The sequence below is a fragment of the Ovis canadensis genome, chromosome 2 (genome assembly GCF_042477335.2).
Source record: "Ovis canadensis isolate MfBH-ARS-UI-01 breed Bighorn chromosome 2, ARS-UI_OviCan_v2, whole genome shotgun sequence".
NCBI lineage: Eukaryota > Metazoa > Chordata > Mammalia > Artiodactyla > Bovidae > Ovis > Ovis canadensis.
In genome coordinates this window covers 247,393,680-247,537,858 of record NC_091246.1, presented here as the reverse complement: position 1 = coordinate 247,537,858, position 144,179 = coordinate 247,393,680, and the positions used below count along the sequence as shown (strand labels likewise).

General features: G+C 42.0%; 1 protein-coding gene and 1 pseudogene across 1 annotated transcript; both read left to right on the top strand.

Annotated features, from left to right (window-relative positions):
- The first annotated feature begins 54,303 nt into the window (after positions 1–54,303).
- LOC138434760 (H/ACA ribonucleoprotein complex subunit 3 pseudogene) lies at positions 54,304–54,498 on the top strand (annotated as a pseudogene).
- A 6,075-nt stretch (positions 54,499–60,573) lies between these two features.
- On the top strand, positions 60,574–141,618 carry CLIC4 (chloride intracellular channel 4). The gene is made up of 6 exons (XM_069575021.1): positions 60,574–61,189; positions 100,769–100,878; positions 111,412–111,537; positions 120,537–120,643; positions 136,538–136,719; positions 138,043–141,618. Exons 1-6 carry the CDS (start codon positions 61,118–61,120, stop codon positions 138,205–138,207), a joined length of 762 nt encoding a protein of 253 aa, XP_069431122.1. The 5' UTR covers positions 60,574–61,117; the 3' UTR covers positions 138,208–141,618.
- Positions 141,619–144,179: the final 2,561 nt, after the last annotated feature.

Genomic DNA, 144,179 nt, shown 5'->3' with positions numbered 1-144,179 from the left:
TGGCATCACCGACTCAGTAGACATGAATCTGAGCAAGCTCTGGGAGACAGTGGAGGACAGAGAAGCCTGGCGTGCTGCAGTCCACGAGGTCTCAGAGAGCTGGACATGACTTAGCGATTGGACTCTACTTCCAGCTCCTTCCTTTTCTCCTGTTCCAGCAGCTTCTCACAGTCTTCCACGAGGTGGCGCCCAGACCCTGGGCCCTGCATCAGGAGCAGACGCCCTAGATGTTGGTCCATCTCTCCTGCTTTCTCTTTCCCTTTTTTTCCTCATTCCTTCTCCCTCCATCCCTGTCTTTCTTCAGGTCGGTGAGACACTAGATTCAGTGCTCAGAGGCGCTCTGCAGGGTTCCAGAGCTTGAAGAACAGCTCCAGGGCCCTGGCAGCTCACCTAGTCCATTCCAAGTTGTAATTCTTTGGCAGCCAGTCCCTAGCTCTCTCCAGTTCTCACTTGCATACCTTCAGTGACAGGAAACTCGCTACATTATGAGGCTTCTGTTCTGCAAGGAATCCATATAACAGTCAAGCACTCAAACTTTGAAAATAAACCCAGCTGGGTTCTAATGTCCCCGTTTTGCTCTTTGCTCAAAGAGTGATTCAGACCCTTGCTGCTTTGTTAATGAGTGACTCACCAGGGCCTGGTGCAGGAAAGGTGCTCATATGGTAAATAAGTAAATGGGCAAAGTCAATTGTCTTCTGCATCCAGTTTCTTCGCCTGTGAAATGGGTTAATAACAGTATTCACCTCATATGTTTGCGAAGAATTAACACAATAGGACCTGAAACGGGCTTTTCCCTGGCACATAGTACCTATAATTCTTTCTTTCATTTCCTATTTCCAGTATCTGTGCTCCTCTTATCTGAGAGTTGTCCTCTAGAGCTCCTTTCAGGTTAGCCCTGTTCCTTGGAGCCACGAAGAACATGTGCTGACTTCTCCAAATGCTTCAGCTCTCAAGCCACATGTGCCTACTGCACGCCGAGCACTTGGATTCCTGCAACAAAGGCCTGATCACGGTGTTTCTCTTGGGTGCCTTTTTGTCTAGCCATGGAAAGAGACGATGAAGCAACAGTGGGTGCTCAGCGAAGATTTTGAATGAACAGTAGGACTCATCCCAGAAAAGTCACATAAGCTGGTGGGTATAGATCCAGGATTTGGATCCTGTCTGATCGCACAGCCTGCATCTTAACCCCTCCGTCCTGCCATCCGTTCGCTCTGGAGGATGCTGGAGCCCCCGGTTCATTTCCTGTTCCTGAGCATTCCACCACCACCACTGTGACGTCACGGTTATTATGTGCACAGCTTCTCATCACATGTTCCCCGTCTCTCCCATGTCGGAACCATGTTTGGCTCTACTGGAACCCCACGTGACTAGCTGGGGATACAGGTGGCACCTGCGCCTCCAGGGTGGGCTCTGATGGCTTGGACCAGGCAATGCCTCATCCCCTTACACTCAGTCACAGACACTACCTGAGCCAGAGTCAGGGATCTGCCAAAAGAAGGCAGCAGGGGGGACTTCCCTGGTGGTCTGGCGATTAAGACTTTACCTTCCAAAGCCAGGCTTGTGTTTTGGTTCCCTAGCTGGGGAGCTAAGATACCACAAGCTTCACTGCCAAAAAAAACACAAAACACAAAATACTAAAAAACAAAAGCACTATTGTAACATTCAATAAAGATTTTCCTTTAAAAAAAAGAAAAGTACAGCTTTTAGAGGAGAGAAGCTACTTTTTGCTTCTGCAGAAGTATTGGGAAGGATATGGTTGCCTGCAGAGTGTGCTGAGGGGATGTGAGAGTTGGAGGTGCAGGAGCTCTTCTGCCCAAGGAGGACCCCTTTTGAGGATAAAGTCAATATACAGAGGCAGGCAGAGCCTAGAGACTTCATTGAGAAATAGAATGCAGCCTGTGTTTTTCATTAGTTACTATTGTATAACAAATTACCCTAAATTTAACAACTTAAAGATAGCAAAGATTTATTATCCCACATGGTCAAGGGTTGGGAATTTGGAGAGCCTAAATGCGTGTGGTTCTGTTTCAGGTTCTCGCGAGTTTATAGGAAGATGTTGACTATGGCTGCACTCATCTGAAGGCTTGACTGAGGCTGGAGGATCCCTTTCCAAGATGACTCACTTACATGAATGTTGGGAGGAGGCCTCAGTTGCTCACCAAGTAGACGTTTCCTTGGCACATGGCTCCCCCACTCCCACCCACCCTGGAGAGCAAGGGAGGACCAACCATGCCTTCTAGAGCCTAGTCTCTCAAGTCGCAAGCTGTTATTTCCATTTTTTACTGTCTTCCAGAAGCAAGTCTTTGGGTACAGCCCACACTCAAGGGAAGGATCATTAGGTTTCCTTTGAAGGGAGAGTTGAAGAATCTGTGGACCAGTTGGCTTTTTTTTAGTGGAGACTTTTTTCAAAAATTGAAGTATAGTTGATTTGCAGTGCTGTGTTAATTTCTGTTGTATAGCAAAGTGATTCAGTTACACAGATATATATATATATATATATATATATATATATGTATATGCATACTCCTTTTCATATTCTTTTCCATTATGGTTTATTACAGGATACTGAATCTAGTTCCTTGTGCTATACTTTGTTGCTTGTCTATTTCATAGGTAGTAGTTTGTGTCTGCTAATGCCAAATTCCTACTGTATTCCTCTCCGACCCCTTTGCCCCTTTAGTAACCTTAAGTTTGCTCTCTATGTCTGTGAGTCTGCTTCTGTTTCATAAATACGTTCATGTCATATTTCAGATTCCACTTGTAACTGGGGCTTCCCAGGTGGCTTAGTGGTAAAGAATCTGCCTGCCAATGCAGGAGATTCAGGAGACACAGTTCAATCTTTGGGTCAGGAAGATCCTCTGGAGGAGGAACTAGCAACCTACTCCAGTATTCTTGCCTGGATACGATACAGAGGAGCCTGGAAGGCTACAGTCCACGGGGTCGCAAAGAGTCAGACACGACTGAGAGCGTGCACACCCGTCAGAGACGTCATGTGGTATTTGTCTCTTTCTGCCTTACTTCACTTTGTATGATAACCTTCAGGTTCATCAACCCTGAATATTCATTAGAAGGACCAGTGCTGAAGCTCAAGGTCCAACACTTTGGCCACCTGGTGCAAAGAGCCAGCTCTAGGAAAGACGCTGATGCTGGGAAAGATCGAAGGCAGGAGGAGAAGGGGACGACAGAGGATGAGATGGTTGGATGGCGTCACCGACTCGATGAACACGAGTTTGAGCAAGCTCCGGGAGGGGTGAAGGACAGGGAGGCCTGGCGTGCTGCAGTCCACGGGGTCGCAAAGAGTCAGACACGACTGGGCAACTGAACGGCAACAACGATGCTGCCGCCAGTGGCTTTACTTCATGCGTTTTTATGGCTGAGTGTATACCATCGCATCCAGGCACCACACCTGTTCATCTCTCAGTGGACATTTACGTGTCTCCCTGTCTTGGCTGTTGTAAATAGTGCTGCTACCAACACTGGGGTGTGTGCATCTTTTGAATTATAGGTTTGTCTACATATGTGCCAGGGAGTGTGGGAAATCTATTCTTAGTGTTTTAAGGAACCTTCGTAGTATTGACCACAGTGGCTGTACCAATTTACATTCCCACCGACAGTGTAGGAGGGGTCCCTTTTCCTATGGACTGCTCGTAACCCACCACTGTAGTGATACCACTTGAGCTGCTCAATCAAGCGCACACCTGAGGATCCATCTCTGATACATGAGTCAGGCCATTCTCCTTGTTGTTGTTATTATTTTTTAGGGAGGGGGTGCTGCTCTGGGTCTTCCTTGCTGTGTGCAGATTCTCTCTCGTTGCAGTGAATGGGGGCTACTCTTCGTTGCCGTACACGGGTTGCTCACCGAGGTGGGTTCTCTTGTTGTGGAGCACAGACTCTAGATGCGGGGGCTTCCATAGTTGAGGCGCACAACACTTAGTTGCCATGCAGCATGAAGAATCTTCCCAGACCGGGGAGCCAATCTGGGTCCCCTGCACTGGCAGGTGGATTCTTAACCACTGGACCATCAGGGAAGTCCTCAAGTTCTCCTTGTTGTTGAAGCCAGTTTGGGCTGGGTTTTCTGATTCCAGCAAACCAGAGAGCCCTGGTTAGTACCTCCGGTGCCTCATGGGAAGAGCTTTTGTCTGCCTCGTTTCCTTCTCCAGACCTGCCTTTTCTGACCGTGTCCTTAAGTGCAGCGATAAGAGCTGGACCCAAGCTCCAGGAGAAGTCCTTTATCCTGAAACAAAGTACATGCCACAATTCCATGGCCACTGGTGAAGATGAATGTGGGAAAACGCATTGCTCTGTTGACTCATGAGCCTTCAGATTCATTTCTCTACCGGCGGCTCCTGCTAAAACATGCCTTTTCCATCCACAACCTGCCCTTGGATATTTGGCAACAGTTTCCGAGTCTCTCTGAGTCAGGCCCTTTTGGGAGGAGAGAGACAGAGGAGTCCGTCCCATGGGGACTGTCGGTTTCCAAGGGGAGGGAGTTCTGTGTCCACCTTCACCCTGCCTTGCCACGTGAGTGTGAGCAGGTGCCTGAGTCTCTCTGGTTCTCAGTGTCCTCCCTTAAAAAAGGAGGTGAAGGTTACACCGACATGTCACAACCTGCTCCAGGATGTTCTTAGCTCCCTTCTGTCCAGAGGAGACATGAAATTTAAGAAGCAGCCTCGCTCAGACAATCTGAGTCTTGTGCAGTCAGTGGTGTATCCTAGCAGAGATAAAGGCATACACGCTATGCCCTTTGCCATCTGCCATCTCATTTGATCCTCCCAGAAGCCAGTGAGGAGACAGGACCAGACAGACCTGCAGGACAGATATGGTCTCACCTCCAAGGCCTGGGATAAAATAGCCACTGTGGATTACTGAGTACTTTCTGCTGACTGTGAGCCAAGTACTTCATGTATGATCATTTTGTTTCTCTCTCACGTCAGTCCTGCTGGGTGGTTACTATTATTAGTCCCTTTTCCAGATAAGGACCCTGAAAGTCAGAGGGGTGACGTAACTGTCCAAGGAAAAGGAAGCAAAAGGAAGCGGTGGAGCTGGGATCCAGAGGCGGCTCCAGCGTCTCGGAGGCTGCCTGTGTTTTCCATCACACAGCACTCCCTCTTGGTGCTGACAGGAGCACAAGGGTGGGAGCGGGGCGGGGCAGAACCGGGAATGCAGAGACAGGATCGCAAGAAACTGAACACTTGCTAGTTCTTCACAGTGGAAACTGACACAACACGGCAAAGCAGCTAGATGCCAATAAAAATCAATAAAATAAATAAATTAGCTATCAGTTCAGTTCAGTTCAGCCGCTCAGTCGTGTCCAACTCCTTGTGACCCCATGGACTGCAGCACGCCAGGCCTCCCTGCCCATCACCAACTCCCGGAGTCCACCCAAACCCATGTCCATTGAGTCGGTGATGCCATCCAACCATCCCATCCTCCGTCGTCCCCTTCTCCCCCGCCCCCAACCCTCGCCCCTCCCGGGGCATCTGGGTCCTTTCAAATGAGTCAGCTCCCCACATCAGGTGGCCAAGGTATTGGAGTTTCAGCTTCAGCAGCAGTCCTTCCAATGAATATTCGGGACTGATCTCCTTCAGAATGGACTGGTTGGATCTCCTTGCATTCCAAGGGACTCTCAAGAGTCTTCTCCAACACCACAGTTCAAAAGCATCAATTCCTCAGTGCTCAGCCTTCTCTATAGTCCAACTCTCACATCCATACATGACCACTGGGAAAACCACAGCCCTGACTAGAGATATATTTATACAGCATAGAGAAAACAGCCAATAGTCTAAAATAACTTTACACAGAGTATAAGCTATGCCATCCGGAATCACTGTGTTGCACACCTGAAACTAATATTATACTGCAAATTGACTAACCCTCACTAAAAAAAGGGTTTTCCTTGCAGCTTAGTTGGTAAAGAATCTGCCTACAATGCAGGAGACCTGGGTTTGATTCCTGGGTTGGGAAGATTCCCCTGGAGAAGGAAATGGCCACCCACTCCAGTATCCTTGCCTGGAGAATCCCATGGACTGTAGCCTGCCAGGCTCCTCTGTCCATAGGGTAGCAAGAGTCAGACACGACTTAGCAACTACACCACCACCACTAAAAAAAAGGGCCTCCCAGGTGGCGCTAGTGATAAACAACCTGCCTGCCAACACAGGAGACCTAAGGTATGTGGGTTCCATCCCTGGGTCGGGAAGATCCCCTGGAGAAGGAATCCCCCACTCAGACCGCATGATTTTGTTCAGGGCCCTTCCCCTCTCCCAAAACCCACTTCAACATTCTTGTCTGAAGAATCCCATGGATAGTGGAGCCTGGCAGGCTACAGTCCATGGGGTCACAAAGAGTTGGATCTGACTGAAGCAACTTAGCACGTACTGGGTGTGTGCGTGTACACACACACACACACATACATACAGACAAAAATTTGGAAAAAAAAAAAAAAGAAAACAATGCTATACACTTACTAGTTCTGTGGCCAGGGCACAAATCTCCCATTTCACTGAGCCTCAGTTTCCTTTTCTTTAAAATGGGGCTAATGGTTCTCATCTGAATTGTGAGGACTTGGGGGGGGGGGCGGGTCGGCCGGGGGGAATATTCGTAGCAAGGGTGTGTAAGTGATTATCTTTTGTACTTCAGAGCGGTCTAAATGAAGAGACTGTTGTTTTTCTTAATCCCAGAGCAGGGGCTGGGCCAGGAAGTAGGCAGGCCGATCAGGGTGGGCCAAGTGTCCCAGAGAGGCTGTTTCCACACTTGGCGTCCACCAAGTCCCCTGGAAAGGAAGAGACAGGGCAAGAGGAAAGGCCCAAGCCCCGGATTCTTATTTAGAACTTCCCTCCTCCCTGGGGCCTCCAGGGGAAGAGCAACTCTGAACTGTCACCACCGAGTTCCAGGCATTCCAAAGGGCTCAGCGGAGAGGAAGGCTGTCATCGCCGAGCCAGCGGCGGCCAGAGAGAGGCCCGGAAGGGCTGGCGGAAATCCAGGCCTCGCAGCCTCCGTCCTCGCCCAGCCCTTGTCTCACTGTCCTACCCGAGGCCCAGCCAGAGCCCAGTCCTCCCAAGAGGAGCCGCGGACCGCAGACCCCAGCAGTGATGGCCCAGCGCCCAACCTTCCTGAGCGGCAGCTTTAAGGGCAACTGGGATTTGGACTCAGGACGCCCAGCCTCTGTTGTGGTCCAGTCCTCTCCCCTCTCTGGACCTCAGTGTCCCCCCTGTGGACCAGGACTGTCAGGGAAGGGCACCGCAGTCCTGGGGTGAAGTCAGAGCCCCTGCTCCCCTGTAACAAAGTGCCCCTCTCATCCTTCTTCCCAGGCTGCCCTCTGGGTCGTGGCCACAGTCCTCCAGCCCAGGGATTCCACGTGCACGCCAGCTTTATAATTCTGTATCTCTGATGCTTCCTGAATTCTAGGTCTGTTTTGCTTCCAGTTAGGCTGAGAGGTCCTTAAGGCTGAGAGTATGGGGGCCTGCTCGCTTCTCTGCTCCCCTCAGAGCCTAGCCCAGCACAGAGTGAACCTCAGGCCTCTTTACTGATTGTGCTGCTGGGCCATCCTGGGGGCCCCTGATGGACACTCAGTCCACTCCCAGAGCCTGCTGGAAAGAGTTCTGGCCACACGGAGGGGGCAATCCTGCCTTCTGACCGCAGCTGCCCCCACTCAGACTGCGTGATTTTGTTCAGCGCCCTTCCCCTCTCCCAGAAGCATCCATGGCTCTTTGAAACGTGCTCAGTGGAGACCCAGGGAACACTGCGGCTCCGAGCAGAGTGAGCAGTGTGTATTCCTGGGTGGTGGGGTGAGGCCCAGGGCAGGAGCTGGTACTTCAGACCTCAACATCACCCTGCCCCCAGAGCTGCTCTGCCCTTCACTATTAATTTGTATGCATTGGGCAGACCTGGGATTTCTGTTGTATGTGTGTATGTTTAAGGCTTTCCCGGGGCAAAACTATTCACAATAAACTGCCATATTTAATATGTATACACTTTTGGCCTTCTCTGATGGTCCAGTGGATAAGAAAGTGAAAGTTGCTCAGTTGTGTCCGACTCTTTGTGACCCCATGGACTATACAGTCCATGGACTTCTTCAGGCCAGGATACTGGAGTGGGAAGACTTTCCCTTCTCCGGGGGAGTCTTCCCAATCCAGGGATCGAGCCCAGGTCTTCCACATTGCAGGCGCATTCTTTACCAGCTGAGCCACAAGGGAAGCCCAAGAATACTGGAGTGGGTAGCCTATCCCTTCTCCAGCAGATCTCCCCAGTCCAGGAATTGAATCGGGGTCTTCTGCATTGCAGGCAGGTTCTTTTCCAGCTGAGCTCTCAGGGAATCCGCCTGCCAGTGCAGGTTGGGTCCCTGGTCTGGGAAGATCCCGTATGCTGTGGGGCAGCTAAGCCCATGCGCCACAAGTGTGGAGCCTGTGCTCCCGAGCCAGTGCTCTGCAACAAGAGAAGTCATCAAAATGGGAAGCTGGTGTACTGTAACAAAGACCCAGAGAAACCAAGAACAATTAAAAAAAAAAAAAAGAAAGTGTACGCTTTGATAAGTTTTGACATATATGTACACGCAGGAAACCGTCTACAATCATGAGGGAGGAGGTATCCATCCCCCTCAAAACTTGCCCCGTGCCCCTTTCCAGTTCCCCCCATTACCCAAGAACCACCAATCTGCTTTCTGTCACCGCACATCAGTGGTCATCTTCAACATTTTTTTTTATGTAAATAGACTCACCCAGTACGGTCTCCTTTTTGTCTGGTTTCTTTCACTCAGCCTAATCCCTCTGAGGCTCATCTATGCAGGCACAGGTTATCAGTAGCCCATTCCTTTTCAGGGCTGCCTGCTGTTCTGTTCTATGGAGGCACCACCGTTGTTAACCCACTGACCTGTTGATGAGCATTTGGGTTGTTTCCAGTTTTTAGCTATTGCAAATGCATGTTCCTGCTATGAGTGTTCCAGTTCACATGATTTTACCTGAAAAAGTTGCACTATTAAAAGAAACAAAAAAGCTAGGGGATTTCCCTGGTAATCCAGTGGTTAAGAATCTGCCTTGCAAAGCAGAGGATGCAGGTTAGAACAAACATTTCACATGCTGTGGAGCAGCTAAGCCCACACCACAACTTCGAAGTCCCTGTGGCACAACTAGAGAGTCCCTGCACCACAGTGAAAGAACTGCAGGACGCGGCAAAGATCCCTCATGCGCCAATTAAGACCTGATGCCGCGAAATACATCAATGAGTGCATAAATAAGTGGTTTAGTAGGTATTGCTATTGTTCAGCCGCTAAGTCAAGTTGGAGTCTTTGCAACCTCATGGACTGCAGCATGCCGAGCTTCCCTGTCCTTCACCATCTCCCGGAGTTTGCTCATACTCGTGCTCACTGAGTCCATGATGCCATCCAACCATCTCATCCTCCGTCGTCCCCTTCTCCTCCTGCCCTCACTTTCCCAGTATCAGGGTCTTTTCCAATGAGTCAGCTCTTCCCATCAGGTGGCCAAAGTATTGGAACTTCAGCTTTGGCATCATTCCTTCCAATGAATATTCAGGGTTGATATCCTTTAGGATTTACCGGTTTGATCTCCTTACTGCCCAAGGGAACTCTTAAGAGTCTTCTCCAGTACCACAATTCAAAAGCATCAGTTCTTCGGTGCTCAGCCTTCTTTGTGGTCTAACTCTCACATCCGTACGTGACTACTGGAAAAATGACAGTTTTGACTATACTGACCTTTGTCTGTAAAGTAATGTCTATGCTTTTTAATATTCAATCAAGGGTTGTCATAGCTTTTCTTCCAAGGATAAATCGTCTTTTAATTTCATGGCTGCAGTCACCATCCACAGTGATTTTCTGCAGTGATTTTGGCATCCAAGAAAATAAAATCTACCACTGTTTCCTCTATTCCCCCATCTATTTGCCATGAAGTGATGGGACTAGATGCCAAGATCTTAGTTTTTCAATGTTGAGTTTTAAGCTAGCTTTCGCACTCTTTCTCCACCCTCATCAAGAGGCTCTTTAGTTCCTCTTTACTTTCTGCCATTAGAGTGGTATCATCTGCATATCTGAGGTTACTAGTATTTCTCCTGGCAATCTTCATTCCAGCTTGTGATTCATCTAGCCCAGCATTTCACATGATATACTCTACATCTAAGTTAAATAAGCAGGGTGACAGTATAAAGCCTTGACAAACTCTTCTCTCGATTTTGAGCTGGTCCATTGCTCCATGTCTGGTTCCAACTTTTGCTTCCTGGTCTGCATACAGATTTCTCAGTTCAGTACAGTTGCTCAGTCGTGTCCGACTCTTTGCGACCCCATGAATCGCAGCACGCCAGGCCTCCCTGTCCATCACCAACTCCCAGAGTTCACTTAGATTCATGTCCATCGAGTCAGTGATGCCATTTAGCCATCTCATCCTCTGTCGTCCTCTTCTCCTCCTGCCCCCAATCCCTCCCAGCATCAGAGTCTTTTCCAATGAGTCAACTCTTTGCATGAGGTGGCCAAAGTGCTGGAGTTTCAGCTTTAGCATTATTTCTTCCAAAGAAATCCCAGGGCTGATCTCCTTCAGAATGGACTGGTTGGATCTCCTTGCAGTCCAAGGGACTCTCAAGAGTCTTCTCCAACACCACAGTTCAAACGCATCAATTCTTCGGCACTCAGCCTTCTTCACAGTCCAACTCTCACATCTATACATGACCACAGGAAAAACCATAGCCTTGACTACATGGACCTTAGTCGGCAAAGTAAAGTCTCTGCTTTTGAATATGCTATCTAGGTTGGTCATAACTTTTCTTCCAAGGAGTAAGCGTCTTTTAATTTCATGGCTGCAATCACCATCTGCAGTTATTTTGGAGCCCCAAAAAATAAACTCTGACACTGTTTCCACTGTTTCCCCATCTATTTCCCATGAAGTGATGGGACCGGATGCCATGATCTTCGTTTTCTGAATGTTGAGCTTTAGGCCAACTTTTTCACTCTCCACTTTCACTTTCATCAAGAGGCTTTTTAGCTCCTCTTCACTTTCTGCCATAAGGGTGATATCATCTGCATATCTGAGGTTATTGATATTTCTCCTGGCAATCTTGATTCCAGCTTGTGCTTCTTCCAGCCCAGCGTTTCTCATGATGTACTCTGCATATAAGTTAAATAAGCAGCGTGACAATATACAGCCTTGACGTACTCCTTTTCCTATTTGGAACCAGTCTGTTGTTCCATGTCCAGTTCTAACTGTTGCTTCCTGACCTGCATACAGGTTTCTCAACAGGCAGGTCAGGTGGTCTGGTATTCCATCTCTTTCAGAATTTTCCACAGTTGATTGTGATCCACACAGTCAAAGGCTTTGGCATAGTCAAGAAAGCAGAAATAGATGTTTTTCTGGAACTCGCTTGCTTTTTCCATGATCCAGCAGATGTTGGAAATTTGATCTCTGGTTCCTCAGCCTTTTCTAAAACCAGCTTGAACATCAGGCATTTCATGGTTCACGTACTGCTGAAGGCTGGCTTGGAGAATTTTGAGCATTACTTTACTAGCGTGTGAGATGAGTGCCATTGTGCGGTAGTTTGAGCATTCTTTGGCATTGCCTTTCTTTGGGATTGGAATGAAAACTGACCTTTTCCAGTCCTGTGGCCACTGCTGAGTTTTCCAAATTTGCTGGCATATTGAGTGCAGCACTTTCACAGCATCATCTCTCAGGATTTGAAACAGCGCAACTGGAATTCCATCACCTCCACTAGCTTTGTTCGTAGCGATGCTTTCTAAGGCCCACTTGAGTTCACATTCCAGGATGTCTGGCTCTAGATTAGTGATCACATCATCATGATTATCCAGGTCGTGAAGATCTTTTTTGTACAGTTCTTCCATGTATTCTTGCTCTCTTCTTAATGTCTTCTGCTTCTGTTAGGTCCAGACCATTTCTGTCCTTTATCGAGCCCATCTTTGCATGAAATGTTCCCTTGGTATCTCTAATTTTCTTGAAGAGATCTCTAGTCTTTCCCATTCTGTTCTTTTCCTCTATTTCTTTGCATTGATCGCTGAAGAAGGCTTTCTTATCTCTTCTTCCTATTCTCTGGAACTCTGCATTCAGATGCTTATATCTTTCCTTTTCTCCTTTGCTTTTCGCCTCTCTTCTTTTCACAGCTATTTGTAAGGCCTCCCCAGACAACCATTTTGCTTTTTTGCATTCCTTTTCCATGGGGATGGTCTTGATCAACAGGCAGGTAAAAATGTATACGTGGGTACATTTTTTTTTTTTTAAATCTAGAGAATGTGATTCCCTCCCAAACTGAAGGCTCTTAAGGACTTGAAATCTCCTGACTAAGGGAGCTGCTGTTCTGAGCTCCTACCAGTGCCAAGAACCTGACCCCATCTGCTCATTTAATTACAGCACATCTGGGAAGCAGGTGTCATTGTTCTTTTACAGATAAAATAGCTGAGACACAGAGGCATGGATGTGGCTGGCCGACGACACACAGGTAGGCTGGGACGGAGCCATGACTCAGCCCCAAGGTCTAGCTGCCTCTCGCCTGTGAAGAGAACCAGCACTGGTTCCTTCTTGCTTTGACTCACTGTGTGGCTGGGGATGACGTTTGTGTCGACTTTTGTCATACTGGGTCGGCTGGGGATAACCAGTCAAGCCTGGGAGGCACGGCGGGGAGCTGCGGGAGAGCAGGGGCAGGAAGTGAGTCAGCTGCACTCGTGAGGGCCACCGGGTCGGGGGCCCGGCAGAGGAAGACGGGAGGGAGCCCCTTGAGTGACCTCGTGCAGAAGTCACTAGGCTTTCCACACAGGTTCTCTCCTATAACGTTCACCGTAACTCTGAGATGTGAAAATGACCATCTCTGTCTTACAGATGGGAAACCTGAGGCTCGGGAGCGTCTATCAGTCAGGATTGTGTCAGCTTCCAGGAACAGAAGAGCCAGCTGGAAGTGGCTTAGGGGATTCCCTGGCAGCCCAGTGCTTAGGACTCCGTGCTTTCACTGCTGGGGCCCAGGTTCAATATCTGGTCGAGGAACTAAGATCCCATGCCAAACTAAATAAATAAATAAATGGCTTAAACCATAAAGACATGTAGTTGACAAAACCTCCAAAGCTGTAGGTTCGGCGAGTGCCAGGTTGTTATCCAGAGGCCCACGGGCCCTTCCCGGGCTCTTCCCCACCTGGGAGGTGCTCCCAGCACACTCCCCTTCACTCACCATCAGCTGTGCAGTGTGCTGCGGCTTCAGTCGTGTCTGACTCTCTGTGACTCTATGGACTGTAAGCAGCCAGCCTCCTCTGTCCAAGGGATTCTCCAGGCAAGAATAGTGCAGTGGGTTGCCATGCCCTCCTCCCGGGGACCCAGGGATCAAACCCGTGTCTCTTATGTCTCCAGCATTGGCTGGCAGGTTCTTTACCACTAGCACCACCGGGAAACCCCTACCATCAGCCGGAATTGCCTAAAACCATCACTGGGTTAGGGATCAGACCTCACTTGTGGCCCAGACCCATCCCGCCCCACCTGCAGGGTGGGATCCCTCTGGAGACTGGATGCTAAGACGGGAGTCTTGTTTTCCAGGAAGAAAGGGTCCGCCATGGGAGGAGGAAAGGCCTGCATAAGGTCATCTAGCTGGCCAAGGAGAAAATTGTGGCTTCTGTTATGGAAACCAGGAGCTTCCTTAGGCAGCTCTACTTCTCCATGAACACTGTGCCAGCTGTGTATTATCCCATCACGGTGAGGTGAGATGCTAATATTATACCCACTTTCTAGAGGGAGACATGGAAGCTCAGAGAACAAGAAGTTTGCCTGAGGTCACACCGCCAGAAAGTGATGGCCCTGGTGTTTGAACTCTGTCTGGTATTCCAGCTTGTGCTTCCTCCAGCCCAGCGTTTCTCATGATGTGCTCTGTATATAAGTTAAATAAACAGGGTGACAATATACAGCCTTGACGGACTCCTTTTCCTATTTGGAGCCAGTCTGTTGTTCCATGTCCAGTTCTAACTGCTGCTTCCTGACCTGCATACAGGTTTCTCAAGAGGCAGGTCAGATGGTCTGGTATTCCATCTCTTTCAGAATTTTCCACAGTTTATTGTGATCCACACAGTCAAAGGCTTTGGCATAGTCAAGAAAGCAGAAATAGATGTTTTTCTGGAACTCGCTTGCTTTTTCCATGATCCAGCAGATGTTGGAAATTTGATCTCTGGTTCCTCAGCCTTTTCTAAAACCAGCTTGAACATCAGGAAGTTCACGGTTCATGTACTGCTGAAGCCTGGCTTGGAGAATTTTGAGCATTACTTTACTAGGGTGTGAGATGAGTGCCATTGTGCGGTAGTTTGAGCAGTCTTTGGCATTGCCTTTCTTTGGGATTGGAATGAAAACTGACCTTTTCCAGTCCTGTGGCCACTGCTGAGTTTTCCAAATTTGCTGGCATATTGAGTGCAGCACTTTCACAGCATCATCTTTCAGGATTTGAAATAGCTCCACTTGAATTCCATCACCTCCACTAGCTTTGTTTGTAGTGATGCTTCCTAAGGCCCACTTGACCTCACATTCTAGGATGTCTGGCTCTAGGTGAGTGATCACACCATCGTGATTATCTGGGTCATGAAGATCTTTTTTGTACAGTTCTTCCATGTATTCTTGCTCTCTTCTTAATAATATCTTCTGCTTCTGTTAGGTCCATACCATTTCTGTCCTTTATTGAGGCCATCTTTGCATGAAATGTTCCCTTGGGATTTCTAATTTTCTTGAAGAGATCTCTAGTCTTTCCCATTCTATTGTTTTCCTCTATTTCTTTGCATTGATCGCTGAGGAAGGCTTTCTTATCTCTCCTTGCTGTTCTTTGGAACTCTGCATTCAAATGGGCATATCTTTCCTTTTCTGCTTGCTTTTTGCTTCTCTTCTTTTCACAGCTATTTGTAAGGCCTCCTCAGACAGCCATTTTGCTTTTTTGCATTTCTTTTTATTGGGGATGGTCTTGCTTCCTGTCTCCTGTACAATGTCATGAACCTCCGTCCATAGTTCATCAGGCATACTGTCTATCAGATCTAGTCCCTGAAATCTATTTCTCACTTCCACTGAATAGTCAAGTCATAAGGGATTTGATTTAGGTCATACCTGAATGGTCTAGTGGTTTTCCCCACTTTCTTCAATTTAAGTCTGAATTTGGCAATAAGGAGTTCATGATCTGAGCCCTAGTCAGCTCCCGGTCTTGTTTTTGCTGACTGTATAGAGCTTCTCCATCTTTGGCTGCAAAGAATAAAATCAATCTGATTTCGGTGTTGACCATCTGGTGATATCCATGTGTAGAGTCTTCTCTTGTGTTGTTGGAAGAGGGTGTTTGCTATGACCCGTGCGTTCTCTTGGCAGAACTCTATTAGCCTTTGCCCTGCTTCATTCCGTATTCCAAGGCCAAATTTGCCTGTTACTCCAGGTGTTTCTTGACTTCCTACTTTTGCATTCCAGTCCCTTATAATGAAAAGGACATCTTTTGGGGGTGTTAGTCTTATAGGTCTTCATAGAACCATTCAACTTCAGCTTCTTCAGTGTTACTGGTCGGGGCATAGACTTAAGATTACTGTGATATTAAATGGCTTGCCTTGGAAACGAACACAGATCATTCTGTCGTTTTTGAGATTACATCCAAGTACTGTATTTCGGACACTTTTGTAGACTATGATGGCTACTCCATTTCTTCTAAGGGATTCCTGCCCACTGTGTTACTACTGGAAGCACAGGCTGGAATCAAGATTGCTGGGAGAAATATCGATAGCCTCAGATATGCAGATGACACCACCCTTAAGGCAGACAGTGAAGACGAACTAAAGGGCTTCTTGATGAAAGTGAAAGAGGAGAGCGAAAAAGTTGGCTTAAAGCTCAACATTAAGAAAATGAAGATCATAGCATCCGGTCCCATCATTTCATGGCAAATAGATGGGGAAACAGTGGAAACAGTGGCTGATTTTATTTTTCTGGGCTCCAAAATCACTACAGATGGTGATTGCGGCCATGAAATTAAAAGACTCTTACTCCTTGGAAGGAAAGTTATGACCAACCTAGACAGCATATTAAAAAGCAGAGACATTACTTTGTCAACAATGGTCTGTCTAGTCAAGGCTATGGATTTTCCAGTGGTCATGTATGAATATGAGAGTTGAACTATAAAGAAAGCTGAGCACCGAAGAATTGATGCTTTTGAACTGTGGAGTTGGAGAAGACTCTTGAGAGTCCCTTGGACTGCAAGGAGATCCAACCAGTCCAACCTAAGGAGATCAGTCTTGGATGTTCATTGGAAGGATTGATGTTGAAGCTAAAACTCCAATACTTTGGCTATCTGATGCGAAGAGCTGACTCATTTGAAAAGACCCTGATGCTGGGAAAGATTGAGGGAAGGAGGAGAAGGGGACAACAGAGGATGAGATGATTGGATGGCATCACCGACTCAATGGACATGGGTTTGGGTGAACTCCATGAGTTGGTGATGGACAGGGAGGCCTGGCTTGCTGTGGTTCATTGGGTCGCAAAGAGCTGGACACAACTGAGCGACTGAACTGAACTGAACTGGTATTCCAGGATCCTACCACACACAGAGATTAAGGGAGGGGCTTAAAGAAGGCCCAGGTGGGTGAATCAGAGGACACGTGGGGCAGCCCCCAGGCCAGATAGAGATGGCTGAGCAGTGACAGGTAAGGGTCAGCCGCTTGGGAAGTCCAGTAGTCAGGAATAGGTCTGGGGCCAGGCTGGCCAGCAAGCCCAGCCCCGCCTATAACACAAGCCCAGGAGGTGACCCCAGCCACCCACCTTCCCTGCTTCTCAAGTTCCAAGTCTCTTGCCTGAGGGCCCTGATCCATGTTCCAGATGGAAAAACTGAGGCTGACCTTGCATAAAAGTCTGGTTTATTTGTTTCAGTCACTGCCTCATTCTTTGGCCTAGCACAGTGCCTAGCCCATCGTAGGCATTCAATAAACATTTTCAGAATGACTGACTTCTTGAATGAAGGTGGTTTTCTGGAGGCACTTAGAATTGCAACAGAAAGCTGACTATCAGAACCAAGTCTCGGGACTTCTCTCTGGTGGTTCAGTGGCTAAGACTCTGCTCCAAATGCGGGGGCCAGTGTTCAATCCCTGATCCGGGAACTAGATCCCACATGCCACACTTTAAAAATCCTGAAGGCCACAAGTAAGATCTGGTGCAACCAAATAAATAATTTTTTTTTAAAAAAAAGAACAGCCTCTTCTTCAGCCACTGACGTCGCACATGGGAAGACTACTGGGGGTATCCCTCACAAGGTACACATGCTCTCACAGACACAACATTTAATACATTCCCCCAATGCACACACACACACACACACACACACACACCTTACTTTAGTTTCAAGGACAGACTCCCCTCAGCCTACTTAAGCATAAACAGGGTGGCAGGAGGTGGAGAGGGTCACTGGCAGGACCCTTGTGTAAGGGCAAGGTCAGGAAAAGCAGCCTGAGCTCCAAAGGGTCAGAAACAAAACGAGAAAAAGAATGACGTCACCCGCCACCAACCCCGCCCATCTGGGCTGAACGCCTCCTCTTTTCGCCCCTTCTCTGAATATTCGCTGTCTCAGGACTCCTGGCTACCTCAGCCCCAGGTGTGCAGGTCCTCTCAGTTCCAACACCCAACTGAGACTGGTGTCTAGGTTTCAATTTCAAATTCTTTGAGAGTGAATCTGATTCGCTAGCTGGGGTTGGAAGCCACTTCCAGTTCAGGGGCCACCGTCCAGGACCCATGATGGTGGGAGCAGACCCTGAAAATGCCAGTGTGCATGCCTTCTCTAAGAGGAGTGTGGAGGGTAGAGGAAGTGGTGCCTTCAAAGCCCCCATCCTTCAAGATATTCAAGAAGTCGAGTATCTCCTGTGATGGCGCTCTTATTACCCACACAGCACAATGCCATCCATTGTCCCTTGTTATTCAGCGCCTCGGTCACGTCTGACTCTGTGACCCACGGACTGCAGCACGCCAGGCTTCCTGTTTTCACTGTCTCACAGAGCTTGCTCAAATTCATGCCCACTGAGTTGGTGATGCCATTCAAACATTTCATCCACTGTCGTCCCTTTTTCCTCCAGCCTTCAATCTTTCCGAGCATCGGGTCTTTTCCAATAAGTCGGCTCTTCCCATCAGGTGGCCAATGTACTGGAGCTTCCGCTTCAGCATCAGTCCTTCCAATGAATATTCAGGGTTGCTTTCCTTTAGGATGGACTCGTTGGAGTCTTCTCCAGCACCACATTTTGAAAGCATATATTCTTCTGCAATCAGCCTTCTTTGTGGTCCAACTCTCACATCTATACATGACTACTGGAAAAGCCATAGCTTTGATCGTACTGACCTTTGTCAGTAAAGTGATGTCTCTGCTTTTTAATATGTTGTCTAGTTTAGTCATGGTTTTTCTTCCAAGGAAAAGTATCTCTTAATTTCATGGATACAATCACCATTCACAGTGATTTTGGAGCCCAAGAAAATAAAATCTATCACTGTTTCTACTTCTTCCCATCTATTTGCCATGAAGTGATGGGACCAGATGCCATGATCTTAGTTTTTCAATGTTGAGTTTTAAGCCAGCTTTTGCACTCTCCTCTTTCACCCTCATCAAGAGGCTCTTTAGTTCCTCTTCACTTTCTGCCATTGGAGTGGTGTCATCTGCATATCTGAGGTAGTTGATATTGGCTCCTGGCAATCTTGATTCCAGCTTGTGATTCATCTAGCCCAGCATTTCACATGATGTACTCTGCATGTAAGTTAAACAGGGTGACAATATACAGCCTTGTTGTACTCCTTTCCCAGTTTTGAATCAATCTATTGTTTCATGTCTGGTTTGAACTGTTGCTTCTTGACCTGTATAAAGTTTCTCAGGAGGCAGATAAGGTGGTCTGGTATTCTCATCTCTTCAAAGATTTTCCACAGTTTGTTGTGATCCACAAAGTCAAATGCTTAGCATAAGCAAGGAAGCAGAAGTAGATGTTTTCCTGGAATTCTTTGCTTTTTCTATGATCCAACAGATGTTGGCAATTTGGTCTCTGTTTCCTCTGCCTTTTCAAAATCCAGCTTGCACATCTCAAAGTTCTCAGTTCATATGCTGTTGAAGCCTAATTGAAGGATTTTGAGCGTTACTTTGGTAGCATGTGAAATGAGCACAGTTGTGCGGTAGTTTGAGCATTCTTTGGCATTGCCTTTCTTTGGGACTGGAATGAAAACTGACCTTTTCCAGTCCCGTGGCCACTGCTGAGTTTTCCAAATTTGCTGGCATATTGAGTGTAGCATTTTCACAGCATCACCTTTTAGGATTTGAAATAGCTCAGCTGCAATTCCATCACCTCCACTAGCTTTGCTCGTAGTAATGTTTCCTAAGGCCCACTTGACTTTACATTCCAGGGTGCCTGGCTATTGGTGAGTGACCGCACCATCGTGGTTATCTGGGTCATTAAGACCTTTTTTGTATAGCTCTTCTGGGCATTCTTGCCACCTCTTCATAATCTCTTCTGTTTCTGTTGGGTCCTTGTTGTTTCTGTCCTTTATTGAGCCCATCTCTGCATGAAACGTTCTCTTGGTATCTCCAATTTTCTTGAAGAGATCTCTAGTCTTTCCCACTCTATTGCTTTCCTCTATTTCTTTGCATTATTCACTTAAGAAGGCTTTCTTATCTCTCCTTGCTGTTCTCCGGAACTCTGCATTCAGTTGGGTATATCTTTCCCTTTCTCCTTTGCCTTTCACGTCTCTTCTTTTTTCAGCTATTTGTAAGGCCTCTTCAGACAACCACTTTGCTTCCTGGTATTTCTTTTTCTTTGAGATGGTTCTGGTCACATAATATTATGGTTCATAATGTTATGAACTTCCATCCATAGCTCTTCAAGCTCTCTGGCTCCTAGAGCGAATCCTTTAAACGTATTTGAGAGATGTATACCACCTCCACTGTATGATCATAAGGGATTTGATTTAGGTCCTACCTGAATGGTCTAGTGGTTTTCCCTAGCTTCTTCAATTTAAGCCTGAATTTTTTGATAAGGAATTCATGATTTGAGCCATAGTCAGCTCCCGGTCTAATTTTTGCTGACTGCAGAGCTTCTCCATCTTTGGCTGCAAAGAATATAATCCATCTTATTTCAGTATTGAAAATACTGATATATTGAAAGTAATCTGGTGACGTCCATGTGTAGTTATCTCCTGTGTTGTTGGAAGAGAATGTTTGATGTGACCAGTGTGCTCTCTTGGCAAAATTCTTTTAGCTTTTTCCCTGCTTCATTTTGTACTCCAAGGCCAAACTCACTTGTTGTTCCAGTTTATCTCTTGACTTTCTGCTTTTGCATTCCTATCCCCTATGATGAAAAGGAAACCTTTTTTTTTGGCATTAATTCTGGAAGGTCATATAGGTCTTATAGGTCTTCACAGAACCTTCAACTTCAGCTTCTTTGGCCTTAGTGCTTGGGGCATAGATTCAGATTACTGTGACGTTGAATGGCTTGCCTTGGAAACAAACCAAGATCATTCTGTCTTTAGATTACACCCAAGTACTGCATTTTGGGCTCTTTTGTTGATTCCTGGAGAAGGACATGGCAACCCACTCCAGTATTCTTGCCTGGAGAATCCCATGGACGGAGGAGCCTGGTGGGCTACAGTCCACAGGGTCGCAAAGAGTCGGACATGGCTGAGCGGCTTCACTCACTCACTCACTCACTCCATTTCTTCTAAGGGATTCTTGCCCACAGTAGTAGATATAATGGCTGGCCCAGGGATAAAACCCAGGTCTCCTGCATTGAGGCAGATTCTTTACCAACTGAGTCACTAGGGAAGCCGTAGATATAATGGCCATCTGAATTAAATTCACCCATTCCTCTCCATTTTAGTTCACTAATTCCTAAAGTGTCGATATGCAATGTTACCATCTCTTGCTTGATCATGTCCAATTTACCTTGATTCATGGACCTAACATTCCAGGTTCCTATGCAACTGTTCTTTACGGCATTGGACCATTGCCCCTTATTACTCATTATTTGTTGAAGGCTCTTAAGTAATCCCTTCTTCTGAACTCACCATTGCTCATATGCTCACATCTGTGGCTGCAGCACTTACACAGTTTTAAGTTAAGACAACAACCTGTTTCCTCACTCTGCTTTTTTCTAAAAAATTTTTACACCTTGTAGAGCCAAACCTCATGTATGAGAGGATGTGATTGGCTCTCTCTTTCGTTAGCTTGCCAGTACTTCCCCTGTTGGCCAGAGCATTCATGCCAGCTTGCCCGTTGGTTGCTAGCCAACCTATAGATGGCTGTCCAAAGACCAGAGCCCCGCCCATTTCTGAACAGAGATGTTTGGCGTCATTTTTTAGCTTTGGCTTTTGCAAGTGTTTTCCCCTCTTATCCTGATTTTCCTGTGGGTCTGGGCCAGTTCCCCCACCAGAATTCTTTGCTCATTGTTTACAGAGGCTTATTCTTCTCCTTCCGTGTGTTTCTCCACCTTTTCCCTGCCGATTGTGTGTTTTGGACACAGCTCTGATCATTTCAAGCAACAGTCACATGAATCGCTGTGAGCAAGTCTCTCACCCTCTTTGAAGCTCAGTTTTTCTGTGTATGTTGGGGCTGTGTGTGTGCGTTTGTGCTCAGCTGCTCAGTCACGTCCTGCCCCAGGGGCTGTAGTCCACCAGGCTCCTCTGTCCGTGGAATTCTCCAAGCAAGAATATGGAGTGGGTTGCCATTTCCTCCTCCAGGGGATCTTCCCAACACAGGGGTAAAACCTGCATTTCTTGCATCTCCTGCACTGGCAGGCAGATTCTTTATCACTGAGCCAACTGGGAAGTCGATGCTGGGGCTAATTCTCATCTCACAGGGTTACTGAGAAGATGAAGAGTCCATGTATGGGCAAGCTCCACAGAACTGAATCCTAAACAAACTCAGTGTTGTCTTTCCTTTTGGCATCAGCCCTTAGTTAAATTGATCAAAAGCTGGACCAGGAGAGAGAAGAGGCTTGAGTTCAAGCCTCAGCTGGGCATCTAACTTTCTGTGTTTGGGAAATTCCCTTCCCCTCTCTGGGATCAGTTTCCCTATCTGTATACAGCTTCACTGAAAGGCAGCCCCCCTCACCCATCACCCATGGATCAGTGAAAGTCTACCACACCCTCACACATGACCTTGGAGAAAGTTTTTACAAAGTGGGTGGGCTATGTTCAACCTTTGGGTTGCCAGTGGAGTGGAAAGAGCCTTTACGGGAGTGCAGAACTAAAGGTGATCAAGAATTCAGCAGGAGTAGGTTTTATGAAAGGAGGAAGTGAAGAGGCTGACTAGGGGAAATTGACCCCCTTCCCAAGAACCCCCATAGAGATTAGGAGGCGTGGTGGTCCCAAAACATTGTGCCCAAATGCTTTCTGCCCCTCCCATAAAAACGTGGGCTTTTGTACGCCTTCCCCTTGAACATGGATTTTGTGACTGACGAACAGAATATAGGAAATGACCCAAATCTTAAGAGACTGGAAGGTCACTTCCTATTTCCAGGAATACTTATTCTTGCCATACTGTGCCCAGGGAACCTTAAAAGGCCATGTGTAAATGTTCTGCCAGACAGCCCCAGCTGACATACCAGCCGACAAGCAGTATCAACTGCCAGACGTGTGAGTGGAGGAAGCCTCTAGAACACTCCAACTCCACTATCTGCACGTGATCTCAGCCAAAAGGCCCAGAAGCGTTCCATCCACCATCTGATCGCAACTACACGAAGAACCCTGAGACAGAACCCAGCCTAGCTAAGCACAGTTGACCCAGAGATCTGTGAGAAATAATAACAAATGATTTTGTTTTAAGTGACTAAGTTTTTTGGTTGATTCATTTTACAGCAACAGTTTAACTGGAATAGGAGACCAACTACGAATCTTTTCACAGTGGGACAGGATAGGAAAGCCCATTTTTCATGAGATCTTAAAGCACAAGGGGGGCCTCCAGCAAGCTGTTAAACTTGGAGGTCGAAAGCAGTGACAACTGGAGGAACTTGGCGTGAGATAAAAAGTTTCTGCTGTGACCTTTACGAGTTGGCCAGAGACTCACCAGGTGAGAGAAAGTGTCAAAAATGACTTGGAAGTTTCTGTCTTGAGCAACTGCCCTCCGTGGTAGCAGGAGATGAGCAGGTTTGGCTGTGAGATGATGAGATCAGTTCTGGACACGATGTTGCATTTGCTAAGTGTCTTCTATAAATACAAGAGCCTGCCCATAGACTGAGGAAAAAAGAGGAAATCTTTCTGGAAGCTTCAGCTTAGAACCCCAGTCCTCATTCATCAGTGCCCATGCTAATTTACTCATTCACTCATTTACTCATCCCCTCTGTTCACTCAGTTAGTAGCCCATTCAGACCGAAAGGTATATTTAACAGTCCAGACTCTAGAGACCGCCTGGGTTCAAAGCCCAATTCTACCTCTTCCTTCCCACATCCCCCATGGCCTTGGGCAAGTAACAATCTCTTGGTACCTCAGCTTCCTTATCTCTAAACAGGAATGATAATAACAGTATTTATATTATTATAAAGATTAAAAGAGCACATACTTGGAAACCTTTAGAATAGTGCTTGAAACATAAATACATATTACATGTTAGCTATTAACAGTTCAACAGAGAATCTTTATGCTGGAGCCCTTACCGCACTGAGGATGCAGCTGAGAACTGGGCAGACACTAGCCCTGCCACATGAGGCTTACGTTTTTGTCCTTATCCAGCACTTGGGCCCTAGGCTTCCTCAAGTTTTCTTTCATGTGTATTGTCCCATTTGATCCTCAGGAAGAGACTATTAAAAAAAAACCCAGAAAGACCCTATGAGCCTGGCGTGATACTGACCTTCTCCCCATTTGAAAGAGGTGGAAACTGAGGCCCAGAGAGGAGCATGGATGTCCTCTTTGCACAGTGCCTCTGTCTAGGCACAAGTAGATGTGTCCCTTTAACAAAGGCATGCTGGGGACTTCCCTGGCAGTCCAGTGGTTAAGACTCTGCCTTCCAGTGTAGAGGGTGTGGGTTTGATCCCTGGTCAGGGAACTAGGATCCCACACGCAATGGGGTGCAGCCGAAAAGTTAAAAAAAAAACAAAAAGCAAACATAAAAACAAAGACATTGCGACATGAGAGGGCCTTTCTCCTGTCAGGTAACCATGCTTCCTCTGCCCATAAATCCTTAGGCAAAAGAATTTCAACCATGATTAACTTCTGACCTCTGAGCAGGGATCTCCACAACCATTTGAAGGCAGAGTTTCCGGAGGGACAAGGTCAGGGCCCTGCACTCACACTGCCCCTCTCCTTACTTGGTCTTCTAGGTGAACTGGGTGCTTTTCCGCTTGGTGGGACCACACCAAACCCCACCCAATCCATATTATCTTCATGGATGCCTGAAATTCTAGTGCTCATGATTCATTCTTTCAAGTTGAGCAATGGCTCCCAGAAACATCCTGCAATATCCCCAAATCCCTCTGAAGTGGGTCACCAACACCTTATTGAGCTAAAAGAGGGCCTCGAACATAATCGCCTTCCTCCTACAAATGAAGAAACTGGTCCAGAAGGAACTTGCCCGAGGGTGCAGAAGTGGTCAGTGGCAAAGCAGAAGCAGAAGACAGCCCTGTTTCCTCTAGGCCCATGGGTCTCCTGGTCATTTCAGTTCAGTTCAGTTCAGTCGCTCAGTCGTGTCCGACTCTTTGCGACCCCATGGACTGCAGCACACCAGGCCTCCCTGTCCGTCACCAACTCCCGGAGTCTACCCAAAATCATGTCCATTGAGTCTGTAATGCCATCCAGCCATCTCATCTCCCTGCTCATCTAGTCTCCGTGCTCGTTTACAGCCTGCAAAGAGCTTCCCCATCAGAGCTCACCTGATGGAGACCATGCCAGACCATCTTCCTCCAAGGTGCACACGGGCTGCCTGAGGCTACACAACAGTCACGCCCTCTTCTGATAACACGGCCTGGTTGATCGTTTAGGGAATCAGCTTAAAGGTACTGTTCATTGGTCCCAGCCCAGGTTCCCTGAGTGGCCCTGGTTGCTGGCCTTTCCAAGGCCTCGTTCAGCTCCTCCTCCCATTCTTTCTGGGCAGACCCAGGCCCTTCCAAGGCATTCCATTTGCTGTCGTTTAGGGAAAGCCAAGTTGCTTTCTGTCCTGGTTTCTTAAGAACTCTAATTGACATACCCACTTTACAGGTAAGAGGGATGAGGTGTGGAGAGGAAACGTGAATGGTAAGAGATAGGGCCAGAGGACACTTCCCTGATGATCCAGTGGTAAGGAACCTGCCTGCTACTGCAGGAGACGTGGGTTCGATCCCTGGGTTGGGAAGATCCCCTGGGGAAGGAAACGGCAACCCACGCCTGTATTCTTGCCTGGGAAACCCCATGGACAGAGGAGCCTCGCAGGTTATAAAGTTCATAGGGTCACAAAAGTGTCAGACACAACTGAGCGACTAGAACAACAGAAGGACCTCCCTTGCGTGGTGAACAACTATACACAACAGCCCTAGGGACAGACTGTTGTTGTTTAGTTGCTAAGTTGTGTCTGACTCTCTTCTGCAACCCCATGGACTATAGCCCTCCAGGCTCCTCTGTCCATGGAATTTTCCAGGCAAGAATACTGGAATGGCTTGCCATTTCCTTCTCCAGGGGAATCTCCCCACCCAGGGATCAAAACCAAGTCTCCTGCATTGGCAGGTGGATTCTTTATTACTGAGCCATTTGCCTTATATGGTTGTTATAAGGACTGAATGACATTAAGTCTTTGGCACTGTGCCCAACACTTAGTAACTGCTCAATAAATAGTAACTAAATACGACACCCTCATCACAGGCTCTGTCTGGAGGCAGTCTGTGGTGAAACTGCAGGTCCTAGGTGCCTCCCTTTCTCACCGCCCACTCCCAAACCTCCTAACCTTTCCTGGATGGCCTCCGTGCCTGGTCTCTTCCTCCAGGGCCCTGCAGACTTGGCTGGACTGTTGAGGAACAGGGTTCTGGCCTTGTCAATCACACTGTGGCTTTCAGTTTGGCGAAGGCCCCAGATATACCAGGGCTCGGCTGTCAAGTCATTCCTGCTCCAAGGTTCAGAAGGTTCCAGCAGGGTGTTTACCCTCCAGCCTTCTTCAGCCCCCAGGCAGATAGAAATCAGAACACAGCACTTTTCAGGGCCTACCTACAGCAGGCCCATTAGCCTCCATAGCTGCCCCAGCCTCCTCACACCTCCTCCGCCCTCCCCTGCCAGCAGGCCCAAGCAGCCAGAGACAGGCATGGCTGGACCCAGGGCCTTTGGGAGAGCCACGTGTGCCAGCCCAGCGCCTGCCAGCTCTCAGGCTGATCTCACAATGGCCCCTTTCACCAGGGAGAGAAGCTGGCTACCCTGGAGCCCCAGGGGTGACGTCCCAGCCCCAGGGGCAGGGAGGAGGAGGTCAGAAACCCAGGAAGGGGTGGCCGAGGCTGAGAGAGGGCAAGGTGCTCAGTCCCTGCTGCTGCCGCCACCGTGTGACAGCGAGGTGACTGCCACACAGCCAATACCACAGAGATCAGACTCCCTGGGGCCTGGGTGTGCGGGGACAAATAAGTGTGGGAGCAGATGGAGGGAAGGAGTTAGTCATGGGGTTCTGGGGGAAGGGAGGCTGGGCCCTCAGCCCACACTCTGGCTGGCATCTCCAGGCCCATAGCAAAAGGGTGACGTGGTCTTGGTCCTTGAAACAGCCCTTCCCGTAACAATCCGGGCATCCTAGCCAGGCACCTTTTGCCCCTCCCCTTTGTCCCCATGCCTTCTGCCCCAGGCCTCCAGGAGCTCTTAAAGGAACTTCCATCTTCCTACAAGTTTCTCTGTCCCTGTTCAGTTCAGTCGCTCAGTCGTGTCTGACTCTTTGCGACCCCATGGACTGCAGCGCACCAGGCCTCCCTGTCCATCACCAACTCCCGGAGTATACTCAAACTCATGTCTGTTGAGTCGGTGATGCCATCCAACCATCTCATCCTGTCATCCCCTTCTCCTCCTACCTTCAATTTTTCCCAGTATCAGACTCTTTTCAAATGAGTCAGCTCTTCGCATCAGGTGGCCAAAGTATTGGCGTCTCAGCTTCAGCATCAGTCCTTCCAATGAATATTCAGGACTGATTTCCTTTAGAATGGACTGGTTGGATCTCCTTGCCGTCCAAGGGACTCTCAAGAGTCTTCTCCAACACCACAGTCCAAAAGCATCAGTTCTTCGGCGCTCTGTCCCTGTTAGCCGCCCCCTTCTCCCCTCCTAGTGCCTAAATCTAATCTAAGCCACTCAATCCCCAAATTAAAGCCTTCACTGGCTCCCCACTGCCCAAAGGACCATGACCTCAAAGTCTGGACTGTCAGCTTCGCCCACCCAGTACCCATTCCTTTTCCATAATATCTCTAAATTCCTTTATTCCAGGGAAGCCATCCCTCCCTCACTCTGTCCATGCAGTTTGGATGAGCCTCAGGGCTAGGGAAAGGCAGGTGACCCCAACCTGGCCAATCAGAGTACTTCAGCCCCGCCCCCAAACAGTGATTGGTTCAGGCGTAGTCATGCGTAGACCCAAACCAGTCCAGGAGAGTCAACAGCAGAACCTGTGTTTAACCACTGGGAGAAACTGATTTTTTTCCTTCTACGGGGCTGGAAATTGGGATGGGATCAGTCTGGAGCTGCCTTCATTTGGAGAGGAACTGCTCCAGAGGGAAGGCAACACAGGCAGAAGCAGAAAGATGGAGACTAAGTCCTCGTGGCAGCATTTCAATCCCTAGATCCAGCTCTTTCCTGAAGCAGGGAAAATGAAAATTTTTTTTTTTTTTTTTTTTGGTGGGGGCAAATGTCCTTCTCATTTAAGCCTCTTGGGATTGTGTTTTCTGTGTCTTGCAACCCAGGAGTTCTGACCGATTCAGAGACCCTCCCTAGTGCAGTGGCGCACCGCATCTGCCGCCTCGTCTGCCTCCCTCTGGATGTACCAAACTTGCTGCTCTCCCAAACACCGCATGTACCCTATGACTCTACTGAGCTCTCTGCCTATGATGAACTCACTTTTCCCTTTTGCTTTTGCTCAGCTCTTAAAAGGTCCAATTCAAATGCCCAGTTCCTCCATAGAGCCTCTGTCAGCTCCTCCCCGGGGAGAATTTGCTCTTTGCCCCTGGTCACTATAGAACCATTATTTGGCTGGATCACAGTGGTTTGTGTGTGAATCCATCTCCTCCACTAGATTATTGAGCTTCTTGAGGGCAAAGACTGTGATTTTCTTTTCTCAGTGTACAGTACCTGGTCTGGCATATCGTAGGGGCTCAGAAATGCTTGTGAAATTATCTGAATTGCCATCAGACTGGGTGGCTCCCAGCTTGGGGTTGGCATCATGAGGCTGAGCCCTGACTCTGACACCACTACTAGGCTACTCTGCGGCCCGTTCCCACCTCTGTGTGGATGCTCTTTCCTCAGCTTAAAATGTCTGTCTCAGCCTGTCCTGGTGGTTCAGTGGTTAAGACGCCATGATCCCAATGCAGGGGACGTGGGTTTGATCCCTGATCAGGGAACTAGATTCCGCATGCCATCAGTAAGAGCTCATCTGCTGCAACTAAGATCTGGTGCAGTCAAATTAATAATAATAATTAAAAAATCTGTCTCTCCTCAATCTATAAATACTGCTCATCCATCAAGGAGCTCACATCTCTTAATACGTAAGATGAGGGCTGCTTTGAAATTGAATAGACTTGAGTTCAAGTCCTGGCTCTTCCACATGGCACACGTGTTTATGGGGCAAGTCATAGAACTTCCCTGAGCCTCAGTTTCCTTAAAGTGGCAAGCGCATAGGGGTTATTACATGCTGGGCATTGTTCTAAGTGCTTTACTGGTGCCAGCGTGCCTCATTCTAATGTCCACCCTCTGGGGTAGAGGTACTCATATTATCCTAGTGATAGACCAAGCAACCTTTAAAGGCACACAGAGGTTAAGTGCTGCCTGAAGCCATGACTCGGAGATGGTAGAACTGGGATTGAAACTCACACAGTCAGTTGCCAGAGCAGTCCTGCCCCTCGAAAAATGCGGACAATACTAGCACCTTCTTTTCAAGGTTGTTGTGAAAGTTAACCTCCACATAATGTGTGCAGAGGACTAGCAGAGCTGAGCACTGCTGTTACCTCTGGTGTGTTCTGAGCCTAGTAAAGTCCAGTCTTCCCGGAGAATTCTGGACCAGGCTGGAGGGAGTGGGGCTGTGGCTGGACCGGGACAGTGTCCACATGGCTCTGGCTGCATTTTAGGGCTCTCTCTGCTTGGCAGAAGGTTTCTGCTCATAATGCTCATTTGTCCAGACCGTGGGTCAATAGCTTCTGCATTCTCTGCATGCACTTCCCTGGGCGCAGAAAGGGTGGAAGAGGACAGCATGGGCTCCAGCCAGGCTAGGGGAAGCTTCTGGGAACTGGGAGGTCTGGGGTGGCCAGAGGGCCTCATTTCTAGAAACCCCAGCTCTGGCACTGCCTGGATATGAGAACTTGATCACTTAATCACCTTGGGCCTCAGTTTCTTCATCTATAAAGTGGGGACAGTCATGATACCTACTTGATCTGGTGGTGTGAGGATGAATGATGGTGTGTTTTGCAGGATGTGTTGTGGGCACTCAGTGAAAGACAGTTGATTATCAGACTCATTTTGGTTTTTGCTCAACCAGACTGTCTGGGTCTCTGTCCTGGCTCTACTGTTTCCTAGCAGTGGGACCTTGAGCAAATTACTCAGCTTCTCTGTGCTCAGCTCCTCACTTGTGAATCGGGGACAATGACAAGACATAATGAAACAACTATGTGTCTGGCACCTTTCAGTGCTTGTTGTTATTATTCTCCAGCTGTAAGAGCTTGGGCGACAACCAGCCCCTCCCCAAGCCTTGGCTTTCCCATCTATTCAGTGAAGTTTAGACTTGGCTCTTGGGGCCCTTTCCTAAGAGATTCCCGATTCCAGCCTCCACCACTGAAACCACTCCCTCTGGGAGAGAGGCCAGATGTCCTTCCTCTGGGAGCCGCTGTGTCCTCCTTCTTCTTGCTTCACTCCCTGCTGGGTCACCAAAGCCTGACCTGGACCTGGCACATGATGGACCCTCAGTAAATGTTTACTGAATTTATGTGTGTGTGTTTTTAATGAAACAAACACCGATTTAGAGATTTTTATGTTCCAGGCACTCCTCTGAAGTCTTTACAGACAGGTGTAAATGTATTCACTCTTTGTGATCTTGGAGGGAGGGACTCCTTTTTTAAATTGACTTATGTATTTGGCTGCACCGGGTCTTAGCTGCAGCACAGTCTTCGTTGAGGCATGCGGGATCTAGTTCCTTGACCAGGGAGCGAGCCAGGGCCCTTTTCAGTGGGAGCCCAGGGTCTTAGCCACTGGACCACCAGAGAAGACCCAGGAGGGACTCTTATTATCTCCGTTTTTTTCACAAATGAAGCAGCTGAGGCAGGGAGTCAGGATAGTGTATCCAAGATTTTCACCCAGGCCCTCTGGCTCCAGGGTCATCTTCAGACCTTCTCTGACCCTGCCCTGTCTGTTCAAGAACTGGCATACAGTGTACACACCCATCCACAGGCCTCCGTTACACATCTCCTGGGATGGGATTCTCCCATCCTCAGGGTGAGAGGCGGAGACTGGCCACGAGATGCACAGAACTGAGCAATGGGTCCAGCCTCTTGGGGACAGTCTGCCAACACCTGCCGCTCTGCCAAGTCCAAAAACGGCCTGGGAACAGCTCACATCCTGCTGTTCTTCCGGAGCCCGAGGAGCTAACAGGAAAGGCTGAGAGGCCTGGCTGCAGCGCTGACTCACCGGGAGGTGGGGCGAGCGGCCGGTAGGGAAGGGCAAGCAGCACATTAAATTCATCCTTCCTTTCTTGGGCACTCACAGGAATAAGACTGGGCCACGGAGCCAAAGGCCTGAATCCTCCCACCCAGAACCGCAAGATGCTCCCAGGCCACATGTATTGGATTAAAACCTGGCCACGACACCCCTCCAGGAAGATGAGGGTCTCTGCATGGCCAAATCCAGTATTGGCTGCCTTTGGCACTGCCCACTTGCTGACCACAGCCTGGAGACCTAGAAAGGCCCCAGGAAGGAAATAAGGAGAAACTTGAGGCCTGAAAGTGGGAGGAGGGGACAAGAGCAGAGAAATGCAATCAGAAGAAAGAAGCAATCTGTATAGACCCTGAAAGCCCCTAGGGTGGAAATGGTCGCTGGACTTTTAAGAAGAAGGATATTTAATATTCAGATTTTATCTTTTAGTGGTGCCTCCACCCACCATCACCACCAACCTTCCAGATGGCCTTGTGGGATAAATTGTGAGGATGTGAAGGGTATGGGCTTGTTTCTGGAATGGGACTTGGGGGTATGCACAGCACACATGGGACACAAGAGGTGTCTAGGGACTGAGAACTCAGTAAATGCAGCCCTGGGAGGCTGGTGAGTCAGGCTGTCTGTAACCTGCACATCTCCTGGGCTTCTTACAGGCAGGCACTGGAGGCTTGAGCCATGTGGTAGAGTGCAAACTTCAGAGCTAGATTATGTGAGTCACTCACTCACTACATCTGTCGCCTTGATTTCATTTATAAAATGGGAATAATAAAGACTAATTTTTTTAGTACCTAGTGTGTGCTTGACACTGATATCAGTATACCTTGTGTGGATTACCCCTTTTAAAATTCTTACTGTAACCCTATGAAGTCCCTTCTATTTTCAGATGAGGAAACTGAGGCATAGGACATTTAAGTTTATACAATAAGTAGCAGAGTTGCAAAAACCCAGGAGGTCTCAAATGACACAGGTCACATCTACCTACTAAGGGAGTTTTGAGTGTTTAATGAATGCTGCTGCTGCTGCTGCTGCTAAGTCGCTTCAGTCATGTCTGACTCTGTGCGACCCCATAGACAGCAGCCCACCAGGCTCTGCCGTCCCTGGGATTCTCCAGGCAAGAACTCTGGAGTGGGTTGATGAATATACACATATAAATCTCACAGACCAGTGCTGGGCACATAGTTGCCTTTGCTCAGTCGCTCAGTTGTGTCCAACACTTGCGACCCCATGGACTGCAGCCCGTCAGGCTTCACTGGCCTTCACTCTCTCCTAGAGTTGCTCAAACTCATGTCCATTGAGTCTGTGATGCCATCCAGCCAGCTCATCCTCTGTTGTCCCTTTCTCCTACTGCCTTCAATTTATCCCAGCCTCAGGGTCTTTTCCAATGAGTCAGCTGTTCACACAAGTGGCCAAAGTACTGGAGTTTCAGCTGCAGCATCAGTCCTTCCAGTGAATATTCAGGGTGATTTCCTTTAGGATTGACTGGTTTGATCTCCTTGCAATCTAAGGGACTCTCAGAGTCTTCTCCAACGCCACAGTTTGAAGGTATCAGTTCTTTGGTGCTCAGCCTTTCTTATTGCCCAGCTCTCACATCCATACATGACTACTGGAAAAACCATAGCTTTGACTATAGAGATCTTTGTAGGCAAAGTAATATTAGTTTCTGCTTTTTAATATGCTATCTAGGTTTGTCATTGCTTTTCTTCCAAGGAGTAAGCATCTTTTAATTTCATGGCTGTAGTCATTGTCCACAGTGATTCTGGAGCCCAAGAAAATTAAGTCTGCCACTGTTTCCATTGCTTCCCTATCTATTAGCCATGAAATGTTGAAACCAGATGCCATGATCTTTGTTCTTTGAATGTTGAGTTTCAAACAAGTATTTTCACTCTCCTCTTTTACCTTCATCAAGAGGCTCTTTAATTCCTCTTTGCTTTCTGCCATTAAAGTGGTATCATCTGTATATCTGAGGTTACTGATATTCTCTCTGCAGCCTTGATTCCAGCTTGTGATTCAACCAGCCTGGCATTTCCTATGATGTAGTCTGCATAGAAATTAAATAAGCAGGGTGACAATATGCAGCCTTGATGTACTTCTTTCCCAATTTGGAATCAGTCTGTTGTTCCATGTTTGGATCTAACTGTTGCTTCTTCATCTGCATACAGATTTCTCAGGAGGCAGGTAAGGTGGCCTGGTATTCCCAACTCCTTAAGAATTTTCCAAAAAAACTAACAACAAAAAAGAATTTGTTGGGATCCACACAGTCAAAAGCTTTTGAGTAGTCAATGAAGCAGAAGTAGATGTTTTTCTAGAATTCTCTAGCTTTTTCTATGATCCAACAGATATTGGCAATTTGATCTCTGGTTCCTCTGTCTTTTCTAAATCCAGCTTGTACATCTGGAAGTTCTCTGTTCAGATACTATTGAAGCCTAGCTTGAAGGATTTTGAGCGTTACTTTCCTAGCATGTGAAATGCATGCAATTGTGTGGTAGTTTGAACATTCCTTGGCGTTGCCTTTCTCCCTCTTCCAACAACCTAAGAGATGGCTCTACACATGGACATCACCAGATGGTCAATATTGAAATCAGATGGATTATGTCCTTTGAGCCAAAGATGGAGAAACTCTATACAGTCAGCAAAGACAAGACAGGGAATGGACTGGCACCTAGTACGTGCTATGCACCGTAAGTACTGGCACATAATAAATTAAATGTGAGCTCTTGTGCTGGGATCAGTGAAGATGTGACCATCTGACTCAATGGGGTTAAACAACAAGGGAATTTGTTATTTCACCAACTGGAAGTCCCTGGGCATTCTTGACCTCAGGATTGACTGATGCAGTGGTTCTATGATGGCATAAAGACCTAGAAACTCTGTCTCCTGCTCTGCACACTGGCTTCAACCCAAGGGTAGTGGCAACACTCAGTGGCAAGGTGGTTTTCAGCAACACCTGGAGAATCCTACATCCTCACTCTTCCCCAGCAAGAGAAAGAAACTGTGTTCCTAAACCTAAACGAAGCAGGGCAAAGTCTAAGAGAGTTTTGCCAAAAGAATGCACTTTGGGGTCACAGCAAACACCCTCTTCCAACAACACAAGAGATGACTCTACACATGGACATCACCAGATGGTCAATACTGATTTCAGGTCGATTACACTCTTTGAGTCAAAGATGGAGACGCTCTATACAGTCAGCAAAGACAAGACATGGAACTGACAGTGGCTCAGATCATGAGCTCCTTATCAAAAAATTCAGGCTCAAATTGAAGAAACTAGGGAAAACCACTAGACCATTCAGTTCTGCTCAGTCACTCGGTCGTGTCTGACTCTTTGCTACCTCATGGACTGCAGCACGCCAGGCTTCCCTGTCCGTCACTAACACCCAGAGCTTGCTCAAACTCATGTCCATTGCATCGGTGAGGCCATCCAACCATCTCATCCTGTCATCCCCTCCTCCTGCCTTCAATCTTTCCCAGCCTCAGGGTCTTTTCTGATGAGTCAATTCTTAACATCAGGTGGCAAAAGGATTGGAGCTTCAGCTTCAGCATCAGTTCTTCCAATGAATATTCAGGACTGATTTTCTTTAAGATTGACTAGTTTGATCTCCTTGTAGTCCAGGGGACTCTCAAGAGTCTTCTCCAACACCACAGTTCAAAAGCATCAGTTCTTCAGTGCTCAGCTTTCTTTATAGTCCAACTCTCACATCCATACAGGACTACTGGAAAAATATAGCTTTGACTAGATGGACCTTTGCCAGCAATGTCTCTGCTTTAAAATATGCTGGCAACCTACTCTAGTATTCTTGCCTGGAGAATCCCATGGACAGAGGAGCCTGGTGGGCTACAGTCCATGGGGTCGCTAAGAGTCGGACATGACAGAGTGACTTCACTTTCACTTTTCACTTTCATACATTGAGGAAGGAAATGGCAACCCACTCCAGTATTCTTGCTTGGGGAATCCCAGGGACAGAGGAGTCTGGTGGGCTGCCGTCTAGGGGGTTGCACAGAGTCAGACATGACTGAAGCGACTTAGCAGCAGCAGCAGCTTGGTCATAGCTTTTCTTCCAAGGAGAAAGCATTTTTTAATTTCATGGCTGCAGTCACCATCTGCAGTGATTTTCAGTTCAGTTCAGTTCAGTTCAGTTGCTCAGTCGTGTCTGACTCTTTGCGACCCCATGAATTGCAGCATGCCAGGCCTCCCTGTCCATCACCAACTCCCAGAGCTCACTCAGACTCACGTCCATCGAGTCAGTGATGCCGTCCAGCCATCTCATCCTCTGTCATCCCCTTCTCCTCCTGCCCCCAATCCCTCCCAGCATCAAAGTCTTTTCCAATGAATCAACTCTTTGCATGAGGTGGCCAAAGTACTGGAGTTTCAGCTTCAGCATCATTCCTTCCAAAGAAATCCCAGGGCTGATCTTCAGAATGGACTGGTTGGATCTCCTTGCAGTCCAAGGGACTCTCAAGAGTCTTCTCCAACACCACAGTTTAAACGCATCAATTCTTCGGCACTCAGCCTTCTTCACAGTCCAACTCTCACATCTATACATGACCACAGGAAAAACCATAGCCTTGACTACATGGACCTTAGTCGGCAAAGTAAAGTCTCTGCTTTTGAATATGCTATCTAGGTTGGTCATAACTTTTCTTCCAAGGAGTAAGCGTCTTTTAATTTCATGGCTGCAATCACCATCTGCAGTTATTTTGGAGCCCCAAAAAATAAACTCTGACACTGTTTCCACTGTTTCCCCATCTATTTCCCATGAAGTGATGGGACCGGATGCCATGATCTTCGTTTTCTGAATGTTGAGCTTTAGGCCAACTTTTTCAATCTCCATTTTCACTTTCATCAAGAGGGTTTTTGGTTCCTCTTCACTTTCTGCCATAAGGGTGGTGTCATCTGCATATCTGAGGTTATTGATATTGGAGCCCCCCAAAATAAAGTCTCTCACTGTTTCCATTGTTTCCCCACCTATTTGCCATGAAGTGATGGGACCGGATGCCGTGATCTTAGTTTTCTGAATGTTGAGCTTTAAGCCAACTTTTTCACTCTCCTCTTTCATTTTCATCAAGAGTTTCTTAAGTTCTTCTTCACTTTCTGCAATAAGGGTGGTGTCATCTGCATATCTGAAGTTATTGATATTTCTCCTGCCAATCTTGATTCCAGCTTGTGCTTCATCCAGCCTGGCATTTTGCGTGATGTACTCTGCAAAGAAGTTAAATAAGCAGAGTGACAATATGCAGCCTTGTTGTACTCCTTTCCCAGTTTGGAACCAGTCTGTTGTTCCATGTCCAGTTCTAACTGTTGCTTCTTGACCTGCATACAGATTTCTCAGGAGACAGTAAGGTGGTCTATTGTTCCCAACTCTTTAAGAATTTCCTCCATTTTGTTGGATCTGCACAAACTGGATCACAAATGACTGGTTTTGGCATAGTAAATAAAGCCGAAGTAGATGTTTTTCTGGAACTCTTGCTTTTTTGATGATCCAACGGATGTTGGTGATCTCTGGTTCCTCTTCGTTTTCTAAATTCAGCTTGAACATCTGGAAGTTCACGGTTCACATACTGTTGAGGGCTGGCTTGGACAATTTTGAGCATTACTTTGCTAGTGTGTGAGCTGAGTGCAATTGTGTGGTAGTTTGAACATTCTTTGGCATTGCCTTTCTTTGGCATTGGAATGAAAACTGACCTTTTCCAGTCCTGTGGCCACTGCTGAGTTTTCCAAATTGTTGGCATATTTTCCAAATATGCTGGCATATTGAATGCAACACTTTTACAGCATCATCTTTCAGGATTTGAAATAGCTCAACTGGAATTCCATCACCTCCACTAGCTTTGTAGTGATGCTTCCTAAGGCCCACTTCTCTTTCCAGGATGTCTGGCTCTAGGTGAGCGATCACATCATCATGATTATCTGTGTCATGAAGATCTTTTTTGTGTAGTTCTTCTATGTATTCTTGCCACCTCTTCTTGATATCTTCTGCTTCTGTTAGGTCCATACCATTTCTGATCTTTTATTGTGCTCATCTTTGCATGAAATGTTACACTGGTATCTTTGATTTTCTTGAAGAGATCTCTAGTCTTTCCCATTCTATTGTTTTCCTCTATTTCTTTGCATTGATTACTGATTACTGAGGAAGGCTTTCTTATCTCTCTGTGCTAATATTTGGAACTCCGCATTCAGTTGGGTATATCTTTCCTTTTCTTTGCCTTTAGCTTCTCTTCTTTTCTCAGCTATTTGAGGCCTCCTCAGACAAGTGTCTTGCCTCTTTGCATTCCTTTTTCTTGGGGATGGTCTTGATCACTGCCTCCTGTATAATGTCACGAACCATTTAGGTATGACCTAAATCAAATCGCTTATGCTTATACAGTGGAGATGACAAATAGATTCAAGGGATTAGATCTGGTAGACAGCGCCTGAAGAACTATGGATAGAGGTGCATAACATTGTACACGAGGCAGCGGCCAAAACCATCCCCAAGAAAAAGAAATACAAGAAGGCAAAGCAGTTGTCTGAACAGGCCTTACAAATAGCTTTGAAAAGAGGAGAAGTGAAAGACAAAGGAGAAAGGGAAAGATATACCCAACTGAATGCAGAGTTCCGGAGAACAGCAAGGAGAGATAAGAAAGCCTTCTTAAGTGAACAATGCAAAGAAATAGAGGAAAGCAATAGAGTGGGAAAGACTAGAGATCTTCAGGAAAATTGGAGATACCAAGGGAACGTTTCATGCAGAGATGGGTTCGATAAAGGACAAAAACAACAAGGACCTAACAGAAGCAGAAGAGATTACGAAGAGGTGGCAAGAATGCCCAGAAGAGCTATACAAAAAAGGTCTTAATGACCCAGATAACCACGATGGTGTGGTCATTCACCTAGAACCAGATATCCTGGAGTGTAAAGTCAAGTGGACCTTAGGAAGCATTATTTAGAACAAATTTAGTAGAGGTGATGGAATTGTAGCTGAGCTATTTAAAATCCTAAAAGATGATGCTGTTATAGTGCTGCACTCAACTTGCCAGCAAATTTGGAAAACAGCAGTGGCCACAGGACAGGAAAAGTTCAGTTTTCATTCCAACCCCAAAGAAAAGCAATGCTAAAGAAAGTTGCTAAGAAACTACCATACAATTGCTCCCATCTCCTATACTAGCAAGGTGATGCTCCAAATCCTTCAAGTTAGGCTTCAATAGCATGTGAACTGAGAACTTCCAGATGTGCAAGCTGGATTTAGAAAAGGCAGAGGAACCAGAGATCAAATTACCAACATCTGTTGGATCATAGAAAAAGCAAGGGAATTCCAGAGAAACATCTACTTCTGCTTTGTTGACTACTCAAATGCCTTTGACTGTTGGATCACAACAAACTGTGGAGAATTCTTAGAGAAATGGGAATACCAGACCACCCTGCCTGCCTCCTGAGAAACCTGTATGCAGGTCAACAAGCAACAGTTCAAACCAGACATGGAACAACAGCCTGGTTCAAAACTGGACAAGGAGTACATCAAGGCTGCATATTGTCACCCTGCTTATTTAACTTCTATGCAGAGTACATCATGTGAAATCCTGAGCTGGATGAACCGCAAGCTGGAATCAAGACTGCAGAGAGAAATATCAATAACTTCAGACATGCAGATGGTACCACTCTAATGGCTGAAAGCAAAGAAGAATTAAAGAGCCTCTTGATGAGGGTGAAAGAGGAGAGTGAAAAAGCTGGCTCAAAACTCATCATTCAAAAAACAAATGTCATGGCATCTGGTCCAATCACCTTATGGCTAATAGACAGGAAAAAATGGAAACAGACAGATTTTATTTTCTTTGGCTCCAAAATCACTGTGGATGGTGACTGTCACCATGAAATTAAAGGGCGCTTGCTCCTTGGAAGGAAAGCTATGACCAACCTAGACAGCATATTAAAAGGCAGAGACATGACTTTGCTGACAAAGACCCATCTAGCCAAGCTATGGTTTTTCCAATAGTCATGTACGCATGTGAGAGTTGAACTGTAAAGAAGGCTGAGTGCCTAAGAATTGGTACTTTCGAATTGTGGCCTGGAGAAGACTCTTGAGAATCTGATGAACAGCAAGGAGATCCAACAAGTCAATCCTAAAGGAAATCAACCCTGAATATTCCTTGGAAGGACTGATGCTGAAGCTGAAGCTCCAATACTTTGGCCACCTGATGCAAAGAGCTGACTCACTGGAAAAGACCCTGATACTGGCAGGTATTGAGGGCAAAAGGAGAGGGGGTGACAAAGGATGAGGTGCTTGGATGGCATCGCTGACTCAATGGACATGAGTTTGGGCAAACTCTGGGAGATAGTGAAGGACAGAGAAGCCTGGCATGCTGCAGTCCATGGTGTCACAGAGAGCTGGCCATGACTTAGCGACTGAACAGCAAGTCTGACTGGTCAAGCTGTGTCTTGTGCTCATTCGTGGACCAATAACAGCACCAAAACAGTGCCAGGAGCTGCTAGTATTAGCCTTCACTGGCTCCACCCCCAGAGCTGAAACTAGGACAAACATTCCCAGAATAGGGGAGCTGGCCAGAGGAGGACTCTGTTGGGAATGTATAAGGAGGAAGCAGCTTTAAAGAACTGGTGACCCTTGTTAGCTGGAGGACTGGGGGAACACTGGGTTGCGCAATACTGTGTACCCTTCCAGTGTCCAGTGGTGCTAGATCCAGAGGAAGAAGAGGTTTATTTGGATTGAGGGTGGAGGTATGTTTTTGGAGGATCCCTGGAGGCTTTGCCTCTGAATCCTGAAATATGAGAAAGATTTCCTCAGCCGGGAACGTCTGGAAAGAGAGTCAGAGGGTATAGCATGAGCAAAGATCTGTCGATTTCTGGGAAGTTGGGACCGTGGGCAGAGTAGCCTTGGGGGAGGGAGGTGGAATGTGAGATGGGGCCTTCAGGGCACAGGACTCCTTCCTCCCCACCTCACCTCTGGGCTGAGAGGACCAGAATAACAGATAACATTACCAAGTGCTTGCTGTGCGTGCATACTTTCTGGGCAATTAATCCTCATGACAGCTCTAGGGAGAAGTACTGCTGCTGTCCCATTTTACAGCTGGGGAAAGTGAGACACAGATTAGGTAATTTGCCTAAGATCACACAACTGGCCAGGGCAGACCTGGGCTACAAATCCAAGCAGTCTGACCTCAAAGCCTATGCTTTCAACATGCCCTTTACCTTCCTTGCTTGTCCCCATCCCAATAGGGGGTGAGCAGCACGGGGCAGGGAGAGAGACGTTCCACCAGGCCTGTGCGTCATTTTGTGAGTCCCTGCAGCTGGTGGTTGCCGCAGCAGGGCCACCTGCATCTGGCAGACAAAGGCTCAAGAAGGTTTTGTCTCCAGTGGGCAGGGAGCCGGCCCCCCTCCTGAGGCATGGGAGGCAGGGAGAAGGTGGGAGAGCTGACGTGGAAGGAGCTCCAGGGCCAGGAGATCTTCCTTCCTAGTACTTGAGTTCTTTGAGTCTCCGTTCTCTCCTTTGAAATAATAATAATTCTCATTATTCCAAATAGCATGCTATTAGGAGGAGGCAGATGGAACTCGGTAAAGAACACAAAGCTGCTTTTTACCATGTCATTCAAAGGTTATTTGTTTTTCTTGCTAAAGCAGAAATCCTGGGTTGGAAATGTTAGCAGTGATTGCCTTTGCAGCTTCATTCTTTGTTCTGCCTTTTTTTTTTTTTAAATCTTCTGTACAATGAACATATTTTGCTTTTTAATGGACTCTCCCCCACAAAGAAGAACATTGAAATTTATTATTAAAATTCTTCCACGGGATATATCTACATAAACCTATGTAGATGTATGTGGAATGGCTTTGGAAGGCAACCCAGGAAACTGACTGTGCGCAGCCTGGGGGAGGGGAAATGACAGCCTGGGGTGGGGGTGGGGGACTGCCCTTGAGCTGTAGGCTCTCTGGGACTGCTTGAATTATTATTTATTTATTTTAGGATTTGCTTGCATCACCTCTCAAAAACTTTTTCTTTTTTTTCGGTCAAGAGGAAGAATCAGACCCAAGTCCCAAATCCTTACTGGGTCCCCTGGTGACCATACTTGGGATCCATCTCTGAGCTCCCCCTCCCCTTTTCTGTTCTGGCTTTTTAGGAGATGCCTTCGGGAGGGACCCCGGTGGAACTGGAAGACTGACTTGCCTTGTCTCCCAGCCAAGCGGCTGATTCCAAGGAAGTGGGTGTCAGACATCTTGCAGGCGGTGGGGAGTTCTTCCCCCACTCAGTGTGGACCTACTCACTGCATCCTCCACACCAAGGCCACATTCCTTTTCTTTTTAATTAATAAAATTAATTAATTTTTAACTGTGATGAATCTTCGTTGCTGTGCATACTCAGGCTTCCTCTAGCTGCAGAGAGTGCGGGCTACTCTTCGCGGTGGTACGAGGGCGTCTTTGCAGGGCATGGCTCTAGGCCCTCGCGTTTCAGTAGCTGCAGCCCAATGGGCTTAGTTGCTCCGCTGCATATGGGATCTTTCCAGATCAGGAGTTGAACCCGTGTGCCCTTCATTGGCAGGCGGATCCTGGCCACATTTCTTAGGGCAGTATAAGGTCCTCCCTGCCTGGCCTTTCCTCTGTCCAGTCTCACCCTCTCTACCCCCTTATCTCAGACTGATGGCCAGGCAGCAAGAGAGCCTATCTTCTCTCACCCCAGGTCCACACACAAGCTGTTGCCTCCACCTGAATAGTGCTTCTCCCCCGCTGCACAGCCAATACCAACTGATTATGCAAACCTCGTCTTACTTGGAACCTCCTCCAGGAAGCTCTCCTTGATCCATCCTGTTAGGGGCCTTCCTCTGGACTCCCACAAGACCCTGGGATCCTCTAGGGCAGAATTCTAGCTGCGCCACTTTTGCCCTAGCTGTGTAACTCTGGGCTAATGACCTAACCTCTCTGTGCCTCAGTTTCCTCATATATAAAAGAGCACTTAGCTCAGACTTGTTGTAAAGATGATATGACTCAATGCAGATAAAATGTTCAAAGTCGTGCCTGGTACATAGTAAACTCTGGATAACTCTCATTCTTATCACATGATATTTGGAATGGCCTGTTTATCGGTCTCCCCCGCTAGACTGTTATGAGCTTCCTGAACCCTGCGGCTGGGTCATTTCCTGATGTTCACTCAGGGCCTGGTACATATTAAGACAATCTTGAAAAATTCCTGTTAAATAAGTGAAATAATCTGTTCGGATTAATAAACATCTCTTGGACACTTGCAAAGCATGTACAATGTGTAACACTCCTTATTAGATACTGGGCTACTAGGTATCTTCTAAGCAATATTTCATTTAACCCTTATTACAAGGGTTTGAGTTAGGTACTTGCAGCATTCCCATTTCACAGATGGGTAAACTTTCATTTTTTCATCATAGCGCATCCCCTCCTGACATATTATACATTTATGTGTCTGTGAGAGAGCCTGCCTCCCCTGGCAGTTCTGTAAGACTAGGGTCTATTTTGTGTTACATTTTGCAGTGTTCGCAGGGCCTAGGACAATGTCTTGCACAGAGCAAGTGCTCATTTTTTTGGTCTGTATTAAACACCATTGCCTCTTGAGAAACCTTTGATGACTATCTTCCACCCCAGACTAAGTTAGATGACCCCCTCTGTGCTCTCATAGCTTCTGGAAATTATGTGCACTTCCCCTAACCCAGCAGTTATCAGGCTTTGCTGATATTTCTTCTTAAATCTGTGGTTTTCTCGGCCAATTGGCAGACTCTGGGAGGGCAGGACCTGTGGTTAATAATAATAATAAACAATGAACATTTGTTGAGTATTTAGCATGGGACAGCTCTTTCCGTGAGGTATCTATCCCTCTCAGTAGTATCTGTCCTCCTCTGTAGGAGCCTATAAGCATGTCGTCTCCATTTTACAGAAGAGGAAAACTGAGGCTCCTGGAGGAGGAGACTTGCTGCAGGAAAAGTGAGCAGCAAGTGATGTGCTAACAGTGCCTGGCCCAGGCAGTCCGAATTTAGCATTGGGATCACGTGAGACATGTCTTCTGAATGCCTCTGACAAGCGGGAAACAAAAAGGTGTTCCCAGTTCCGGTTCTGCTGATTTCTGGTCCACTGGAGACAATAGGGGGCGGGGTGCCGAACCAGTCTGCTCAAAGGCAGGGATCACGTGGGGCTTTTTGGAAAGGGCGTAATAGTGCCTCTTTCTTCTCACTCCCCAACGCAGGTCCCAGAGGCTCAGAATCCCTGGAAAGACTAGTGGTTAAGCCGGTACCGCTGTTGTTTCCTGGCTGGCCCAGCCCCTATGGCCAGACTTGGGGGTGGCTCCAGTGATGATGATCTAGGAGGCTGGAATGTCTTCCTGGCTATTAGCAAAAGGGAAAACAACCAACCAACACATAAAAAAGTCCTTCAAAAGAGAGATATAGAATGAGTTCCGTTGGTTCAGCCACTCCAAGAGAGAAGAAAAAACTCCCTGGATTTCAGTTAGGGATCTAGCTTTTCCTGCCTCTGGGCCCCTGTGATGTTTATTTTAATTTAAAGTAATTTCAAATCAACAGAACAGTTGCAAGAATAATATGAAAGCTCATATTATTGATAAGTTATTTATATGAGATATATAAAGATATGTTATTTATACATGCTGCTGCTGCTGCTGCTAAGTTGCTTCAGTCGTGTCCGACTGTGCGACCCCATAGACGGCAGCCCACCCTGCTCCCCGTCCCTGGGATTCTCCAGGCAAGAACACTGGAGTGGGTTGCCATTTCCTTCTCCAATGCATGAAAGTGAAAAGTCAAAGTGAAGTCGTTCAGTCGTGTCCGACTCTTAGCGACCCCATGGACTGCAGCCTACCAGGCTCCTCCATCCATGGGATTCTCCAGGCAAGAGTGCTGGAGTGGGGTGCCATTGCCTAAATCTTTGTCACCTAGAGTCCACAAACTTTTTACATTTTGCCACTTTAATTTTCTCTCTCCATAAATAGATAGATGATAGATATTAGATATATATAGGTCGATAATAGATGGATATTAGATATAGATAGATGATAGATGTTAGATAGAGACATGGATATACATCTAATTCTAGGATATATACTATGGTTTCTGAACCATTTGAGAGTAGACTGCAGACATCACACTCTGTATCCCTTAATACTTCAGTACATATTTCCAAAAAATAAGGATATTCTCTTCCATTACCATAGCACGGCCATGAAATTCAGGAAACTTAGCATTGACATGATTCTGTAATTACTATGCATACTGCCATTTTGTCAGAAGACACAGTAACTCTCTTTATGGTATTCCTTTCTCTAGTGCAAGCTCCGGGCCGAGGTTATGTGCTGTGTTTGGCTGTTGCATCTTTTTACTCTCCTCTAACCTGGAAAAGCCCCCTGCCTTTCTTTGCATTTGTGACATTGAAATCTTGAAGAAGACAGAGTTTTACAGAATGTTGTTCATTTGGGGTGTGTCTGATGTCTCCTCATGATTGGATTTGGGTTATACACTCTCAGTTGGAATCTTACAGAAGTGGTGCTGTGTGCTTCTTCAGGCATCACTTCAAGAACCCCCCAGTGTCTGTCTGCTTGGAGAGGGTGCTCTTTTTATTTTTCCTAACTTGTTATTTTATATTGGAGTATATCTGATTAACAACGTTGTGGTAGTTTCGGGTGGACAGCGAAGAGATTCAGCCATACAGGTACATGTATCCATTCTCCCCCAAACTCCCCTCCCACCCAGTCTGCCCCGTAATATGGAGCAGAGTTCCCTGTGTTATATAATAGGTCCTCATTGGTTATCTATTTTAAATAAAACAGTATGTACATGTCAATGGAGAGTGTGCTCATTTTGATCACCGGATTAAGAGGTGGTCTTGTTTCTCCACTGTATAAGTTGCAATCTCCCCTCCCTTTCTGGGGGGCAGGGAAAGCAATCTGTTAGGGGCACCTGAAGGTCAAGTAAATATCCTGTTCCTGCTGATTCTTGCAGTGTTTATTTCCAATCAGCAGGAAGAGGTGCCCAGCCCCCTTTTACCTTCTTTGTCCCAGTCAGCCTCCACACCGTGAAACTGGGATGAGGCCTCTCCTAGCATACTTCATCAGCGTTCTGTGGGGCTTGGACATGTTTACCCCACCCGATCCTGTTATTTGAATCCAGGGACCCTGCCTTAACAGGGTGGACTCAGCAGCTGAAGGGTATGGGCAGGTTCTGGGCAAGAAAGGACTCCTTTTAGAGTTTCACTTGAAAACAAAGAGGCAAACCAAGTGGGGGGAAAAAAAAACAAGTGTTGGGCTCAGCCTTCAGAACCCTGGCCATGTCTGAGATCAGCTCAGGAGGAATGCCTGTTGTCCTTCTGTTAGGGACTGTCCCCTGTGTGTATACGAATACTGGCAGTTCTGGTCCAAATACAGACAGCCCAATAGGAAGCACAGTGCTGTTTGAGGAGATGAGTGACTGTTTGATCCGGGAAACAAACAGGTCAACTAGCCAAGCCTCCAAGTATCACCAAGCCACCGACCACGGAGGAGGAGGACTGAGCTTGTGGGATGCAGCTGGGAAAACACGGACCCGCGGCTTGCGGGTCTCCTCTGGACGCTGAGCCTTGGCACGGCTCAGAGCTGGGGGCCGTGTTTATTCTTCTGAAGCGTGAAGGGTACTTCTCAGCTTTGAAAAAATACAGTTGCCGGCTTGAGTTTCAAACAGTTTAAAGCCCCCTCTGCTACCCAGCTGTGATCTAAAAAACTGGGATTGTTCAGGCGTCAGAGTACCAAATAAATGAACTGTAACTGCCCATGGATGAGAAAGAAGCGTCCTTATTCAAATCAACCTTTGTGGCTGGAAAAGATTGTCGATTTTTGGTCTGATGTTGCAGGAAAGCTGCTGGGGGCTGGAGAACCACCCCTGCATTCTCCTGTGGCTCTCTCTGCACCTTTAGACCGTAGGAAATGGACACCTCATCTGCGTCGAGGCCACCAGCTCTAGCGGTGAGAGCTAATTCTCTGTGCTGAAGGTCATATCCATGGTCTTAGGTCAAGAGGCAAAGGGCGGAACAGGCATCTGGGGGAAGACGGTTGAAAGCAGGGTACTGCCCACCAGATGGCTATGGGTGATGGGAGGGGGTGGTGCAGTCTGGAGTCAGAATCGATTTGGGTTCAAATCCCACCTCTGTCTCTTACTTACCAGCTATTTGACTTGGGCAACTGATTGAAGGTCTCTAAGCCTCAATTTCTTCCTCTGCAAAATGAGGTTCCATGGAGAAGGCAATGGCAACCCACTCCAGTACTCTTGCCTGGAAAATCCCATGGACGGAGGAGCCTGGTGGGCTGCAGTCCGTGGGGTCGCTAGCAGTCGGACAGGACTGAGCGGCTTCACTTTCACTTTTCACTTTCATGCATTGGAGAAGGAAATGGCAACCCACTCCAGTATTCTTGCCTGGAGAATCCCAGGGACGGGGGAGCCTGGTGGGCTGCCGTCTATGGGGTCGCACAGAGTCGGACACAACTGAAGCGACTTAGCGACTTAGCTAAGTGGACTTGGGTTGTAGGTTTTATATGAGATTATGTATACAGTGTACCCAATGAAGCACATATTAAGTGCTAAATGCACCTCTAATAATAAGAATAGTGATGATGATTATTTCTGAACCTCCAGGCTATGTTTGGCTTGGGTAGGAGGTTGGAGCTGGGGTGGAGGTAGGAATGGGGATGTGGGCTGAGGGAGCAGTGATGGCCCTGAATTGAGGCCACCAGGCACAGAATGCCATCATCCTGATGGACAACTCCACTAGCTCCTGCCCTCATCAGAAGCTTCGTTCTCAGCAACCTTGAACACCGTTTTAAGTGACTGTGTATTATTGCTTTGTGTAGATGAACTATGGGGGTTTTTTGAACTATGTTTTATTTGAGGAATTTTTAACAGCTGCAGAATATTCCAGTGATTGGTTGGATCATGTTTTGACAGGGAAACAAAATGGTGTATTAGAACACAAACAGGCTTTGGAAATACAGATCTTCAACTTTTAGTCAACATGTTTTGAGCATCAACTTTGGGCCAGGCCCTGTGCTGTGTACTGGTCATACAAAGGTTAAGAAGACTGACAGGGCCCTGTCCTCATGATGGTTAGGGTCTAAAGCGGCTGACAAGCATACAAGCGGACCTGAGTTTAAACCCTGGCTGTGTGATCTTAGTCTCGTGTCTTGCCTGAGCCATAGTTTCCTCGTATACAAAGGCTCAGTGAAGAGTGTTATAGCCACAGTATTCGGCCAACAAACATTAGTTCTCTTTTATATATATACATATATATATATATGTGGTTTTATATATATATATAAACATGTATACATATATATCTGTATTATATATATATATAGTATATACATATCTAATTATAAAATATATTATACATAATTATTAATATGTAAATCTTTTTTTGCCCTTATGGGTAATATGGCCATGAATAGCTTCCTAAAATAGCTTTTTCTTTGGGGAAGGATTATTTGTCATGAGTTGATTTTTGCTATCTAGCTAAAGAAGGTGTTTTTTTTTTTCTTTCTTTCTTTCTTTCTTTGTTTTTTTTAGGCTGTGCTGGAGGCTTGTGGAATCTTACTTCCTGGACCAGAGATTGAACCAGGCCCTGGCAGTAAGCACCAAGTCCTAACCACTGAACCATCAGGGAATCCCCTAAAGAAGTTTTTCTAAACCCTCTGCTACTCTCCAGGGTTCACCAGGCAAGAAGTGGGCAGGAGCCACCGAATTGGCAGGAGGTCTCAGCAAGCAAGTAAGATCTTTTGTTTCTCATCTGCCTGTTTTGAGTTCCTCCAACACACCAAGGAAATTCTTGCCTCGGTGCACTTGCTGTTCTCTCTGCCTAAAGCACTAGATACCGCCTAGATATCCCCTTCACTTTCTTCAGGTCTTTACTTAAATGTCATCTTATCAGAGAGGCTGTTCTTAACCACTCCCCCTCAACTCCTCTCTTCATCTCCTTTCTCCTATTTCTTCTTCTTCATAACTCTTATTACCTCCTAGCATTGGTATATTGGCCTGGGTATTGGCTTATTATCTGTCTTCCTAAATGAAATGGAATGTTTGTGAAAACCAGGATGTTGTCTGAGCTGGGCCTAGAACAATGCCTGGCATATAGGAGGCCCTCAATAAAAATTTGTGGCATAAGTAAATAAAGAGATCACATGGGACTACTCATAATGTGTACAGTGTATGCTAGTGTCTGGAAACAGTAAAAAGCTGTTCAAATGAAAAGGAGAATGAAAATAATTGGAAACTGAATACAGTACCTTATTTGGGTGATAGGCCATTGAAGATCTTGGCTGGGGTGTATGTGAGTGGGGATTGGGGTCGGAGAGGCAGTATTTCTTCCCTGCCAAGCTGCAGTGAGAGGCTAATGGCCTCTATGGGGATCCAATCCAGTTAAGGCTCTGGCTCCAAGTCAGCTCGGGTTCCCTTGCTGGCTGCAGCAGCTTCCAAGTGACAAAATGAAACCTGTAACTTTCCCGAGATGAGACAGTCTCCAGGCGTGCAGGGCAGAAAGGGGCTGAGGGTAGGGTTTCTGCTCCCAAGGGAGCAAATCTGCATTGCATGCACACGGTTCTAATATTCTGTGTGTGTGTGTGTGTGTGTCTGTGTGTGTGTGTGTCTGTGTGTGTGTCTATCTATATGTCTGTGTGTGTGTGCGTGTGTGTGTGTGCATTCCAGGCAAAGTGGCTATTTACCATCCTCCAAAACCAGTGCTCACAGAGAGCAGCTGGATGCGATGGAAAGACATCAGATGCAAAGCATGGCTTCTGAGACATGGCTTCTGAGATCTGCCCCCACATAGCTGTGTCACAGGGCAAGAAACCAAGAAGGCAGGGAGGCTGAGACCTGCCCGACTCACATAGCTTGCTACTGCAGAGCTGGAAAGGTGACTGTCCCCAAGTTTAGGCTTCATTGCCCTCAGATGCCTTTTCAACTGTTGTTTTTATTTTTTTCTTTAAAGAAACGGTTTTTGTTTTTTGGAGAGGTAATACATTGCCAAAGGACAAAATTTTAAATTTATGTAAAAAGAATCTATATTGTAGCAAACAAATATACACCTCTATCTCCAGTGACCTAGTTCTTTCTGGGGGTGAATGCTGTGTCCAATTTCTTGTGTATCTTTCCAGAGAGAAATGCACTTGTGACATAGAGTTATGAAAAGATTATTATGGTATGCAAATGTGATACACAGACATGCAGAAATGGTGCACAGGCATTACATTAAAATTTAGACTAATATAGATAAATTAATATCACAGGTATAGATTATGCTTCCTCACATATCCAAGCATTTTCAAGGTTTTTTGGTGAATATATTACATGTGCGTGTGTGCTCAATTGTTCAGTTATGTCTGACTTTTTGGACCCCCTGGACTGTAGCCCACCAGGCTCCTCTGTCCGTGGGATTTTCCAGGCAAGAATATTGTGGAGTGGGTTCTCATTTCCTAATCCAGATTATCTTCCCAACCCAGGGATCAAACCCACGTCTCTTGCATCTCCTGTCTTGGCAGGCAGATTCTTTGCCACTTCACCACCTGGGAAACCTGGTGCGTATATATGTGTCTCAGATCAGTTCAGTTGCTCAATCGTGTCCAACTCTTTGTGACCCCATGGACTGCAGCACACCAGGCCTCCCTGTCCATCATAACTCCCGGAGCTTGCTCAAACTCACGTCCATCAAGTTGGGGATGCCAGGTAATGCCATCCAATCATCTCATCCTCTGTCATCCCCTTCTTATTCTGCCTTCAATCTTTCCCAGCCTTATGGCCAGGATCTTTTTCAATGAGTCAGTTCCTTGCATCGGGTAGCCAAAGTACCGGATTTTCAGCTTCATCATCAGTCCTTCCAATGAATATATATGTATATATGAATATATATATATTCTATTGACTATGCCAAAGCCTTTGACTGTGTGGATCACAATAAACTGTGGAAAATTCTGAGAGAGATGGGAATACCAGACCACCTGACCTGCCTCTTGAGAAACCTGTATGCAGGTCAGGAGGCAACAGTTAGAACTGGACATGGAACAACAGACTGGTTCCAAATAGGAAAAGGAGTGCGTCAAGGCTGTATATTGTCCCCCTGCTTATTTAACTTATATGCAGAGTACATCATGAGAAATGCTGGACTGGAAGAAACATAAGCTAGAATCAAGATTGCCAGGAGAAATATCAATAATCTCAGATATGCAGATGACACCACCCTTATGGCAGAAAGTGAAGAGGAACTAAAAAGCCTCTTGATGAAAGTGAAAGAGGAGAGTGAAACAGTTGGCTTAAAGCTCAACATTCAGAAAACGAAGATCAAGGCATCTGGTCTCATCACTTCATGGCAAATAGATGGGGAAACAGTGGAAACAGTGTCAGACTTTATTTTTTGGGCTCCCAAATCACTGCAGATGGTGACTGCAGCCATGAAATTAAAAGATGCTTATTCCTTGGAAGAAAAGTTATGACCAACCTAGATAGTATATTGAAAAGCAGAGACATTACTTTGCCGACTAAGGTCCGTCTAGTCAAGGCTATGGTTTTTCCTGTGGTCACGTATGGATGTGAGAGTTGGACTGTGAAGAAGGCTGAGTGCCGAAGAATTGATGCGTTTGAACTGTGGTGTTGGAGAAGACTCTTGAGAGTCCCTTGGACTGCAAGGAGATCCAACCAGTCCATTCTGAAGGAGATCAGCCCTGGGATTTCTTTGGAAGGAATGATGCTAAAGCTGAAACTCCAGTACTTTGGCCACCTCATGTCAAAAGTTGACTCATTGGAAAAGACTCTGATGCTGGGAGGTATTAGGCGCAGGAGGAGAAAGGAACGACAGAGGATGAGATGGCTGGATGGCATCACGGACTCAATGGACGTGAGTCTGAGTGAATTCCGAGAGTTGGTGATGGACAGGGAGGCCTGACGTGCTGCAATTCATGGGGTCACAAAGAGTCGGACACGACTGAGTGACTGAACTGAACTGAACTGAACTGAACTGAAGAATATATTCTAAGCATATATATATGCTAAGTTGCTTCAGTCGTGTCTGACTCTGTGACCCTATGGACTGTAGCCCACTAGGCTCCTCAGTCCATGGGATTCTCCAGGCAAGACTACTGGAATGGATTGCCACGCCCTCCTCCAGGGAATCTTGCTGACCCAAGGGTTGAACCCGGGTTTCTTTTTCCTGTGTTGCAGACAGATTCTTTACTGCTGAGCCACCAGGGAAGCCCAATTTCCCTTATAATGTGCCTTATATATAAATAACATATATGTGCCACATATATGTATGTTTCTCAAAAACAATTTTGATAGAACTTCACATATTATTGAGGGATTTCCTATTCCCAGATATATTTATGTTTTTGGTTGCAGGAGTAACTGAGATGTTTACTCTATTATAATTTCGAACTGGCAGGGTTTTGAATATAGGAAGGCACTGGTTTCTAAAAAAAAATTAACTTTATATCTTATCATTTCCATGAGATTGCTCTTACTGTTTTGTTGTTTTGTTGTTTCGGGCATGCCATGTGGCATGCAGGATCTTAGTCCCCAGACCAGGGATTGAACCCATGCCCCTGCAATGGAAACATGGCGTCTTAACAACTGGACTGCCAGGGAAATCCCAAGGCTGCTTGTTGTTGCTTATGGATTTCCAGTTGTTTTTCTTTGGAACTAATGTAGAAGACAGTCAGCCCAGTAGATCCTGATCCCATGGATGCTTTGTTAATAAACTCTTTTTGATGTGACTGATGATCTATCACGTCTGTGTAAACTTCCCCTTCTTTCCCTGACTCAACATAAGCCTCTGTTATAGACATTATCCCCACACTTGACAGAAGAAATTGTGGCTTGGCAAGGTGAAATGATTTGCCTTAACTAGTGAGCGGCAAACCTGGCATTTCAACTGTGGTCTGTTATGCAAAATCTTTTGATCTTAGTATGGCAAAACGAAGGAGAGAAGAGGTTAGAGAGGGGTTTGTGCAAAAGCAGCAGAAGACGACATTTTTTGAATGCCTAAGGCGTGCCAAAAACTATGTACTATCGTTTTGAATGCTCATAAGACCTCTTGGAGGCCAGCGTTATGAGCAGATGGTTGGCCAGGGCCTGGGCTCAAGGACAAAGAGATCTGGGTTTGATTATTAGCTCGGCTCCTTTCCAGCTGTGTGACCCTAGGCACATTGCTTAACTTTTCTGAACCTCAGTTTCTCTGCTGTATCCTTGTTACAAACGGTACCTGAATGGTCCTCCTCTCAAAGGTCTGTGTCCTGGAGCTTGTGGCCAAGAACACCTCAGTCCTTGGACCCACACACTGGAACTCTGTTTCTAGAGCCTAGAAAAGCTGAATTGACGTGTGTCTCCAGCTCCTATGTTTGTTGAATGACTTTGCTTCCTCCAGGGGAGCCCATATCTACAGGGCAGTGGGAAGCTGGCACTTCTGTGGACACAGCATTCAGATTAAGCTTTAGCCAAAATTATGGCTAAGTCACAGTTAGCAGGATTTTATAGGACCCAATTCATATTGTGGGGACAAATCTGAAGTTCAAAGATGCATTGGGATTTTCCATAACTGAGTTGACTGACATCACTAGAGATTAGTTTGTTGTTGTTGGTTAATTGCTCAGTCGTGTCTGACTGTTTTTGACCCCATAGACTGTAGCCCACCAGGCTCCTCTGTCCATGAGATTTCCCAGGCAAGAATACTGGAGTTGCCATTACCTACACAGGGGATCTTTCAGACTCAGGGATCAAACTCATGGCCCCTGACACGTCTCTGGCATTGCAGGTTGATTCTTTACTGCTGAGCCCCTGGGGAAGCCCCCAGAGATTAATTAAGCACCTGTTACAGGTACAATGAGAAAAACAATGATGTGAAACTTAGGAAATGGAGGTTAAAAGGCAATGGTTGAATTTTATTTATTCTTTCACTGAATCTCATCAAACTTGGGGCTTCTCAGATGGTGCTAGTGGTAAAGAACCTGCCTGCCAATGCAGGAGACATAATAGTCTCAGGTTCAATACCTGGGTTGGGAAGATCCCTTGGAGGAGGGCGTCACGATTATTATTATTTTATTATGTCCCAAGCACTGAGCTAGGTATAAGAAAGTATGAGTAAGAATTATAGGCATACATGATTTTGTTGTATATCATTGTATTGTACTTTGTAGATACTGCATTTTCTTACAAATTAGAGGCTTTTGGCAACCTGCCATTGAACAAGTCTATTGGCCCTATTTCTCCAACACTGTTAATTTATTTAATATACTTATTTTTAAAATGTATTTCACATCTGTAATGTATCAAGTACTCTGCTAAATCATTTGCATGCATTATCTCACTTAATCCTCACAATTACCCTGTGATATTAGTATTCTTATCACCCTTATCTTATACATAAAGAAACTGAGGCTTACAGACTAATTTGCTATTTTTCCCATTGTAAATTTAGTTAGCAAAGAATAAATATTTGAAACTCAGGTCTAGTGTACCAACAGCATTATTTTTATTTACTTAGTTATTTTATTTATTTACTTTTGCTTGTTATTTTTGGCTATGCCATGGAATCTTAGTTCCCCAACCAGGGATCAAACCTGTGGTCTCAGCAGTGAAAGTGCGGCATCCTTCTGCCAGGGAGTTTTCTAACAGCATTATTTCTTTTTTTAATTTTTAATTTTTTTAAAAACCTTTAATTCTGTATTGGGTTATAGCCAATGCCATGATGGTTTCAGGTGAACAGCAAAGGGACTCAGCCATGCATACACTTGTGACCATCCTCCCCCAACCTAGACAGCACATTAAAAACCAGAGACATTACTTTGTCAACAAAGGTCCATCTAGTCAAGGCTATGGTTCTTCTAGTAGTCATGTATGGATGTGAGAGTTGGACTTTAAAGAATGCTGAGCGCCGAAGAATTGATGCTTTTGAACTGTGGTGATGGAGAAGACTCTTGAGAGTCCCTTGGACTGCAAGGAGATCCAACCAGTCCAACCTAAAGGAGATCAGTTCTGGGTGTTCATTGAAAGGACTGATGTTGAGGCTGAAACTCCAATACTTTGGCTATCTGATGCGAAGTGCTGACTCATCGGAAAAGACCCTGATGCTGGGAAAGATTGAGAGCAGGAGGAGTAGGGGACGATAGAGGATGAGATGGTTGGATGGCATCACTGACTCAATGGACAGAGGTTTGGGTGGACTCCGGGAGTTGATGATGGACAGGGAGGCCTGGCATGCTGCGGTTCGTGGGGTCACAAAGAGTTGGACATGATTGAGCGACTGAACTGAACTGATTCTCCCCCAAACTCCCCTCCCATCCAGTCTGCCACATAACATTGAGCAGGGTTCCATGTGCTATACAATAGAACAGTATTATTTTTAAATTAAAGTATGTATATTATTTTTTTCAGGGTAATGCTACTGCACACTTAATAGACTACGTACAGTGCAAACATAATTTTTATATGTACTGGGAAACCAAAAAAATTTGTGTGACTTGCTTTATTAAGATACTGGCTTTCTGAGTTAGCAGTAGCTGCGGAGGGAATTGAAAGCTTAGGCTTTGCTATGGTCATGTTTCTCCAGTATTACTACAGTGGGCAGGGAGACCAGGTCTACACGCTGAAGAAGCCTGACTCTATGGGACAACAGAGCCGCTGGGCCTATCCTGTTCAATTAGCCCTGGACGACAAATACTCTCAAGATGAAATCACCGTCAAGAAATGCTTCAAGGTACTCATGACCCAGAAACCTCGGCCTGTCCTCTGAGGGTCTCTTAAAATCTCATATCCCTTCTGCTGCCTGCTAGCCCCAGGAGACTTTCTGAAACCATGCTCTTCAATCTGTGAGCCTTGAAGTCTTGCTACAACTCTTGTTTCTTGAATCCAGTCTCATCCTTGCCTTTGATCATGCTTGTTGTGAGGCAATTATGCTAGCATCCTCTTTAAAGGGAAGATGTTTGAATCATCTTTTCATACTTTGAATCACTGCCAGGTTATTAAAATGATTTGAAAGAGAAAAAAAAAGATACTGGCTTTATTATGGTGGCCTGGAAATGAACTCACATCTCTAAGGCCTGCCTCTCGTTTTTATTAGCACTTAGTATATGCCAGGCTGTGTGGTAATAAGCTTTACATTTATTTACCTGTTTAATCTCCATAACAACTCTATGAGATAGGTATTGTAATTATCATCATTTTATAAGACAAAATTGGTACAGAGGGGACTACTTGCTCAAAATCACACAGCTAGGAAATAAGATATTTTGCTCAACTAAAGATGGATATAAGCTTCCTTTTACTCTGAGAATCTCACAGTATACCAAGGCAGAAGACATTGATATGAATAGTAATAATAGCCAACATTTATTATATGTTTATAATTAAATGCTTTACATGGATTATCTCATTTAATCCTCAAAGTGACTTTATTAGTTAGGTTCTATTCTAGTCTCTTGTGATGAGGAGGCTTGCTTGAGTTAAGTAACTTGTCCAGATGGAGTTCAAAATCAGGCAGTTTGCTAGAGAAGCTCACTTTAGTACATGCAATACCACCTAACCTCCTTGATGGGTGATGTAGAATCCAGACCAATACATTGGTTCAAGGCAGCTCCCTGGAGCAGGGGAATATTTGAGTTGGGCCTTAAGGATAGGTAGGCGCTTACCCATACCCACTAAGTATAGAATGTGGTGAAAAGACGATTGTGGGCTGAAGTCTCAGCTCTGCCACCTTCCCAACTGAATGACTTGTGTTTAATCTCCTCCATTCCCTAGTTTCCTTAATTGTAAGTGTGGACAATGAAAATTATTCATCTGAAACACCATGAGGAGTAAAGTTTTTTTTATTTTTTTAAGAGTGCAGGCTCAGTAGTTGTGGCACGCACAGGCTTATTTGCCCCAGGTTATGTGGGATCTTCCAGATGTACAAGCTGGGAATAGAAAAGGAAGAGGAACCAGAGATCAAATTGCCAGAATCTTTTGGATCTTAGAAAAAGCAAAGGAAGTTCCAGAAAAATATCTACTTCTGCTTCATTGACTACTCAAAAGCCTTTGACTATGTGGATCACAAAAACTGTGGATGATTTTTAAAGAGATGGGAATACCAGGCCACCTGACCTGCCTCCAGAGAAACCTGTATGTGGGTCAAGAAGCAACAGTTAGAACCTTACATGGAACAACTGACTGGTTCCAAACTGAGAAAGGAGTACATCAAGGCTATACATTTTCATCCTCTAAACTTATATGCAGACTACACCATGCAAAATGCCGGGCTGGATGACCACAAGCTGGAATCAAGATTGCTGGGAAAAATATCAACAATCTCAGGATATTCAGATGATACCACTATAATGGTGGAAAGTGAAGAGGAACTAAAGAGCTTCTTGATGAAGGTTAAAGAAGAGAGTGAGAGAGCTGGTTTAAAACTCAACATTCAAAAAACTAAGATCATGGGAGCTGGGCCCATCACTTCAAGGCAAATAGAAGGGGAAAAAGTGGACGTGGTGACAGATTTTCTTTTCTTGGTCTCCAAAATCACTGTGGACAGTGACTGCAGCCATGAAATTAAAAGACACTTAGTCCTCGGAAGAAAAGCTATGACCAACCTAGATAGCATATTAGAAAGCAGAGGCATCACTTTGCCAACAAAGGTCTGTGTAGTCAAAGCTATGGTTTTTCCACTAGTCATGTATGGATATGAAGGTTGGACCATCAAGAAGGCTGAGCACTGAAGAAATGATGCTTTCTAATTGTGGTGCTGGAGAAGACTTTGGAGAGTCACTTGGACTGCAAGGAGATCCAATGAGTCAATTCTCAAGGAAATCAACCCTGAGTATTCATTGGTAGACTCTTGAGAGTCCCTTGGACTGCAAGGAGATCCAACCAGTCCATTCTAAAGATCAGTCCTGGGTGTTCTTTGGAAGGAATAATGCTAAAGCTGAAACTCCAGTACTTTGGCCACCTCATGTGAAGAGGTGACTCATTGGAAAAGACTCTGATGCTGGGAGGGATTGGGGGCAGGAGGAGAAGGGGACGACAGAGGATGAGATGGCTGGATGGCATCACCGACTCGATGGACGTGAGTTTGAGTGAACTCCAGGAATTGGTGATGGACAGGGAGGCCTGGCATGCAATTCATGGGGTCGCAAAGAGTCGGACACGACTGAGCAATTGAACTGAACTGAGCTGAACTGATTCATTGGTAGGACTGATGCTGAAGCCGAAGCTCCAAAACTTTGGCCACCTGATGTGAAGAGATGACTCATTGGAAGACCCTGATGCTGGAAAAGATTGAAGGCAAAAGAAGAGAACATCAGAGGATAAGATGGTTAGATAGCAACATCAACTCAATGGATATGAATCTGAAAACTCTGGGAGACAGTGAAGCATAGGGAAGCCTGTATGCCATGAAGTCACAAAGAGTTGCACATGACTTAGGGACTAAACAACAATATGTTCCCCAACCAGGGATCCAACCCACATTCCCTTCATTGGAAGGCAGATTCTTAACCACTGGACCCCCAGGGAAGTCCCCATGAGGAATAAATGGGATTGGATATAAAAACACTCAGATATCTGGCATGCATCATGGGAGTTCAGTAGTTGAGATTAAGGACAGATGGGTTTAAGACCAACAGCTATTTCCTAAGCAGCACTTACCATGCACCAGGCACCACTGCAAGCATTTAACATGGATTTACTTATGCACAATCCTATTTACTCATGAAAAATCATAACTATTGTTAGTTATTATTTTCAGACCCATTTTACAGAGGAGCAAAGTGAACACAGCCAAGTTAAATAAGGTACTCTGAGCTAGTAAACCACAGTGGCAGAACTGCAGCCCAGGCAGTCTGACCCAGAGTCCACGTGCTCGGCTCTTCACTGCCTCAGTTGCAGAGAGTGGGTTTGAGACGGTCAGCTAGAGCAGCACTACAGAATCAGGACTGGGAAGAGGCAAGTGTGCCAGCAGTGGGGGCTTTCTGGAGGTGCCATCTTGCCCCTTGGAAAACCTGACTTCTCATTTAGCAGCAATCATAGACAAACACAAACCACCTGACCTCTCAGAAGGCGCCAACAAGACCTTCCAAAGGATACATCAGGGGTAAACTGTAGCTTAAACAAGGCACATACTCCCATTCCATAAGTTCTTACTGTGTATTATGAATTGTTCTATGAGCTGGGAATATTAGCCATAACCAAAAATCAAACGAAAAGTTCTGCCCTCATGGAATTGATGTTTAGTGGCAGGAGAGAGACAATAAGCAAATAAACAAGTAAAATGTATTTCAGAGGGTGATAAGTGTTATGGGGAGAAATAAAGTGGAGAGTAGAATGAGGTTGAACGCTTGCAATGTTGAGTAGGATGGTATTGGGGGAGATCTCCCTGAGAAGGGAGGTATGTGAGCAAAGACCTGAAGGAGGCAAGAGGATGGGAATTGCAGGAATCCTGGGGGAAGAATGTTCCTCTGGGGGAAGAATGTTCCGTAGGAGGAGGAGAGCAAGTGCAAAGACCCTGAGGCAAGAAGGCGTTTGGCACATTCAAAGAATAGCAAGGAGGCAGGTGTGCCTGGGATAGAGAGCAAAGGGGAGAGGAATCAGAGATGAGGTCAGAAGCGGATGGGGGTGGAGGAGGGAGGAGAACACATCTCTACCTGTCTTCAAGATCTGTGTGTGTGTTATAAAAACAAATGAACACAGAATGCAAAACAGGCATGCATTTCAGTACTGGAATATGAGACTTAAATGCAACATGCTTGTGGACCCTCCCCCACATACACTTCCTGGTTCTCTCCCTTTCTACCTCTCCTTGGACTGGCTCTGCGCATCCATGCAAGCCCGGTGGTGGTGGAAATTGGGAAATGTAGGTAGAAGTGACTGTGATCAGATTTCTAAGCACAGGCCCTGGCTCTCAGCCTTGGAGATCATCACTGCCTCAAGGTTCTGTGGGGGAGAATGTCAGTGGCTTCCTCTCAGGATCTGCCTCAATAAGGCCTAAAAACCCCTAGTTGGCTCATCCCTCCATGCCTTGGTCAGCTCCATGTCCTCGGCCGAGAGGCCAGTTTGGGGCTGTCAGCAGACACTCACCACATGTAATAGTGACTGATTCAAGCTGAATTTGATGACCATCAGGCAACATTTTCAAAAGAGGACTGCCTGGAAATATTCTTTGCCTCAGGGCCAGTCTGGGGTCATCTTGGAGGTCCCATTTGATTGTTTTAGACCTGAATCTGCTTTGAACTGGTTCACTATTTTGGTTCCTTTTCAGGCAGGTAGAGACCGGAAGCAAACTTTGGTACACTTTCCTGACTCCATGAAGAACCAACACGAGGTGCAGTTGGCACTTCAGTTTTTGTTTTTGGTTTGGGTTTGGGTTCCCATCTCGGGGACAGCCTCCTGGCATTTTACTTCTTTTCAACAAATGGGCTGGGCTTGGGGAGTTGAGTGTGACACCATCCTCGCCTGCAGGGGTGGACAGGGACAGGAGGAGGCCTAGGGTGGCGATAGTAGCTATCACTGGCTAAGCAGGACATGAGGTAAGGAAGGCCTGGTAACAGCCCCACCCCCATGTAGAGAATGAAACTGAGGCTTAGGGAGTTGGGGCTTCCCAGGTGGCTCAGTGGTAAAATAATCTGCCTGCCAATGCAGATTCGATCCTTATGTCGGGAAGATCCCCTGGAGGAGGAAATGGCAACCCACTCCAGTATTCTTGCCTGGAGAATCCCACTGACAGAGGCGCCTAGCAGGCTACAGTTCATGGGGTCGCACACTGAGCAGGCAGGGATTTCAGGATCTTGCAGTTTAAGGGCTTAAGATCTGACTCTAGATCATGTGCTCCTAACCCCTGGGGTAGGATGTTTCTTTAATAGAGTTCCTGCAAGAGAATTTGAGCAACACGCTATGGACTGGGAGAGGGAGAAGCTACCGGTTTCACTATATTTTCACACATATGTTCACTTTGTTAAAACATTCTGACATGTACTATGCTCTGAGGATGTGGAGAGATAAACCTCGGTCTGATCCTCTCAGGACTCAGCCTTCAACTTAAGCTAGGAGGTGGGGAGGAGTAGCTGAGTCATGTGTTACGGAAAGTCAGAAGAGGGGACAAGTAACTGTTTCCAGAGGGGATGACACTCGCCCCAGGCATTCATCAGTCGCAAAACCGGTGCTTACCTCCTGCCTGACTCAAAGTAAACAGCCACTGTCCTCAGGGACTTCAAGTCCCAGTAGAGTTTTTCCAGTTTGAAGACCACCTGCATTCAAAAGGTCCCGGTGCTTGTTAAAATGGGAATTTCTCCCTTCCCCTCGGGAGGAGAAGCAGAGAATTGAGTAAAGCAGGTCTGGGTGTAGCGCCAGGTGGATGGGGAAAGGAAATCGCTTAGGGGAAGGGGAACCCTATGGGTTAATAGCTTGAGGGTCCTTCGCAGCCTCGGGCAAAGGCGTTCAGTTCAAGACCTTAGGCTCTCGGAGGAGAGGGATTTGGTCCGTGCTGTTTATTGCGGGGAGCTGGGGGGCAGGCACAATGTAGGGTCTCATAAATATTTGTTAATACGCTGGCTCCCAAGACAGAAGTGACCGGAGCGTCAAAAGGAAAAACAGGGAAGTCAGGGAGGAAGGATAAAACGGTGCTTTTAAGGGGATGAAAACTTTCTCTGAAGAGGCAGAAGGGAGCTCTGCCTAACTGAGGGTGTTGGGGGGGAGGCAACTGCTGGGGGAAAGGGCGACGAGTCCTAGGGGTGCTGCAGCAGAGGGGAGAGGCCGGGAGATGCCTTCTCGCCTCTCCAGGCCGGCCGAAGGCTGAGGTCACTTGGCACAGCGCCAGTAGCAGCTGCGAGAACGCGCCCGCGCTTCGGCGGTAGGCGGTGTCAGGCGCTGGTTCCCGGGGGACTTTCCCCTCCGCCCCACCTCGGGAGGCGAGGCTCAGAGTCCCGCCCTCCGCTCGCCCAAGCCCTGGCTTCTCTTGGTCCCCACCGGTGCCACGCTGCTGAGCCGAGGGCAAGCAGCCTCCAGGGGCCGGAGCCATCCTTCTGCCCCCAAGCCCCCTACCCCAACTCAACACCCACTTGGCCGAGGCCACGCCCCCGAGCTCCGGCCGCCCACTTTTCCTCTGAAGAGTCCGGAGACTCCTGCCTTTGGCCCCGCCCCAACCGAGACCCCGCCCCCGGCGCCCCGCCCCCGCGACTTGAAGGGGCCGGGGCTGCGGCCGCCTCAGAGTCGCGCGCGCGGGGCGTGGGGCGGTGCTGAGGAGACGAGCCTGAGGCGCGGAGGCTGAGGCGAGCTAGACGCCAGGACAGTCCAGGGAGCTGCCGCGCGGCGGGAGCCCGTAGCCAGAGCAGTCCCGGAGCAGAAACAGCCGCCGCCGCCGTCCGCGGAGCCCAGCCGAACCGGCCATGGCGTTGTCGATGCCGCTGAACGGGTTGAAGGAGGAGGACAAAGAGCCCATCATCGAGCTCTTCGTCAAGGTGAGCCCTCGCCGCCGTCCCGTCCTCCCAGAGCCGCCAACCTCCCCGGCCCTGCGCCCGCCGGGCCGCGGGGGGCGGCGTCCCCTGGGCGCTCCTCCGCCGCGGCGCCCCCACGCGGCGCAGGGCAAGCGGGCTGGAGGGGAGCTTTGCTCCCGCGCCCCCGGCCCATTGTCTTGGGCCCACCCGCGCCTTCCCGCCGCCGAGGCCGGTCGAGGGAGCCGGGGTGGGACTGGGACCCCAGAAAGCCAGCGCTGCGGGGCGGGGAGGGGGGGCGGCACCGCATCCAGCCGCGGGGACCCCGGCGGATGCCTCCCCATCGTCGCGCGTCCGGGTGGGGCGAGCTTCTCCCTCCATCCCCGCCGCCACCCCGGGGCCCCGGAGGCCCCAGTCCCTGGGACCGGGGCGGGGGTGGGTCCTGTCAGCCTCCTCTCCCCAAGCCACCGCCGGGGCGCCCGACCCCACCCCACTTCAGCCCTCGGCTCTCGACCCAAGTCCACTCCCAGCCCGGGAGGCGAAGCCTCAGCCCCGTCGTGAGCTGATGGACTGAACTTCTTTGAACGCTTTCTGAAAGAGCGTGTCGCTCCCGGCTGTAGGAAACTGTAACTTTAATTTTCGATTCCATCTGAAAAAATGTTTTAAAAAGAGCAGACATTCCTGGGCCTCCGGAAAAGACCGAGATTCCCAGCTTGGGTTTTCCTGTCTGAGGTATTTGACCACCATCTGGTTTCTTGTTTCTCAAGCGCGAGTGTTTTGTATGATGCAACATTTTGGCTGCTCCCCTCGGTGTTGCTGCCTCGGGAAAGATTATGTGCCCTTTTGTTTTGAAAGAAAAACTGACGAGGAAAGAATTCGTAACTTGCTTGGGCTTTAAAGGGTTGATTTTTTTGCCCCTTCTGGTCTCTTCAGTTTTTATATCCTGGAACTACCATGTTTGTTGACAAGTACTACCTCTAGCCCTTTACTTTTTTCTTCAGTATTTTTCGTTTTCGCAAAGGAGAAAGACAGAAGTTACGAACATCTGGATGCAACTGCCTCTCTCAAAACTTCTTTGAAATCCTCGAGATTTTCTTTCTTAGTCACTTACTTAAGCCAGCTCTCAGATTTAAGCTCTTAGTTGGAGAATTTAACAGAAATCCGTAACAATTTTGTTCTTTATTTCCTGAGTTTTTATTCTAAAGTACAGAAGACATTTAGGGGTATGTTTCAGACATGGAAGGAAGAAATGCTCTGCAAGTGATGGTAACAGTATTTTGAGATTTCATTCAGTTATCAGTTTTAGAAGCAGTTGTATTCAGGGAACTGAGAACTCGCAGAGTATCTTCAAAGAGTCTCAGTTATTTGTAGTGGCAGATATAGTACTTTGAGATACAGAGAATGTAGGAAGAAATCTGAAATAAGGAAAAGGGAAAAAAAGAAAGAGGCCTGGAAAGCAGCATGGAGAAGGGAGAGGGGTGGGTCAGACAGAAGTATTCAAAAAATTTCACTGAGCCAGGAATAGGAAGGAATTTCCATAAATTCAAGAAAAGTGTATCTACTGAAAACCTAAAAAACATGTTACTTAAGCATATTACTTTAGAAGTATCATTAAATTTCCAGTCAGATAAAGGTGCTATCAGTAGTGGCCTTTCAGCATTGTACTGGAGATCTAGCCAATACAATAAGACAAGAAAAAGAAATAAAGGATGTGAATTACAGGCAAGGAGATCAATGCTTAATGCCCTATTACTATTAATTTAACTCTTCAGTTAGGAGAGAGATGTGGTGCCTTGTTTCCCAGACTTGAGTCACTTGTATACATCCCTTCTTAATTTTCTGTATATTTCTTGAATTGGTATTATTTACTAAATCCAGCTCACTTTTTAAAAAGCATAAACACATTGCCCTAAGCAATAATGCTTGTGAAACTGGATTAGGTGTGGTGATTATATTTCTTACATGCATAACTATCAAAATAAATGTTTGTGAGCCATTTAAAAGCATCCTACTTATCAGTAGTTGTAAGCCTCTGTCACTGGGCTTGGTGGCAAAGAACCAGGTTCAAGTCATAGTTCTGTACTCACTGGCAGTTTAACTTGGGCAGGTGATTTTCCCTCTCTGAGACTTGTTTTCCTCTGTATGAAGTAAGAGGTCAAATGTTTTCTGCTGCCCCATGATTCTCCATAGGCAAAACTTTGTACTGATATAAATCAAGATAGCTGTTTCAAAGGGGGAAAAGGGGACAGGTAAGTTGTGGTAAAGAGTATTCTTGATTACCAAAATCTATGTATGGGAAATGCCAATGGGGAAACTACCCTTGTAAATAAAATTATTTTGAAAGCAGCAAAGGGGTGGAGACTGTGGTTGTCCAGTGTGGCATGTTAAACACCTGAGTTTGTAGCAGGAAACTGTTCCTTCACCTAAAGGAAATGAGTATAAACATGCTACCTGTTCAGGTAGCGTTAAATTTTATGGAAATAGGCTGGGACCTTATGAGCTAGTGTGACTAGACTCACTGCTGCATTTTTTCCCCCTTGTTTTCGGAGTTGTCTGTTCATGAGCCCAGTGAATTCTCATTGCCTGTATAACAGCAGTGCTCCATTTTTGGTTGTTTACCCCCAGCATGTACAGGATGAGGGGTGCCCTCCCAACAGTAAAAGAGGCCTACAAAGGCAGTCATCCTCAAGAGTTAGGATGCCCTCTTTCTCCTACTCTGAGGGGGCCTGGTATGGATTTTGATACACTAGTCCTACTTGGAGACCACTGATTAATAGGGTGAAGTTCAAGCCCTTTAGCAAGGTCATAAAGTCTCTTATCTACTGCCAGGTTTCTAATCCAATTTGTCCACTTACTAATTGTAAGTCCCAGAACATATTGCTTAAACCTCTCTATGGCTCATCTGCACAGGTGAGATATTAATAGACCAACCTCATGGGATTAAATTAGTTAATAGATATGGTGATAATAAGCTTACAACAAAGCCTAGTTCTAAGATACTAGAAGTAAATGAATTAGTAAATAAATGCTAGTAGTGTGTCATTTTGTATATACTTATTTGTATGTACATCTTCCCTACTTGAAAGGCAGTAAGTTTCTTGATGGTAAAGTCTGTGTATTGTTCTGAGTGGGTACCTAAGATGGTACCAAATAGTTGGAATGAGATTGTTTCCTTCTTTCTGAGCATTTTGGTGTCGATATATGTGTCTGACATGCTTTGGAATTGAGGGCTATTTACTTTTTAGATCCTGATGGTCTGTGTCTCAAACCTCAGTCCTTCAACTTTGCTTACCCCTCCAGCCTCCAAAACTGTGTGGTTTTATCTATTTTCCCTTCCATTTTTGGTGCTTCTAGTCTTTTCATGTATCTGCCATATATTTTCTACCAGTATTTCTTCTTTGTTACAGTCAGAATTTGAAAACCCAGATTTCTGTATGGGATAAAAGTAAATACTGTGTTGAACAACAAAATGAGAGAAGTTGAGAAGAGTCTGATCTTTGGATTTTTCCTTTGCTTCTCTATGCCTAACTCCTATTGATTCCCCTGCTGCCCTCTCGCCCCACCCCCTGCTAGAATCTCTGGTATGATGTGATGATGTTTCTGATCTTGGGGAGGAGGATTCCCTTTACAGTTTACTTTTACTGGCTGGAATGTAAAGTTGTTGGTGATGCCATTTTGAACTGGGACACTGTTGGCAGTCATTCCTAAACTGCTAGAATTGGAGTGGTGTAAAAAGTTAATCTGGTGCAGAGTGGCTTAACACACAAGAATAATTGTTTCTTTTGAGGTATTTGGCAGAATTTTTAATGTGGGTGAACCCTGACTGCTTGGAGCCAGACTGCATGGCTTGAATCTGGCTTCTAGAGGTGTGTCAGGGAAGTTTCTTAAGTTCTTAGTAGTACCTCGGTTTCTTGACCGCTAATATTGAGATGATGAGAACAGCACAATTTTAGGGGGTTGCTGAGGGGATTAATTGGTGACCTGTGTGTATTAATTAGGGTAATCTAAGCTTCTGTAATAAGTACTGTTATCTACCCCAAACAGTGGTTCAAACAAAATGGAAGTTAATTTCCCTTCTCACCTGGCAACCCAGGCAGGGTGTTCTCAATGTTGACGGCTTTCCTCCTTAGAGTCATTTAGGGACCAAAGCGCTTTTCAGCTTCTTTCCCCACCAGCCCCCATGGCATTGTCCTCTCAGTCAGAGCTAGTGACTGAGAAATGCTGGTTGCAGCAGTCGGTGAAGAGTATGGAGGAGGCTCATCATAAGGGCACCAGCCTAGAACTTCTACCTGTCACTTCCTTCCATTCTACCCTGGGGAGAACTGTAATTACATGATTTCATCTAACTGCAAGGAATGCTAGGAAATACGATCCAGCCGTATATCATCCTATGTAAAGTATTAGGAATAGTGCTTGGCTCATAGTAGAACAGTGGACACCTATTTTCGTTCTTGATAATATATTCTTCTTTTTTTGGCTGTGTTGTGTGGCTTCGTAGGATCTTATTTCCCACCAGGGATTAAACCCAGGCTGTCGGCAGTGAAAGTAGAGTCCTAACCACTGGATTTCCAGGGAATTCCCAATAGTGTATTATTCATAAGTACAAGCTTCGTTAATTGGATTCAGGGGATTGTGTAAATCCTTAAAATTACATCTAAAATTCTATATGAATCTCTTTTTCTGGGAATTAGGAACCATTGTTCTAAAAAGTAGATGGTGGCATTCTGATTGTTGAGTGTTAATTCATATAAGAAAGATAGAAAAGAAAAGTTTGACCTAGATGATCCTTAAAGTCACTTACATCTGATTATCTGTGATTTAAAGCATTTATTGGAATGAAGTAAGTGCCTGAAACTGAGTTAGGTATTATGCAAAATATAAGAAACTATTAAGCATTTTCTATTTTTAGGTTTATAAATTTTATTGGAAAGAAAACAACAATACAGGGTGGTACATGCTTAACGAGTCGACTGTGGTTCACATTAAGTTGGGCCGGGACAGATGGGTAAAGGCAGAGGAGTAGGCTTTGACTTGACTTTGAAAAAATAGCTATCATAAGGGAATTGGGAATAGCCAAGAATGGGAATGTTAGGGGGTGTGTGTGTGTTTTATAATTTTATTTATTTATTTTGGCTGTGCTAGATCTTTGTTGCTGTGAGGGCTTTCCTCTAGTTGCTGTGCGCGACTTCCTGTTTCGGTGAAGGCTCTTCTTGCGTCAGAGCGCAGGTTCTAGGACATGCAGGCTTCAGTAGTTGCAACTCCCAGCCTCAAGAGCACAGGCTCAATAGTCGTGGGATAGGGACTTAATTGCTCTGCATCATGTGGGATCGACCTTGCACCGACCTAAGTCTCCTGCATTGACAGGTGGATTCTTTACCACTGAGCCACCAGGGGAGCCCTGGGAATGTTAGTTCTGACATCACTTGTAAAACTCATTATGCAGGAGACAGTAGATAGATGATCCTTTTAGAAGAAGAAGGAGCCAGCAGTGTTTCAAACCCATAGTGCCAGGGAGACGAGTTATTTAGAAGCTGAGAATGAGGCTTTGAAAACCTAAGTCTGAGTCTTACTGTTTTCCCAGCACTTCTCTACTTTTTGGATCGCTGTCTACTCTTCAGCTTCTCAGCAGCATTTGGAAAGGTGCAGATGGATTATGGGCAGGCTCGCAGCTGTCTTCTTTCCACTGTGTAAAGTGGGAGTTCTTTATGTTTTGTTTTGAGGGAAGCCTTTTTTTTTTAAACACAGACAAATGAAATTAATTTTCTATAGGCAGTGATGCAGAAAACTTTGTTTTAATAATTGAACCAAAACTAACCCAACATCAGGACAGTGTTACCTTGGATGAATTGCTTTGACATTTATTTGAGGTTTTCAGAGGGGAAAATTCAGGTGATAGAAATGAATGTAAAAATGTGAAGTTTTGGCAACACTATTTTGTTATGTTTTGTCTGGGCTGTTCTGAATACTTAACAGTGCTCCTCTTGGCAAAGGCCAAGGTGATTACTTGATTAAATGTAAAATTCTTAGAGAAAGGGGCCCCAAATGTAACAGATGGGAGGATTCTGAGACAAGGTGACTGAGCACATGAAAAGTCTAACATGAAGGAAGGAGATTGGTGGGAGGGATAAATTATGAGGTAGAGGTTAACACATACACACTACTATATATAAAGTAGATAACCAACAAGGATCTACTCTATAGCACAGGGACCTATACTCAATATTTTGTGATACCCATAAAGAAAAAGAATCTGAGAAAGAGACTGTGTGTATAACTGAAGCACTGTGCTGTACACCTGAAACACAACATTCTAAATCAACTATACGTCAATTAAAAAAAGTCTAATGATATGAATAATAATAGGAAAGAGCAAAGTGGAAGACCTGGCTGTTGCTAAAAGTTAGAGTTGGTTTGGAAGGGTGCTTACAGAGATGCCTGGAAGCCAGTAAAATGATGGTGAGCAAGACTTTCCCATTTCCTGTTTCATCGACAGTGTGGAACCTCAGTGTTCTTATGTCTCCTGACTAGGGAATTAGTGAGACCATAAAAGGAAAATTTGTTAGCCAGGCTGAAGAGTGTGATTAAGGCAGCTTTCAGTCAAGTAGGGGAGTAAGTTAAGATGGGTTTGTCCTTTGTATAGGTTCTTGTAGAAAATGGAAAGGGACTTTCTGAATACAAACTGTCCAAGTTTGATTTAATAGAAATCTAAATTTAATTCAGAGATCAGTTTGTGAATTCTTTTGGAAGTTTTAATCCTTTTGTCTTTTTGGTAACTTGACTGTATCCCTTAGTACTCAGTACCAAGAAATGGTATACAGAATATCAATTAGCCTTATTTGGTTTGTTATTTTCCTTTATTTAAAACAGAAAACCAGGAAACTATATTAGTATAAATTGACGTAAATAACAACTTAATGTAGATAAATGAAGCTATAGTTGAAAGGCGTGCCAAAGATGGGTCTAGGAGTATTATATATTTTAATATCAATATTTTAAAGAAGTAGTAATATTAGAGTCAAGGAGAGGTATTGACCCTCAGAGCATATATTTTGTTTTATAGATTTTTTTTGTTGGTGGTGCTTTGCTTAGAGCTGAAATAGAGTATGACTCTGGGCAAGAGGTATAACAGTTTTCTTACTTTTTTGTAATAAAATTATTATTTCCAACTTTACAGGTGAGATAACTTATTTTTATGGAAAGAATTAAGTTTTCATTATGATAGAATTATAAAAATGTCAATCATCTGTAATAACTTAAGTATTACATTTTACCATATGTAGCATAGCTATTTATTTGTATATGTGAAAGAAGGAAAAAGGAGAATCTGAATAGATATTAGAGACTACAAAAGCAATTGGCTGAAAGTTGAAGTAATTAAGAACTTTTAAGAATATGTGAGTTCTGTGTATGTTTTCCTTAGTTAACAACCTGTTGCTTTATTATAGAGGTAGAGACCAGGTGGTAGATTGTTAGAGTGAAAGTTCATTAAAAGCTAAAGACAACCCAATTAGTCTTGTGCTGTGTCGGAAAATGGAAGAGTGCTAGCTGTGAGACCAGACTGCGTAGACTAATTGAGAGAAAAGAAGACAGACTTAAATGAACTTTTGGCCTTGAATATACATATGCCCAAGACTTAACTGAAAAATTTGCAGAGGTATAAACTTATGAAGAGTGTGAAGTTTTGTATTATTTGATTTTCTAGGTTACAGAATATATTAGTTAACATGTGAAATGAAAGTCGTTCAGTCGCGTCTGACTCTTTGTGACCTCATGGTCTATACGGTCCATGGAATTCTCCTGGCCAGAATACTGGGGTGGGTAGCCTTTCCCTTCTCCAAGGGATCTTCCCAACCCAGGGATTGAACCCAGGTCTCCCGCAGTGCAGGCGGATTCTTTACCAGCTGAGCCCCAAGTGAAGCCCAAGAATACTGGAGTGGGTTGCCTATCCTGTCTCCAGCGGATCTTCCTGACCCAGGAATTGAACTGGGATCTCATGCATTGCAGATGGATTCTTTACCAGCTGAGCTGTGAGGGAGGTCGATATTAGTTAACATAGAGACCTAAAATTTTGATTTATAGGGGTTGAGGGCTTGCTGATCTTCATTAAATCAAGTAAAAACTAATGCTAGCCATTAATAACATAGACTTTACTGACATTTTTAATTATCAGCAGGACTCTTGATTGCAAAGGTATCTAAAAAAAAATGACTCAGCATAAGTGGTGTCTGTTTTAGTTTAAATATTGGCCCTAAATTTGAAAAATAATACCATTTTTCTTCTGCTTCCTAGCGTATTAATCTGTATGTATTATGCTTTTAAAAAAATGTTTCTTTCTAGTTATAAAACCAACAGTTATTTACTGTAGACAAACTGGAGAACAGAAAAGCATCATAAAATAAAATTACTTTTGTCCCCCTTTTCTTAAAATGACTGCTATTGCTATTTTGTTATATGTTCTAATCTTATTCATAAACTTGCATGAATTATTAGTGACAGTTTATGTATAATGTTTTAATGTTCTTCATGCAGAATACTTGGAAGTATGAAAAGTGAAACCCAATCTAAATTAAGTGAGTTGGTTTAAAGAAAATTAACTTTATTTGAGTTTTACCAGAGAAACTCTGATTGAATTTGGATTTATTTTCCTAATGGCACTAAAAGAACATTTTTGCAGGAAGAAGGGAAGCTTTTATGTTGTGAAATCTGCCAACACCTATAATTGCTCTTAGTATAGATATTGTTTAGATGGTTTGAAGGTAGGCCCTCCTCTGTGCTCTTTGGGATATCTGTTTTGAAAAGTCTTTTTTTTTTTTTTTGTAAGTATTTTTCCCCTCAAGTTCTATTAATAGTAGGTTGAGGTATGCCCATTTTATAGTTGGAGGATATAAGATGCAGTCTTTGTCTAGGAACAGTCAAGCACAGTGAAGGGATCATAATAGAAGCAAACATTGAGTACTTCCCATGCACCAAGTGCTAGAAGGATAAAGGAATAAGAACAGTTTGCTTTGTCTTCAAGGAGCTCGCAAAACAGTTTAATGGACAGAGGGTGAGTAAATGAGCCATGTTTGATGATGGCATTTTCCATATAATAGAGTGACTTTTTGTCTCATGTGCTTTTTAAAATCCAGTTGAATTAAGGTCTTAAGACACGATTTATGTGGCAGCCTAAATGACATAATTGACTTAAGAGATGAGTGAAATGTTTATATTGTATTCTAACAGATGAAGGGTAGTTGGTATTACTGAATCTACCAGGTATTGTATATTATTAGTTTGAAGAAACTTTTATCCTTTCCTTCAATAATTGTGTTAGATCCTGTAATTTTGCCTGAAATAAAACTGATACTTTAGTCATAAACGTTAAATGGATCCTACTTCCTCTAGCTGTTTATTGAATGCGATACAAACTCCATGATGCAGCATTTGTAGTCTTTCAGATCATGATCCCAGCGTGTTTTCAGTCTTATCCCCCCACTGCAGCTGCAGATATGTTATGTTCCAGCTAGACTGGTCCTCAACATGCCCTGTACTTCTCTGCCTTCCTGGAAGACTTTTGCTCTTGTTTCTTTCATCTGAAATATGCTAGCCTCTCCCGCTCCCTCCAGTTTCTGCCTGCCGGAATAATATTTGTTATTTTTTCAATCAGTCATTTAACAAATATTGCAATACTGTTCTGTGGGCTTGGATACACCAAAGAACATTATGGCATTCATATTCAGTTGAGGGAGGCATGTAGTAAATGTGTGTCTACTGGTGATAAGTGCTGTGAAGAAAAATGAAGTGTAGGGTGAGGAGTGTGGAGAATGATAGAGGTGCTCTTTTTGATTTAACAGGACATTCTATTAAATCTTTTGCTCTGCGGAAAGTAGCAAATAGGGAGGCGACGGCAGAGGCAAGGAGACTAAGTAGTGGACTGTCTATAATTCAGGCAAGAAATGATGGTGGCTTGGGCTAAGGTGAGAAGTAGTCTAATTCTGGATATATTTCTGAGATGGAGATCACAGGATTTCCTGATGGATTGGATATGGAATTTGAGCGAAGGAGAAGTAAAAGATGATACCGAGATTTTTTTTTCTTAACAACTAGAATGATGAAGTTGCTATTAGCAAAGATGGGAAATGCTTTGGGAAGGGCTAGTTCTGATGGAGAGATCAGGAATTTTGTTTTTGATATGTTAAGTTTGAGTGTTTTAAGACTTCACAGAACCTGTTGTCTAGTGAAAGAGGCTTCTATTAAAGAAATACACAGATATGGTATATAATTACATTAAGGACAAGAACAGGGTATCTTGAGAAAGAATGACAGGAAACCAATTTAGATAGAAGCTTAATGGGAGCTTCTCTGAGAAAACGACTTGTAGGATGAATAGTAATTAGGGGAAGAATGAGAGGAAGATCATTCCAAGCTGGAGGAATTGGCATATGTAAAGGCTGGAAATACTCAATGGAGGTTTTCAACACGTTGAGACTGTGTTTGGAATAGAGAGAACAAGACTGAGGTGCAGAGTGAGAAACAGACCACATCATGGAGGTCCTTGTGTGTCTTGTGAGTTTTATCCTTAGTAAAATGGCAGTGTCATGATTTAATCTGTGTTTTAGGATGAGCAGTCTAGCCATTCTGTGGCAAGAGTGGAAACAGGGAACACTACTTGTAGGCTGTTGTGATGGACAAAGATGGTGGTAGTGGTGGCTTGAATTGGCTTGAATTAGGATGGTGATGGAGAGAAGAGAATGGATTTGAGATAAATTTTGGAAGTGGAATGCATAGGAAGATGCTGAAGAAGGAGTTCTGTGAGATGATGGGGGCATCTTGGTAGAATCACTGGTTGATAGTGGTGCCTGTTATGAGAAGGAGAAGGAGCAGTGTTCAGGTTTTGACTTGTTGAGTTTGAGATGACCAAGATGTCAAACGGACATTTCTAGTAGAAAGTTGAATGTGTAAACCCAGTGCTCAGAAAGAAGTCTCAGGAGGGTAGGGAAATTGTGTGTGTGTGTGCGCATACTTTATGTGGGATTTAAAGTGTGTGAGATCATTCTGTAAATGAGTGAAAAGTAGGAAAAATGCTCAGGACCAAATTCCTGGGAGCTCACAACACTGAAGGGTTGTGTAATAAAGAATCTGGAAAAGGCGAAGTGGGAGGAGTTGCAATCAAGCAATAGTGGGAAGAGGAAAACTATAAGAGCAAGGTACCAAGGCATCTAGAAGTTTTTAAGGATGGAGCGATTGGTTGTATCAAGTAAAAGTTGAGTGTTCTATTTGGTTTATCAGCCTGAAAGTTATGGGTAACCTTAGTAGTAATGGCTTTGGTGGAGAGGTTGTGGGGAAGCTATAGCTGAGCTAGAAGAGTGAAGAGGAAGCGAGAGAGTGGGCTCAGTGAGTAAGTGAAGCCAAACTCTAACAAGAACCTTGGCTGTGTCAAAGAGACAGGTTGGTAGGTAGAAGGGGATACACGTCAAGGGAAGGGCTCTTTTAAAAAGTTCAGCTGTAAGAGCTATAATGTAGGAAGGAAAACTTACAACATCATCTTAGAGGTGAAAATAGTTCTCGTGAGAATCATGATAATTCAGATTGGGATGCCTTTTTACTACAAGGAAGATCTGATTTGTCGATTTTAAAGAATAGATGCTTAATCTCACTGACTTAATTTTTCTGTTGCATTTTCCAAATGCGTGAGATAGAAATGTAGAAGAGTATTTCATACTTAACTGAACTAATATAAATATGAGGTGCTTTCTGTGTGCCAGGCACCACTGTTCACTGCGTTATGTATATTAACTTATTTGACTCTTCTTCAATAAAATATTTGCTGAAAGAATATACAGAAGCTCCCCACCCCCACCCCCACCCCGTTCCCTTGAACAGGGTTGATTCCAGAGGAGGCTGGGGGGAAAAGAAGAAATAAAAAATCATATTACTGGGGGAAAGCAGATGCCTATTAAATTCACAGAAATCTTCATATAGAGAAGCCAGAGAAATAGGCTGAGAGTATAGTGCACATCATGGGGCTCAGTTCATATTTGCAGTTCAAAATCGTTGTTACTTTAGATTGAAATGAACAGTTACCTTTTTTTCCTGGCAAAATAAAAAATTGCAGGGAGAGTCCTTGGCTGTGTTCTGGCCCTGAGTTTGTGGTTTAACAGCCGCTGGGATGAAGAGTTGCTGTCATTGTCCTGATGACTCAGCGGGGATCCCATGCTAGATTGTAACGTTGCCTCAATGTTGCTTGCAAAAGTTCTTTCTATCCTGAGTAGTATTTGAGATTCCAGACCCCAAAGTCAGAGTCAGGAAGTGATTGTTGACTTGAAGTATCATTTGTATTCCCTCTGTGGGCACTGAAATAGTCTACTTCAGAGTTGAAGATCATTAGGATTAATATTTCAAGTAAGGTAATTGAAGTGTCATTTGGAAGACTGGTTCTTCGTGTTACGCTGCTGCTACAGGGTAGTGGTTAAGAGCCCAGGCTCTGAAGCCATGTAGACTGTTTTAATCTTAGTGCTACCTTTCTGCCTGAGTGTCTCCACTGGGTAACAGTGTTTACTTCTTGGGTTTTGTGAAAATTAGAAGAGTTAATATAAGAAAAGCATTTAGTGTCTGACACAGTTAGCATTGTTTGCTTATTATCCCATGGACCTTTGGGAATGCTGATTTAAGCCTGCCTGTGGTTACTTTATATATGTTTAATGTATCTGGTTTCAACCACCAGGATGTTACTATGAGAAGCATCTGCCAAGCTGTCACAGATGGGGAATTTTCTGTTCTTTATCAGAAGACCAGGTTTAGTACAAAAAAAGGTTAGGTCTGAACTTATTCCTGAATTTAACTTCAGTGAACCATGATCCTGTTGACAATTATTAGGTAACTAAAGGACAGTTAGGTTGGACTCTGCCATCTTAGAACATCTGCCTCAGCAGCTCTTTCTGGACTTGGAGCTAAAGCTGAGTCCATTATTATCAAGAGTGTTTTTCTTATTTTTTCTTTTTCTTTCTTTCTTTTCTTTTTGTGACAGCATTAAAAAAATAGAGATAATCTAAAACATATAGGATCCAGTGGTTCTGCAGAAGTACATTATAATTGTGGATCTTGGTGTGTGTGAGTATGTGTGCATACGTGTGTGTGTGTGCGTTAGCTGCTCTGCTGCTGCTAAGGCGCTTCAGTCGTGTCCGACTGTGCGACCCCATAGACGGCAGCCCACCAGGCTCCCCCATCCCTGGGATTCTCCAGGCAAGAGCACTGGAGTGGGGTGCCATTTCCCTCTCCAATGCAGGAAAGTGAAAAGTGAAAGTGAAGTCGATCAGTCGTGTCCGACTCTTATCGACCTCATGGACTGCAGCCCACCAGGCTCCTCCGTCCATGGAATTTTCCAGGCAAGAGTACTGGAGTGGGGTGCCATTTCCTTCTTCAGAGGATCTTCCAAACTGAGGGATCAAACCTCATGCATTGCAGGCAGATTTTTTACCATCTGAGCCTCCAGGGAATCCTGTATATTTTATATATATATATATATATAATTTATTTTTTCCTTTTAGCTCCCTGTGCTACTAAATTTCACTGTTCCTTGATTTTGATGGTAAACTTTTGCATGAATATAGTTGATACATGATGTAAGGATCATAAAGTGACTTATAATGTTATAAGCTTCTTGAAACTACTTGATTTATTTCTATGCAAGATGGAGTACACTGATACATGAAAATGAACGGTAGGTTTTTGTTTTCCTAATAATAGTCATAAGATGATAGATAGCATTGAGTGCTTGCTGTGGTTCATGCCCAGTGTGCCAAGCCCTTTAACTGAGTTAGATAATTTAATCCTCATATAAACTCAGAAGTAAGTGCTATCAATACTGTTTAACACAATGAGGTTTAGTTCATTTCTTGTGTATGGTCACAGGGCTGGTAAGTAGCAGTACTGGAATTTGTACCATGGTCTTTGTAATTCAGAGAGGCTGCCTCTTAACCACTAAGAGCTTTTTTATTTGTTTGTATTCTTTTTCTGTATTTGAAACTTGAATTTTTAACTAAGTTTTGTTTTCTCTATTCACTATTTTCAGTCACCCTGAAAAATAAAAAAAGAAAGAATTCAGAGAATGTTTAAGAATATTTCTAAAACACTAACCCATGGACTTGGATGGTTTTTAAATGAGTTTGGTGCTTCTAGTTCTCTTGGTTAAATATGAAGGAAGCTGTAAATTTTCCATTACTTCATCTCTTTGCATTTTGGGGGCCTGGTTAATTAGTATTTTTAAAAGTACTTTAAGGCTTTATTTGATAATCTTCTTAAGGAACTTGACTTGAACATCACGTATTTGATTTAAGGATTGTTTTCCAATTTAAAAGTTTCAGACAGTCCCAAGTTTAACAAAAATCGCATACTAAATTGTTAGTTTTCCTGTTCCTTTTTTTTTTTTTAACCTCTCCCTTCAGAGGAGGCTGCACTAATCTTTTCATTGTTGATAGAAAAAAAGCAAGGAAGTTTCTTTTTGTGGAGAGAGGAAATGGCTGTTAGTTCAGGACTTTATCCATATTAGGTATAAACTAAATATAGATGTGTAATCCAGGAGTGAAGTCACATCTATAAAGTTTCTTAAGCAGAGCTAATGACATCAGTTAGTGCTTTTGGATCTGGATTTTTTTCTTTAAATTTTTGTTGTTGGACTTTTGGTTCACTAAAAGGTTACCAAAGTTATTAGTTCTATGATCTGCCTTCCATGTCCCTTGAATTTTTTAATAAGGAATCTTTCTTTAAGCAAACATAAATAAAAAAATTCTGCTTTGTCTGTAAGGAATAGTTGCTTATACTTTTTTTTTTTTCCAATTTTTGGCTGCACTGCACAGCTTGCTGGACCTCTGTTCCCTGTCCAAGGATTGAACCCTGGTAGTGAAAGCACCAAATCCTAACCACTAGGTCACCAGGGAACTCCTACTTATGCTTCTTTTTGAGGGGTGGTAATAAATATGTTAGTTTCTTTAGTTTCTTGACCCTATTGTTATTTTCCTATCTGTTTTTTTTTTTTTTAACTTAGTTGCACCCTTAAGTCTCTTTTACACATATTTGTACTACATGGCTAGACTCTGGTCTTGTGTAAGAAATGTGTTTTACTTAGCATCTTCTTGGTTTAAGTCAGATCTCATTGTAGCCAAGTGGTAACAAGATTCTTCTGATTAGTTGGTTAGTACAAATACTGTAGCAGAACAGAATGAAGGAATAAATTTCCTGTTTCTGGCCAAAAGCACAAATGAGGACTTTTAAAAGACCCCCCAAAAGAATTCTTATAAATGTCAGCTCTTATGCTTCTTCTCAGAGCCCTCTGCAAGCATGCCAACACATTCAGGCACTTAGCACTGTGCAGTGCAGCTGAAGAGAAGAATGATCTACCTTTGTGGCATATCGTCATTATAGATATTTTAAAATACAAACTAACTGTAAAAAAGTTTATCATAATGTGCCTCAAGGGTTTTAGTTCATGAAACCAGTGCCCTCCAAGGTTTAAGTTGAAATATCTTGTGAATCCGTCTCTAACTTTTTTTTTTCGTCTCTGACTTTGTTACTCCCTCGCTAATCCTTTCTACTGTCTGTCTGGAGCACGTTGTGTATTTGCATGTTCTGCCACTCATTGAGTAATTTTTCTTCATATTTTTCTCCCAGTTAGAATGTGAATTCCATGAGATCAGAGATCAAGGATTATTTTCTTCATCTTTTGTATCTCCTAACAAAAATCTTGTTACACAGGAGATAACTCATTGATTTAGTAAATATCTATTAATGTTTTGGGACAAATTGGTATCTGTAGTCTGGGGATGGAAGCATATAAGAGAATATTAAGCCTATTTCTGGTACTGTATTCTATATTGCCTCATAGTAAAATACCAGAAATAAGAATAGTGTTCAGTTATTGAACTTGAGACTTGTAATTTGGGTTTTATGACTAAGCTTCTCACTAGATAGATAGCTGTTATTCTAAACTTAATAATAGATTGGTTTAGAGGATGAAAATCCTCAAATTATATAACTGGAAGATCAGGTTTAAGTTGTTTTCATCTGTAAATCAGGTGTGGTTTCTTAGAAATGATGACCACTCTAGCTCAGATTTATGTTATGTACCCAAAGTAGACTTAGTCTTGAGTATTTGGGCCTAGACAGAAAGTTGAGACCTGAGATTTCAAAATCAGGTCCAGATAATTAAATTTTCATAATTGGAAGCAGTTTATTAGAAAACAGACTAAGTGGAGCCAATAAAATTTCTTAGTGATAATGGAGGCAGTTTGCCAAAGAAGTGAAAAATATTTCAGGAGTAACTTATTTGACCAGAAAGAATATATTGTATTTTTCAAATGAACTACCTGAAAAATAATGGGAAGATTTTGTTGTGTCTAAAAAAAATAAAATATATTGAACTATTTTAAGTTCTATAGAACTTAGTTCTATATTTCTTGTACTATAGTACAAGAAAGAACTATAGTACGAAAACTATATTGTCTTTATAGTATTTAAGGAACTCATGCGTTAAAACGGTAAGTAACTTTTCACACCTGCAATATGTTGTTGAATATATAGTTTTAAAAGGAAAACTTATTTTGTAATATATTTTAATGAAAAATTTAAACATAGATAATCCAAAATAAAATACCAGAGAAAGATTAATTCATTCATGTGTTCATTGTGTGCCAATATTGTATAGTAAGATGTTCTCTAGCATGTTTATGACTGCAGTTTTGCATTGCTCATTATCACTATTAGTCCTCTGTTCCTGGTCATTTAGAGGTTCAAAATTTAGCTCTTAAACAATCCTATGGTGTAATGAGCACTTGAAAAGGTTCTCAGCATCTCTAGTAATTAGAGAAATGCACATCAGAACTACAGTGAGGTATCACTTCACACTGGTCAGGATGTCTATCATCAAAAAGTCTCCAAATAATAAATGCTGGACAGGGTGTAGGGAAAGAGGAACCCTTGTACACTATTGGTGAGACTATAAATTGGTAGGCCACTATGGAAAACAGTATGGAGTTTCCTTAAAAATCTAAGAATTGATCTACCGTATGATCCACCCATCCTACTCCTGGGCATATATCTGAAAAAGATGAAAACTCTAATTTGAAAAGATACATGTACCCCTAATAGCACTATTTACACTAGCCGAGACGTGGAGGCAACCTGAATGTCCATTGGCAGGTAGATGGCTCGAGGAGATGTGGTACATGCATACAGTGGAGCATTGCTCAGCCTCGTAAAGAATGGAATCCTGCCGTTTTTAGCAGCATGGGTGGACCTGGAGATTATCATACTAAGTGAAGTAAGTCAAAGAAAGACAAGTATTATATGTTATCACTTTATGTAAAATCTAAAAAAATAGAATCAGTGAATCTATACGTGAAGCAGAAACAGATTCATAGACATAGAAAACAAATTTATAGTTACAAAGGGGAAAGGGAAGGGTGGAGTGTGGAATAAACGTATGTACACTACCGTATGTAAAATAGTTCAGCAACAAAGATTTACTGTATAGCAAAAGGAGCTGTGGCCTTCCGTGATGGTTCAGATCATAGAGAATCTGCCTGTAATGCAGGAGACCTGGGTTTGATCCCTGGGTCAGGAAGATCCCTCTGGAGAAGGAAATGGCAAGCTACTCCAGTATTCTTGCCTGGGGAATCTCATGGACAGAAGGGCCAGGCGGGCTACAGTCTATGGGGTTGTAAGAGTTGACATGACTTAGTGACTAAAATCACCATCATCACAGGGAACTGTATTCAGTATCTTGTAATAACTTGTAATAGAAAATAATCTGAAATATATATATATATATACACACACACACACATAACTGAATTACTTTGCTGCGTACCTTGAAAAGTGAAAGTCACTTAGTCGTGTCCAACTCTGTGACCGCATGGACTGTAGCCCACCAGGCTCCTCTGTCCATGGAATTCTCCAGGCAAGAATACTGGAGTGGGTGCCATTCCCTTCACCAGGGGGGTGTATACCTTAAACTAACACAAAATTGTAAATCAACTGTATTTCAATTAAAAAAAAGGCAAAAATAAATAAGTAGGTCAAGAAAAAATATACCCCATGCTATAATGTGTATTTTTGTAGCCAATTTTCTGTGCATAACCATATCATGTAACTGTTTTTAAAGACCCGCACCTATCTCATTTATCCTCTGAATTCATTTTCCTTTATTTATGTAAAATGTAATCTCTTAGATTCTTTGTGCTCAGTCGTGTCCAACTCTTTGCAACCCCATGGACTGTAGCCCACCAGGCTTCTCTGTCCATGGAATTTTCCAGGTAAGAATACTGGAGTGGGTTGCCATTTCCTACTCCAGGGTAGATTCTTTACAAAGGAAGAAATTTTTGACTCTACTGCTGAATGCTTGATGGAATTTCTAGTTAAAATTGCTTGGTCTTGGAACATGTTGATAAAGAGAAATAGCTCTTACGTATTATAGTTAGATAGTTGCTGTAAGCACACACTGGGGAGGGAGGAGTATTTTTTTAACAATTGTTTTCTTCCTCTCCTAGGATTCTTTCTGTATATTTTTAAACTACCTTTAGGGATTTTGACTTGCATTAGAATTTCACTCATACCTCTAACATATTTGTCTTCAGCTGATAAGCAAAGGAGCACTCTGACAGTTAGTGAATTTATCTTGGGTTAGAAGATGTTAAAAGAACAAGGCTTAGGCAGTGACAAAGTTTGAGATACATTTTTTGTATGTGGCCAGAATGAGAATATCTAATTGTAAAGGGGATATGTTTCTTTTTAAAAATAATATAATCATGCCTTAATATAATAAACATTAATTAGTTTTACGTGTTCCTGAAATGAACTCATTTAAATGTCAAACATTCAAATTCTATATAGTTTTATCTGAAAATGTCTTGATTCACCTCCATTCCAAAATATTTTTCCTGGATGTAAGGTTTGGGGGTGATTTTTGTTGTTTTTGTTGTTATTGTTTTTATTTCAGTATTTTAAAAATGTAATTGTGTTTTCTGGCCTCTATTATTTCCGATGAGAATGCCATTCAAATCATTATTTTTTTGTTTGCAGAGTGTGTGTTTATTCTGTTTTTTTCTGGTTCCTTTTAGGATTTTGTTTTTTTTCCTTCACTTTCTAGCATTTTAATTATGATCTACCTAGGTGTGGCTTTATGTTACTTCTAGTTGATGTTAAACTTCTTGAATCTGTAAATTTGTCTTAATTTGGGAAAACTTTGGCTGTTATTTCTTGAAATTTTTTTGCCTCATTCTTTCCTCTACTTCTGAGATTCTAATTAAACATATAGATCTTTTGATATTTTCATAGGTCTTTGAGATTCTCTTAGGTTTTTTTCACTTGTTTTCTTCTTTTTTCAGACTGAGTAGTTTCTTGCATCTGTCTTCACATTCATAGCTTTTTTCTCTCTCTATTTTACTCTTAAACCCATCTTGTGGTTTTTAAAACTTTGCAGATACTGTATTTTTTAGTTCTAGAATTTACATTTTGTTATTTTTTGTGGTCTCCTTTCTCTGCTGAGAGTTTTCTACTTTTCTTTATCATGAGCTTATTTTCCTTTGTCTTTGAACATAGTTATAATAACTGCTTCAAAAATTCTTGTCTAGGGACTTTGCTGGTGGTCCAGTGTCTAAGACTTCATGCTCCCAAAGCAGAGGGCCTGGGTGCGCTCCCTGATCACAGAACTAGATCCTGCATGCCTCAGCTAAAGATTCCACATGCTGCAATGAAGATCAAAGATACCGCATGCTACACCTAAGACTCAGTGCAGCCAAATAAATAATATTAAAAAAAAAAAATCCTTGTCTGTAAAATGCAGCATCTGGGTCAGTTTACGATATGTCTCCTTGATTATTTTTTCTCTTGAGAACGGTTCATGTTTTCTCATGTTTTTATAGGGAATCATTTGGATTGTATTCTGTATATTGTGAATAATAAATTGTAGAATATTTGGATTGTGTTATATTCTTCAGAAGAGTATTTTTTTTTCTTTTTTCTTTTTTTTCAGGCCAGTAGTTTACTTAGCTGAACTCAAATGTCTCTTGAAGTGAAGGCAGCTCATATTTCAGTTCAGTTATTCTAGCCGGCCTACTTGGAATCTGTCCTGTGTATGTGTATGCAAGGGATCAGCCAGAGATCTACGCAGAGTTTTGTGCAGATTTTAGGACTCCCTCCCTCTAGTTCTCTTTTTTGTGATGTTCAACGTTACTTTCCATTGGTGATGGTTTCCCTGAATCGCTGAACTCTGTTCTTCAGTTCTTCAAGCCAACAGGACTGTGAATTGTTCATTGGAATTTTAGCTGCCCTGCATAGCACAAGGTTAAAAGATAAAAATTGGAAGAACTTGTCCAGTGCATCTTGCTCCTGGGTATCAGCTCCCCTCCAGCATATGTTGCTTTGGTTCATTCTGCAATGTAGTTCACCCCAAGTGGTCGTTTCTGTCTTGATGTTATCATTGTTATGGGTGCAGAGGGTTGATATTATGGGAACTACAGTTCAGTTCAGGTCAGTTGCTCAGTTGTGTCTGACTCTTTGCAACCCCATGGACTGCAGTACGCCAGGCCTCCCTGTCCATCACCAACTCACAGAGTCTACCCAAACCCATGTCCATTGAGTCGATGATGCCATCCAACCATCGCATCCTCTGTCGTCCCCTTCTCCTCCTGCCCCCATCTTTCCCAGCATCAGGGTCTTTTCAAATGAGTCAGCTCTTCGCATCAGGTGGCCAAAGTATTGGAGTTTCAGCTTCAATATCAGTCCTACCAATGAACACCCAGGACTGATCTCCTTTAGGATGGACTGGTTGGATCTTGCAGTCCAAGGGACTCTCAAAAATCTTCTCCAACACCACAGTTCAGAAGCATCAATTCTTCGGTGCTCAGCTTTCTTTAAAGTCCAACTCTCACATCCATACATGACTACTGGAAAAACCATAGCCTCGACTAGATGGACCTTAGTTGGCAAAGTAATGTCTCTGCTTTTCAATATGCTATCTAGGTTGGTCATAACTTTCCTTCCAAGAAGTAAGCGTCTTTTAATTTCATGGCTGCAGTCACCATCTGCAGTGATTTTGGAGCCCAGAAAAATGAAGTCAGCCACTGTGTCCACTGTTTCCCATCTATTTGCCGTGAAGTGATGGGACCAGATGCCATGATCTTAGTTTTCTGAATGTTGAGCTTTAAGCCAACTTTTCACTCTCTTTCACTTTCATCAAGAGGCTCTTCAGTTCCTCTTCACTTTCTGCCATAAGGGTGGTGTCATCTGCATATCTGAGGTTATTGATATTTCTCCTGGCAATCTTGATTCCAACTTGTGCTTCATCCAGCCCAGCAAACTACTGGGTCATACTAAATGCCTCAAATTGTTTTTTAAAGCTAACTTTCTAATTTTGGAATAGTTTTACATTATAGAAAATTTGCAAAAATTGTGTAGAGTTCTAATTGTTTTTATTTGTTTTTGAAACTTATTTATTTTGTCATTGTGCTGGGTCTTCCTGGCTGTGTATGGCCTTTCTGTAGTTGTGGTGGGGGTGGGGGCCACTACTCTCTAGTTGTGGTGCCTGATCTTCTTGCAGTGACTTCTCTTGTTGTGGAGCATGGGCTCTAGGCAGGGGGCCTTCAGTAGCTGTGGCACAGGGGCTTAGCTGTCCCAGGGCCTGTGGAATCTTATTGGACCATGGATCAAACCCATGTCCCCTGCACTGGCAGGTGGATTCCTATCCACTGCACCACCAGGGAAGTCTAAAATTGATTTTAAATGAAAATATTTCTAAAATATGTTAATACTTCCTGGACTTCTTAAAATGCTGGATTTAACTGTCAATTAAAGTCAGCATTCTGAATACAAATTCAGAAATGGAATGATGGCCTCAGAAACTGTTGAGCTACGTGGACTATTTTTGCCTTTCTGCTAAAGGGCCTCAGCTATTGTGCTTTTTGAATCTCCTGTGTGTGTGTGTGTGTGTGTGTGTGCATACCATGGCTGCGTGTGTGTTTATGTGTGTGTTTTCTATTTCTTCCTTTGCCAGCTGAACTCTATTGATGCAGCCCATTTCCTTTAATTTTCTATTGTAGTCTTTTGTGGCTTGGGTAAACCAGATAAACAAGCTCATTAAAGTTTGTTTGAAATAAGAGTAAATAATCTGCGTTTCAGTGTTGAGTTGATGCATCAGGTACATGACCTTTAGAACATGGTCTCGGTGGACAGACGTTAGTGTTTGTTGTTCACAGACTGATTATCTGGCCTTGTGCTGTCTGGTATGATAGCCACTAGCCATATGTGGTTTATGCGTGCTTGTTTGAATTGCGATGTACTCTATATAAAATGTACACCAGATTTCAAAGATGTAGTACAAAGGAAATAAGCTAACAACACTGTTGATTACATGTTCAAATGATACTAATAATATTCTATATATATTGGATAAAATAAAATTATTTAAATTAATTTCACTTTTTTTAAAGTATGGCTGCTAGAAAATTTTAAGTAACATTTGTGGATCACATTGTCGTGGTTGTGGTTCAGGTAGTTTAACTTACTTGATAGTAATGTCATGTGTAAGCTGGTGGTGTACCATACAGATCATGAGACTAAGCAGGTGCCATTCCAGGTTTTCTTTCTTATCTTGGTATTAGAAACTGTAAAAGTGGTTAATGGCATGAACTTAAAGTTCAAACTTCAGTTCTGCCACTCCTCAGTTGTATGACCTATGGCAAGTTACTCAGTTTCTCTAAATCTCAGTTTTCTTATTTGAAATATGAAGAAAACAATACCTAACTTCATATGATTATTGTGAGGATTGATATATCACTAAAAAGCACTTTCCTATAATGCATGTTGAATGAGAAATTAACCACCAAATTAAGCAGTAGCTGTTAACTTGTTTGCAGGCAGTTTTGGCAACATTTCCCATTTATTATTGTTGATTCTTATAAGGAATACTTTCAAGATTGATCCAGACAAGGAAAAAGGTTATACCTTTGGCTGTCTTTTTTTTTTTTCTTTCTTATCATTCAGTATTTTTAGTTATATGGATTATAATTTGTTCTGAAGAGATAATAGACTTTGTTCCTCCTAATTTAGGCTTTGGGTGACCGTGAACAGAGCTTGTTTTTTTCCATTATGGTTCTGTTGTTCTTAGATGGAAAGCCTGGTCATTATATATCTGGTACTTAGTTGTAACAAATGATTCTGGCTGAGACAGTTCAGGTTTGATTTTAATCTTGATTAGAACCTTTGTTTTCATTTTCAGCATACACTTCAAATACAGTTCAAATATGTAGCAGAGAACAAAAGTAGTACTCAGTAGAATCTCGACTGTCATTAATTCCCTGTGTTAGTTCAGGTAGTAGTTTTTGAGTTTGCATTCAGAATTTCTTTTGAGTTCTTCATAGTGCTTGAAAAAAATGCTGTCATATTTAAACAGCTTAATCTTTTGACAGTGATGAGGAGCAGGAATAAGATTATCATGTATAAACATGTGGAACATTTTCTTTAAAATTTTTCTGAAATCTTAAGAAAAAACAGTACAGAGATGTATAAAGTTAGTACCCCTGTTTCTACCTTGCCCCAAGTCTGTCCTGAGGTATAAACAATGTTAATTTTGGTTTGTAGTCTCCTACACCTGAGAAATACCTTCAAATCAAGATTATAGCTCTTGTGGTTAAGAGCTGTAAGTGGTTATCTCTTGAAGGGATTTCTCTTTCTGTCCTCCAGCAAGCAATACGCAGGCACAGCCTCACCTCCATCCATCTTGAGGCTTTTCTCTACCCAGTTGCTGAAACCCAGAAATCTAGAAGATACTTGATTTCTTCATTTCCCTCACTTCCCACATCCAAACCATCCACAATTTAGGATTGTCCCCTCCCCAGTTAAATTTAATGCATGCATTTCTTTCCACCTTCATTGCCTCCCTGTAATCCAAGCCACATTCCACTGGGACTATTGCAGTAGATCTCTCAGCTTCCATTATTCATCAGCTCCATGCTCCCAACCTGTTTTCCACCTGATAGCAAGTGTTATTTATTGTCTTAAAATGGAAATTGGATTTTACCCTCATGTACCCCCGCCTGCCAAAACCCTCCAGTGGCATCCCATTACCCCTCTCCATACAGACACACACCCAACACACATACACACTCCCCATCCCAACACACACACACTCCCCTCCCAACACACACATGCTCATTCCATATACACACATACCCTCCCAACACACACCCCTCCCAACACATGCGTGCTCATTCCATACACACACACACCCTCCCAACACACACCCCTCCCAGTGCACACACAAACATGCTCATTCCATGAAGTTGGAATATATTCTCTTCTTGGCACATACTTTGTTACCAAGCACCTACCGCATGCTGGCAATTTTAAGAGATTTCCATATATTAACTCATTTATCTCAGAACTGTGAAATGGATATTATTCCCATTTCATATATAAGGAAACTGAGTTCCAGAGGTTTAAGTATGTGCCCAGTATCATGCAGGTGTTAAGTAGGAGAACCCTTATATCAAACCAGGTTCTCTGCTTTCAGAATCCTTGCTCTTATGTTAAATGATTTTTTTTTAACATAGAGGGTGCATGATAAACATTTGTTCAGTGAATATAAAATTATTCCCTCTCCGAGTGTAAGTTTAAACTCCATAGTTTGGTCTAGAAAGTCTTTCATGACCTGGCCCCCTCCAACACCGCTTTCTGTGGTATTCATAGCAATGTAGTCACATGGGCTCTTTGTGGGGCTGGTTTCTTCTCATTCTTAAGGTCTAATCTTTTATGACCATCTTATCTAAAGTAGGTGCTCCTTGTCCTCTCTCTTAGTACTTTGTTTCCCTTTAGGTACTTATTGCAGTTTACGATTTTTAACTTGATGGGTTTTTTCTGTTTTCTTCCACAATCATGAAGTCAGCTGTTACCTTTCTCATTCACAGTTGTTTCTCCAGTGCCAATCGCCAGCACTTGGGAGATAGTGCTGCTGCTGCTGCTAAGTCGCTTCAGTCGTGTACGACGCTGTGCGACCCCATAGACAGCACCCCACCAGGCTCTGCCGTCCCAGGGATTCTCCAGGCAAGAACACTGGAGTGGGTTGCCATTTCCTCCTCCAATGCATGAAAGTAAAAAATGAAAGTGAAGTCACTGAGTCATGTCCAACTCTCAGCGACCCCATGGACTGCAGCCTACTAGGCTCCTTCGTCCATGGGATTTGCCAGGCAAGAGTACTGGAGTAGGGTGCCATTGCCTTCTCCTGGGAGATAGTGAGTCCTCAGTAAGTATGTCAGAGAAGGCAATGGCACCCCACTCCAGAACTCTTGCCTGGCAAATCCCATGGACGGAGGAGCCTGGTAGGCTGCAATCTATGGGGTCGCACACAACTGAGTGACTTCTCTTTCACTTTTCACATTCATGCATTGGAGAAGGAAATGGCAACCCACTCCAGGGTTCTTGCCTGGAGAATCCCAGGGACGGGGGAGCCTGGTGGGCTGCCGTCTCTGGGGTTGCACAGCGTTGGACACGACTGAAGTGACTTAGCAGCAGTAGCCGCAGTAAATATGTATTGAATGTTGAATAAATAAATACATCTGGGTCCTAGGCAAGTAGGTGTATATAAGATGTTTGTGAATGAGGAAAAAGAGCCCACAGCTTGAACTTCAGTGGCAAGTATTACACAGACTGCTGAAACCTAGAGCGAAGTCTAAATTGCAGCCTGTGAAAATAGAATTAATTGTAAACAAACCAGAACCCTGGTTATTATATCTCCTTTAACTTACCTTGTGAGTTTTCTTCTTTCATTCCGTACCACATTTACATATTTTTAGTTTTTCTCCAACTTTTTTTTTTTTTTTTTTGCTGTGCTGTGAGGCTAGCAGGATCTTCCCTGACCAGAAATTGAACCCATGCCCTGAGCAGTGAGTGTGTGGAGTCCTAACCACTGCACCACTAGGGAATTCCCTCTTCCTGCTAGTCTTAATTGGAGATAAGTGGCAATGTTAGTTTGGATACGTGTTGATAAGTATCAACAGTGTTATTTGTACCCCACTCCAGTGTAAATAACAGAAAACTTTGCCCCAGATTGTCTTAAACCACTAAGACAACATACCTAGGGAAAGAAGTCTAGCAGGGAGACTGGCTATTGTGTGATTTTCTTGTGTTGGTTGTAGCCTCAGGTTACTGTCAAGTTGGGCACATCAGCCACAGGTTTCTCACTGAAGGATTTCCTCTCCTGATATCTTTGTTTTAAGAGTGAGAAACTCTTCTGTGGGGACTGTTGACTAGAATTGGATCACATGACTATACTGTCAGTCACTGGCAAGAGGATTGGAACTATCATGACTGGCTTAGAATCAGTCAGGATTTACCCCTAGAATTGGAGATTGGGTTATCATCCCCTGTGTCTCTTAGGGTAGGGAGGAATGGATTGCTGATCAAAATTTCAAGGTCAATCAGCAAAAAAAAAAAAAAAACAGAGAGAGAGAATGGATCTTGGGCAAGCAACTGTCAGACTTTGCTTGTAGTGGTTTCTGTGGTTTGTTAACTTTATCCCAAGGTGATTTGGAGACCTAATTAAATTTTTTGAAAAAAGCTATTAAGTCAGAAAGATTTGACTTAAGTTTTTCTATACTGATAATCCTTTTTTGTGACTCAAAAGCTTTCATTGTTAGCAACCAATAGAAAGCTATTAAATAGTAAGACATTTGCAGCAGATGAAGTCCGATAGATTAAAAAAAAGTATGGTGTGTCACTGAGTTTATAGTCTAATTCAGGAGATACAGTGCAGAGATACGAATATTAAAGTAATAATACATAGTAGTGTTTTAAGAATCAGAAGGCAAGTCACAATTAACTTTTAAAAAATGATGTAGAGTTGCTATATCTTGGGAGTTTGTAAGAGATGCAGAATCTTGGGCTTTACCCAGAATCTACTGAACAGGAATCTGCAGTTTAATAAGATCTTCCCACGTGCCGAAACTAAAAAGATCTCCATATCCTAACTAAAAAAAAAAAAAAAATCTGCTGATTTGTGTTGAGATCAGGGTTTGAAAAGCTGGAATAGAAAGTTCTCTTGAGGGTGAGACTAGAGCTTGACCTGAAGGACAGGTGCAGCCAGGGGCATTTCAGATGAAGGATAATGTGATTTTCGTCATGAAAGTGTCCAAATTTATATTGCCTATTGTACAGGATGAATGGAAGGGGATAATGGAATAGTAGTGTGAATCCTCATAAATATTGGTAGGGATTCACTCTAGGAAAGAAAGAAAACTTTTGCAAGACCTCATTTTTTAAAAGAATTATTTATTTGTGGTTGCCCTGGGTCTTTGTTGGAGAAGGAAATGGCAACCCACTCCAGTATTCTGGCCTGGAGAATCCCAGGGACAGAGGAGCCTGGTGGGCTGCCGTCTGTGGGGTTGTACAGAGTCAGACACAACTGAGGCAACTTAGCATGCATACATGCTTGGGTCTTTGTTACTACGCACAGGCTTTCTCTAGTTGGAGCAAGCAGGGGCTACTCTTCAGCTGAGACGTGCAGGCTTCTCACTGCAGTGGCTTCTCTTGTTGCGAAGCACGGGTTCTAGGGGGCACAGGCTTCAGTGGGTGCAGCTCGCAGGCTCCTAGAGCACAGGCTTAGCAGTCGTAGTGCGTGGGCTTAGCTTCCCCACAGCTTGTGGGGTCTTTCCAGATCAGGGAGCGAACCTGTGTTCCTTGCATTGGCAGGAGTATTCTTAACCACTGGACAACCAGGGAAATCCAAGACCTCATTTTTAAAGACTATTGTACATGTTTGCTGTGCTGTGCTTGGTCACTCATTCATGTCCAACTCTTTGTGACCCCATGGACTGTAGCCTGCCAGGCTCCTCTGTCCATGGGATTCTCCAGGCAGGGACACTGGAGTGGGTAGCCATTTCTTTCTCCAGGGGATCTTCCTGACCCAGGGATCAAACCTGGGTCTCCTGCATTCGGATTCTTGACTGTCTGAGCCAATGTACGTGTTTATAATTTTTTTTAAAAATGTATTAGCTAAGGTAGATAGTTGAATCATAATTTGATCACTTATTGAAAGAAAGAAACCAACAACCTTTGAAACTACTGGAGTTGAATTATCACTCCTATCTGATAACTGGATAGTTGTGAGAGAGCTGCCTATACCTTGACATTTAGCTAAAACAATCGGCTTAATTATGTACCTTAGCAATTTCTTACAATGCCATTCAAGTAACTTTGAATCTTAAAGACTTTAGTAATAACTATAGATTTTAGTGGCTTGTTTCAGATAGGTAAGCATGATAAGGGCTTCCCAGGTGATGCTGGTGGTAAAGAGCTCGCCTGCCTATGCAGGCGACGTAAGAGACATGGGTTCGATACCTGGGTTGGGAAGATCCCCTGGAGAACGGCATGGCAACCCACTCCAGTATCTTGCCTGGAGAATCCCCATGGACTGCAGCCACCAGTCTGTGGAGTTGCAAAGAGCTGAACGTGACTGAGCATGCATACACACACACATACAGTTTTTTAGTGGAAAATCAGGTATTGGTTCTCATCCCTCAATCACAGCAGAATCTGTTTTTTTTTCTCTTCTCTTGACAAGTCAAGTCATTTAGTAGTATAACATACTAATTAAAATGTGTAATTGTTCTTTTAAACCAGATATAGCCATCCTGCAGCATAAAGGACTTGATCTGTAAAGGATTCTAGGTCACCATCATTGTCTTTGACATTGTATTTGGTCTTAAGATATAGACAGTGGTGGTAGTGGGCTTCTCTGGTGGCTCAGAAGGTATAGAGAATCCGCCTGCAAAGCAGGAGACCTGGCTTCGATCCCCGGGTCGGGAAGATCCCCTGGAGGAGGGCATGGCAATCCACTCCAGTATTCTTGCCTGGAGAAATCCCCATGGACAGAGGAGCTTGGTGGGCAACAGTCCATGGGGTCGCAGAGAGTCAGACATGACTGGATGACTAAGCACAGCACAGTAGTGGTTAGGCGCTCCGTCATGTCTGACTCTTTGGTCTTAAGATAAGCTTCTAGAAGCTTTAATGTACTGTTTTGTACCAAAAGATACTTGCCTCTGCTTCTTAGATTGTGTGGAGTAAGAATGAGTGTTTAGGCTTTAAGAGGCTTTAGGCTACTAGTTTGGTTTAAGTAACTTGGCTTTTGCCAGGTTTGAGGCAAGATTGCTTGGCATTCCTTTAAAGTATGAGAGGAGGCTGTTATTTATCAAATCTGACCCTAGCAAATCGTGACTAGATTGCTGGGTTACAAAGAGCAGAGTCCAAAAGGCATCATGAGGAATTCAAAGTTTAACTGTGGAGTAAACTTCTTTCCTGTCCTTTATTTTTTGGCGTATTTTCCCTCCATGTCAGTGTTTACCAAAATATGGTCTGCCCACCAAATGCATGAGAATTAGAATTGTTTGAAGTGCTTGTTAAAAACTGCAGATTCCTGTACCCCACCACAGACGTTCTGAATCAGTGTCTGGAGGTGAGACCTGGTAATTTGTGTTTTAAACCCACTTCCTTACGGATTTATGTATCCTAAGGTTTTGAGAATCCAGTTTCTATGTGGATTCCTTTTATTTTTGGGTCTTTTCCACATTCATTTATAATTTATGTTTCACTTAATTTTCATGTTGAGGGCAGGAAGTTTCTTATCTTTCTTTCTTTTTTCGCTGAATCACACAGCATGTGGGATCTTAGTTCCCTGACCAGGTATCAAACCTGTGTCACCCACAGTCCTGCAGTGCAAGCACAGAGTCCTAAACACTGGACCACCAGGGATTTTCCTAGGGTAGGAAGGTTTTGGGGGCTTCCCAGGTGGAGCTAGTGGTAAAGAATCCCCCTGCCAATGGAGGAGATATAAGAGACTCGGGTTCGATCCCTGGGTGGGGAAGATCCCCTGGAGTAGGGCATGGCAACCCACTCCAGTATTCTTGCCTGGAGAATCCCATGGACAGAGGAGCCTGGCAGGCTACAGTCCATAGGGTCGCAAAGAGTCAGACACGACCGAAGCGACTTAGCATGCATGCAGGAAGTTTTTGATTGCTTGCTTTTTGTTGTTGTTGTTGTTAAATGAAAGATTGATGTGTGTAGTATGAATATCAAAGAGTATGAAAGGACATACAATGGACAGTTCCCTCCTCATCTCCCTGTTTTAGTGCATTGTGCTGTTCTAAGCCCTTTAATATATTCATTCATTCAGTTCTTCCAAACAATCCAGTTAGGTAGTTCATGTTACTGTTCCCATTTTGTAGAAGACAGAAACAGGCCCAGAAAGGTTAAATCACTTTTGAAAGTCACACAGTTGGGATGTGTTGGAATTGTCTAGGAGTCTGACTCTTAACCACCATCCTCTGCTGCGTGAGAAGGATATAAGGGTTAACTAGATTAACATGTGAAGAGCTTGTTTTGGGAGAGTATAGAGTTCATCTTCAACATGGTAAATGTTTCACATGAACTCTTAACAGCCTACCCTGGAGTTTCATCTAAGCCTGCTACCTATTCCTCATGTAATTTCTTTTCAAACTAATCTGTTCTTCTTCTCTAAATTGCACTGGCTCTCATCTGGAGAGTAGACTTCATGGACTGGTAATACTGAACAAGAAAAACGGTAGCAACTGAGGTCTTTCTTTTCAATGTCCTGTCATTGACTGGCTTTGTTTTATTTTTATGAACAGAGCTTGAGATGTGGTAATTCTTGCTTTACACATCCGTTGCCTTTATTTATGGAGTTATTTCTATGATGCTTCTTTCTCTTCCCCTAGTCATAGCACCCCTTACCCCCAGCCCCTTCAACTCAAAGAAATATAGAGAAACCGAGTTAAAGCTTTCTTCCTAGGGTGTTTTAAAATCTGACTATTTTGAAAACTGATTAAACTGGGTTTTCTAAGTGAGCAGTTCCTTAACCTTGAATTAGTAAAACATTAAAAATATTTATGGCACCTACCACCGACTTCTCTTCTGCAATGTAGTAGTTAATCTGGTTAGTTTCTGAATAAATACCAGTATTGGGCAATTCAAGAATTACAACAGAGGTAGGACGGGAGAGGGTGAGGAATAGAAAGTGTACAAGAAGAGCCCTCTATCGCAGAGTAAACAACACTACCCTTTTTATAAGAGCAAAACCTAAAGGAATGCTAAGACTCATTATTTGTCTGGAATTAGTGGTTGTTTCTGTCAGTGGTATTGTTCATGTTTTTGCTTTGATTATTTGGAATAATCTAATTTTTAAGAAAATGTTTTCTGTAATATGAAATCATAATTTTAAAACTATGTATTCCAAATTAAAGCTTTGTCTAGTATGTGATCTTTGTCTGCTTATAATCTGTATATACATTTAAAACAGCTTTATCGAGATATTCAGCTATTACTCAATTCACCCATTTAAAATGTACAATTCAGTGGTTTCTTGGTATACTCAGAAAGTTATGCAACCATCAGCACAGTCTAATTTTAGAACATTTTTATCACTTCAGAAAGAAACGACTACCCATTAGCAGTCCTTCTCAACTCCCTTTTCTTTCCAACCCCTCTCCCCTACCCTTAGCCCTAGGCAACTGCTAATCTGTCTCTTTGGATTTGCCTAATTTAGATATTTCATATAAGTGAAATAATGTGATCTTTTGTGACTAGCTGCTTTTTTTTTTCTTATACTTTATTGCTACTTTTTAAATATTTTTATTTATTTGGCTGCACTGAGCCTTAGTTGGAGCATTTGAGATCTGGTTCCCTGACCAGGTATCGAACCCCGTCCGCCCGCATTGGGAGTGCAGAGTCTTAGCCACTGGACCATCGGGGAAGTCCCTGGTCCTTTTATTTAACGTAATTATTCAAAGTTCATCCAAGTTATAGAATGTATCAGCACTTCATTTTGTGTAGGTATACTACCACCTTTTATATATTTTTAATTTTTATAAATTTTATTGACATATAGTTGCTTTGCAATGTTGTGTTAATTTCTGAAATACAGCAAAATGACTCAGTTATACATATATAGTTTTCATTTTCTTTTCCACTTCCAAATGTTCATTTGTGTTGTGTTTTAGATTCCACATATAAGTGATGTCATATAGTATTTGTCTTTCTGACTTAACTTTGCATATTAAGATAATCTTTAGGTTTATCCTTGTTGCTGCAAATGGCATTATTTCTTTTTTATGGCTTAGTAATAATCCATTGTATCAGTTTTGCTTTTTAAATTTAATATATCTGAAAAACTTGCACTTCTGGGAGGACGGAGAAGTGGATGGTGGTGGTGAGTTTCCTGAGTTTTTGCTTCATAAATCCCAGACTTGGCGCGATAGAAACCAGCAACCTGGAAACACCAACAGCTGCAGACAAAACACCACCAACAGAAGGCTGCTGTCTCTAGCCAGAAAACCAGGAGAGGGACGGCCTAAGCAAGACAGAAGACTTTCAGACAATAGCTACTCTACTCCAAACACACAGGAAAAACTATACGGTCCTATCCCCCACCCATGCCAGCAAAGGCCACACGGGTTAGCCCTGACTTCCACCCTCCAGTGGGCTGATAACATTTACCATGGGCATGGAGGGACGGGTGGTCTCCGGTGTTTTGTTTTCTGATTCCTCCTTATATCTTGAATTTCTTTGCTGAGGCTATTTTTATGTTTGTTTTTATGTTTTAAGCTGTTCATACTTGCTCATTGAAGCATCTTTATCATGGCAGCTTTAAAATCTTTGTCAGATAATTCTGACATTTCTGTCATCTTGATGTTGACATCTTTTGATTGCTTTTTTAAAAATTCAGTTTGATAAGGTTATTGGTTTGACAAGTGATTTTCAATTGAAACCTAAACATTTTCTTATTATGTTATGAAACTCTGGATCTTATTTAAACCTTCTGTTTAAACTTCTCTGACATGCAAATAAGGCTTCTCTGACACTCGTCTGGAAGGGGGTGGGAGAGAGGAAGGGTGGTGGGCAGGAGAAGCCCGGTGGAGATAGATGTCCAAGTAGAGACAGAAGTCCATGTGCCCCACTTGGCCTCCACTGATACCCAAGGTGGGAGGCTCCTCAGTATGCTGGGCCAGGATCAGAGTTCCAGCTCCCCATGTGGTCTCCACTGACACCCCAGTTCGAAGTGGCCTCATTATAGATGGTTGAGCTTGAAAGTCCTGGCTACTCTGTTCTAGGCCTCCTTTTCTGACACCCCTCACCCCACTTCCCTCCAACCAAGGAGAAGGGAGGGTTCTCATCACTGGCTGGCAGTGTTGAAGGCCCTGGCTCCCTCCTTGGCCTTCTCTGATGCCATCCCGGTGGGGACATTTACAGTCTCCAGAGGACTGATTATATTAGTTTGGGAATAAAATGTTATAAAAAGCTATGCAGTGTGATCGCATGTTTAAAAGAAAAAGTAGTGTGTATGTAGAAAATAAAAATCTGGAAGAGTGACTAGTGAATGGTTCAAGGGTAGGGGAACTCTGACCTTCTGTAGTGTTTCAGTTTTTGTTTTAAAAGTAATAGAGTTAAAAGACCTATACTCAGAAAACTATAAAACACTGATGAAAGAAATTAAAGGCAATGCAAACAGAAAAATATACTGTTGGATGAAAGGATTAATATTGTTAAATAATCAGCATTCAAAAAACTAAGATCATGGCATCCAGTTCCATCACTTCAAGACAAATAACAGGGAAAAAAAAATGGAAACAGTGATAGACTTTATTCTTGGACTCCAAAATCACTGCGTTGACTGCAGCCATAGAATTAAAAGATGCTTGCTTCTTGGAAGAAGAGCTGTGACAAACTTAGACAGTGTGTTAAAAAGCAGAGACATTACTTTGTTGACAAAGGTCCATATATTCAAAGCTATGGTTTTTCCAGTAGTCATGTACAGACGTGAGAGGTGGACCATAAAAACGGCTGAGAGACAAAGAATCGATGCTTTGGAACTGTGATGCTAGAAAAGACTTTTAAGAGTCCCTTGGACAGCAAGAAGATCAAACCAGTCAATCCTAAAGGAAATCAGCCCTGAATATTCATTGGAAGAACTGATGCTGAAGCTGAAACTCCAATACTTTGGCCACTTGATATGAAGAGCTGACTCATTGGAAAAGACCCTGGTGCTGGGAAAGATTAAGGGCAGAAGGGGACCACAGCAGATGAGATGGTTGGATGGCATCACTGACTCAATGGGCATGAGGTTGAGCAAGCTCCGGGAGATGGTGAAGGACAGGGAAGCCTAGGGTGCTTCAGTCCATGGGTTCATAGAGTGAGACATGACTAAGTAACAACAACCCAAGGCAATCTACAGATTCAGTGCAATCCCTATCAAAATACCAATGGCATCTCCCACAGAATTAGAACAAATAATTAAAAATTTTGTATGGAAATACAAAAGATCCTGAGTAGCCAAAACAATCTTGAGAAAGAACAAAGAGGGAGAAATCATGCTCCCTGACCTTAGACTGTACTACCAAAGCTACGGTAATCAAAACAGTATGATACTGGCACAGAGACAGATTTATAGATTTATAATTAGCCCATTAACCCACCCATCTATGGTCAATTAATTTATGACACAGGAGGCAAGAATATACAAAGGAGCAAAGATAGTCTCTTCAATAAATGGTGTTGGGAAAACTGGAGCTACATGTAAAAGAATGAAATTAGAATATTCTCTAATACCATACACAAACTCAAAATGGATTAAAAACCTAAATGTAAGACCAGATACTATAAAATTTCTAGAGGAAAACATAGATAAATGAGGTTTTAAAGTATACCTGTAGTGTGGTAGTGGTGGTTTAGTCACTAAGTCTTATCTGACTCTTGCAAGCCCATGGACTGTAGCCCTCCTGGCTCCTCTGTCTGTGGGATTTTCCAGGCAAGAATACTGGAGTGGGTTGCCCTTTCCTTCTCTAGGGGATCCTTCCTGACTCAGTGGTCAAACCTGTGTTTCCTGCATTGCAGGCAGATTCTTTACTGCAGAGGCCACCTGGGAAGCCCAACTGTTAGCGTGGATTTTGTCTAAGTTAGCTGCTAAATTCATGAAATGTCTTCTTTGATTAGATTAACCTAGAAGTCATATAGAACAATCTTTGACATAAATTGCAGCAATGTTTGTTTGGATCTGCCTGCTAAAGCAAAGAAACAAAAGCAAAAATAAATAAATGGGACCTAATGAAACTTAAAAGCTTTTGCACAGCAAAGGAAACCAACTACAAAATGAAAAGGCAGTCTACTGAATGAAAGAAGATATTTGCAAATGATAGACTGATAAGAGGTTAATATCCATTAATATCTAAAATATATAAACTGCTCATACAACTCAACATCAAAACAACCAGATTAAAAAATGGGCTGAAGAACTGAATAGACATTTTTCCAAAGAGGAAATGCAGATGGCCAACAGGACATGAAAAGATGCTCAACATCACTAATTATCAGGGAAATGTAAATGAAAACCACAATGAGATATCACCATACACTGGTCAGAAAGGAAATCAAAAAGAATGCAAATAGCAAATGTTGGCAAGGGTGTGGAGAAAAGGGAACCCTTAGCCAGTGTTGGTAAGAATGTAAATTGGTACAGCCACTGTGTTCCTCAGAAACTAAAAATAGAACTACCATGTGACCCAGGAATTCCCCTCCTAGGAATATATCTGAAAAAAACAAAAACACTGATTCAAAAAGGTACATGCACCCCAGTGTTCATAGCAGCATTATTTATAATTGCCAAGGTAAATAGTATGGCAACAAGCTAGGAGCCCATCAGCAGGTGGGTGGATAAAGAAGATGTGGTATGTATGTGTGTACACACACACACACACACACACACACACACAAAACATACAACGGAATACTACTTAGCCATAAAAAAGAATGTAACTTTGTCTTTTGCAGTGACATGGATGAACTTGGGGAGGGGGCATTATGCTAAGTGAAATGAGTCAACAGAAGACAAGTACTGTATGATATCACTTATAAGTGAAATCTAAAAATGCAACAAACCAATGAATGAAACGAAAGAAGCAGATTTATAGATTTAGAGCACAAACTAGTGGCTACTAGTGAGGGGGACAGAAGGAGAAAGGGGCAGTAGAGGGGTAGAGTAAAAAAGGGTTATTTTGGGATTATATGAAATTGTGTGTGAAACTTTGAAAATTTTAAAGCACTATAGAATTTAAAGAATCTTTCATTTAATAAAAAATTGAAAATGTGTATGTAACTGTTAGAAGAAATAAAGAAAAACCAAAACTTAAAAAAAATGCTCTTTTATGCTTTTAAAAATGCTATATGTACCTTTTGAAATGCTATATGTTCGTTTTTGTCATCAATACAGAACTGAGTGTAGAATAAGATACCATGATTCCCAGTTGTAGTATGCTTTTTGTATACTGCATTGTACCATAATACCCTCCTCAGTGGGTTGGACCAACTATTCATCGTAGCTGATACTCGAAAGATTGATTTAGATCCTTTAACTTTGTTGAAATGGAATTTTATTAGTACAACTTGGATTAAAGGAGAAAGTTTTGATTTATGACTACTTGAAATCTTGAGTTTTTCTACAGTTTCACTCTAGTTTATGAAAACATCATCTGACTAGTATTTTCTAGTGGTCTTATGACTTTGGAAAAACTTATTCATGGTACTATTTCTTATTTGAATTGTTTTGAGTTTTAAGAGAGTAGTTAATAAAAAGCCTTTTTCCGAATTTGTATTGGAGAGTGCACATACTGTGTTGGTTTTTTTAAGAATTATTTTGATGCACTGGGTCTTAGTTGTGGCCTGTGGGATCTAGTTTCCTGACCAGGGATCAGGCCCAGGCCCACTGCATTGGGGCACAGAGTCTTAGCCACTGGGCCACCAAGAAGTCCCCTACGCGCTATGTTTTCACTTGTGCATAAAGGAAAGCAGCTTGATTAGGAGTGTGAGATGTGTAATCAGCTTTTGCTATACCTGAAAGAGAAGTAAATTGGTAAAACCGGTAGAAAATTATAGACAAGTGAAGACGCAGGGACATTTGTAGTCTAAGCAGGTTTTCATGAAGCGGTTCATGTGCCAGGATTCCCCTGTCCGTCTCTGGGATGCGCTGTGCAGGCCACTGCAGGAAATTGAGGCGCAGTGTCCTTGCCCTGTGGCAGTCACGGTATACCTCCAACTTGTGTGCAGTTTAATGTGTTTCCAGGTGCTTGGATACAACATCTTTATTACATCTTCTTTGCCAGTTTATTTATTTTCACACTGCTGTCACAGAGACTTGGAAAATACAGTTAATTTTATAGATTAAATAAATGGAATAGGATGAAGACGATAAGCCATACTCATTCTTTGTCTATCAAACTACTGCTTTTCCAGTAAGTCTCAGTTTGTTCTACGTTTTCTTATATTTATACTTCTGCTGCTAAGGATATTAAAACCAGGAGGGAAAAAAATGCAAAAAAAAAAAATTGGGGCATATGAAGCTACAGGTTTGTATGAAAATATGAAAATATTAATCATCAAGCTGTGTAGAAAGGTAGTATGTTACCTTTTTATCTGTGATAAATGTAGTTGTATGTTATCCATGTTCCATATGTTGTTTAGATGGTCAGCATCTTCTAAAAAGCAGATTTGGGTGCCGATTTATTATACATTTCACCTAGTGGGATGACTTAGTACTGTAAACTGACTTGTGCTCTGAAGAAGAAATTACTGTCCTAACTTTTCCACATCAGTGTTTCTTCGTGTCTCCTTGAAAAGTGAAAGTTAGTCTCTCTGTCTTGTCTGACTGTGACCCCATGGACTGTAGCCCACCAAGCTCCTCTGTCCATAGATTTCTCCAGGCAAGAATATTGGAGCCGGTTGCCATTTCCTTCTCCAGGGGATCTTCCCAATCCAGGGATGGAACCCAGGTCTCCTGCATCACAGGCAGATTACCATCAGAGCCCCGAGGGAAGCTCCTCTTCAGGTTGTTTTTAATCACAACAAAGTTTAAGAACTAGACCTTCTTTAGGATGTAAATTTTTGTACAAGTTGTAGTATTAGAAATGAATATAATTCATGCTGGCTACAATTTGGTGTTTTGTTACTGATAAAGAATGATCAAAATTTTTTTTAATGAAACCAAGCATATCCCATGCTATGTGATTAGGGTGGAGTTCTGAGATCCTCCTTATATAAAGCCCATGTATTTTGTTGGTTGTATCAATATTATCTTTAATCAGGTAACTGCTTTTGTTTTAACTCGCCTCCATTTCTCTGTTAGTATAGGAATTAATGACTTTACTAATGTAGCATTTTACTGAAATGGCTTCTGAAGTTTTTGAGAATTACTTTAGGAAAATAAACAATATTTTTACCAACATCTTTGAGTGACTTGTTGAAAGGTAACTTCTGGGTCTATTCATAGACTTCATGGTGAAGAGGGCTGTGTTGGCTGCTGGTCAGTGTCAGAGTGTTCTCTTCTATCCTGCAGGCTCTTTCTCTCATTTCCTGCTCCCTCCTCCCTCCTTTATAAACTCAGGGACCTACATGATGGAGTTAAAGATTTGTCTCACTCTGATTTTTAGGAAAATTTTGTGTCATTGTTGAGCTTAGTGAAATCAACTGCTTCATTTATTGAGTAGGATTACAGATAACTTGGCTTCCCTGGTGGCTCAGACGGTTAAGTGTCTGCCTACAATGCGGGAGACCCAGGTTCAATCCCTGGGTTGGGGAGATCTCCTGGAGAAGGAAATGGCAACCCACTCCAGTATTCTTGCCTGGAAAGTCCCATGGATGGAGGAGCCTGGTAGGCTGCAGTCCATGGGGTCACAAAGAGTTGGACACGACTGAGCGACTTCACTTTCACTTTCACAGATAACTTATTCTAAAGATATCTTTGTTATTTTCTTGTTCCCTGAAGGGATGTGTAAACAGGATATGGGATTTTTATAATGAATAATTTTAAAATTATTATTTTAAATTGGGGATTTAAATATTAGGGGAGGTTGGCGATTATTTTACTCTTTGGAGGCAAGCACGTGTTTCCTTTATGTTGCCCTGTCAAGAATACTGTCTCATAGAATAAGAAGTAACTTACATTTCACAAAACCTGTGACAGTTTTTGCCCCAACGCAAGGATATATGTCCCCCCTAGGGGTTGATTATACCTGTGTTATCCAATATAGTAGCCATTAGTCACATGTGGCTGTTTAAGTATAAATTAATTAGAAGTAAATAAAATTCAGTTCAGTTGAACCAACTACATTTTAAGTACTCATTGGCCATGTATCACAAATAACTACTGTTTGGGACAGTGGTAACTCAGGTAGTTTCTATCATTGCAGAAAGTGCTCTTGGACAATGCTGTATTATTAGGCTAGCCATTTTTAAGAAGAGAAAGAGGTGAGAATTCTCTGGTGGTCCAGTGGTCAGGACTGTGCGCTTTCACTGCTGAGGCCTCGAGTTCAATCCCTGGTCAAAGAGAGCGAAGATCCTGCAAGCCACGAGGCATGGCCAAATAAATAAAAGAGAGAAAGAGGCCAATGAAAGACCTGAGTTTCTTCCTTCCACAGTGCAGCTTTCCCTGTCTTCTTATACCCTTGATTAAAAATTCAGAAAAAGGTCTGTAGTTTTGTGTATCATCACTTTGACATTTTTTTAATGTTCATTTCTGTTTCCCAGGCTGGCAGTGATGGTGAAAGCATAGGAAACTGCCCCTTTTCCCACAGGCTCTTCATGATTCTTTGGCTCAAAGGAGTTGTGTTCAGTGTCACAACTGTTGACCTGAAAAGGTAAGATTGGTTATAGTTGGGGATCAACTTGAGTACATAGTTTACTGTTTTCAGTTTGATTCTCTCCCCATCTCTCACTTTGCTTGCATATATTCTCTAAAGAAATGTATTAAAGTTCAGCTGATTGATGGACACACTTAACTTGCATAAGTATTATGGATAATTCACAGCGTCAGTATACTGCATGTGATCACTCTGTGTTTTTAAGAACTTATTGTATGTTTACCCTGTATTTTAAGAGCAGCACCAGGAGCTATTTTAGTGTCGATGCAGTGGCATCTTTGACATTACAGGATGAGCATGGGAACTTTCTAAGCAGATGACTTCTCATGTGTTAGTAAACACGTGGCCTGTGTATCTGGCTTTTAAAAGCCACGCATGGAATTTTAGGAGGCTGATTACTGCTGTGGTCTTTTTCATTTAATCTACTTTTTAGGTAATAACAGGAATTTTCTGTAATATGATTTTGACCATATTTGGTTAAATACAATTATAGAATAAGAGCAGTTATCTTGCTCTATGGCCCTGTGATTGTTCTTGCTAGTTGAAGGATGTTTCTAATTTTCTCTCCATAGACCAAAGTGGAGAGGGCTGTGAAGAACCCTGATAAGCAGTAAGCTTTTTACCTCAGGAACTTCTGTTCTTCCCTAGCAAACAGATTCGAGGCGAAGAACATTCATACTTTTTTTTTAAAAAAAGGTTTAAGTCAAGGGTTGAGAGCATTTATACCAATAGACAGTTTAGGATGTGACAGTGGAAATGTATTCCTCTTGACACAAATGCCACAACATGCTTTGCTGTTTATTTTTTAAGCATATCAATCATGAACAGTATCCAAGAAAAAATATTGACAGGCTGTCACTTGGTGGGTAACAGAATTTACGTGCATTCTTCTTCTGGGCATTACAAGGTGAGAATTATCTGACAGTGTAATCCCATTCCCTGTTCTCTGTTATCATTCTCTGGGACCGTAAAAATTTTTTTTTGCTTCACTTAATTAGATTTTGAGGACTTAAAATTTCTTTATTGAAAATAAGTCATAAAATCTTCTAGGAACCCCTTTGGTTATATATATGAACATAGAAGTAAGCCTTGGGAATTATAAGAATTAAAACTACAGGATCATTTGAAGAAAAACCTAGCTCATATTGGACAGGACTGTTGTAAGAATGAAATAATTTATAGTTACCCTTCTATTACTGTTTTTTTCCTACATGCATTCACAAAGGGAGTTTCCCAATATAACTCCTAAAAATAGACCATGCCACCAAGCACACACCCTTAGTGTGTCTTAAAATACATGGATTTCTCCTATTCCATTTTTGGCTTGGAGCAAGTGAGTTGACTGCCATGCTTTGAAAAAAGCCTTCTTTGAACAGCTCAATACAGTGCTTGATTGTGGTACATACCAGTAATAGCACAAAAAACGATGGGAATCTGGTTCAGAAAAGGAAGTGAACTCGTCACAGCCGTTTCTAACTCATCTGTTTCACTTTTCACTTACAAACTTTTTAAGACAATATTCCTGGAAATTGATTGATATTTGAGGGCTTGTATATGTTTAGGGTTTGTATATGTTTAGGGCTTGTATATATGTAATGTACCCTACATGTAAAAAGTGACACATGAGAAGTGGGATGAAAGATTCAGGGTTTCCTGACAGAAAATCTACTACTCAAGATATATGTTTATTTCCTAGAGCTTTGTGTTAAATCAACAGAGAGCACTGAATATTGGAGCCTATATTCTTTATAGCTTTCTTTAAAAATCTTAGGTCTACAGTATATATTAAAAAACAAAAAAAACCTTCTTCAGATCAGTTAAAAATCTACAGCTAGTACATGATAATGAGTCCCCTTCATTCCCAACCTTGGTCATCAAGTTCCCCTTCACAGAGATAATTGAACTTAGATTTGGTGTTTATCATCCTTCCAGAGCTTTTCTATGAGTTTCACCCTTAATATGGGCTTCGCAGGTGACTCAGTGGTAAAGAATCTGCCTACCAAGTAGGAGACATGGGTTTGATCCCTGGATCGGGAAGATCCCTGGAGAAGGAAATGGCAACCTATTTCAGTATTCTTGTCCGAGAAATTCCATGGACAGAGGAGCCTGACAGGCTACAGTCCATGGGGTCGCTAAAGAGCTGGACACAACTGAGCAACACCACCACCCTGAATATATAGTCTTAACTAAGATTTCAAAGCGAAGGTACCTCAAGAAAGTGAACATTGGCTCAAAAAAAAAAAAAAGTAAATAGAATGAAGTTGTCACAGAAGAATAAAACATCATGTAGTAAAAAGTACCTTTCATAATTCTTAAAACGTTAAATGTGACTGTTTTTAGAAAGCTGTGGGGGAGAAAAGATTTGGTGCCCACAGTGGTGGTTTTCCTGCTTTTTCTGATAATTGCCTAATTTCTTGGTGAAATGTACTGATCCCAGAACAAAGCTGGTGGAGAGCAATAGAACTCTACTGAGAGCTTTTTCGAAGCCCACTTTCTGCTCTGAAAAAATGATTGTTACATGACATTTCATCCATAGGAACAAGCCAGTTTCTAGTTCTGGTACTGTATGACAGGTTCTCTTTGAAGCTCAATTGGTGTTAATGACTATGCTGGAGGTATTCATATGCCCCTGTGAGACTTGGAGCAGCCTCCCGTTGCTTGCCTGCCAGTGCTGCCTTAATACTTTCATGGGAGTAATTTCTAAACCTAATTTTTGGTTTATGCTGAAATCATATTATAGAACTTTTAGATTAAAAAAAAGTTTGTAGGCTTTAGGAGGAATTTAAGTTTTTATCAACTGCCATTTGAACAAAAGCTTCAGGCAAATGTAAGTGAAAATAATAAAATGCGGGGCACATTTCAAGATGTTATCACATCATCAAAAGGGGAGCAACCATGGCGTAGTAGAAAATGTGACGGGCAGAGAGGCCTGGATCTGTGCAGAGAGAGCCCTGTCCCTGGTTTCCCTGGGACCTCGGGCAAGCTATCTCATCTTCGAGGTCAGTTACCTCATTTTTAATCTCAGGAAGGAGGAAGGGAAAAATAAATCGAAATTTCTTCAGTGTCCATTACATGTTAAATATCTTCACCATGCTTATTAGAAACTACTCATATCAAACCATGTTCAAACCTTTCATTGAATAGAATTGATTATTTTATCACACTGGTGTTACAGGGCCTTTCTGGCTAACAGGTTCATGGCAGTGATCAAGACCTTTATTTAAAGACTTCCACTGTCTATCTTCACTGTGCTCAGAAGTTCCTAAATCAGAGATCAGCATCGTTAGAGCCCAGATAAGCCTGAGAGGTAGGCTGGGGCAAGAGAAAGAAGAAAGCATGAGGACAGTAATGAGAGAGACCGTCACACTGAGACACTGACTTGGATGTAGCTGTGTGTGGCCATGTAGTTGTTAGGGTAAACTCCTCTGGTTTGGGGAATTGAGAGTAGAAATGATAACTTTAAGAAATTTTGAACAACAACAACAACAAAATAAATAAATAAATACATAAAAGATATCTTAGGAAACAGATTCCAAAAAACATTGAAAAAAAAAAAAAGAAATTAGCTTTTTATTTTAAAAGCAGTGTTATATTACCAGTGCATAAAATTCCTCCTCCATGATATTGTCAGAGAAAATAAGTAAATTGGAGAAGACCCCCTTAAAAGTCTAAGCAGTATTTGTTTTCATTTTCCGTTCCTATCTTAAACACTGAAACTCTGATCCTTTGTGGTGTCACTAATTTCCTTCTGCTTTAGAAGCCTGCACACCGTTTGTAATATTGTGTGAGTCAGACCTACAGTAAGCTGCCATTATCATGGCATAAAGTTTGGAAGATGACTGTGATAGTTTGAACTTTAACAATTTTGAAGTAATTAAAAATGTTACAATGGAACTATGAAAATGACTGCTCTGTATATCTTAAAAGGACTTATAAACTCAGAACAAAATCTGATTTCCAAGTATATTGAGGTAATTTGCTTTCATTATCATGTCTCTGTGGTTCCACCCTTCTGAAAATAGTCTTTAGCAAGTTGAGAGATCAGTTTGAGTTCCAGGTATGTCTTTAGTAAACAGCAGCTTCAATAACATGTACAGAGAGACTAAGTGGAGTGGAACAGTCCAGCCTTTTAGAGAAATCATTCATTTCCTGCTGCTGGTCAGGCAGGAAAGTACAGACTCTGTCCTTTCCCTTTGTAAAGTTGACTTGGGCTACATGAAGCCCTTGTTAGAATGGTCCCACAGTTGAAGATACATGTCTCGTGAATGTGTTCTGAATCACATGTATACTCTCGGTATGTGTGTGTGAGAGAGAGACAGACAGGGAGAATTTCATTGCCATGTGTCTTTATGTTCTTTTTCAAGATAATTTCAAAATGGAAATCCTGTTGAGGCCACTAAGAGCTGGATTAGAAAACCGGATTGTAAGTGAAAGGTTTTCTAAACCTGTTTCCAGTGTGTGTCTGCATGAGTGCTCAGTCACTTGAGTCGTGTCCAGCTCTTTTTGACCCCATGGACTGTAGCCCACGAGGCTGCCTCTGTTCATGGGATTCTCCAGGCAGGAATGGTAGAGTGGGTTGCCATTGCCTCCCCCAGGGATCGAGCCTGTGTCTCCTGCATAGTAAGTGGATTCTTTACTGCTAAGCCACCGGGAAAGCCCTGTTACCAGTATACATTCTGCTTATAAACTATAAATCTGTTAAGAATTATAAAAGTTGTATTTGATACCTTTTCATAGATGTTATTTTGTTTTAAAATGATTGCTCCACAAATTGACCTTAAAGTAGAAAGGGATCAGCAGTATACCACACTTGATCACAATAAATAAAATCCTTTAACTAGTTGAATGGGTACACATAGGCAGATGCTTAGTAACTGGGATCTTGGTGTGTGTGGTTTGATGTCCACAACAATTCAGTCATTCAGTGTGACTTAGTATTAGTCAGAATACAGCAAATCTAGTGAAGGATAATTAATAGGAGTAAAGTGATCTGAACCAGAAGATTTGTGTTACTTTCTTTTTTTTTTGCTTATTTGCCATATACTTTGTCTAGCATTCTCTTGACTAGTGTGAATTAATTTTATGTCTGAAAAATCAAACCTTTAAAGTTTTAAAAGGAAACTCAATTAACAAATAAGTCTACATCCTTAGTATTTATTTCTGTTTAGTGAGTCAACTAGTTACAGTTGGTTATTTTTAAGAACCATCTCCAGTCTCCTGTGGCTGTGCTATACTCATTTTTACCAAGCTGCTGGAACTGAGCCACCGGCTTGAGGGCCTCCAATTGTTTGTACTGAATTAAATTTTAATTGAAGTTAAGCCACTTAAGTTGCTTAAAGTATTAGCTTCTCTAAGGTGCCTCCTTTTCATTCCTTCTTTCTCTTTCTGTTTCTTCTTTTAGTTTTTTCTCTTTATATATTTCCTTTTCTTCATCTGGAAACAAAATAGGCAATAACAGAATAATTTTTTTTCCATCTAAATAGAAGACTACTATAAAAAAAGACTTACTCTGATGAGTAGCTCTGAAAATAAATAGCCTCCAAAACATTGGAGAATATTCATGCTCTCATATCAAGGCATGAATTCTATGCACTTTACTTTCCTAGATATCCGTTAAGGGAAACATTTGAATGAATTTGAACTAATTGCTGAATACTTATTGAAGGCCTTTTATGAAATAAACCAAAGATGTCCTGAAAATTTTAATCATTGCCTGTTCAGTTTCATTGTTCTCACATTGCAGTTCCTGAAACGTCAAGTTTCTGTGAAGCCTCTGTAAAAATGAGCCTTTGTGGGTCAAACAAAACACCTGAGACCTTAGAGTACCAAGTGAGGACTCGAAGTTGAAGAATCTTAGATTCTATCTGGTTGTTGACTTGATAATAGCTTCTAAATGAGTCGCTTCGGTGCTTACAGTTTGTCTGTTTGAAATCTGCTGATCTGTTTAGAGGCATTAAAGTTTCTTCTCAAATCTACTTTCACTTGGAGCAAGGACCTAACATGATTGTCCTACATCTCAACAGTTAATCCTGGAAAATAGTATCATCACCTTAAAAAAAAAAATCTATATAGCCTTTCAGCAGAAAAAAGGACTATCCACTAGTCGTGCACGGTTTCACTTTACTTACACACTTCTGTGTTAATCAAATTCTTAGTACCAGCTAATGCTAAGTAACCATCAGACTCAAATAGAATTTAAAATTGTCACTTCCGTGAACACTTGTATAAAGTTTAGTTCACTTTCATACCCTTTGTTTGATTTGATCTTTACAGATAAACCAAGTCTTATATCCATAATACAAATGAGGAAATCCGGACCCAGAGAGGTTGTGATTTATTTAATCACATAGCTGATGAATAGCAGAACTGTTCAATTTGGGACTTTAACCAGGTTCTTTTTATTTGGTTTTCTGATTCTTTCTTCTCCACCATGCTAACTTTATCCCTCCTCTAACAAATATTTTTGTTTGGAAACCTTGAAAATTGTCATAATTTATTGTAGGAGTGATAACTGTGATTTGTTTTGCCACCCTCCCTTACGGATTATTTTACAGCATTGATTTCTTTCTTCTCTTTTACCTAACTCTGCCCTGTTCATGAAAAAATGATTCCCTAATGCTTAAGCATTAATGGACGCTTTGTTAATCATAAGAACGTTAGTGGATACGTTTTATAACTTTGAAGTGAGAAAGGTGTCTTCCAGGTGCCCACAATTTGTGTGTGACAGACTAAAGGATGTTCTTATTCATTACTGGCATTGATGGAAGAGATGTATGTTTTCTTTCTCCTGTGTATTTTATACAGTTTTATTAGCCCTCCTTGCAGTGATGAGATACTGTTGTTCTTTCTTACCTTTGTGCTTTCTTAACTTTTTTAAGTGTTAGGAGTTGGAAATAAATGTATAAACCCTAAATTGTTAGGGTTTCCGCACTCTTGACTTTGTGTATGGTCTTTCTGAGTTGAGGAGGAAATAAATTATAAGTGGGAACAAATGTGATTCTGAGTGAGAGTATGAGTGGTTAACTTGAAAACGGGAGATGACTACCATCTTGGACATGCTGGACCCTTAAATGATCAAAGAACAGGTGATTAAGATGATGAGTAAGAAGGAATAACAAAAAGAAACCAGGGGGAATTCCCGGGTGGTCCAGTGGTTAGGGCTGCCGTGTGCCCATGCCCAGGTTCAGTCCCTGGTCAGAGGAACTAATATTCTGCAAACCATGCAGTAGAGCCAAACACAAAAAAAGAAACCAGTGAAATGAAAACCAGAACAGTTCTGATTTGGAGTTGAGTACTTACATAAAAGTTACTGGGACCCTCTAGCCATACCTCACTGTTTAACTGAATATGTGTCTGGAAGACTTGCTAACGTTCCATGTACTCCAATTATTTTGTGTTCAACTTTACCTTGTCCAACCAAAGAATGCTCAGTAAAAGAATAAGAGTTGAAAATCAGATCAGATTTTGACTTTTAAAAGCTCTCTTTTGGAATTTTGGTTATTGCAGAAGTTGATAAATAGTCTTATTTTTTCTTTGGCTTGGGAAGGAGATATGCTGTAGAACTTGAGTAGAGAGAGGCCCTGAGTTAGAACATTTGAGCTATTTGGATAATCACTAAGTCCTTGTATATTTGATTGGAATATAATAGTAGATGAGGAACTCTCCAGACCTGAACTGAGAGAGAGTTAATGGGGTGTGTGTGGTAAGGGGAGCGAAAGAAAGGGAGAGAGAGAATTGATGTGTATAAACCCAGGGGAAATTGATAAGCTGGACTGAGTATAGATTTTTGGGTACACTCTATTTTAAAAATTGTTTTTAATGACAAAATATTTTACCTTCATGATTCACTTAAAGATATCCTTTGTTTTATTCAAATTGTGGTAAGGAGGGAAGGAAGGAAGGTCTGTACTAGGGGAAAAGTTCTTTGAAGCAATGTGTTATTTTTTTAAGTTTTTAAAGTTTATCTTCTTAATTATGAGAGTTCTCAAACATATACAAAAATGAATCAACTTCCTCATAGCTTCAGTTCTGTTATCAAGATTTTGCTTCCATTTGCTTTGTCCGTTTTTTTGTTTTTTTTTTCTCTTTCCTGAAATATTTCAAAGTGCACCCAGGAATAGTGTCATTTCACCTCTACTTATTTCACTGTATATCTCCAAACAATAATGACATTTCCTTACCTAACCACAACGCCATTATAATATCTAGTTCCCAGTGTATAATCCAGTTTCCCTGTTGTTTAGTCACTCAGTCGTGTCCAACTCTTTTGCAATGCCATGGACTGCAGCCCCCATTCACCTCTGTCCGTGGAATTTTCCAGGAAAGAATACTGGAGTGGGTTGTCATTTCCTTCTCCAAGGGATCTTCCTTGAGACCCAGGGACTGAACCCACAGCTCCTGCCGTGTCTTCCTGCATTACAGGTGGATTCTTTACCGCTGACCCCCTGGAAAGGTTCCCCTCTCCCCAGCCCCAGCTTCCTTAGTTGTCTCCAAAATATTTTCTCTTTCACTGGTTTGTTCAAATTAGGATTCAGACAAATTAAACTCATATTTGGTTGTTATGTATCATAAATTTTTCTTAATCTACAACAATCCCTTCTAACTCCCACTTGTGGCTTTTTGTCCTTCTGCCATTGACTAGTGAAAATCCAGTTAGTTGAACTATAGATTGCCCCAAATTCTAGATTTGGCTGACTGCTTCCTTGTGGTATCACTTACCTTTGTCCTATAACTCCTCATGTTTCCTATAAATAAACTTTTTGGTCCCAGGACCCCTTTATTCTTTTAAATTATTGAGGACCTCAAAGAGCTTTCAGTTAATATTGATTTTACTATATTAGAAATTATAATGAGGAATAAAATTTTTAAATTTCTATTTAAAGTTAGAAATTTAAAATAATTATTTACTAATTCATTTAAGTAGAACAGTCACGAACTCATTGTCATCGCAGTTATTTTTAATTAAAAATAACTTTATTCTCCAAAACAAAATTAGTGAGAAGAGTGGCATTATTTAATATTTTTGTACATATCTAATGACCTCCTTAATAGAAGACAGATTCTTATATCTGCTTCTGTATTTGTTACTTTGTGATATCTGCAAGTAACCTATGGAAAATTCCACTATACAACACGAGAGTGAAAAAGGTACATGATGTCTTTTTATTATTCGAGTGGTTCTGACCTCACGGACATCTGATGAAAAAGTGAAAGTTGCTCAGTCGTGTCAGACTCTTTGCGACCCTATGGGCTATACAGTCCATGGAATTCTCCAGGCCAGAACACTGACGTGGGCAGCCGCTCCCTTTTCCAGGGCACCCTGGGTTCCCTAAGGAATTCCCTAGTGACTCAGACGGTAAAGCATCTTCCTACAATGCGGGAGACCTGGGTTCGAACCCTGGGTCAGGAAGATCCTCTGGAGAAGGAAATGGCAACCCACTCCAGTACTCTTGCCTGGAAAATCCCATGGACGGAGGAGCTTGGTTAAGCTACAGTATGTGGGGTCGCAAAGAGTTGGACACAACTGAGCGGCTTCCCCTTACTTGGTTCCCTAGATCACAGGTTGAGAGACAGCTGCCCTAGGAGGCTTGATTTGGTAAGAATGGTGGTTAGGTGGTGATGAATGCTTCATGTTTTGTCATTAGGATGCACATCATATCTGGTCATGTTATTGATTCTAGGATTCACTGGGCTTAGGTGAGGCATTTTGCTTTTTAATAGGGCAGCATACCAGTTTTACCATTTTTATTAGTGTTCTATGTATTTTCAGTTTTTCCTAATTAACAGGAGGAAAATGTCTTCACTATTTAATTTTAAATTTCTATGATAATTGGATTTATGGACATTTTTCCATATGTTCACTTATCTGTTACTTATCAATTTATTTTGACCCATACCTATTAGAATTTTTTAATTTGGACAGAGTCCTTCTTAATTACTATCATATTTTGTCCATTCTATGTTGCCTTTTATCTTTGTTTATGCTGTGTTTTATATGTTAAAGTATTTTCATACTAGTCAAATCTTGTGACCTTCTATCAAGTCTGGATTTGGAAAATGGAAAGGAAATAACACCTGAATTTGAAATGCTATGGAAAAGGACTGTGGCAGTCAGCTACTCTTCTCCCTTATTTAAAAAATAAAAGGCGTAGAGAAGTAATAGTTTGTCCATCTTTACACAGTGAGGTAGTGCCAGGGTTTAGACTAGAGACTGACTTTCCCAAGTCTTCTTCCCCTCATTCTATCTCCATTTCTAATAAATACCTCAGTTAAATTTGGAACATGAATGAAGGACTTTGTAATTAAAATCAAAGGTTTAAAAATTTCTTATCATAAATTATATGCTTTGTGGAGGTTTGCCTCTTACTAGAGTACTATTGCGGCTGTTATACTTAGTGGAAAAAGTATATTTTTTCTTATTCATTTTTATATACTTTAAAATTTAGAATCACTCTGAGAATGTAAAGTATTGTTGCATTCTTTAGTTAGAGTTAAAAATGACCTGATTTTGACCACTGTTTTGCCTAACAGGAAGCCTGCAGACCTGCAGAACTTGGCTCCGGGGACCCACCCACCATTTATAACTTTCAACAATGAGGTCAAAACGGATGTAAATAAGATTGAAGAATTTCTTGAAGAAGTCTTATGCCCCCCCAAGTGAGTATCCAAGAAAATATGCCTGGAAATATTTCCATTTTTTAAAGCTTTGTCTTATTTGGCCCTTAGAGACATTTCTCTTGATTGTACTTAAGTTAAATTGTCCCAGAATTAAGTTGGAATGACTAGGACTTCTCTTCATTCATTATAAGGCTACACAGATGTCAGAATTGGCTGCTGGCTAGGCCCGTAAGCCATACTAAGAAAGGTAGGAATCGGAGTAAGCTGGAGAATACCTGGTGAAAGTAGGTTTGGGATATGTGAGATAGGTCAGGAAAGACTAATTATTTGAGGTCCCAAAATGAGAGTGAAGTTTAAGGATAAGAAGAGATGGGGAAAGACATACTCACATTGAACCCAGCCAGAATGTCTAAGCAGGAGTGTGGTACAGGTTGCTGGGAGATTTCCTATCTGGCCATTTTATAGGTAATTTTCTGAAGCTACTGCCCAAGGGCGTTAACTTTTTACTTTGTGTCCCTGGGATTCCACTTTTATATATATATATATTTCTTAGAGGTGTTCTAGATCCCCTGGTCCAGCATATTAGCTCATGTGAAAAGTACTCAGCTATTGTCTATAATGTGAGATGTAATTGAGAAATAAATGTACTATAATGACAGTTAACTAAACTGCAACTATGCAGGTTTGTAATCTTGGCATAGATTCAAAGCCTCATTGATTGCTTTTAGGCTTTTCCAGTTTGATTATCCTGAAAACCAGGTTTCTTTTTTGGGGGCCCAAGCCTTTTCTTGTTAGTTGTCTTTACTCTCCACACATACAGATAAATTTCCTTGGAATGGGATTATTGAGTTAGAGAGTTCTAAAATAATAGTTACTCAGTATTCCTTCCTTCCTTCATTGGTTTATTCTGCAAACAGTTACTGGGCAACAAAGCTCTATGGATACAATATGAGATAGTTCCTGCTCTCTAGAGGTGCAGTTGAGTATGGACAGATAGTGGTGCTATGGGGAAGGTGAGTGGAATCAGGAAAGGCTTTAGAGAAAGAGTTAACATTTGAATTAAGCTATAATTGAAAAAAAAAAAAAGATTGGCATTCAGCAGGTGAATGAGAAGATGACAAACATTCCAAGCAGAAAAATAATTTTGAATAAACTTTCTTTGGAGGACCTAAGGATGTGACTGGGTTGAAGATGGTAGGAAGGCTGCCAGGAGGTATGTGAGTAATGATATCTCTGTTTGCAACTAGTTCATCTTCAATTGGGAACAGAATTGCCCTCTATTCAGCAGTTTTATACTGAGCTTAAAATTTCATTTTCTTAATCCTGTGTTCTAAAGTTTATCCTCTGCCTTCCTGTCTTTCTGAGAACCTCAAACTTCTTTTATCTCTACTTTCCAAGAGTCCTAACCTACCTTCCATCCCTAGTAAAGTTTCTGTAGACAAATATCTATAAAACTATGTTTAACTTTTCCTTCAGACCATGTGTATAGTTACAATACTGATAAACTGAAACTAAGATCTATAGAAACTGAAGCTTTATATACATCAGTAACGAACTATTATGAACATTCATTCAACTTAGTGGAAATAACTTTTGCGAGAACATAGAACCTGCCAGATCTCTTTTTATTCTTTTTGTGTATGTATGTATGTATGTATGTATATCTTACCCTTTTCGTTTCTAAAGTCTGTCAGCTGTGAGGAAAGGTCCATATTCACTAGTTTATCCTCAGACCCTAATGAAAGTAGTCTTTCTCCCGTAACTGTAGATTATTGTATCAACATTAAATTATAAATAGAGAAACAGTTTGAATGACATTCATTTTCTGGAAGGGAAACTATGTTGTTTCAAATCATAGTCTGAAATGTTTATGGTATAAATCCTTCCAAGGATATTTACATTTTTGAAGTCAGTATGCTGATAACATGATATACCATTTCAGTAAAATGGGGGCATTTTTACACATTCTCTCCTAACCTTCTTCTTCAACAATATCAGCAATAACAAAAAATTTCATTATTCTTATTTTTTTATGAGGGAATAAATACTAAGTAATAATGTTGAAGTTATAGTAATCTTAGCTCCATAATAAATATTAATGGAGCTAATATTAAAATACTCTAATTTGTTGGCATCTAGGACTCTCTAAGACATCGTAGCATTTTTAATTTGATTTGGACTTTGAAAATAAACATTTTCACTTTTTGTTTGGCCACATTGTATGGCTTGTGGGATTTTAATTCCCCAACCAGGGATTGAATCTGGGTGCTCAGCAGTGGCAGCAGGTCCAAATCAGTGGACCACCAGGGAATTTCTTCACTTTGTTTTTCATATATAAGAAATTTAGCTTCATTTCATTTAGGCATAAAGAGATACTCTAACCAGAGATGATCTTTTCATTTAAATAATTTAATTTAAAAAATTGGGAGATCTTTCTGTTATAAAGGGTTTATAATCTGCTAAATTCTCTCTGTGGTTAATTTTTCTTGTTTTTATGTTGATGTTTCTGATGGCTCAGATGGTTAAAGAATCTGCCTGCAATGCGGGAGACCTGGGTTCAACCCCTGGGTAGGGAAGATCCCCTGGAGCAGGGAATGGCAACCCACTCCAGTATTCTTGCCTGGAAAATTCCATGGACAGAGGAGACTGGCAGGCTACAGTCCATGGGATTGCAAAGAGTTGGACACAACTGATTGACTAACAACTTTGACTTTATATTCTGAAGAGCATTTCTAAATAAAGTTAAAATTTTTACTTTAAATAGAAGGTAGTATTTTTGATGTTACTAATGCCTCTGCTGTTATTAACTAACATTCAAGTGCTAATTATGTGCCATGCACTGTGCATTGTGGAGTATTTTGTGGAGTACCTCAATCTTCTCCAAGACTTCATGGAAAAACTGAAGATGAGTAATCAAAATAATTTGTCCAGGGTTTCACAGTTAATGGTGGCAGAGTTGGTATATGCATGCTGCATGCTAAGTCGCTTCAGTTGTGTCCACTTTGTGTGACCCCATGGACTGTAGCCTGCCAGTCTCCTTTGTCCATGGGAATTCTCCAGGCAAGAATACTGGAGTGGGTTTCCATGCCCTCCTCCAGGGGATCTTCCCCACCCAGGGATTGAACCTGCTTCTCTAATGCCTCCTGCATTGACAGGCGGGTTCTTCACCACCAGCGCCACCTGAGCAGAGTTGGCATACTTCCTTTCAAAGCTAGATCTATATGCCTTCAAAAACCTGTTTCCTCTTCTGTTTTTCATTTGGTTGAGTTTGACTTTTGTTAAAGGTAAAATGTGAGTCTTTAATTGGAATTGTGCTTTAGTGAGTACGAAATTGAAGGCTAGCTCAAGTTTAGAGGAAGGGTAGGATAGAAAGCGAAGGGAGTTGGTTTTACTGTGATGACCAAGTGGGACTGAAAGTGGTTGTCCAGCTTAATTTAGTGAATCCTTTTTAAATAGTAGGGGAGGTTTAACTTCTGATGAGTTTTTGTTTATATGCATGGGAGCAGCATGTTTCGGAGAAGGCAATGGCACCCTGCTCCAGTACTCTTGCCTGGAAAATCTCATGGACAGAGGAGCCTGGTAGGCTGCAGTCCATGGGGTTGCTAAGAGTCAGACATGACTGAACGACTTCACTTTCACTTTTCACTTTCATGCATTGGAGAAGGAAGTGGCAACCCACTCCAGTATTCTTGCTTGGAGAATCCCAGGGATGGTGGAGCCTGGTGGGCTGCTGTCTATGGGGTCTCACAGAGTCGGACACAACTGAAGCGACTTAGCAGCAGCAGCAGCATGTTTGCATTGAGAGTACTTTGCCCTTAGTGGGTTCTGTAACCCATAATATGAAATACTGATCAAACAGCATGTTCTCTGTCATGCAGACTTGCTTCTAGAGGATGAAAGAGAGAGAAGGAAGTGTTTCTGGGATCATCACATGCATTCTTTTCCCTTTCCTCTGTTCTAGGGCAGTCAGGGACCAGCCTTTTCTCTAGGATGAGGTCTTCAGGTCTTCAGTTCAGTTCAGTCGCTCAGTCGTGTCCGACTCTTTGTGACCCCATGAATCGCAGCACGCCAGGCCTCCCTGTCCATCACCAACTCCTGGAGTTCACTCAGACTCACGTCCATCGAGTCAGTGATGCCACCCAGCCATCTCATCCTCTGTCATCCCCTTCTCCTCCTGCCCCCAATCCCTCCCAGCATCAGAGTCTTTTCCAATGAGTCAACTCTTTGTATGAGGTGGCCAAAGTACTGGAGTTTCAGCTTTAGCATTATTCCTTCCAAAGAAATCCCAGGGCTGATCTCCTTCAGAATGGACTGGTTGGATCTCCTTGCAGTCCAAGGGACTCTCAAGAGTCTTCTCCAACACCACAGTTCAAAAGCATCAATTCTTCAGCACTCAGCTTTCTTCACAGTCCAACTCTCACATCCATACATGACCACTGGAAAAACCATAGCCTTGACTAGAAGGACCTTTGTTGGCAAAGTAATGTCTCTGCTTTTGAATATACTATCTAGGTTGGTCATAACTTTTCTTCCAAGAAGTAAGCATCTTTTAATTTCTTGGCTGCAGTCACCATCTGCAGTGATTTTGGAGCCCACAAAAATAAAGTCTGACACTGTTTCCACTGTTTCCCCATCCATTACCCATGTAGTGATGGGACCAGATGCCATGATCTTCATTGTCTGAATGTTGAGCTTTACGCCAACTTTTTTACTCTCCACTTTCACTTTCATCAAGAGGCTTTTTAGCTCCTCTTCACTTTCTGCCATAAGGGTGGTGTCATCTGCATACCTGAAGTTGTTGATATTTCTCCCGGCAGTCTTGATTCCAGCTTGTGCTTCTTCCAGCCCAGTGTTTCTCATGATGTGCTGTGCATATAAGTTAAATAAGCAGCCTTGACGTACTCCTTTTCCTATTTGGAATCAGTCTGTTGTTCCATGTCCATTTCTAACTGTTGCTTCCTGACCTGCATATAGGTTTCTCAAGAGGCAGGTCAGGTGGTCTGGTATTCCCATCTTTTTCAGAATTTTCCACAGTTTATTGTGATCCACACAGTCAAAGGCTTTGGCATAGTCAAGAAAGCAGAAATAGATGTTTTTCTGGAACTCGCTTGCTTTTTCCATGATCCAGCAGATGTTGGAAATTTGATCTCTGGTTCCTCTGCCTTTTCTAAAACCAGCTTGAACATCAGGCATTTCACGGTTCACGTATTGCTGAAGGCTGGCTTGGAGAATTTTGAGCATTACTTTACTAGCGTGTGAGATGAGTGCCATTGTGCGGTAGTTTGAGCATTCTTTGGCATTGCCTTTCTTTGGGATTGGAATGAAAACTGACCTTTTCCAGTCCTGTGGCCACTGCTGAGTTTTCCAAATTTGCTGGCATATTGAGTGCAGCACTTTCACAGCATCATCTTTCAGGATTTGAAATAGCTCAACTGGAATTCCATCACTTCCACTAGCTTTGTTCATAGTGATGCTTCCTAAGGCCCACTTGACTTCACATTCCAGGATGTCTGGCTCTAGGTGAGTGATCACACTATCATGATTATCTTGGTCTTGAAGATCTTTTTTGTACAGTTCTTCTGTGTATTCAGGTCCTTAGTTGATCCTATTTGCACTGATTGTAAGCCTTCTTGTTTCCAGGTAGGAGGAGGAGAAAAGGCAGAAGAGTTGTATAAGCTGGTGAACTAGAATCCAGCATTTCTAATAACAGGTTTTTGGCATTTGATGAAACTGAAAACAAAGGGGTTTTCATGTGAACATTTCTGATTTAATCATGACAAATACAAGCTATTCTAGAGTTGTTTAGAATTTAGAGACTAATGAAAAGCTAAAATCAAGGAGTTTTTGCTAGTCTAGATAGCTATAGGTTTTAATGGAGAAACTGTCTTCTCTTCTGGGGTATTTCTTTCAGTTTCCCCCTTGCTTGAAAGAAGGAACTACTTTGCCACCCCCCACCCCGCCCCCCACCAGAAGCTTTTTAAAAACTTTGAAATTTGGATTTTTAACTGAAGCAGGCTTGTATACTTGGCCCACTTACTGATAAAAGAAGAGAAGGATAGAGGAAGCTAGATAATTTTGGAGAAAAGTTCTATAAACTGTTGTTGTTAAGCCTTTTTTCTTTCTTTCCTTCTGTTTTAAGAGAAATAACAATGAAACTTGAATTTACAGGAGTAATTTAATAGACTTGTATAACCACCCTTTATTCTCATATTGACACAAGAAAGGAGAAAATGTCTGAGATTTTTCTTAAAGGATGGAAATATTCTTAGCTCAGTTCAGGTCAGTTGCTCAGTCGTGTCCGACTCTTTGCGACCCCATGAATCGCAGCACGCCAGGCCTCCCTGTTCATCGCCATCTCCCGGCGTTCACTCAGACTCTTAGCTAGTCTACCATAAATACTAGTCAGGGTGTGATACAGGATGTGAAAAAGGACTGATCTTAAATTCTCAGTGCCCTGGATGTGCATGTCTGTTCTGTGATTGACATAGCCTTTTATTAATCATTTACTTTCGTTAAATGTTAAAGTAAATGTTCATAATAGTTGAAAGGTATTGCTTAGTCAAGCAGTTTGCCAATACTACTACTAATGAATTATTAAAATCCAGTGTTTGGGGGAAATGCAAAATAGTTGACAACTGATTTTGGACCTAATGGTTTAGTATTTGATTTATCTTTTTGAACTTGATCTGTAATCAAACAAAAACAACAGCACTGGACTTGGGAACAGGAGATGTGAGTTTGATGATACTTTTATTTAATCCAGTGATTTGAGGGTAACTATATAAGTTTTCTGAAATATAATTTCCTTCTAGCAAAATGAGAGATTGAGGTTGAGTGGTCTCTTGTACCTATAGTATTGTATGCATTAAATTAATAATACAAGTTTAATTGTTTGTCTTAGAGAAGAATAGGGCATGTTTAACCTGTTTTAGAGAACAGTAGTTTTTTGTTTTTTTTTTAAAGAGTTATATAGTATCTGTTTCCATGTAATAAAGGATACGCTGATTGCAAGTCCTACATTTTTACCTACTCATTAAAATAGGTTTCTGGTAAGTATGATTCTGTGTGTTTGTCTTTATAACCCCAGTACTTAGTACAACTTCTGACACATACCTAATTATTAGAATAAATAAATAGATGCATACAATGAATATATAAATAATCTATAATTCAAATCTATTTCCCTGTAAGGTACTTTGAGAATTATGAAGTTTACTTCATTAGAAAAAGTAGGTACTCTTAAATATTGGTTGGGGAAAAGAAGAGTAAATTTGGAAACTTGGCTAGAGGAAGACATAGGTGTACTGAAGAGGCGCTTTTGTTCCTTGCACCATATTTTCTTTGGAATGAGTCAATGAAGGTACTGTATTATAAGTGGTGGAAATATTTAAACTACAGGCTGGTTATTTTTCATAGTCAAGGAAAATCCAGGGATGTTGAAGCTGGAATTAACTGTTTCAGCTCAGGCAGGGGGGAAAAAAAGGAGAGAGAGAGATTGATAAAGTTTTCTGTAGTTAACAGGAAAAAAACCATGTTATATATGTATATATATAAACACACACATCACACACATATATAATATACATATACATACACTGAGGTGAAATTTATTTACTGTAATCATTCACTGAAAAGCTCATTATGTAGTTAATTTAACTTCTAATTATAAAGAACCTTTCAAGCTTAAAAATAGATATTAAAAAGGAAATAACTTGAGCATATAGGTATTCTCCTTCCCAGTATAGTACTATGTCTAATTTAGAAGATATCTTTTCTTGAATTTAAAATGGTAAACGTAAAAAATAAGAATATAAAAACTAGCCTGAAACTACAACTTTCAACTGGACTAAATTTCTTTCCTAAAAATTTTTTTGTTTTCAATTTAAAGAAAAGTCGTAAGAAAGCATCTTAAAATGTATGAATAAATCTGAATAGCTAGTTCAATGTAAGATTTTTTTTCTGTTGTTTTACTGCCCCAGTCCATTTTCCAGGGAAGTTTTGCAGGGCTTTTAAGAAAAGAACAATCTTTCCTAAGGTGGTGCTAAGAGTCTGAATTTCTCTAGTTCTGACGAGTTGCTGCACTCTGCTGAAGGGAGAAGTAAAGAATTGGGCTTTTTCATGTGTATTTTCCAATTTAAGGGAGAAATAAAAATTAAGTATGTGTATTTGAAATTTAAGTGTACAAAATACACGTGTGTGTCTTTTTAAAAAAACTGTTGTGTCATGAAATGTCTCTTCTCAAAGTAGACAGACTTTGTAATAACACAACAGAGCACTTGTTAGCAAAATTCTGATGTCTTATTTTTCTGTTGCTCAGTGTCACCCTTACAGTATTTCATATATGGGAAGCTTCGGAAAGTCTTGAATGTAGGGCTAAAGTGAATGATGGGCCTCCTGCTGTTCTTGTCCTTGACCTGAATTTGGCCAGTCCAGACTCTTTTCCTACTGCCAGGGTTCTGTGGCGCTGTTGTGCACGGCGGGCTCAGTGCATGGCATACCAAAGATGTCTGTTTGGCATTCCTATCTGAGAAAGCTCTGCAGTTGAAATGTGGCTAGTGCAACTGAGGAAATGAGTTTTAACTTTATTATGATTAATTTAGATTCCTATTTGGATAGCCTCAAGTCACTAACGGCTACCATATTGGACGATTCAGATATATAATATCTCCGTCAGCACAGAAAGTTCTCTTGGACAGCTCTGCTCTAGAGTTCTCTTACTAAGACGCCCATTGGCTTGGCACCACTCTCTGAACAAGTAGACTGTTTTCCCAGAATTTTAATTTATAAAATGAAGATGGGGTGCGGATGCCCTTTGGATGCCAAGAATACTAATATGTGAACAAAAGCACTGTGCAGAACTTTGTTTCCTAAGGAAAAAGCACATCTTAAAAATACTGTGGAAAGCTGATGATGGCATTTCTTAGAGTGATAACTGTTAAAAGACGTCTAGTAACTACTAGCACAATGGTTTGATTGAGAGAATTTATGCTAATGTATCTTTGGAGGCTCTATAATCCATTATTACATTTTTCATTTAGGTACTTAAAGCTTTCACCAAAACACCCAGAATCAAATACTGCTGGAATGGACATCTTTGCCAAATTCTCTGCATATATCAAGAATTCAAGGCCAGAGGCTAATGAAGGTAAAAAAAAAAAAAAAAACCCAAGTGGTTGAATTAGCAGTGTAGAACCAGTCCCTCCTACCTACCCCCCCAAAAACCTCCAAAACTAAACAAAAAACAGGAACAAAGATCAGAATACCCTATTATGACAATGATTATAAATGATTACTTTGGAGGCCATTCCTTAAAGTATTAAAAACTAGCTTTCAGAGTTGATCAGAGATTTGGTGATAAACCAGAGTAAGTCCTTAAATTGTTCTTTTTCTCTGTTTCTTGTTGATTAACTGTGCCTAGCATAAGGTGGGTGTGTGATTAAATGTTTATTGAATGAATTTGTTCTTATATTCTTCTGAGAAGTTACCATTAAGGGAGCTATACAGAAAATTACACTGTCTCAGAAACAGTGGATTGGGTGGTTGTAGTGGTTGGAATAGATTGATAAAGCTTAACTTAAACTGTTACTGAAGCTTTTGTTTATTGTTGGGTGCCAGGAACCTAAAGTCATCCTGGGTGGATTTTTGTGCTGATTACCCTAATGAGCAGTTTTTGAAGCTGCTCTAAGAGAGCGTTTGGACACACCAGCCTTGCAAAGATCTCTGTATCCTAAAACTAAGGTTTTCCCTTCAAGTCCTATTTTCCTGGTGAGAGTGGTTTGTGTAATACAGATGCTACCTCCTTCTTTTATTTATTAAAGTACACTGTCTTATCATTTCATTTAGCAAACTTACATATAGTAAAAGGGAAGTCTCTTTAGAAGAGGTGCCATTGAATGAACCTTGTCCTAACTACACCGTTCAGTTGCTTCCCCTTTTCTTCTCTTTGGGATGTTAAGCATTGTTCTTTTTGCCAAAAACTATATATAGAGAGAGCATTTAGTTCAGTTCAGTTCAGTCTCTTAGTCGTGTCCGACTCTTTGCGACCCTATGAATCACAGCACACTAGGCCTCCCTGTCCATCACCATCTCCCGGAGTTCACTCAAACTCAAGTCCATCGAGTTGGTGATGCCATCCAGCCATCTCATCCTCGGTCGTCCCCTTCTCCTCCTGCCCCCAATCCCTCCCAGCATCAGAGTCTTTTCCAATGAGTCAACTCTTTGCATGAGGTGGCCAAAGTACTGGAGTTTCAGCTTTAGCATCATTCCTTCCAAAGAAATCCCAGGGCTGATCTCCTTCAGAATGGACTGGTTGGATCTCCTTGCAGTCCAAGGGACTCTCAAGAGTCTTCTCCAACACCACAGTTCAAAAGCATCAATTCTTCAGCGCTCAGCCTTCTTCACAGTCCAACTCTCGCATCCATACATGACCACAGGAAAACCATAGCCTTGACTAGAAGGACCTTTGTTGGCAAAGTAATGTCTCTGCTTTTGAATATGCTATCTAGGTTGGTCATAACTTTTCTTCCAAAAAGTAAGCGTCTTTTAATTTCTTGGCTGCAGTCACCATCTGCAGTGATTTTGGAGCCCTGAAAAATAGTCTGTCAGTGTTTCCATTGTTTCCCCATCCATTTGCCATGAAGTGATGGGACCAGATGCCATGATCTTCGTTTTCTGAATGTTGAGCTTTAAGCCAACTTTTTCACTCTCCTCTTTCACTTTCATCAAGAGGATTTTTAGTTCCATTAGTGTTTAATTAAAAGTAACAGTAATTACCAAAGAGCCAATTCCTGAAGACTATAACCCGTCATAATTTTAGACTGTTCGGTAGCTTGGGTGGGGTTCTTTGGGTGGAGTTTATGGCTCAAATGAGCAAGAATACCAAAGGGAAAAAATGTCTCAGTGCCAGTTGAGCAAGAATAAACATCTTTTAAAAAGTTGACACATTTGCCGATTTCCTTCTGTTATTTCAGTGGGTAGATTTCCAAGCTATTCAGGCTTTTAAAAATTACTATTAAATTTTTAAATTGCAGCATTTTATAATTTAGTATGGAATTTCAGTGGTTTCTGGAATGATATTCACTGCATGAAATCATGTTTCTATAGGGAAGGGGGAAACTTTAGTGCTTAGGCCTGTCTTACATCTATTACATGTGTTTCAGTAGCTGCCATAGCTAGGGAGCAATTTCCTCAGTAATTGTCTTTTCTTTTTTTTTTGGACTAATGGTTCTGCATGAGTCTTATACACTCAGTAAACAGTGCATTGGGGCCCCTCCCATCCATAGACAGTACCTCTTCTCTGTTATACCTTCCTTCCTGCAGGGGACTGTTCTCTGTACACCCAGATGTTCTTGCTGAACATCTTCTATGAACTATCTTAGTTAAAGTCATGTTTTTATTTCTCAGTGTGGCTCTTGGAAACTAGAGGGCAGTTGAAATTTCTTTTGATGCTTGGTAAAGAGGAAAGGGAAATAAAATGTGTCTGCTTTAAACAAAATTGCTTTGAGGGATGGGAATGGGGGAGGAGACTAGGGGAGAAAGTGACTCACTTAAGTATAACTTTGTATTCTATTTTTTCCTATCAGTTTGTTCCTGTCTTAAGTAGCCACCTACATTTACTGTCCTTCGAATGCTGTAACCAATAAGAACAAACAACATAATGGATTAAAGCACGCATAACTTAGAAGCCTTTTTATATTAAATTACCTATTGGTAAATAAGAATTCCAGTTGCCAAGCAACTTCCCCCCACACTGCCTTGAGACTTTAGAAAACAGTATTCCAAATCACTTTGGAGCTTAATGGGTCTCCCTTGTGTATATTTGTTGCAAGTCTTTTATCTGTCTGTTTAATAAATTAAATACCTTAAATAAGCCTTAGTGATCTACCTCCTTATTCCCCCAAATAATAAACAGCCTACATACACATTGATAGATTTTTCATTTTACATGGTAAATTGGAGTAGGCAAGTCTTTGATTGGTTTTAAAAATGTTTTAAATATTTCACAAAATCCAGTGTGTTTGGACAATTTTAGGGCCTTTTAAGACCTCCTTCTATCTGCGTAAGGGATTAGATGTTTGGACGCATTAGCAGCTGGGCTAGTGAAACAGAAGGGCCAATGCTTATATCAGGGTACAGAGTAAACAAAAAAGATGTAGAGAATAAAATAAAAGGAAACAGATTAAACATAAACCTTTAGTAACATGTCTAAGGTGACTGAGAGTAACTGTGTTTTCTTTTGAAACATTAAGGAGAAATTAATGGGTAATTACTTTTATGGGATGAATTACATATGACCTGTCCCAGATCTCACACTTTTTTTTCAATTATGTGATTTCATTAATTTATATACTTTATTAAGCTCCCAAATGTAACTCATAGATAATTTGTTAGTTTGTTGATGTTTATAATATTCTTAAGAGGTCAGTGAATTTAGCAGTGATGAAATCTGCCATTATATCCTCAGAGGCATACTCCATAATGTCTCAATTCCCATTTTTAAATGGAGGCAAGGAATCTTTAGGTTCTGAGTAGTTTCTTTTTATTCAAGGTTTATTATCCCTCCCTATTTACCTCCTCTCTTGCGCTGCCTGCCCTCTGCCAAAAAGTGTGTGAAATCAGAGGATGATTGTTCATCATTGTAGTAGTGAAGCTGTATTGGGTATTTAATTGTGATTAAGTGAACTCTGGGAGTTGGTGATGGACAGGGAGGCCTGGCGTGCTGCGATTCATGGGGTCGCAAAGAGTCAGACACAACTGAGCGACTGAACTGAACTGAAGTACTTAATACCTCTCTCTGTTTTCTGCCAACGTGTTACCAGACCTTTAAAAATTGCTTGTGTAAGATTACGTCTTAAACTAGCAATAGCTTTAAAATAGTTTTATTGATGTAAGTGCACATAATTTTTTCTTCACTGAAAATTATATTCTTTTTCTTTAACAGAAATTGTCTTGTTATAGTTAATGCATTCTGCCTTGTTCTTACTCATTCAAATTACACAATTCATAGAGTAATGCATGCTTATTGAAGAAGTTAAAATAGTACAGAAATGAATAAAACTTCAGTGTCCTTTTTGAGTCGTATCATATAACCTGTTCCCCAACAGTTAGGATGTCTCCTCCTTTTTTCTGTGCACACACATTGTACTTAAATGTGTATTTATGTGTGTGTATATATATGTATATATATGTGTGTGTGTATATATACATACATACATACATACATACAGCAGTTGTCTTAATCATGTATTACATGGTAGAAATACTTCAATTTCAAAGTGTAGCTCTACCTCACTTTAAGAAATGCTACTGAATATTCCATAATATGGATTTTTTAGTTAACCATTTCACTACTGACATTTAGATAGCCTCAAGTTTTTATTATGACAAACTATGCTGCCACTGGTGTCCTTGTGCTAGATTTCAAATAGGTAAAAGATTTTGTTCTCCAAAGACTATACCAGTTTATCATCCCACCATGAAGGTATTCATTTCCCCACACTTCTGATCCTGGTGTGTTTGTGTGTTTGTAAGAGTGTTTGTTAATATTTTGATTTTTCACAATTAAATTTAAAAATGATTTGTATAGCCTCTGTTGTACCTAGTAATTTTTTTTTTTTGAGAACTTTTGAAATACCTTCTTAGAGATACAGCATTAGTACAGTAGGGGTATTAGAGAATAATAGTGCTTGTTATTAGTTACAAAAGACAAGGAGCTTAAAAAAGGAGTTACGTTCTTTTTTTTTTAATATAAATTTATTTTAATTGGAGGCTAATTACAATATTGGATTGGTTTTGCTGTACATCAACTTGAAAGGAGTTACTTTCTGACGGCCTGCTACTGCCTTCTAGTGGTTATCTTGAGATTTTCATCTTAGCCAATTTCAAATTCCTTTGTGATGGTTTGTCTTCAAAACTTTATTATGTTTATTATATGATGTTCTTTAGCTCTCATTACCTCATTTTTCATTGTTATCCATTCCTTATATTCTTACATAAAAATTGTATCAAACTAATTCATCCTTCTTTGTTTTCATTAATACACCCTTTATTCCAGCATTCTTAACTATGAAAAATCACTAACACTGGCCGAGTACAGCAAGTTGACTTCATTGCAGGTATTTTGCTAAGTCCAAAATTACAGGGCAGCAATTGTAATGTTCTGTTAGCCTCTGAATTTTAGTGCCTTACAGCTACAAATGTAAATGTGCATTATAAACCTTGTAAATTTAGGATATTTTATTTTTCTTTTGGATACTTTTGAGAATTAATTCAGGAAGAGGATTTATTTAGAGCAGATCAGAGATCATAAACTTGCTCAGACTGGTCATGCCACTCAAGTGCCGTTTGAGACATTATTTCAGTGTTTGAATTCAGTATTATCTTCCTTGTAGGCCACAATCCTGTTCATTGTAATCTGATCAAAGAACAAGTCCTTATATCTAATGTATATTTATTCTGTATTCACTGCTTTTGACAGAAGCATATTGAATCTTCAAAAGTGAAAGCAAGCACTTCCAAGTATTTTATTTTTGCCTCAAGATTTGACACTTACATTTACAGCCCTGGAACCATATAAGGGCTTCCCTGATAGCTCAGTTGGTAAAGAATCCACTTGCTATGCAGGAGATCCTGGTTCAATTCGTGGACTAGGAAGATCCACTGGATCCATATACTTGCTAACCAGTCAGCTTTTTCTTACTGCCTCCTCTATGAGCCTCTGAAATTTACAGTTCACTTTATAATATCAAGGAGTTGTAACAAGTCAAATTCCAAGATGTCAGATCTCCTTTCTTTGATGTTGAGAAAGGGCAAATTCTCTTCTCCTTTATCTCAGTATCTGTAAGATAGGATAATATCTACTTTATGTCCTTTGGCTGCTCTGAGAATCAGTTCTCTTAACATATGTTCATCAAGTTTTTCAACTGAACAATAAGAAAGTAATCATTGTTTATTTATGAATTTAAATTGTAAAGGCAAAATAGACATTTTCAAATAAACAGAAACCAAACATTCATGTTAGCAGACTCATACTAAATGAAATACTACTAAAAGTAGCTTTTCAGGCAGAAGGAAAATGATTTCAAATGAATACCCAGAGATGTAGGAAGGAAGAGAAACCAAAAAGTAGTACAAATATATTACAAAATATAAATGAATACTGTCTGTATAGAACAGTAATAACTTATGAGATTTAAAATATATGTCAAATTAATACAAAAAACAATAGTAGCCTGTGAGTGAAGTGAAGTCACTCAGTTGTGTCTGACTCTTTGCAACCTCATGGACTGTATAGTCCATGGAATTCTCCAGGCCAGAATACTGGAGTGGGTAACCTTTCCTTTCTCCAGGGGATCTTCCCAACCTAGGGATCGAACCCAGGTATCCTGCATTGCACATGGATTCTTTACCAGCTGAGCCACAAGGGAAGCCCAGGTGAGACAAGAAGGCAATTAAATACAATTAGAGTGTTCTAGGGCTCTTGTATTATCCTGGAAATGGTAAAAATTATAATTAAGCTTTAGTAAGTCAAGGAAACATTCTAGCCAAAAAAATGTAATACACGAGTAGAGGGAGAAATGAAAAGTAATCTTTTAAAAAATTAATCCAAAAGAAGGCAAGAAAGAAGAAGAGAACAAGAATAGGCAAATAGAAAACAAATGCATGATGGCAGTTCTAAACCAAAGTTTGCTTAGATGTAAATGATTCAGATACTCCCAAGTAGAAAAGAAAATTTGCTAACAGGATTAAAAATAGTTGTTTTTGTACAAGAAGAAATACACCCCCTTCACACACATTTGAAATACACCCAGATAGATAGACAGACATGTCATCAGACCCTGGAAACCTGAATGTAACAGTGTAAATACTAACCAAAAGAAAGATGGTAAAGCTATATAGACATTGCACAAAGTAGACTTTGAGGAAAGAAGCATTGCTAGAGATAATGAAACATATTTCACAATGATTTTAAAAGATCAACCCACCAAGAAAATAAAATAACTCTAGATTTATATTTATAAATAAATTCACTACCCTGGCCTGGGGAATTCCATGGACTGTGTGGCCCATGGGATTGCAGTTGGACATGACTGAGCTTTCACCCTCAAAATATATAAACCAGATTGACAGAGCTAAAAGAGAAATAAACTAATCCACAATCTTGGTGGGAGATCTTAACTGACTCCTTTAGCAGCAGCAGTTAGTAACTTAGAATCTGCCAAAAAGAAAAATTCAGTGAGAATATAGAAGAATTGAATAAGACAGTAAACAAGTTTAATCTCACTATAATTTAATCTCATAGTGCCCCCAAACTGCAGAATATACCCTTGTTTTTCAAATGCACGTGAAACACAAAATTGACTGTAAAGCTGATGTGTGTGTGTGCTTAGTCAGCTAGTCAGGTCTGACTCTTTGCAACCCCGTGGACTATAGCCTGCCAGGCTCCTCTGTCTATGGCGATTCTCCAGGTGAGAATACTGGAGTGCCCTTCTCGAGGGGATCTTCCCAACCCAGGAATCAAACCCAAGTCTCCCACACTGCAGACAGATTCTTTATTACTTGAGCCATTCAGTTCAGTTCAGTTCAGTTGTTCAGTCATGTCTGACCCTTTGCGACCCCATGAACTGCAGCATGCAGGCCTCCCTATCCATCACCAACTCCTGGAGTTTACTCAAACTCATGTCCATTGAGTCGGTGATGCCATCCAACCATCTCATCCTCTGTCGCCTCCTTCTTCTCCCACCTCAATCTTTCCCAGCATCAAGGTCTTTTCCAGTGAGTCAGTTCTTCACATCAGGTGGCCAACGTATTGGAGTTTCAGCTTCAGCATCAGTCCTTCCAATGAACACTCAGGACTGATTTCCTTTAGGATGGACAGGTTGGATCTCCTTGCAGTCCAAGGGACTCTCAAGAGTCTTCTCCAACACTGCAGTTTAAAAGCATCAATTCTTTGGCGCTCAGCTTTCTTTACAGTCCAACTCTCTACTTACCTGACTACTGAAAAACCATAGCTTTGACTCGATGGACCTTTGTTGGCAAAGTGATGTCTCTGCTTTTTAATATGCTATTTAGGTTGGTCATAACTTTTCTGCCAAGGAGCAAGCATCTTAATTTCATGGCTGCAGTCACCATATGCAGTGATTTGGGAGCCCCGAAAAATAGTTTGTCACTGTTTCCATAGTTTCCCCAACCATTTGCGATGAAGTGATGGGACCAGATGCCATGATCTTCATTTTCTGAATGTTGAGCTTTAAGCCAACTTTTTCACTCTCCTCTTTCACTTTCATCAAGAGGCTCTTCAGTTCCTCTTCACTTTCTGCCATAAGGATGGTGTCATCTGCATATCTGAGGTTATTGATATTTCTCCTGGCAATCTTGATTCCGTCTTGTGCTTTTCCAGCCCAGCATTTCTCTTGATGTACTCTGCATATAAGTTAAATAAACAGGGTGACAATATACAGCCTTGACTTACTCCTTTCCTGATTTGGAGCCAGTCTGTTGTTCCTTGTCCAGTTCTAACTGTTGCTTCCTGGCCTGCATACAGATCTCTCAAGAGGCAGGTCAGGTGGTCTGGTATTCTGAGCCACTAGGGAAGCCCATAAAGCTGAACCATTAAGCAAATCTGAAAAATTTTCCAAAAGAAATTGACATCATATCAACCACAAAGAAAATAAGCTAGATATTGGTAGCAAAAGTACAGCTAGAAATCTCTACATGTTTGAAAAATAAGCAGTGTCTTTCTGAGTAACCCATGGGTTGAAGAATAACATGATAAAAATATACCCCGTCTAAATTTATATGCTATCATTTGGGCTTCCCAGGTGGTGCTAGTGGTAAAGAATCCACCTGCCAGTGCAGGAGACACAAGAGATGCAGGTTCAATCCCTGGGTTGGGAAGATCCCCTGGAGTGGGAAGTAACCACCCATTCTAGTATTATTGTCTGGAAAATTCTATGGACAGAGGAGCCTGGCAGGCTACAGTGTGTGGGGCCGTAAAGAGTCTGACAAAACTGAGTGTACACGCACACACACACAAAGCTTCGTTTAGAGGAAAATTTATAGCTCTAAATGCATATATTAGAAAAAAAAGAGCTAAAAATTGGTAACCTTAAAGTATCCACCTTAGGGATTTAGTTAGATCAGCAAATTAAACCCAAGAAAGTAAAAGGAATGAGATACTCAAAGAGTAGAATTTTATGAAATAGAAAACAACTAGGACAGGATTAGCAAAGCTAAAAGTTCTTTGAAAAGTATAATCAGAAAATTGATGAATTCTTCACAGGAGAAATCAAGATAAGTAAAAGAAGGTAATAACCAGTATTAGCAATGAAAGGGAATTACTACAGATCTTACATTTAAATGATTTGGGAAGGATATTATGAAAATGTTTGTTTATAAATTTGAAAACACTATTGCATAAATTTACAGAGAGTACCATGTAAGAAAATTGTTACAAGAAGTGATTCAAGATGTGAATTGTCTTATATCTGTAATTAAAAACCGTCTCACAAAGATGGCTTCACTGATGAACTCTTCTAAGTATTTGGGGAAGATGTAACATCAGTTTGCATATACTCTTCCAGGAAACAGAAAAGAGGAAATACTTCCCAGCTGGCTTTTTGAGGTCAAACGATACAAAACCATCAAAAGGAAGGAGTCTTTCAGGCCAGTCTCTCTCAAACATACTCGTAAAAGGCTAAAACAAAATATGCCAGATCCAGCAATATGTAAAAGATAATACATAAAGTCAAATTGAGTTTAATTGAGGAATGGAAGATTGAACATTCAAAAAAAATATACTCAAATTGTCATAATAATAGAATACAAGAGAAAAATTATGATATTATTTGAATTGATGCAGAAAAAGTACTTGATAAAATTTAATACTTATTAAAATGTTTATTTTTAAAAAATAAACTATATATAGCAAGAAATTTCCTTAATCTGACAGAGAATCCACAGAAAAGTCATACTTAATAGCGGAATAGTGAAAGATTTCCTCTTCAAACCAAAACTAGAAAACAATGCTATTGTCACCACTTCTATTTAGCATTGTATTGGTGGTTTTGACCAGTATAATAGGCAAGAAAAAGTAATGAATTATATGAGACTTGTGAAAGAAGGGATAAATTTGTCATTATTCTTAATATAATAAAAAATGTAGAAAATCCAAAGTAATCTACAGACAAACCCTAAGAATTAAAAAAAGCGAATTATCAGAGTGATTACATATGAAGCTATTTTAAAAGTCAGTTTTATTATTTGTGCCTGCTAGCAAGAAGCAATAGAAAATGTGATAAAAAATATTTATACAGTAAAAAATATCAGATATTTAGGAATAAACTTAACAAAAATGGACAAGACTTCTGCATAGAAAACATAGAAATCTCTTTTAATTTCATAAAGTTGAATAAAATTTTTAAAAAATGATATTCATAGATTGGGACACTCAAAATTATAAAGATGCCAGTTCTCTAATTGAAGTTGTGTTGAACCCATAGCTCATTCAAAAGTTCAACAGTTTGTGTGTGTGTGTGTGTGTGCGTGCGTGCGTGCTTACACGCATGTAAATTAACATGCTAATTCTACAGTTTATTAGGGAAATGTAAGCCAGGAATAGCCAAGATGATCTTGAAGAAAGATGTGTTTGAAAACTTATACTGCCTGATGTCAGGATGTGTTGTAAAGGTACAGTAGCTAAAACAGTGTGGTATTAACGAAGGATAGACAAATAGAACAACAAAACAGAATAAAGAGTCAGAAAACATTCCTCTATACACAATCAATTCTAAGTGGATTAGAGATATAAATATACTTGGTAAAATATCTTCCAGAAGATAATGGAGAATAGCTTCATAATTTGGGTTTAGATAAACCAAGGCAAACCATTCAATATCACAGTAATCCAAGTCTATGCCTCAGCCAGTAATGCTGAAGAAGCTGAAGGTGAACGGTTCTGTGAGGACCTTCTAGAACTAACACCAAAAAAAGATGTCGTTTTCATCATAGGGGACTGGAATACAAAAGTTGGAAGTCAAGAGATTCCTGGAATAACAGGCAAGTTTGGCCTTAGCCTTTGCCCTGCTTCATTTTGTATTCTAACAGTTTTGCCAACAGAACACACTAGTCATAGCAAGCACCCTCTTCCAACAACACAAGAGATGACTCTACACATGGACATCACCAGATGGTCAACACCGAAATCAGATTGATTATATTCTTTGTAGCTGAAGATGGAGAAGTCTGTACAGTCAGCAAAAACAAGACCAGGAGCTGATTGTGGCTCAGATCATGAACTCCTTAATGCCAAATTGAGACTTAGTGGTTCTCAGGTATGACCTAAATCAAATCCCTTATGATTGATTATACAGTTCAGTTCAGTTCAGTTCAGTCGCTCAGTTGTGTCTGACTCTTTGCGACCCCATGAATCACAGCACGCCAGGCCTCCCTGTCCATCACCAGCTCCCAGAGCTCACTCAAACTCACGTCCATCTAGTCGGTGATGCCATCCAGCCATCTCATCCCCTGTCGTCCCTTTCTCCTCCTGCCCCCAATCCCTCCCAGCATCAGAGTCTTTTCCAGTGAGTCAACTCTTCACATGAAGTGGCTGAAGTACTGGAGTTTCAGCTTTAGCATAATTCCTTCCAAAGAACACCCAGGACTGATCTCCTTTAGAATGGACTAGTTGGATCTCCTTGCAGTCCAAGGGACTCTCACGAGTCTTCTCCAACACCGCAGTTCAAAGTGACAAATAAATTCAAGGAATTAGATCTGATAGAGTGCATGAAGAACTATGGACAGAGGTTCATGACATTGTACAGGAGGCAGTGATCAAGACCACCCCCAAGAAAAAGAAATGCAAAAAGGCAAAATGGTTGTCTGAGGAGGCCTTACATATAGCTGAGAAAAGAAGAGAAGAGAAAGGCAAAGGGAAAAAGGAAAGATATACCCATTTGAATGCAAAGTTCCAAAGAATAACAAGGAGAGGGATAAGGTCTTCCTCAGTGATCAATGCAAAGAAATAGAGGAAAACAACAGAATGGGAAAGACTAGAGATCTCTTCAAGAAAATTTAGAGATACTAAAGGAACATTTCATGCAAAGTTGGGCACAATAAAGGACAAATGGTATGGACGTAACAGAAGCAGAAGATATTAAGAAAAGGTGGCAAGAATACACAGAAATATCATAATGACCCAGATGACCTTGATGATCACTCACCTAGAGCCAGACATCCTGGAACGTGAAGTCAAGTGGGCCTTAGGAAGCATCACTACAAATGAAGCTAGTGGAGGTGATGGAATTCCAGTTGAGCTATTTCAAATCCTGAAAGATGATGCTGTGAAAGTGCTGCACTCAATATGCCAGCAAATTTGGAAAACTCAGCAGTGGCCACAGGACTGGAAAAGGTCAGTTTTCATTCCAATCCCAAGGAAATGTAATGCCAAAGAATGCTCGAACTACTGCACAGTTGCACTCATCTCACACTCTAGCAAAGTTATGCTCAAAATTCTCCAAGCCAGGCTTCAACACTATGTGAACTGTGAACTTCCAGATATTCAAGCTGGGTTTAGAAAAGGCAAAGGAGCCAGAGATCAAATTGCCATCATCCATTGGATCATTGAAAAGGCAAGAGAATTCCAGAAAAACATCTGCTTTATTGACTGTGCCAAAACATTTGACTGTGTGGATCACAACAAACTGGAAAATTCTGAAAGAGATGATAATACCAGAGCACCGTACCTGCCTCCTGAGAAATCTGTATGCAGGTCAGGAAGCAACAGTTAGAACTGGACATGGAACAATGGACTGGTTCCAAATCGGGAAAGGAGTACATCACGGATGTATATTGTCACCCTGCTAATTTAACTTATATGCAGAGTACATCATGCAAAATGCCAGGCTGGATGAAGCACAAGCTGGAATCAAGATTGCTGGGAGAAATATCAATAACCTCAGATGTGCAGATGACACTACCCTTATGGCAGAAAGCAAAGAGGAATTGAAGAGCTTCTTGATGAAAGTGAAAGAGGAGAGTGAAAAAGTTGGCTTAAAGCCTAACATTCAGAAAACTAAAATCATGGCATCTGGTCCCATCACTTCATGGCAAATGGATGGGGAACAATGAAAACAGTGACAGACTTTTTTATTTTTCGAGGCTCTAAAATCACTGCAGATGGTGACTGCGGCCATGAAATTAAAAGACGCTTGCTCCTTGGAAGAAAAGTTATGACCAACCTAGACAGCATATTAAAAAGCAGAGACATTACTTTGCCAACAAAGGTCCGTCTAGTCAAAGCTATGGTTTTTCCAGTAGTCATGTATGGATGTGAGAGTTGGACCATAAAGAAAGCTGAGTGCCAAGGAATTGATGCTTTTGAACAGTGGTTTTGTAGAAGACTCTTGAGAGTCCCTTGGACGGCAAGGAGATCCAACTAGTCCATCCTAAAGAAAATCAGTCCTGAATATTCATTGGAATGACTGATGCTGAAGCTGAAACTCCAGTACTTTGGTCACCTGATGCAAAGGGCTGACTCATTGGTAAAGACCCTGATGCTGGGAAAGACTGAAGCCAGGAGGAGAAGGGGCTGACAGAGGATGAGATGATTGGATGGCATCACCAACTCGATGGACATGAGTTTGAGTAAACTCCGGGAGTTGGTGATGGACAGAGAGGCCTGGTGCGCTGCAGCCCATGGGGTCGTAAAGAGTCAGACACGACTGAGCAGCTGAACTGAACAAAAGGTTTCTTAAGCTGAACACAAAGTACTGATCATAAAAGAAAAAAATAAATGGGACTACATTAGGTTTAGTAATTTATGTTCATCAGAAGTCATCATTAAGCAAGTGAAATGCAAGAAGGAATGTATAATACATGTAAGCACAAAGAATTTGCATCTGCAGTATGTAAAAAAACTGCAAGTCAGTACAACAGATAGTCCAAGAGAAAAATGAGCAAACAGCACTGTACAAAAAGAGGATATCCAAAGAGGCAATAAAGAGGAAAAGATTAAAACCGAATCTGTCATCCTCAAAAAGGGTTAAAATTAAAGAGACTGTACCAGATGTTGAAGATGTGAAGTCACTGGAACGTCCATACCTGCTGCTTGCTGTGCTGAACTTGGAAAACTGATCAATTTCTACTAAAATTGGAGACACGTATACCCTATAACCTACACCTCCACTTAAAAAAGCTGAAGGGACTTCCCTGGTGGTCCATTGGCTAAGACTCCACACTCCCACTGAAGGGATCACCCCGAGAGTCTTTTGTTGATCAGCTTCTCTATACTACTTTCATTTTCCCAGGTATAAACTCAAGAGAGTAGGGACATTTTATGTTTTATTCAGTAGTGAATTTAACGACGCTTAGAACAAAACTTGGCGTGTACTAGGGCTTCAATTTGTATTTTGTTGAATACTTCTATCCTTCTTTTTCCATCTTCAGCTTGGTTTCCAAGCTCAGAAGGTTTTTATCTCTTATGTACTTCTAAAACCCTTTTTATACATACAGCCCTCTACCTAAGATTACTATCTATTGTCTGGACTACTTTGAAGGGATCAAGGGATGAGTTGAGGGGAGCAGTCTGGAACAAGTGTTGTGTTTGGATGTTTATGTTGCTGGTGAAATATCTTAATATATAGCATGTAAAGCTTTGCCTTTTTCTGTAATGGATCCAACTTTATTCAAACTTATAAGTAATACGGAGTGTCACCTCATGATTTTAACACTCTTATGGCAAGTACATGTACTGTACTCATCGTTGTGAACTCATCTATTCTGGGAGTGGGAGATAAAGCTGGTTTGAGAAGATAAAAGGCAAAAAAAAAATTTTTTTTTAAGGGATAACCGAGGGTCTGTCTTCGTTGCTTCATACCCATTCTAATGGTGTTCCCATCCCCTCTTTGCTAAGGGTCACCGACCTTGACTTTCTAGATATACAGAGTGGCTGCATTCTACTACTCTCTGAATTATAATAATTTTAGCATCTTAATCTATTTTGCGGGCTTCCTTGATGGCTCATCGGTAAAGAATCCACCTGCCAGTGCAGGGTATGTAGGTTTGACCCCGGGTCAGGAAGATCCTCTGTAGAAGGAAATGGTAACCCACTCCATTACTCTTGCCTGGTAAGGCCCATGGACAGAAGAGCCTGGTGGGCTACAGTCCACAGGGTTGCAAAGAGTCAGATCCGACTTAGTGAGCAGACAACAACAAAATCTATTTTGCTGAAAGTGAAGTTGCTCAGTCGTGTCCGACTCTTTGCGACCCCATAGACTGTAACCCACCAGGCTCCTCCATCCATGGGATTTTCCAGGCAAGAGTACTGGAGTGGGGTGCCATTGCCTTCTACAGAGGATCTTCCCGACCCAGGGATCGAACCCGGGTCTCCTGCCTTGCAGGCAGACACTTTACCGTCTGAGCCACCGGGGAGACCTGAAGAGGGCTCCAGTTCAGTATTGTAGATTGAACTCTAATCTGACATCTGTTTTTCATATTATTATAAGATAGTGTTGTTTTTGGTTTCTTGTGTATATTAAGGCAGTGCAGAAACTTCAGGCTTTTCTACTTGAATTGGTGTTTCTTAACACATTTCATGGATAGAAATCCAAATATTTTTATAGGAGCAAGATTTAAAATTGAGGGCAAGAATCTCTGTCTCAGCAAGACTTTCTTCCCTATATTTGAAATAATAGGTTTGTCTTTTCTCACCCATTTTTTTTTTTGTTGTTTTATTTTCTGGTTTAGATATCAACTGTGTTGGGCCATGATGCGTTTGTATATGGGACGTTTAGTTATTAACAAATATTTACAGATGACACTATCTGAAATCATCATACTTGCTTTTATATTTATCTGTAGTTTTACCTGTAAATTTGTCTCATCTCTTCCCCCCAAGTGAATAAATAAGCTCCAGGAGAGTAGGAACCTTGTCTGTTTTGTACCCCAGTGTCAGAGAGACCAGTTACTGACTGAAGGAGTAACACTTCTAGACTTTGGGGGTTGGGTGGTTTTCCTTCTTACAGCATTTCCATTTTTCTTTCAGCTTTGGAGCGGGGTCTCTTGAAAACACTGCAGAAACTAGATGAATATCTGAATTCTCCCCTCCCTGATGAAATTGATGAGAATAGTATGGAGGACATTAAGTTTTCCACACGTAAATTTCTGGATGGCAATGAAATGACACTAGCTGACTGCAACCTGCTGCCCAAGCTGCACATTGTCAAGGTAGGCCTGCAGGATGTGGGGTCACATTGCTATTAAACCTGATACCTTTTTACGAAGACAGGACTCCCCCTGTGTGTAAAACTTGGCTGATATTCCGACACTCACTATTTAGAACCTCCAAACAGTGTAACTTAATGTTGTCTAGGCAATAGGTGAAACACCCTAAGGTGTATTAAATGGAAAATTGTGTATTAAAATCAATGCCTATGAGAAATGGAAATTTTTTTTTCTATGACTGCATAAAAATTCAAGATAACTTTAAAGTGCTTGCTATACTTCCATACAGCATCAAACTTTGTTCTTTGATCACCTGGCTTTTTCTTTTCAAGGCAGAAAATATTTATTGAGCGTTTATTGTGTGACTACATTTGCTGGGTTTCCCAGGTAACACTGGTGGGGAGACATAAGAGACCTGGGTTCGATCCCCGAGTTGGGAAGATCCCCTGGAGGAGGGCATGGCAACCCACTCCAGTATTCTTGCCTGGAGAATCCTATGGACAGAGGAGCCTGGCGGGCTGTGGTCCAGAGGGTCGAAAGGAGTCAGACTCCTGAGCGACTAACACAAGTGACAGTGTGTGAAACTCTATGTTGTGCACTAAAGATCAAGGTCAAGAACAACAGATCTCGACTAGTGTGTATGTTTGCAGCGGTATCTTTTTCGATCCATCTCTCAGAATAATGGAAATAAAACAAGAATAAACAAATGGGATCTACCTAAACTAAAAAACTTTTGCATAGCAAAGGAAACAAAGTGAAAAAACAACCCACAGATTGGGAGAAAATATTTGCAAACGATGTGACTGGCAGGAGATTAGTCTCCACAATTTACAAACATCTCATGATTTTTAACAACATCAAAACAACCCAGTCAAAAAATGGGCCGAAGACCTAAACTAGTGTGTATGTTTTAAAGTATTTATCCAGTGATTACACGTGACTGTTTCTCTTGTTGGTAGAGGCAGGCGTTTGCAGTCACCACCACACTTCGGAGTCTCTGGTGTAGTTTGCGGTCCTTATCATTATTTTAAATGTCTAGTTATAATGAAGGGGACAGACTTCAAGTAGAGGCAGTTTTGAGAGGTTCACGGAGTTAATTTGCCCTAAAATCAGAAGACATAAGAGACCTGGGTTCGATCCCTGAGTTGGGAAGATCCCCCAGAGGAGGGCATGGCAACCCACTCCAGTATTCTTGCCTGGAGAATCCTATGGACAGAGGAGCCTGGCGGGCTGTGGTCCAGAGGGTCGAAAGGAGTCGGACTCCTGAGCGACTGGTTTATAAGACATGGCATATAAACACTAACTTCTGACCCCTTTGTATTTCAGGTGGTGGCGAAAAAATACCGCAACTTCGACATTCCAAAAGGAATGACTGGCATCTGGAGATACCTGAGTAACGCCTATAGTAGGGATGAGTTCACCAACACCTGCCCCAGTGACAAGGAGGTGGAGATAGCATACAGTGATGTAGCCAAGAGACTTACCAAATAAAAGAGCACTTGCGAGAGAAACGTCTTCACATCTTCCCCTGACTAAGAACATACTTTTCCTAACAGACTGCTCCTCTTCCTAGAAAGTAGAAACTTTATTTGGCACGAACATGCAGTTATTCCAGATTAGGATAAAGGATAGAAAAGGTATAGTAGCTGTCTTGAAATATATATACTCCTAAGCAGTATTATTTTAAAATTCCTTTACCCTGCCTGTGTCCCCTAGCCCACATCCTCTTCTCCTCCAATTTGGAGCACTCCCATCACAAACTTTCACTTTAACGGTAGTTTAAAGGCAGTTTGCCATCTCTCTGGAACCTTCATCACTGGAGTCCATTCACTGTGTATCGATGACAGAACTTTTGAGGTGCACTGTTCAACTGTTAAAATAGTAACCGTAAAAAAAATAAATAGTAACCATGTCCCCTTCAGTCAGGCCCAAACTGGTGCATAATGCATGGTACAAGGAATATTTATGTAGTTTTGGAATTTTATAATAATTAGTAAGAGTATATGAAAGGATTGCTACTGTATCAAAATATTCTATTTCAATTTAGTCTATCCTGGATATGTACTAAAGGATGTTACCACCTGAGAAGAGTGCTTTCTACCGAAAGTCAGTGCAGATTTTGTTATTTTACTTTGTACTTGGATTTTTACTTTTGCCTAAAAGCATTTTTCTTTCATATTAATGATGACATCTGACACTATTTAGAAGCTGAAAGTTTAGAGGGAAGGATGGTATTTTAAAATCTTCTCAAGCATATTATGAATATAAGAGAAACCAATGGGCACCTGATACACTCAGTCTAAATATGTTACCGGTTATATGTATTTTGTCCAGTGCCATTCATTTGGAACATTATTGCTTTCTTCCTGAATTTTAAAGTGCTCTTTTTTAAGTTAAGCATCAGCCTTGCTGTCTGTAGATCTTCTGAGCAACATTACGTAAACTGATACTTCGTTCATTTAGCTCTAGCAGTACAGTGATTAGTAATGTATGTAAAAGTTAACCTAAGGAGTATAGCATGGGTTTGTCAACATACCAAGTAGAGTTTTGTTTATAAAGCATATTTAATGTGGATAATCTAAAGAGTATAGTATACATCCTATATTAAAAACAAGATAAAACAGGTTATTATTCCACCCCATTTACTGTTAGACTTCAGGCAGAGGATGGTTCACTCCTTTTGGACTAAATTATAGTTGTGATGGTGACTTAATATTTACTGCAGTTTTGCCTAATCTCAATCATTGCGTTTCCTTCAATTAAATTTTTCTGAAGCTACGTTGAGGAATAGCACTCTGCATGTTTGTTTCTTAAACTGAAGTCCTAAACCAGGAATTTTTTGTGTTGTAACAAGGGAGGATAAACTTGATGAAAATAAAAGTTTGCTTAGTATTTATTCACTTAAAAAAGAAAAAAATGACTTTCTGTGTACTACTCCAAAGACTGGTTGTGACTATAGTAATGTTTTTGATCATTTTTATACCTAACTTGTTTAAGAAGTACTATTTCTCATAGGCTGTTTTTGGAAATTTTAAGTATATTGCTTTAAAATAGCAATGTTTTTTCCCTATGATATGCTAACATTTAGTAAACACTGGCTTTATGGAAGCAGCCTGATTTTTTATAAGCATTATGCATTTATTTAAATCTATCAGTAATTAGCTTGGTGTAGAAAGATAAGAAAAACTCCATATTGTATCCATTTGGCTCAGGGAGATTTCTTTGCTTTACCTTTTTCAGAACTCCTTATTGCTGAACAAAGTTAGGGTACCCACCATTTTGTAATAAAGTATTGGATGATGACTTATCTTGTTCCAGGAAGAAGCACTGTCAGGTTATATGTTGAGAAAGTCTATGGCAGCAGCTTCCGTGGGTGAATTGTGCCACCTCTGCACCAGTACACAGACAGCCATCTTCACTTTTCACTTACTTTTATAATAGGACTAACTTGGTGTCAGTTATTGAATCTTGCCTCATAGCTTAAAGCATAATTCAGGCAAAGTAGGGCGTCTGTTTCAAGTGAATGGTGGACTAAGTGATGCAGAGTAGAGGGATAATGAGGAAAGCTACAGTCCTCAAAACAGGGATGAAAAACACATTCTGAAATTCAGTTGTGAAGAGTTTGCCACTTTGGATATTTATTCTCTTCTTCTTTTTAAAAAATGTACCCCATGATTACACTTGGCTGTCTCTCTAGATATCCAAGGAAGGGAGGGTCTTTCTGTTATAATTTTGATGAGGGCAGAGTTGTGTTTCTGTAGAAAGACAGATCTTATTACTTTATCAGGAAAGTTAGTCAGATGAGATTGAGATTGGCAAATGGACAAAAGCTGGTAAAAAAAGATGATCCTAGAACATACCTTTTTTACCCCATCTTACATTTGTGAAAAAATCATAGCTTATAATCTTGGGAGATTTGGGACATGAAAAATTTTCATGGTAGTTCATGTATGGGTTGATGTAATAGAAATAATCTGATACTATTTCTACAACTACTGAATCATTCCTCCCTTCATTTAAACCCCTTTTGTTTCACTTAAGATAAGAGTCTGAATGGAATATCTTATAGTTTCCAAGGGATTCTGAGAAATTTTTCTGTTCAACATTTGGAAGGCTGTCTACTATTTCAGTTGATATAAATTCCCCCTTAAAAAAAAACAAACAGATGTGGACTTTCTGTATAGTTCTGTTATTTTCTTTTACCAAGATTGTTAACTTTTGTGATAAAATCCATGCAAGCTTTTATTTCTTGGTGACCTCGGCTTATACAACTATCTTTAAACCCTTGAGCAATCTGTATACAATGAAGAGGTTTCTGACATTTACTCTTACACTGATTTGTTTGACTTTAGAATTTAGGCACATTTACTTCTGTTGTTTGAATCTCTTTAGAGCTGCGTGTAGATAGCTTTTATTTCTGTGCATTTAAAATAATCCATTTAGAAAATACGTGGTAAAAATGAGAAGAAATAGAAATGTATTTTTTCATGAACATTTTGATACACATTTCATCAAATTTATTGATTAACCAATTTCTTACACTGGTTATAATCAGTATTTGATTCAAAGAGAGGGAAGCATTCATTATTATACTGTATCATCATTTTTATTCCATCCTTTACAAATTACCAAGGTTGGGGCTGTCAAAATCATACTTTTATTATGGAAAAAAATTTCAACTCCCCCAAATCATAATGTTGAACAGAATTGAAGTATTTTTTTTAATTACTTGAAAAGGAAAATGAAAGCTTATTATAGAATGCTTGTATTTTCTTTTCTCTCTCTGGAACCAGTATATTGCTGGCAGCTATTGTATTAAAAAAATAAAGTATATTTTCACTATCATAAAAGGTTCTTTTTTCCCCCCCTCATGAAAATAAATAACAATTTGGGGTAAAAGTGTTTGAGACTATCTGTGTTTTTCTTGAGGGGGCGGTTCAGCCCATTTAATAGATTAAAGGGAAAAACCATACGATCATCTCAGTAGGTGCATAAAATAACTTACAAAAACTTTCACGGTACCCATTCTTAGCAAAACGGGATCAAAGATTAACCTTTTTTTAACCCAATAAAGACATCTGCCAAAAACCTACAGCAAATTTCATAAATAAATGTGAAACAAGCCCTCATTAAAGTCAAGCAGAATACGATTGCCTTCTATCACAGCTATTACTCAGCTGTTTTACATAACTACTGTATTAGAGGTACCCTACACCAGTGCAGTAAAATGTAAAAGGAATAAGGAATGGAAAAAGATGGACCAAATGACTTCTCCTTTGTAGATGATACAGATACAAAAAAGAAATTCAAAGTAACCTAATCGAAATAATAAAATTCAGTTGCTTACTGGATGCAAGATTGAACTATATACTAACATTAACCACATTAAAAATAAATAGATAACATTCATTTCTTCTGGAAGAAAACTGGGTCACAGAAAAATGGATGAAAATTGTCAGTGTTACTTTTTTGAGCTTTTGGAAATTTGTGCCATAAATACATTACCTATTCTTTTTAAAAAGTACTTTAAAAGATCATCTCTAAGGTATTTGGGATAAAACCTGATGAAGTATGTGCAATTCCTTAATGGAGAAAAGTACAAAATATTAAAGGACCTAAAAGAAACCTCCTCAATGGATAGGTATACCATGTTCGTGGATGGAGAATGTAAAAGTTATAAGAATTTCAGTTAAGTAATTTATAAATTCAATATATTTTCCCAACAAAATCCTAAGAGCGTGTTTTTTGGGGGGGGGCTGGTGGGGAACACAGATAAATGGATTTAAAACATTCATGTGGAAGAAGTATGCTCTCCAAATAGCCAACATATATCTGGAAGGAGAGGGAAAGAAAGGAAACTTGCTTGTCAGGATATAAAGTCTTAAAAGCTTAATATAATTGATGAGTATTAGGTCACATCAACACAACACTCCTGCTGCAACTACCAGAAAAAAACTGGTTTAAAATACCAAAAATTCAGTACTGCTTTTAAACATCAGAAAACTAGGGAGGCAATAAGGACTAAATGAATTGGGTTTCAGAGGAGGAAGCCTTTCTGAGGTAAACTGATGGTCTGGCCACTTTTTCCTTAGGGAGCTTTTGCTGATTCTGGGCCAGGAACTGAAGACTGGGTTTAGCCCATGCAGAGGGGCGCTACTGGGTAAAAGAAGATATAAGGTCCCTGGTGATGACACACTGGGAACCTGAGACACCCTAAATAAGTGACTGGTTTTCTCCCAGGATATTTGCTGAATTCCAGAGCTCTACATGCCATGCTGGAAGCCACCAGAAGCCCAGGGCCACTGAAAGGCAGAGCAAAACGTCCCACAGCGACACAGTACTTAGACAAAATTTCACTCAAAGGTGGGCTTACCGGAAACAACAGCTGTAACTTAGTGGTTGCCTGTTACTAGGGTTGGGAGTTCACAAAGAGACACGACTGAGCGAGTGAACAACAGGGTTGGGAGTGGGAATTGACCGCAAGCAGACCTGAGAGGTCTGTTTTAAATACAGATTGTAGATGAGGGTCTAGTATCCAGAATATATAGAGAATTGTTAAAACTCAATAATAAAAAGACAACCCAGCTGGGGACTTTGCTGGCAGTCCAGTGGTTAGGACTCTGCTTCCACCGCAGGGGACATGGATTCAGTCCCTGGTGAGGGAACTTAAGATCCCTGCACTCCATGTTGTGTAGCCAGACAAAACCCCACAACCCAACCAAAAAATGAACAAGGGTTTAAATGTACATTTCTCCAAAGAAGATCTCCAGATGACCAATAAACACCTAGAAGCTTAACATTATTAGTCGTTCAGTTCAGTTCAGTCGCTCAGTCGTGTCCGACTCTGCGACCCCATGAATCGAAGCACACCAGGCCTCCCTGTCCATCACCAACTCCCGGAGTTCACTCAGACTCGCATCCATTGAGTCAGTGATGCCATCCAGCCATCTCATCCTCTGCTGTCCCCTTCTCCTCCTGCCCCCAATCCCTCCCAGCATCAGGGTCTTTTCCAATGAGTCAACTCTTCACATGAAGTGGCCCAAGTACTGGAGTTTCAGCTTTAGCATCATTCCTTCCAAAGAAATCCCAGGGCTGATCTCCTTCAGAATGGACTGGTTGGATCTCCTTGCAGTCCAAGGGACTCTCAAGAGTCTTCTCCAACACCACAGTTCAAAAGCATCAATTCTTCGGCGCTCAGCCTTCTTCACAGTCCAACTCTCACATCCATACATGACCACTGGAAAAACCATAGCCTTGACTAGATGGACCTTAGTCGGCAAAGTAATGTCTCTGCTTTTCAATATACTATCTAGGTTGCTCATAACTTTTCTTCCAAGGAGTAAGCATCTTTTAATTTCATGGCTGCAGTCACCATCTGCAGTGATTTTGGAGCCCCCCAAAATAAAGTCTGACACTGTTTCCACTGTTTCCCCATCTATTTGCCATGAAGTGATGGGACCGGA

What these genes read in the sequence shown, in the direction of transcription:
- CLIC4 (XM_069575021.1), top strand. Translation starts at nt 61,118, where the DNA reads ATGGCGTTGTCGATGCCGCTGAACGGGTTGAAGGAGGAGGACAAAGAG. An exon ending in AAGGCCAGAGGCTAATGAAG is followed by an intron (nt 120,644 to 136,537) that starts GTAAAAAAAAAA and finishes TTTTTCTTTCAG; the next exon opens with CTTTGGAGCGGGGTCTCTTG. An exon ending in CCAAGCTGCACATTGTCAAG is followed by an intron (nt 136,720 to 138,042) that starts GTAGGCCTGCAG and finishes TTTGTATTTCAG; the next exon opens with GTGGTGGCGAAAAAATACCG.